Here is a 140,700-nt window from a genome sequence, read left to right as displayed (position 1 = left end):
CTGCCAGTCTCCAGAGGAGGGTGGGGCTAGGGCACTGAAGAGGGGAGGGGGGCAGGGTCTCTGAACCTGCCCAGCCTTCCCCTTCCCAGGAAGCCCTCCTTGGGGCTCCTAGTCTCCCTAGCTACCCCACACATCTAGGCTGATCCTGTGGGCTCACCTATGACCCTCAGGTCCTGAGACCCTTTGCCAGCTGGGCATCTCCCCATCCTGCCTGGGAGCCAATATCATGGTATGCTTGTCTCAGCTCTCACTGCAGGCCTGCCTGGGGCCCCCATCCAGAGGAGACTCTTGTTTAGTTCAACAAACCTTTCCTGAGGGTCTGCTCTCTGCCAGGCAATGTATCAGGCACTGGGGATATAAATCGGGCAGTCCCTGCCCTTCAGGAATTTGTAGCTCATTGGGGGCGAGGGTACATTCATTCATTCACTTATCCTTTGAATATTTATTAAGCAGCATGTATATGCCAAGCTCTGTGTAGACCCCAAGAACACAGGGATGAATCCATCTCTCCCCTTACTTTAAATAAGTCAGTCAAGCAGAGGAGACGGCACGTAAATGCGTGCAGTCAGTATTTGTTGAGTGACTACATGAGCCAGGCACTGTTCTGGCTGTAGGGGACACAGCAGTGAACAGCGCCAAGTCCACGTCCTTTCTACCAGGGGGAGAGACGATAAGCAGATGGACATGTAATGGCAGGGGTGATCAGTGATTTGAAAAAACTGCCCATCATATTGTGTAGTGTGGAATCTGAGCTCCAAAATGAGAAGTCCGGAGTCTCCAGCACGGCCTGCCAGGGCTCTGATCATGGCCCAACTTTCTCTGTAGGATCATTTCTTGCCGCTCCCCACTTCCCAGGCTACATTGCAGCCACATCTGCCTTTTGATGATTCCTCCAACCTGCCACGCTCTGTCCTCAGACCTGCCCCCAGATTGTTCCCTCGGTCTGCCATGCTCTTTCCTTTATTGTTTGCCCGGCTAACTCTTTGGCTGAAATGTCTCTCTCTGTCCCCTCTGGGTCCCTCATGCCATGTTCAGTTTCTTCCACTGCATTCCTGCAGCCCAGGTCCCCTCCTTCCAGCTTGGCTGTTCCCAGAGACTCCTCTGTCTCCCTCGTCCTGTGTGGGAGCCAGCCCAGGGGCCGGACCGTGTCTGTCCTCCTGTGCAATGTATCTGTCCCCAGCACCAGGCACAGTGCCTGGCACGTGCCTGATCACCTAGCCCACCAGTATTGACGGGACTGAATTCAACCAAGTAGAGAAGAGGAGAGAGGACATCCCAGCTAGGGGCCAAGATTTTCAAAGACAAGGCAGCTTGAAAGATTCTTAAGTGTTTCAGAAATAGGGAACACCCCGATGTGGCCAGATTAAGGAGAAGAGCAGCATCCGAAGCTGGAGTTAAGCCTTGACTGTTAAACTGAAATGTCTAGACTTTATCCTTATTAAGCCTATAAGCCAACTTCAATCACTCACATTCCTCTTCCATGATTTTGCCAGAGAGCCATGTGTTTCTGTACTCCACGTGGCATAAAATCTACCCTTTTTTAAAAAAAGAGTTTATTTATTTATTTAGAAAGAGAGTGTGAGCGGGGAGAGGGTTACAGGGAGAGGGAGAGAGAGAATCTCAAGCAAGCTCCCCGCTGAGCACAGAGCCCAACATGGGGCTCGATCTCAGGACCCTGAGATCATGACCTGTGCTGAAATCAAGAATCGGATGCTTAACCTACTGAGCCACCCAGGCACCCCTAAAATCCACCTTTTGAAAGTGTACAATTCAGTGGTTCTCAGCATATCCACAGAGTTATACATCCCTCACATTTAATCCCAGAACATTGTCAACACCCCCAAAAGAAATCCTGTACCCATTATCAGTTACTCCCTGTTCCGCACCTCCACAGCCCCCAGCAACCTCTAATCTATTTTCTGTTTCTATGGATTTGCCTATTCTGGGTATTTCATATGCACAGAGTCATACAATGTGTGGGCTTTAATGACTGGCTTTTTTCAATTAGCAAACTGGTTTCCAGATTCATCCACGTCGTAGCACGCATCAGGACTCCCTCCCTTTCTACTGCTGACGAATATTCCAGTGTTTGGATCTACCACACTTCGTTCATCCAGTCATCAGTTGATGGAGTTGAGTTGTTTCCACTTCTTGGCTATTTCGACTAGCACTGCTATCAACATTCCTATGCAAGTTTGTGTGCAGTTGTGTGTATACCCAGTTCTCTTGGGTATACACCTCCTAGGAGTGGAATTGCTGGGTCATACCATAACCCCATGTTTAACCTTTTGAGGAAGAGAAACTGCCTGACTCCTTCCCAAGTGACTGTGCCATTTTACAATTTCACCGGCAATGGCTGAGCATTCCAATGTTTCTCCAACCTCGCTTATACTTGTTGTTGTCTGTCTTTTTAATTTTAGCCATCCTGTAGCTAAATTCTAATGGATGTGAAGTGGAGGCTCATTGTGGTTTGATTTACATCTCCCTAATGATTAACGATGTTGAGCACCTTTTCATGTGTTTATTGGCCATTTGTATGTCATCTTTGGAGAAATGTCTATTTAAATCCTTTGCCCAATTTTCAGTTGTGTTATTTGTCTCTTATGGTTAAGTTGTAAGAGTTCTTTATATATTTTGCATACAAGTCTTTTATCAGATCTTTTTTGTTTTATCTTAAAAGGAAAGTTTGTCACTATCTAAAATGGGGGAAAAAACCAGTAACAGATGTCATAAATCAAAGGCGATTCTGAAAGTAAATATAACTCATTAATTCAATCAACAAACATTAATCATCTCTGATGACCTAGGCACTGGGGAATACAGCAATGAACCAGACAGGTAAAGATCCTACTTGAACTTCCTGGTTTATAATGATATGGGGAAAAGCAAAAACCAAACAAAGGAAATAAATAAAAATGTCCTGCTCTGCAGAGAAGAGGCATCTGTGGTTGCGTCTAGGGGCGATTTTGCCGTTGGATGACCAGGAAAGGCCTCTCTGAGGAAGTGGCCCTCAAGCAGACAGCTAAAGGAAGAGAAGGCACCAGGCATGCAAGGATCAAGGGGAAGAGAATTCTGGACAGAGAAAATAAGGTGGAATTGAGCTGCGTGTGACTGGAACAGAGTGGACAAGGGCACGAAGAGGGAGAAACGGACAAAAAGGCCCCCGTCACACAGGGCCTTGTAAACCACACTGAAGAGCTTGGAATCGTTGTAAGCACAGAAAATGCCCTTTGAGACATTTAAGCAGTGGAGCGACATAATCTGATTAATGATTTTAAAAGCCGGTCCAGCTACTTCGTGGTGGACTGTTGGGGTGCAAGGGAGAAGTAGCAAGACCAGTGCTGAGGCTACTCCGATGTGCAGGTGAGGGATGATGACCGCTTGGGCCAGGGCCAGAAGCAATAAAGAGAAGTGGCTATTTCAGGATAGGTTTCACAGGTGACGTTGACAGGCATGGCTGATGGATTGGACGGTGCAGGCAAGCAAGAGAGAGCCCTCAAGGATAACTCTTGGATGTTCAGCCATCTACTGCAACAGCCCACAGGAGGGGAGGCAGAGCTGTGGGGTAACTCTAGACTCTATTTTGGACTTCCAGGTAGAGATACCTGTTGACTTCCAAGGGGAGATGTCAAGAAGGCAGCCAGCAATTTCTGGGTCTGGAGAGATGCATCTGGGAATCACAGGTGGTGTTCAAGGCCATGGGACTTCCCAGCTCTAGAGGGCTAGCTGCAGAGGGAAAACCAAAACAGGACACTGGGAAGGAGCAGCCAGTGAGTGAAGAGGAGGCAAACAAGAAACAATGGAGTAAAGGAGCTCCAAGGAGAAGGTATTTTGAGAAGAAGGAAATGGTTGGAAAAATCTAGTTTTGAAACACATTGTGTTATTGAGTCCTAACCGGATACACTGGTTTGCTCAAGGCTCTGGGTCTGAGTCTGATCTCTCTGTGGCAAGAAGTATGAAAGACAAACCACCCCCAACCCGAGATGTCCTCTCTAGCATTGAAAGAGAACTGGGAAGTTCCCAAGGGACTCAGATCATTTACCACCTAATGTTATCCCGTAACTTCCCGGGTTCTCCTGGCGCATTTGGAGAACCACTTCTGTGGGCAAAGGGGAATCCTGGGAGGCTGTAGATGAGGGCAGTGATGGGGTCAGATTAATGAGGGTGGAGAATGGACTGGAGGAGGAGAGACCAGGCGGAAAGAGAAGAGAGGAAGGAGGAACACTGGCCCCAGTGGGAGATGTGAGGTCTGGACTAAAGCAGAGGGGACTAGAGATCTTCAAGGGGTCACCTGCACCCCCACTCAGAGCCGACACCTGCATTTCCACTTTGCTTTCTGCTCACCTCAAGTCCCATCCCTCCCTCCAGCTCTCTCTGGCCCTCCACACCCACCCATCCATTCCCACTCTGCCCCAAACTCTACCATGCTAGAGTTTATTGGGTGCTTACTATATGCCAGGTACTGTGCTAAGCACTTGACATGCATTACCCACTCAATCCTCACACCCCTCCATTTTACACCGGAGAAAACAGAAGCACAGAGAGGACTAGCAAGTTGCCCAAGTTCACACAGTAAGTGAAGAGTGGAGCTGGGATTCAAACCCAGGAGCTCTGACTCGAGTCCACATTACAGTGACAGAGAAAATGGAACCCAGTGTCTTATCCTGCCAGAAGCCCTTTGTCAGTGAGTCACTCCTTGCATACCTCCACTGATGGGCATTTCACCACCTCCCAGTCAGTCTGCTTTGCTGATGAAGTTGATTCCTAAATCTCTCTTTTTCTGTCCCTGCAATTTGTCCCCTGTAAGTTCTCCCTACAGGTGAGACAGCAAAAGGCAAGGGGGTGGCACGGTGACATAAAGGTTAATAGGAGGGCCCTAAAATCAAGTTGACCTGGATTAGCAGCTGTCCCCTCACCTCTCTGGCCATCGTTTCCTCATTTGGGAACCTGGCTAATGACAGAGCCCACGTCCATGTTGTGAGGATTAGGGGACAGATGCTTAGCCTGTGGTCTGGCCCACTGTGAGCTCTAGGGAGGACAGAGCTGCGGGGGTGATGGTGGTATTTGTTCTGCACAGACTGACCCTTCCTCCCCAGGACCCCTAGCTTCTCCCCTCGAGGTCACCAGTCCAGGTCCTCAGCCTCAGGCCCTGCTGCAGTCTGTCCCCTGGCCGGCTGTCCCTGGACTTCCCTCCTTGGCCCCCAGGCTGCCTGCCCTCCTGTGGCTCAGGTGAGCCCAGCTGCACCTGCTCTCTAATCAAGACGCCAGGGCCCCCCCACCCCCTGCAGGGCCCCGCAAGGCTCCTCGCTAATTCCCCTTCCTCAATCAGTCCGCACTCTCCATTCTCTCCGCTGATTGCCCCTTTGTTCCCTGCCAGGCGCAGCCTCCAGGGCCCAGCTCACCCCAGACAGCCCTCTGGGTGCCCAGCCCACCAGGCTCCGTCCCTTAGGCTAGGTCGGGGGGCCTGTAGGCTCCTGAGGGGGCTGGAGTGTGACTGGTGTGTGGACAAACAAAACCACCAGGAGTGTGTGGTTGTGCGCACACATGCACACACACATACACACACTAAAGAGAAATATCAACACACATGGGCAGGAAGCAAAGCACTTATACACGTTCTCTTAAAGGACATCCCCACAAACCAGGAAAATACATATTTTGGAGACAAAAACACACAAATACATACCACCCAGGTGCACGCGAGTGCGCGCACGTGCACGCGCACACACACACACACACACACACACACTCTGCAGCAGGTACCCTATCCATTCCAGCCTATTTCAGCTCCCCCCACTCTTCTGCTTCTAGCTCCTCCCCACTTCTTAACTTTGTGGATGGGTTGGTTAATGCCCAAGGCCCTCGGCCTGAGTGAGCACAGATAACAAGGCAAATCTCATTTTCAGAGCGAGTGTGAATCTGGCTGCCACCCCCCCACTACTGTGTACCTCAGGGCGGCACTCACCACCAGCCCCCCACCAAGGCCGCGACATCAGCAGTGCTGATGGTCTGGCTATCTGGCTCTTCATCCCCCAAAGTCTTCCTGGGAAGAGGAGGCGAAGGGGGTCCCAGGGCAAGACCAGGGCAAGCTGGGGACGGCCTGTCCTGCCTAGTGACCCCAGCAGGGCCTCAGCCCTCATTGTTTCCCCCTGTTTGGGGCTGGCCTTGCTCAGGAGGCGAATGATCACATCCCAGCCGGCTGACTGCATCCACTTCCAGCTCAGTGCTCAGGGTGGACGGGGGTCCCCTGAGAGCTGGGAGGGGGAGGCAGGAAAGCTCTGGCACTCTGGGCTTGGCGAGTCCCCATGTGCCCTTTGGCCCATCCCCCTGATGCACCTGGCCTAAAGCCCAGCAGTCCTGTAGGGTCTTTGGGGAGGGGCCCCAGACACTGCTGGCCAAAAGGGAGGGAGAGGGGGCACCAGGGCTTTTGGGACCTGCTGCCCCAACCCTTGACCTGTTCCAAGCCTGACTTTCAACTGAAACACACCAGTCCTGACATAGAGGATGTTAAAATAACTGAACCACTTCCACCATGTTGTCAAATGGGTGCTGCCCCAAGCTCTCCAAGTAGCCCCAAAACACGGGTCCCTTCCCTGGCTCTCCCCTCCTTCCCGGAAATTAAGGAGTTAACACCTTCATGCAGGTGGGTAACTAAAGATGTGGAGTGTTACCCAGGACCAGGGGCCTGCCCCTGACTCTGTGACTCCCACCCCCTCACCCTGGACTCAATCCCTCTCCCCCACCCCCCACACCTCACATGTCCCCCCCTCCGGCCCAGCTGCCCAGTTTGGTTTGTCCTGCCCCTTCTCCCTGACTCTGGGAGTCTGGAAGTGTGGCTGACTCAGATCCAATCACAAGCCCGAGGGTCCTGCATCCAGCCCTGTAGATAAGAGTCTTATCAGGCAGGGGGCTTCCAGGAAGAGTTGGGGGCATAAATGGAACACACCCCCCCCCAGCCAAAGCTCTGAAAGGGAGGAAAGCCAGCAGAGTCCTCTCTCTGGGTCTCAGGCAAGGAGGAGGGCAGTGGCCCCCCACCTGAGCCCCAACTTCCTCTGCCACTCACACTCGTGGCCGCCCCCGCCCCCACCAGTACCTCCATCATCTATCCAGATTTATTTCACGATAATTTCATTTCGTCCCTGGCTCCGGAAAGATGGATTGCCCTGCGAGGTGATTGGGGAATCTGTGTTGGGCTCATAAATTCACTGCCCCTCTATGAAGCTCCCGTGAAGTGTCTCGCACTTGGTGGGGGTTGGATGGAGAGGGGTGAATGTGACTGCCGTCCATCTCTCCCTGCCACCTGGGTGGGGGCATATGGCAGGAAAGCATAGGAAAGGGGGAATTTCCCTGCCCTAGAACCAGTGGGGTTCTCTCTCTCCACCTTTGTTACAAACAAGGCTATTTGTCACTTGGCTGGCAGGATGACCCGCCTTCCTCCACCCCTCACCAGCCCCCCCACACACAAGGGGAGGCCTTCTTCTGCCGAGTGGGGCGGGCAGAGGAAAGAGGGGGCAAGAAGTAGCAGGGGCGGCTGCCCCCTCCTTCCTGCTCTCACTGGTCAGCAGGAGGCACTGTGCTGGGAGGGAGTGGGAGGCTTGTGGAAAGCTAGCCCCTTTCAGGAGGGAGAGCACATGCACACACACATCCAACAAGCCTGCACACACACAGAGAATAGTAGCACGCCCACACCAACACCTGCTAGAAAGAGATTACAAACGCAATAGCAAAATCGAAGCAGCGTAGGAGAAAGGAGTATGGGACTAAGAATCTAGGAGAGCCAGAAACTGGATACTGGCTATCCTGTGTTCCCTTGGACCACTAACTCAACCTCTCTGAGCTCCACCTTGTTCAGCTATAAGGATAACCCATATTCCCACCAAGGGTTGTTGTCAGGATCAAATGAGATGCTATGTGAGAAGTGCCTGGCACATAAACACATAAATGGGAGGCAGAATCATGATTACTGTGCCCCCCCCACACGCATGCACACACGCACATGTATGCACGCACACTTGCCTCTACCTAACTGACCTTTCACCTCTAATCTCCAGGCAAGGCCCAGAATGGTGCAGCTCAGAGCCCCCTGGGGCCACATTCAGGCCCTGTTCCCTCTCTTCCCTCCCCCACCCAAGTCACCTTTATTAGCCCAAGCCACACAGACCCTCCTGTCCCCATCCTTCATGCTCCTGGGTGACAAGGAAGGCTAGTGGGACAGGCAGAATGAGAGGACAGAAGTGAGTGGAGGAAGGGAAGCCACAAAGGGCAAAAATTCAAAAATTTGGAGCAGAGACTCCAATAGGGAACTTCGGCCAAAGCCGGTGGTTTTCAGTCCCCCGGAGGCCGGGGGGGGGGGGTGGGGGGGGAATGTTAGCATCACCAGGAAGCTCTTAAAAATTACAGATGCCTGAATGAGCAGCATCACACCCCCCCCCAGCCCAAGGACATTTTCTGTAGTCGGTCAGGGAAGAGGCCTGGGTCCCTCTAGGGGTTAGGAACTGGGTGGACGGGTCCCGCAGCTCTGGGTGGACGGAGGATCCCCCCCCCCAGCCCAGCACATCCCCTGCAGGCCCCACCTGCTGTGCTCTCCTGCCTCTCTCCACATTACACATTAGCCCCCTGCCTTCCTCCAGCCCCAGCATTTCATTTCCCCCAGCCCTCCCCACATTAACCCTTCCTTGGGGTCCAGGGTGGGCCCCGGCCTCCTGGTGGATTCCCCCAAGGATCTTCCTCCAACCCCAGCTTCCCAGGTGGGAGGGGGACAGGAGAGGCACTCAGTTCCCAGTTGGATCCCGTGGCTCCTGCTTAATTAGTATTCCACAGAGAACTGGCTCCACAGGCCCCCGGATTTGCCAGCCGGCCAGTTCTCTGTCTCCCCAGTTCAGAGTGAGTAATTCTGTCCCTCCCAGGCCCATTTAAAGGAGTGAATAATTAGTTACATTCAATTAGGCCTCTCGCTGCCACTGTGGCTCCTGCCTGCCTCACTTGGGGGGATGGACGCACTAATGAGCCGGCGCCTGTCTGACAAGGGGGAGCGGGTGTTAAACACCGGCGACCCCTCCACCCCTCCACCGGCGACCCCTCCACCCCTCCACCGGGTGAGGGCTTGGAGGTGAGAAAGGAGGCTGGAACCCTGGGTGTCAAGGCAGGAGAGGAAGAGGGGAAGCAGGAAGGGGCTCACGCGAGGAAAAGGAAAGAGAAACCACGCAGATGTCCATCAGTATAGAGTCCTTACATGAAGCAGCCTCAGCCCTACATGGAATCCTATGCAGCACTTAAAAAGTACGCGGTCGATCTATATTTACCGGCATGGAGAGACGCCCGCCGTATACTGCTAGGCAAATAAGCCTGCTTACAACACAGCGTATGTAATAATAGCCCAAGTTAAAAAAAGTATTTTGGGCACAGAAAGCAAGTCTGGAAGGACCTGTAACTTGTGGTTGACGGGGTTGGTGCGGAGGCTTACGGGTGGTCTTATTTTCCTGTTTATTGCTTAGATGGGGCGGTGCAATGCACAGGTATGATTTTCATAATTAACCAAAATAACACTTGTTCGAAAAAGAACAAGGGGAGGTGGAATTGCCTGGAGAAGGAAGGAAGTGGGTGGGCAGGCAGCAGGCAGACCGCAAGGAGGGGGGTGGAGGGATGGGCAGAGACTGCGGGTGGGGTGGGCCGGGTCCTGGAGGGAGGCAGCCGCAGGGAAGTCTCTGGGCACCCAGGCCCAGCGGGACCGCCGGTTTGCAGGGAGAGAGGCAGAGAGCCCGAGGGATAGGAAGGGGGACAGGAATGAAGAAGCGTTCCCCGCCCACTGGCCCCATCTGTCTGGGCAGAAGCTGCTCACTGACCTTGCTGAGCCCCTCCCAGAACCTCCCTCCCTTAACAGTGCTGCAGGGTCTCAGAGGAGCCTTCCCCTGAGCTTCCCCCAGCCCCCAGCCCCCAGGACCATAGCATGGGGGTTTTTTTTTCCTTTTTTTTTTTTACGAATTAAAACTGTATCTCCCCACCCCTGCTGATGGGTTTTTAATTTTCTGTTCCAGAATCACTATGGGGGAGAGAAATCCTTCGGGGCAGAGTCTTTAATAACTTCTGCTGCCCAAGGAATCTGCCACAGGCCCTGCAGGCTGCAGGGGAGGGTCTGTGCCTGCCTGCCTGGGGGGAAGGTGAGCTGGCAGTGGGGGGCAGGAAGGGGGGCAGCACAGAATGAAAAGGACACCGACACCTAGCTCCTCACCGACACCCAGCTCCTCACCGCAGTCCCAAGGCAATTCCCTGAGTCCTAGAGCTTTTCAATACCTTAGATGTGGGTGGAACCTGGGCCCCCAGGAGCTCCCTCCAGCCTCCCAGCTGGGATGCGGAGGAAGGAGACAGCCTGCCTCTGACCCTCAGCCTCACTTGGTTCTGGACCTTCCCAGGGCCTCAGTTTCCATACATATAAAACAAAAGGATCAGACATGATGATGTTCCCAGTCTCTTTTAATTCCAACCCTCTATGACATGCTTTCTTGGGTTCTCACCGACTTTTTAAATTCTTGGAATTGGTAGCCTTTCAACATTGGGAGATTTCACATGGAAATCTGGATTCGAAGCAATATCCAACTCCCATTCCTTCAGGGCAACATGGAAAGGGACTGATGGACACTGCCCCCCCAGAGATAGGCAGAACCTCCCCACTTTGTCATAGTCTCTGCCTTCCTGACTTCCTGCCCAGGGCCCCGCTTCACTCTGAGCTCCTGTGCAAGTGACTTTGCAACCCCTGTCCTGGAGGTTAGCTGCTCCGGGCTTTTGCTCTGCTGTGGACAGTCACACTCCCTCTTAATGGCCCTGCGTGACATGCACCTGTTACCCTGCTCCATGAACCGGCAAAATCCGCAGGCTGTGGGTCAGCCCAAACCCCGGCTCTAACCTTCAGACTTAGCAAGTCATTCAGCCTCTGAGCCTCACCTGTAAAATGGGTGTTATGAGACTGTGCATTATGGACGGTCGTCCTCTGGACTAAGACAATGTGTATGAAGTTCTTAGCACGGTGCCTAGTACATAGCGAGCACTCGATCCATGCATGCGCACTCTCAGCGACTCCGCACACAGCCCTAGCTCGGGATGAGGCCTCAGTAGGAATGAATGTAGCTGATGCCTGTCCAAGGAAGGAGGCAGTGGAGAAGGTGGCCTCCAAACCGCCAGAAACGGAGGAAGATGCAGGATACAGGTAGCAGGAGGCTCAGACCTAGGGGGCCGGAGAGAGGAAAGGCTTCTTCTCCAAAGTGAGGGTCGGACGTAGCTTCAAAGTCCGCAAAAACCAGCCGCCAGGGTCTTCGCACGTTACGTTGGCGCCACCTTCTGGCTGATACAGGCCTCACACCCACCCCGCCCCACCCCACCCCAACCACAAGCCAGAGCGGCTCCTACAGCGGGTTGATTTTCTTCACTTACTTTTAGAATTGGCGGGACCCTTAGAACTCCTAGGGTCCCAGCCCTTCATCACACATGGGGAGGGAAAATTTCCAGAACCAGAGAGTAACTTTCCCAAGGCCACAAAGAAAGTTTCTGGCTGAGCTCCATTTAGAACCCAGAACTTGCTACATCTGTCAAGAACCCCTTCCCTTTGTCAGGGACGCTGAGATATATAAAATTGTATCTTGTCATGCATGAGCTCTGCTGACTCTTAGGGGGAGCCCTTCCCAGAAACAGACTCTGTGATAAGGAAAGAATGCAGGTAGTTTATTGGAGGGGGTGAAGTCAAGAAGCATCAGTGCTGGAATGTGGGGTGGGGAAGGCGGGGAGGGAAGGAAGCCAGGAGGGGCACCCAGGGCTCGATCCTGCTAAGAAACCTAGGAAAACCTGCACCGCCCTTCAGATTTGTCCCTCCCAAGGGTAAGGATGCTGGGGCATCTATCCTCCACCTCTCATTCCTATTTGGTTGAGAGTATTCTGGGTCCTTAACTCTCCCAGGTACAGCTGACCCTCAGCACACCTGCACCAAGCATGCTTTCGAGACCAGGGAAGGCCCCAAGGCAATTGATCCCAAGTGCTTGTAATAGGAAACCAACTGCTTATCTGGAAATATGAATGCCCAGGGAGGGCGGTAGTTCTCAAAGTGAGGTCCCTGGACCAGCAGCATCAGCATCACCTAGGGAACTTGTTAAAAATGCAAATGGCTGAGCTCCGTCCCAGACCTACTCAATCAAACACTGGCCGTGGGGCCCAGCAATCTTATAATAAGTCTGATACGTGGTTCTGACCCATGCTCAAGATTGAGAACCTCTGACCCAGGAGAACACAAAGAGGACTCAATACTACCTACTATAGGTATCAGGTATGGTCTCCATTTGCCGGATGAGGAAACTGAGCTGCTTGGAGATGAAAATGACACACCCAAGGTCACACAGACAATAGGGGACAGAGCAGGGTCTTTTGCCTCTTTCCACTATACTGCCCTGCACAGAAGTGAGTGACACTAGGATTTGAACTCTAGGTAGAGGGTAAGGGTGCGGTCCCAAAGCTCCCCTCCTGCCACTCCACAACCACCACTTTGTTCTGCTTTCTAAACCAAACGTCTCCACCTGGTGCATCCAAATGGTTCTTAAAGCTCTTCTGGGAAGGCTGCCAAGCCAGGTGCCCTTCTCTTGGCTCGCAGCTGCCCTCAGTCTCCATCCAGGACAAGCCCTCTCCACCCCCACCCTCCAGCCAGCAGGACACACGGAGGAAATCCAAAGCTGCTTCTTGCTGGGGGAAAGGTTGAGATCCCTGGGTTGAACCAGCATGGTCTCATCCTCACCATGAATCTTTGTGCAGGGCCTATGTGTGACTCTTCCCTCTCCTTGTCCTACAACCTTCCTCCCCTCCCTTCCACTCCCCTCCCCTCCCCTCTCCTCCCTTCCCCTCTGCTCCCACTCCATCTGCTACTCCTCCTGGCTAGGCTCCCCCTCAGTTGGCACAGCAGGAAAAGAGAACAGGATGGTTTATTTTTATCCTAAGATACTGCTGGGGGGGGGGGAAGGGGGCACCATCTGACCAAGAAGCAGCAGCTCCTGTAGCAGTTGGGAGGTCAGAAGGAAGTGGGAGGCTCCCCAGGAAGGAGCTACAGATGTAGGCTCCAGGGAGCAGGAAGATCTGGAAGGAGCAGCATAGGACCAAGAGTGGCGAGCTCTGAGTGGCACCACTGAGAACTGCTGTGTGACCACAGGCAAGTCCCTTCACCTCCCTGGGCTCCCATTTTCACCTCTGTTAAAGAGGAAGGGATCTGGACCCTGCCTGCCCTCAAGGCTGTTTTTTATGAACATGAATAAAATGAGGAGAGTGCTTTGCAAACACAATGCCAAATGTGAGCACACGTGGAAACCACCCAGGGAAGGGCAGCAGCCTGGGGATGTTCTTATCCTCAGAAAGTGCCCCAATTCTGTGAGCCTGGCAGCAAGTTAAACAGCTCATGTCACCCAGCATTTCCACCCCCGTTTTCCTTTATACATGTTTGATGACTTTTTTAATTACATAAGGATTATATGAACTCACTCTCTTTTGGGGGGGAAAAAGTCAAATCTTCGTTTAACCCTTCCCAATCCTTCTTCCCCAACCCAGACATTGCAACGCTTGAAGCTGTGAGTTTTCCGTGTATCCCTCCAGAACACTTATACCTACATATACATTGGTATGTTATGTTTATACACGTATCCGTGGATGATATATCCTATTGTTTGGGGGTATGTGCTTTTAAAAAAAAGTTTCCATACCCATCATTCTGCAATCTGCTTTTTTTTTTTCCACGACAGTTTTTGAGATCCTGTTGCATAAATATATTACAATTTTATTTAGCCAGTCCCCTGCTGATGGACAGTTAAGTGGCGTCTAGTCTTCCACCGTCACAAACAACGCCGCAATGGATATTCGCGTATATATGTCTTCCTGGGCTCCTAGAAACCACCACGATCATCTCTGGGCACTGAACTGCTGGGTTGGAGGGTTTGGTGGATATTATTACTACATGGCCGCCAAAAAGTTTCGCCTCCATCTTTAAAAGCAAGTTGGGAGATGGCCTGGGCTCCGGGGCGGGGGTGGAAGGTTCTTTGTCTCTGCACACCAGGGGTGCGCGGGGGGGGGGGGGGGGGGTGCCCCGCCCCCTGACGCCCAGCGCCGCAGCCCCCGCGGCAGCTCCAGGCTCCCCAGGCTCGGCGGCCCCGTCTTCCCCTGCTGCCACAGTCCTGGGCACGCACTGCCTCATACTCGCTCCTGCACCGAGATGCGGCTCTCTTTGCCGTCCTCCTGGGTCACCGGCTGGCAGCCGTGTAAGGTCTCCTGCACCGGAGCAATGGACTGGGCGGGCACAGGATCCTCCTGGTCCTCCACGGGGCCCTGACACATAACCTTAGGGTAGCCGAGGCGTGAGGTTACACCCCCACAACCCCCAACACCTCCAGTAGCCCTTCCCTCAGAAGGAGACCCCTCCCCCAAACACAAGCCCCTTCCCCTTTCCCAAAGGGAGGGTCAGTGCTGATTCAATGGGTGCCTCCTGCCCCCTGCTGGCCAAACAGAGAGTGTCAAGAAGCTTCCAGAGTGGGAGCCTGCGGATCCAAGGAGCTGCCCCTCCAGACCCCACCCAATGACTTGGCACCAAGGCCTCAGAGACATGGTTCCCCACGTATTAAAATGCCAGGAAACATCAGATCTTGCCAATGGTGCCGGGGCTGTTCTTGGGGCGGGGCGGGGGGGGTGGTGAGCTCCGGAGATAACAGAGGTTGGTGGTGGCAGGGAGGGAATGGGAAGAGCCCTCCCTGCAGCCCAGCACTGGCGGTGAGAGCAGCTACTTCTGCTGCCTTTCCGGGGACGACAGGGGCAGACCCTGAAGCAGTTCTCCTGCCACAGAGGCAACAAGGAGTCAGGCTTTCTTTCCAGCTTGCCAAAACCCTGAGCCGGTGCCCGGGGCTGACCTACCTTAGCCTCTTGCTTCTTGGCCACTTTTCCTAGAGAGAGAGAGAGAGAGAGAAATGGGATGGGGAGTTGCTGAAGCCAGATCAGGAAACAGGTGGCCACTTCTGTACCTTCTCCTCCCTCCCTCCTTCCCTCATTACCTCCCCACCTGGGGACTCACTGACACAGGCGGACACCAACAGGACAGCAAGCAGGATCCCCATCGTGATGGGGATCACCACCAAGGCTCTTATCCGAGGTGGGGGACCTGGAGAAATCAAGACTTCAATGATGGCCCCCCACCAGCGGCACCCCCATACCCCCATGCCTAAGGCTGCTGCACCTTGCTGGACTCTAAAATCTTTCAGTGGTTGAGTTCATCTAAAATCCGACGATTCAAACAGGTGGCCCTGGGAGAACGTGGCTGGATGTGTTTAGTGTGACCAGCACATTAAAAAAGAATTCTTGAAATATTTGCCAACTTTTTAAAATTGGGAGATGGCATATTTAGAGTCAGGATATTTGGTTTCTCTTAGAAGTTCGGAAGATCCAGCCCCACCTGCCACCCCTTACCAGAACTGAGGAGTGGTAGCTGTCTCCACCGGCTGCCCACATGCCCCATCCCTCCCCACTCTCTGCCCAGCGCTGAGCTCCATCGGCATTTATGACTGCACTGTGGCCTTTGTTAAAGAAGCATGGAGGGAGGGCGCCTGGGTGGCTCAGTTGGTTAAGCGACTGCCTTCGGCTCAGGTCATGATCCTGGAGTCCCGGGATCGAGTCCTGCATCGGGCTCCCCGTTCAGCGGGGGGTCTGCTTCTCTCTCTGACCCTCTTCCCTCTCGTGCTGTCTCTCATTCTCTCTCTCAAATAAATAAATTTAAAAAATTAAAAAATTTAAAAAAGCATGGAGGGAAAAGTAAAGTAATTCTTGGACCTAAGTCTCTATCCTAAATGGGAAAATGAAAGATGTATGGCAGGGACTAGGGTAAGGCAAGTGAAGCATTCACCTTGGGACAAAATCTAAGGGGACACCAAAAAAACCCAGTAATCAAGAAAAGTAATATCTTAATGTCGTGTTTTGAAAAATCATATCAATAAACTACAGCTTACAGGCCAGCTGCCTTTTTTTTTTTTTTGAGATTCATTTATTTATTTGAGAGAGAGAGAGAGAGCGAGCGCACACAAGTGGGGAGAGGGGCAGAGGGAAATGAAGAGAATCTCAAGCAGACTCCCCACTGAATGGGGAGCCTGACAAAGGACTAGATCTCATGACCCTGAGATCATGACCTGAGCGGAAACTGAGATCATGACTTTGAGCCAAAATCAGGAGTTGGACGCTTAACCAACTGAGCCACCCAGGTACCCCTGGCTGTCTGGTTTTTTTTGAAGTTTTATTGGAACCAGGGCTGGGATTAGACTGAGGCAAGTGAGGAAGGGCTAGATCACATTTTTATGTCAATTTTGATATTTTGTTCATTATGGGCTTTTTTATACATTAGCTTTGATTTTTTTTTAAATGTATCAAATGTTATTTATCTTGATGACTGCGTTTTTCTCACACCCCCTTTAATACTGCATCCAAGGCAAGTGTCTCACTCTCCTCACTCCAGTCCCAGCCCTGCCAAGAGGAAAGTGAGTCTTAAAAAACAGAGAGAGGGGCGCCTGGGTAGCTTAGTCCTTAGGCATCTGCCTTCGGCTCAGGTCATGATCCCAGGGTCCTGGGATCGAGCCCTGCATCAGGCTCCCTGCTCGGTGGGAAGCCTGCTTCTCCCTTTCCCACTCCCCCTGCTTATGTTCCCTCTACACTGTCTCTCTCTGTCAAAAAATAAGTAAAATCTTAAAAAAAAAAAAGAAAGAAAGAAAAAACAGAGAGAGTGTCTTAGTCTTAACCGTAGCTTTTCAACTCCTCAACATGACCTGCCTGGTCCCTGCAGTTATTTGAGTCTGTGATCTGTGCTGTAGGCCAACCCATCATTCTAAAATCAAAACCGAGGCCCTGAGAGAAACAGTGTCCCAACATGCTGGTGCTTGAAAGGCAGGGTGGCAGAACAACATTGCTGGAACACCTTGAAAGTGCAAGAACCCGTGCCAGGCACTTCCCCCAAGTTGCTAAGGGAGCTGCTGTTATCATCCCATTTCACAGATGAAGAAACTGAGGATCAGAGTAGGGAAGTGACTTGCCCAGGCTCCACAGATAAGTGGCAAAGCTGGAATGCCTCAACCCCCAAAACTGCCCTCTCCTCTCACTTCACCTGTTCTCCCTCTTCCCCCCTGCCCCCAGCCCGGTTGTCTCTGTGTGCCCCTGTGTTCCCTTTGAGCTCCCTGCCTCCCGAGGCTGCTGCCAGGGCCCATTCTCCAAGACTCACCACAGACAGCATCCGTCTTGTTAGTCCCCGCCTGAATCTCCATCAGGCCTTTGGTCTTGCAGCTGTGCACAGACAGATGTGCGTGCGTGCACACGCGTGCACACACACACACACACACACGACACAGACACAGAGAGAGACAGAAAAAGACATGAAATCTCCCCAACCATAAGATTTCCAACCCCACAGGGAGACCGTCAAAACCAACAAGTTCAGGTTCACCGAGCACATATTGTGGGCAACCTCCTATGCTGGTTATTATGGGAATGACACAGACTCTGTTCTTAACGGAACTCATGAGTTCAGAAAAAAAATTGCCGCACACCTTGAAGGAGGAATAATCAGAGAGTCTCTATAGAGTGCCATGCTTTGTCACATAGGCTGAAGTGAACTGGGAATCATTCAGAGAAGGGGAGACCAAGCCCACAATGGCTGGAAGAGATGGGTGATGAGTCAGTCTAAGGTAGGGCTTCTCAGCCTCAGCACTACTGACATTTGGGGCCACATAACTCTGTTGCAGGGCTGTTCTGTGCACCGTAGGATGCTAAGCATCACCCCTGGCTTCCACCCACTAGATCCCAGTAGCAGCCCCTCCCCAGTTGTGACAACCAAAATGTCTCCAAACATTGCCAGATGTCCCCTGGGGAGAAAAATTGCTCAGTTGAGAACCTCTGGTTAAGGGTCGTCCAGAAAGACTGTCCTAGGGGAGATCTGAGTGGCCTTGAAGGATGTAAATTTAGAGCAGCAATACATTCTAGCTGAAGCAGGATAACATGATTTGAGGGATTCGGGGGGGGGGCATGCCAGATGGTGTGAGGGAACTAAGGAAAATTGGGCTTTAGGACCAGATCGCTGGTAATCAGCCATGAAGGTTTCAACCGGATCCAGCTGGTAAATTACATCAGCATCCAACCAGATGACCACACAGTGACAGGACTCAGGGGGCCAGAAGAGCTCACAGGAGGAGAAATTACAGACAAGTGGACAGCCAGGAGGCCCATGCAGACATCTCAATATGGGATGATGAAGACGTGGTTCCAGGAGGAGTGGGGAGGAGTGGACAGAAGAAAACATCGCCAAGAAAAATACATCTCAAGTGGGGGAAAAGGTGAGAAGCTACAAAGAAAGCATATGTATAAGAGTGCTTAGGCATCTACAAGTCACTCCTATGTTTCTTTTCCTCATGCCTTGTGAGATGAAGGGCATTCCCATTTTCCAAATGAGGGCACTAGGGCTCAGAGGAGGGTCACACACTTATGTGGGATCATATCTTTTCTAAGCTGCACTGACGCCAGAACCCAGTGCTCTGATTCTACTAACCCAGCTCCCCTGGGTATCATTCAACATCTATCAGTAAAGATTTACTGAGCACCTACTGTCCACCTGTCATTGTTCTAGGCATAAGGAATGCATCGTTGGAAGAAAAAAAAAGCCAAGTCTCTACACTAAAGGAATTTGCAGTCTGCTGGAGCAAGGCAGATAGGAACCAAATAACAAAGTACTGTATGGAATGCTAGTATTTGTGTGGAAAATACGTGTGTTTGCATGTGTGTGCATTTATTTGTTTGTATGTAGAATCTCTGGTAGGACACACAAGGAACAGAAGTTACCTCCAGGGAGTGGGTGAAAGGAGACTTATCACCATAGGCCTCTTTGTGCCTTGTGTCCCACGAGCCTGTCTCACCCATTTTTTAAAATTAAATGTAGAAAGTTAATTGGGCACATGTTGAAGGGTATTCCAAGCAGGAGGGTTGGATACAAGAGAACGAACAGTGTGTTGAGGGGATTGCAAGTAGCATGGGGGAAGAAGTCAGGAAACGGAGCTGGAAGGTTGGGGGCCCATGCGAAGGAGTCTGGGTTTCGTCCTAAAGGCACAGAGAGCCATGAAACATTTTAAATAGGGAGCACCATGATCTGAAATACACTGTAGAAAGCTCACTGTGGCAAGAGGGTGGGGGGAGAGAGCAGAGGCAGGGAGGCCGGTGAGGAGGCGAAGGCACCATCCAGACCACAGTGATGACCGTGAAGATACTGAGAAGGAATCCCAAAACATCTAGAAGGCCAGATGGACAGGACTTGGTGACTGATTTGGGAGGGACCATGGGACAAGTGCCCAGACCCATGGGAGTGTCTTCCCAGAGGGTGAGAGGGGCAGGCAAGTGAGCCCATTTGGCGCCTGTGGGTCACCTGCATGGAGGTGGACTGCCGGTGGTGGTATATGACTGTCTGGGACCCAGGAGACAGATCTAGACAGGAGATGTTGTTTGGGAACCATGGATACAGATGAGATGCTCAGGGGAGGTGGGCAAAGTGACTGGGGAGTAGAGCCTAGAACTAAGGCCAAGGAAACCGGGTAGGAGGAGCAGAGGAGGGGTAGAAGGAAAGCAAGAGAGGCGTCACAGTGCCCCCAAGAAGGGAGTTTGGTGAAGACTGAGAGATCAGCAGCGTCTGTTACCACTGAGACAGAGCAGGCAAAAAAATGCTGAGAAGTGGCCTTTTTGGTCAGCCACGAGGACACTCTAGAAGTTCTCTAAGTGCACAGTGTGTGGACATGGGGAGCAGGGGCTGAAGGACAGGGGGCCAGATAGAATGAAGTAGTCCTACGCCCCTCTTAGGGCAGGAAACACAGAGATGGATCCTTGTACCTTGTCCAAGGGTGACACTTTTCCAAAGCAGATGACACATTGGAGAAGAAGCCGACAGGGCAGGGATCGCAAATGGTATCAGAAACCCCTGTAGCTGGAAGGGAGGAGGCAGCATTCGTCATCACAGTGGACCACCTGTCCAGCTCCCAAGGGAATGGTGGACAGGCAGGGCAGGAAGAACTGCCTGTTTCAAGTGCTGTCCCCCAGCACAGAGCTTCCCCGGTGGAAGCCTCCTCCCCCACTGCCCTCCCAAGGCAGATACCCAGGGCTGGAGGCCGGATGAGAAAGGTTCCGTTTCCTGCTCACCAAGCAGAGATCCCAATGCAGGCGGGTCAAGGCTGAGTGCCCACTGCCCAGCCCCTCACCCGGAGCCTCAGCGCCTCTCTCCTGCCTGCAGAGCTGACTCCCAGACAGGCCACGTACCGATCCGCTTGACTCCCAGCCCAGGGGGGCACAGGCTGTGCAGGGTGCAGCTCTCACAGGTGTTGCTGGTACAGTGGAGACCTTCATTGCAGGTGCAAGTGGTGTCTGTTTCTGAGGTGCCCTCCCTCTGGACCCGGAGCCCTAGGTCTGAACAGAGATGGCAGGAAGGATGGGGATGGGGACCCCTTAGCAGTCATGCTCAGGGGATCTGCTCCTCACACGTCCTGCTTTTATTTTCTGAGACCCTCTTCCAAGGAGGGATGGGGATCAAATTATTTAACAACCCGTACAACCGAGACTGCAACCAATCAGAACAGACCCGGGCTATACAAAAAAAAAAAAAAAAAGCAATGGCTGCATTGTCAGGAATGAGCCAGACTATCAGCCTAGCTCCCGCGCACCCCTTCCCCAGCAGCCCACGCACTGGGATCGCAGTATTTGTGCTGGTGACAGCGTCTCTCTGAGTTCCAAGTGCCTAGGAATTCGCCTGTTTTGCAGCGAGTGCATTCTGTGTTGATGGTCTCTGTGCAGTCATTCACCAGTTTCTCTCCTGGAAAACATCGGGAAATGAGATGGCTCCAGCCAGCTCAATGAGTCAGACACTTATCAAAAACTGAGCAGGCTGGGGTTTAGGGTGGGGGGTTCAAAGATGACTGTCTCGGACCCTTCCAGACTTCATAAACTGGTGGGGGCCTTGGGAGAAACAGGAACCCTAGTGCTGGGTAGTGCAGAGAGGGAGCCCAGAACATTCTGAGAGCAGGGCAGCGATGGGAAGAATCCCAGGGGTCATTTAAGACTCAAGCTGACAGCTGACACATAGGGTCTGCATCTGCCAGCAAACCAAGAAGGGTCTCACTATGGGGCCAGGGGGTTGGCAGCTCACCTGGCGGACACAAATTACAGCACTGATTCTTTATTAGGTATTGCTTTTCTCTGCATGCAGTGTGTTCTGGGTGGACCTAAAAACAGAATGGGATGATTTGAGGGGATCTTGAAATCTCTGCTGCAGCTTCTATGGCAGGATGGTGGAAATCAGCCAGGACAGAGGTTAGTACTGAAGTGAAGTCCAGAGCAGAAAAATGAAGCCTGCATATTATTTGGTGTGTTTGTTTTTAACTAAACTGCCAACTGATGTGATTATAAAAGGACCCAGAGGATCGGCCTGGCATTTCACAAAGTGATTGCGCTGGAACATCACAATATTCTCTGAACTAAACAGATCTGCTTTTGGCTTGACTCCTGAGTCCCTCCTCTTCCCAAAGACCCAGAAGCACATGAGGGCTCCAGTATCTCCCCTGGAGTCCTGAGGCTGGCTGGCTTCAGCTGGTCCTAGTTCTGGCTGGGGCTATATTTAGCACTTGGTGGCTTCCTTCTATTCTTCTGTTGCCCACCCCTTTCCCCTCTCCAAACCCTCATCATCCGATCCTCTGATCATCCAACCCCTCCCTCATGAAATGCCAGGACTATGAAGCTGGAAGGATTAAAATCCAATGCGTTTGCTTTACAAATGGTTAGCCTAAGGACCAGGGAGGTGGGGCACTTGCCCAGGGTCACAGCCATAGAATCTGATGAGAACTCAGGTCTCAATACTGCCCCCTCTCCAACAACTTAGGTCTTGCCTGGGCTATTTTTACTCCATCCAGGTACCACCCATGCTATTAATTACTTCTCATTAATTTAAATACATTGATTTTTAAATATAAACCTTATATCATTGCCATGAGAGAAGAGCCAGTATCACTTCTCATGAATAAAAGGTAACCCTAAAAATAAATTCAACAGAAGCGCAGCAATGTTATTAAAAACCCAGCTAGTCGCTCTGCTTGCTGACAGTCCTCTCCAAGCCTGCTCTTGGTTTTGTTTAAAAAGGAGGATTAGCAAGTGCTGGAGAGGTTTTAACTTTATTCTAGCTCCAGAGACTTCCTCCATGAAAAAAAAAAGAGAGAGAAGTATTTTAATAGAAGTGTAAAGTGAATTTCTGTTGTTTAGTTCTATATCCGTGGGTTCCCTAAAATCATGCCACACTTCAGGAACAGCCAGTGAAAAGAGCACAGGCTTGAGAGTCAAACAGCTTAAGGCTCCAATCTTGCCTTTGTATCGCTCACTACTTTGTTTCTCTTAGCCTCAGTTTCCACATCTCTAAAATGGGAGTAGTGCCCACTCCACAGATAAGGTTGTGAAAATCAGAATGAATATACATATACAGCCTGGCCCAGTAGCTAGCACATAGTAGGGCTCATTTAAATGGCAGTTTTAATTATCATATATATGTGACTATCTGCTGGGATGACTAACACCCTGGATTCTGCCTAATTGGTGGCTCTCATTCAGCTTGGGTGAGAAAATTACTTACAGAGAAGCATCTTATTCCAAATGGGGAAGGAAATATAAAAGTCTTTTGCTTCCACTACCACATCCTGTGAATGTTCTTCCTGCAACCCTGTGGACCTTCCCACCAGACTCCCAGAGCAACGAATGTCCCTTGTGCCATTTTCAAACCCACGAGAAATACAGCTCCTTCTCTGAAAGTTTGTCAATCCCCAGCTCCCACTCCATAGCTCCAGTCCTTCTGACACAAAGAAGCTCAGGACCAAGGCTTGGAGAGGCCGGCTCTGGAATCAGGCAGATGTGGATTTATATCCAGGTTCCACCTAGCTATGAGAACTTTGGCAAGCTATTTCCTCTCTCTGAGCCTCAGTTTGCTTATCTGTATAATGGGGGAGTTGAAAAAAATCAGACCAAGAATGCCTGTAAAGAATTTCGCTCAGAGCCTGACCCATGGGAAGCTCTCACAAATAGCCCCTGCTATTTTTGCCCCCACCCAGTCTCTACCTGGAGCCAAAACTGGCAGTGTGCTCTTGAGAAGCCCAGATCACCCTTCACGCTACCTCCCCTGGCTCTTCCTCTAATCCCTCCTATAAGAGTCCTCCTCCTCCTCCTCCCTCCAGCTCCACCTTCTTCTTGCCTCCTTTCTTCCTAAGAACCATTGCTTAGAGTGAAAATGAAAGTTCTGGGACCAAAGCAGCTTCCCCACTGACTCTTCCCCTGCTGCTGACTCCCCTCTCCAACCCCTCCATGGGTCTTTCCTACTCAGACTTCATGCCAGAAACTACAGCCCTTGAAAGTAGGGGGAGGCCGGAGGGGTTGGGATGAGAGGGTCAGGTACTTGGGGGATTCCCAGCCTCCAGAATGAGGAACTACAAAAATACATTTAAACAAAAAGTGAGTCAAGTGTGGGCTTCTGAAAATCCCGGAGACATGCTTGGTTGGGCATAACGGAGACTTTCTGGTGCCTGGAGAAACCCCGGCTGGTCTCCTAACCCTTTCTTGGGTCCCATGAACTATTCATCTCCCCCCCAAGAGGTCTCCTATATCATCTTAAATTAGAGAGGCAGAGACACAGCCTTGGGTATTCCTCCTAGGTTGGATCACTCAGGATTTGGGAGTGAGGGTGGGAGAGTTAAAAGCTCCTTGCCTTCTCAAAGAAGTACCTGGGCCCCTGCACCCACCCTTGTTCCCACAAGATGCCCTGGAAGAAGGCATCCCCAGTGGAAAGGATATGATAACCACTCACAGAGGCTGGCATCTGTCCGCAATGGAAAAGGGACAGGAACTGGCCAGACCCGCCTCTTCCCTGGCCCGGCCTCCCTCCTCGCCTCTGAAACCCATCACCTGTCTCCGTGCGGCCAGCCTCTAAAGCAAACACAGACTGCAGCCTTTTGACCAAATAAAAGCTTGAGGCTCCCCAAATCCCAACGCCATTCACGCCATAGGTGCACGTTTTTTGCAGCGCCCCCACTATGCGCCCTCTGTGGATTACCTGGGACCCCAACCTGGAAGGAGACAGAGGTAGCCTACCTCGTACAATCAGGACCCGGGGTACCTTACCCAGCTTCTCCACACACCTGTCTGTCCTCCCAAAATCAGCTAGGAAGGTCCCTTCCCCGAAATATTGCTTCTCTTCCCATTCCCCACTCTCAAATCCCCAAATCCCCTGTCGGGTCGGAGCAGAAACTCAACTCACGGCGGTCAACAAGGAGCCCCAGAAGAGACAGCGCAGAGGCAGAAGAACCATGGCGAGGTGAATACCAGGCGGCGGAGTAGGGGCGCGGAGACTGGGCCTCTGGTAACTCCCCCAGCCCGTGCCCCCCGCCCCGCCCAGGAAATGGGCGGGGTCTTCTGGGACCAATCGCGGTCAGCTTCCTTGGGCGGGGCGGAGCTCCTGACGACTCTTCGCACCCGGATTTCCCCTGGACATTCCTAGGAGTCTAATTCTCCCGGGAGTTTAGGGACGCGCTTTTGGCGCGGGGGAGGGCGCGTGGTCCCAAGAAGAGTACTTCCTCCTCGCCCCTGGGGCTCAGAGGCCAAGCTGAAGAGGGCGGGGCGCTAGCAGTCTTCCCGGAGAGCTAAAGGAGAGGAGACACCCACGTGCTGTGAAGACGTCCCAGGGACCCCCCCTACGGTTCTCCCCCGCAGCCTCCGGGAATTCCGGCAGAACCGAAAGTGTCCGCACCGCGGATGGAGAGGCCTGAGGAAGTTCCCCCCATCCCTGAAAACGGGAAGGCCACAGCTGGGGGTGTGGGGAAAAGGAGGGCGTTTCAAGGAAAGGAGTTTACCAGCTTAAAGTTTCGCTCTCTTTCAAAGGAAATTCCCTCGAGTGGGCGCAGCGTCCCAGCCTCCCCATCCATCCATCCATCCATGCATCCATGCGTCCCCGCCAGTCTATTCCATCCCGGTTCCCGTCCGGCGGCTGGAAATAGGCAATTAGAGTAGTACATCAGCCTTTCGTGGGATCATGGGACCCCAGGAGTATCTCAGGGGACTTGGGACCCTCTCGTTCTGTAGAAACCCCCACACCCTGTGCCTACATTTCCCGGGTTCTGGCCCTCCAAGCCATTCTTCAACCAATGTTAACACTCTCTACTCCACAGCATGGAACTCCTGAATTCTGTTCTGGGCTCTGACTCTGATGGGTTGCGTTCGGTTGAGCTTCTGTTGTCCCCAATGGAATCTGAGGAGCTTGAACTAGACAGTTGTTGGGGTGATGACCCTCCAAGTTCTGCATTTCTGGGCCAGGCCAAAAGGCCTGCCTGCATAGATCAGGGAGGATGGGAGAGGAAGGGGCTGCTAACCCCATCTCCCTGGCTTCTGCTGCAAAGGGCACCCTCCTTTCCAACACGTGCCACTAATTCAGAAGCTCATCATCTCTCGCCTGGGCTGTCTCAATGGCCTCACTCATTCACTAGGTACCTGTTGAGCCCCTACTATGGGCCAGCAGGCAACTCCCAACTAACCGCCCCGCCCCGACATTGTTCATCCTATTGCAGTTTTCTTTGCAAACCCCAGATCTGATCTGATCAGGACACTTCTCTGCTGAAAAACCTCTTTGGGCTCCCATCCTCATGATGGTCCAAACTCCTTCTCATGACATAGAAAGCCCTTCTGCACTCCACCCCCACCTGTCTGCCCATGTTCACTGCCTGCCATGTCCTCCCACGCACACCGGTTTCCACCATGCTCTCCTTCTCCCCATTTTCAAACAATCTTTTCTTTTTACTGTGTCTTGCTGTTTCCTTCTTTCCCTTCTCCTTCCTGGAACCAGTTTAAATTTCAATTCCTCTTCAGTTAAGCCTCCGCTTAACTCCCTGAGACAGAGGTAGTCGCTCCACCCCACCTTCCCCCCCCCCCCACCCCGCAGCATTAGTGTGCTGGACTAGAACTCCATCTGTCTGGCCCCACTGGACTGGGAGCATCTTGAGGGCAGGACGGAATTCATCCCAGTCCTGGGCATGTAATAGGACACCAATACACACTTGCTGAACAAATAAATGAGTAAGGGGGTTCAGTAGCTTCTCATTCCCAGCACACCCTCCATCAAGAAAGATGTGGGGACAGGAGGTGCAAAGCTGGTTGGTAGTCCAACACACCTCAAGCTGGTGGTCAGACACCAATAAGCCAGGAACACTTGAAATCAGAGTCCAGAGGACTGCACAAAACCCATCCAAACATGCCTGGGATGAAGAGAACATTAAACTCTCTTTTCCCTTTTTAATCCACTTCAAAAAGCAAATACAGTTTTAATTCCTTTGGGGGGGAGGGCGTTGCTATAATAACTTCAGCCATTACTTATTCTTTATTTGCTTGATTCCAAAATTGGGCCCTTCACAAAACTGCCTTGGGAAGCCAGTACACAGAATTAAAACATTAATTATATTATATAAAACGTATCATAGCCACAATTAAAGCAGCTTAAATTAATGTGTGAAAGAATAAATAGTAGCCTTCGGGTTGCCCCATGGGGCGAAGACCAGATAAGATAAAGGGAAGATATTTTAGTATATGCATATCCAAAGGAGATGTGTGCTGGCGGGGACAGGCCAAGAGAAGGCATAGAATCTTCCTGGGCTGAGCAGAATTACGCTGGAAGAGGAAAGAGAAAAGATGATTTATGGGGAAGGTGGGTTCAATGATAGGAGTAGGGCAAAGGACATTCCAAAGAGTGGGGACCCAGGATTTTGAATAACAGAAAATGGCCTTTGCAGGGGAGTGGGGGTTCCAGGGCCACGTGCATGGGTAAGAAGTAGGCCTGGAGGTCAAGTCCACAGCACAATCAGAATCTGGTGAGCAGATGATTCTAATACGCAAACCCCATTGTGTTGCTCTTAGATTTTTGTTTGTTTGTTTGTTTGTTTGTTTTTATTATGTTATGTTAATCACCATACATTACATCATTAGTTTTTGATGTAGTGTTCCATGATTCATTGTTTGTGCATAACACTCAGTGCTCCATGCAGAATGTGCCCTCCTCAATACCCACCACCAGGCTAACCCATCCTCCCACCCCCTCCCCTCTAGAACCCTCAAGTTTGTTTTTCAGAGTCCATCGTCTCTCATGGTTCGTCTCCCCCTCCGATTTCCCCCCCTTCATTCTTCCCTTCCTGCTATCTTCTTCCTTTTTTTTTTTTAACATATGATGTATTATTTGTTTCAGAGGTACAGATCTGTGATTCAACAGTCTTGCACAATTCACAGCACTCACCATAGCACATATCCTCCCCAATGTCTATCACCCAGTCACCCCATCCCTCCCACCCCCCACCACTCCAGCAACCCTCAGTTTGTTTCCTGAGATTAAGAATTCCTCATATCAGTGAGGTCATATGATACATATCTTTCTCTGATTGACTTATTTCGCTCAGCATAATACCCTCCAGTTCCATCCACGTCGTTGCAAATGGCAAGATTTCATTCCTTTTGATGGCTGCATAATATTCCAGTGTATATATATATATATATATATATATATATATATATACACAATGGTGTATATGTGTATATATGAAGTATGTGGGGTATATATATATATATATATATATATATATATATATATATACACACCACATCTTCTTTATCCATTCATCTGTCGATGGACATCTTGCCTCTTTCCATAGTTTGGCTATTGTGGACATTGCTGCTATAAACATCGGGGTGCACGTACCCCTTCAGATCCCTACATTTGTACATTTGTATCTTTGGGGTAAATACCCGGTAGCTGTTGCTCTTAGATTTGAAGCAACTCCCCAGAGCCCTCGCTCCTTAAGCTCATGGGTTCACTGAGCTGCATCTCTGTCCTCCTGCCTTCAACTTTCTGCTCCAGGCTGTGCTGTGACCTCTGCCAGAAAGCCCTTCTCCACTCTCCTTTCTTCAGATCAACCCCTTCTCATCTTTCAACACAGGTGCCCCTTCTGTGGAAACCCTTCTGAAACAGCCACGTGGAATGTGCACACCTACACCTACCTCCCTGTGCCCTCTCAGAATTCTGTGGCTGCTTACCTAAGCAAGACTCCAGCCCCACCACACTGTATTTCAATTATTCTGTTTACTCATGGAACCAGTGTACTGAGGCGACTCAACTTGATAGGGCATAATAATGAAGCTTTCCCCCCTAATCTCTACCTTCAGCCATGCTGTGTTGAATTTCCCTTTTCCATCCCTTAATGACATCTTGGGCAGATTGCATTACTTTTGGATCACTTTCTGTTAAACCTCCATCCTTGAAAGCTTTATTCTCAAACTCAATTTAAATCTCATTTTGTCTTCCCCCTTATTCATCCAAGGGTTGACTTGAGCCAGGATGCGGCCTGCTTGAATAAAAGGTGGGGGAGAGGGGGCATAGCCTGGTTGGGAAACATGCCCCAGCACCCTCCCCCTTACTGAAATTGGGAGGAGGGAATGGCAATAGCTCTGCAATAGCCCCCTCCCTGTTGGTTGACTCTGCTTCCCTGGCTAACCTGGAGTGGAAGGTGCTCATAAATGGTTTCTCATGGGCCACATGAGTATATTTCTTGTGGGCTTCTCCACTACACAGTTTTCTGGCAGTGGCCATCCAGCTCAGGCTTGAGCTTCCCTACCTTGTCCCACCACCTAGGCTTCTGCCTCTGGTGGGACCCTGTTGCTCAGCAATCAGCCTGGTTGGGTGGGGTTGCCAAAGAGCTTAGCTAACTACCGCAGGGTCGACTTGACTCCAAAAAACTCACACATCCTGGCCAGCTACTCCACAGTGACTCCTCTCTCCACCTCTCTTTCCCCCTGCTCAGATAGGCACAGGGGGACATCAGCAAGTCCACTGCCAAGTAGACCCCCATTGGGGAACAGCATCCTGGTACCCCCTTCTTGCAGTCACCCCTCAATCTCCAGAAGGGACTCCCAGTTGAAGAGGGGAGAGAAGAGAACTATCTTTCACTGTAAACACTATACTTCTCAATAAAACCAAAGAACTCCTCCCTCGCCGGTATTATTATTGGACAAGGAAGAGGAAAGTGAGCTTTTAGCTAGGGGATGTAGAGCCAGTCCTGCCCCCTTTAGTAAACCTTGCAGGCAATGCATCTGGCGCCATTTAGAATGCAGGGTACACAGGGCCTATTTGCTTTGGCTGTGGGACATAGTACCAATTTCCAAGTAACGAGGAGTTCCCACTCAATAACCTTTGGATTGGGCCATCCTTCATACCTAATTTGATTCTCGGAGAGGAAGATCTTTGTAGCCTGATGCCTACACAGAGCCCAGGCATATGCTGGATGCCGAGCAAGTGTTTGTTGAGTGAATGTGGAACTATAACGTAATGAGACTATAGGGATCCATCAGGATCTACTTGCTCATTCTCACACTGTCTGGGGAGTTGCTCGTCTCCACCAGATGACCAGGCTCTCTAGCTAGGATTCCCAGGCCCAACTGTAAATAAAAATCTCTCCTTTCAGCTCAGCATAGTTGGGCTGGGATTTACCAAAGGGAACTAAGAAACTCAGAAAAGAACCCAACCATAAATTAAGAAAATCCAAGAGCCAGCAAAACAGATGGGTGAGTTAACAAAGTATAGGCATTCTTTATCACGATCTGGTAAAAGCCACTTACTGACTTGGCTGATCCCTATTCTTAGACCTCAGGTCTGGTCCTCCGCCTTCTCAGGCCCTGTTGTCTAGAAAACAAGATGGCTTTGGTTGGGGGAGGGGATCCAAATTCTTTACCATGGCCTCAAGATCTTGCATGATCTGGCTTCTGCTGACTGCTCCTTCCATTCACCCACTTGCTGGCTACACCCCAGTCATCCAGGCCTCTCAGTTCCCACCTCAGAGCCTTTGTGCTGCTCCCTCTGCCTGAGAGGCCCCTCCTCCCATTCTTCCTCTGCTGACTCTTCCTCACCATTCAGGTCTCCGGGCAAATGGCACTCCTCAGTGAGGCCTTCTCTGATAACCTTATCTAAAGTGAGTTCTTCTGCAGCAACTCACCTTCCCCACTGCTGTCCTCTCTCATGGCACCTGTTCTAGTCAGGGTCATCATTGCAAGCAAGAGAAGACAGAGCTGGTGAACTTAAGAAGAGAACATTGTTGGAGGTTGTCAGGTGGCTCATAGAACTGATGGGAAGGCTGATGGACCCAACTCCAGCAGCAACCACAGGAGGCAGGACATAGTCAAGACTCTGCTACAGAACAGGTCTTACAAACCAGCTCTGTGTTAGCCAACCCCTAGGATGTCCCCCAGTGACCCCACTTCCTGGTCTTTATACCTTCCTGTGGTCCCCCTCTCCCCACTCACTGTACCAGTGTTGGTCTATGTAACCAAAAGAATCCAGGAGAAGTGATGGCATGTCACTTCCAAGATCAGGTCATAAAACTGAGATTTCAGGCCTATGTGCTCTGTAGAATATTCTCTCTCTCCCTCATCTTCCCCCTTTCTTGCTTCCCTCCCCCTCCCCCCCCCCTCCTTCTCTTGTCAAGCCCACTGGGGAAGCCATCTGTCCTGTCAGGAGAACACTTAGGCAATCTATAGAGAAGCCCATCTGGTGAGGATCTGAAGCTTCTGGCCATCGGCCACGTAAGAGGAATGGACCCTCCAGCCCCAGTCAAGACTCAGCTAAGTAAAGCCCAACTAACACCTTGACTGCAGTCTTGTGACTTGTGTTTTGTTATTTCAAGTCACTAAGTTTTAGGGTAATCTCTTACACAGCAAAAGATGACTTATTAGTAAGTGACCCTGAACTTGAGCATCATTCCCTCCAGGTTCAACATCTTGGGAAGGGACCTCAGAGTGGCCATGCTTGGCTCACACCCCATATTCTGGCTGCCAGGGGGTAGGAAGAACTATCTGTGCCTTCCTGGCCCCTGGTGGGTCCTGCCCCCCACCATTCCCATCAAGTAGGAGGGATACTCATATGCCAAATGGCCAAAGCAATCCGTTTGTACTGCAATGTCCCATCACAACATTACCACTAGTTATAGTTCTCTGTGCAGGATGGCCTTTCTCTCCTTTCCCCTCCTCCTCCTGATTTTGGGCACATGGCAAGACCCCAGAACTAAAGAAAGCAGGTACTCTCTTGGCCCAATAGTATAGGGGAATATCCTCAAAAGTCAAAAGTCTGAGTGCCTTAAGAATGCCAAACCCTGAAGAAACCTCAGGGCAATCTCCTCTCAGTGGATTGACGGGGAAAAAGAAAAGAAAATTTGGGTATCAGGACCCAAAGATACAGTTCTGCATCTTTGCGTATAGCCAAAGCCCAATGAATAATCAAAACTTTCCCACTCAAGATATACGTATGAAACAGATACTTCAATTAAAACAGACCAAAAATTTAGCCATGGTCCCATCCCAAAATTAAATCGATGTTTTATGTGTACGTGTCCCCTTGTTGACCTTGTCCATATGTACCTTCAGATTTTTCTTTCCTGAGGATATCCTAGATAGATTTCCTGTTTTATGTTTTGCTGTAACATTAGATCATATGTATTATTTCCACTTCTGTAAATATTCATTTTTTCCTTTCTGTTTACACTCCCCTCCCAATCACAGCTTGGTCAGGATCCTTCTACATATTTAAGAATATGTTTGTTCAGGGGCACCTGGGTGGCTCAGTCATTAAACGTCTGCCTTCGGCTCAGGCCATGATCCCAGGGTCCTGGGATTGAGCCCCGTGTCTTGTCGGGGCTCCCTGCTCAGGGGAGGGAGCGGGGAGTCTGCTTCTCCCCCCTCTACGCCTCCCCCCACCCGTGCTATCTCTCTCTCTCAAATAAATAAACAAAATCTTTTTTAAAAAAGAATATGTTTGTTCATTTCATAAGAAAAGGAATCCTTGGGACGCCTGGGTGGCTCAGTCATTAAGCGTCTGCCTTTGGCTCAGGTCATGATCCCAGGGTGCTGGGATCGAGTCCTGCATCGGGCTCCCTGCTCGGCAGGAAGCCTGCTTCTCCCTCTCCCACTCCTCCTGCTTGTGTTCCCTCTCTCGCTGTCTCTCTCTCTCTGTCAAATAAATAAAATAAAATCTTTAAAAAAAAAAAAAGAAAAGGAATCTTTGCCATTTTTCTGCCCTTTTCTCATTTAACTCTATCGTGGAAATCATTCCAGGTTAGCAAACACAGATCTGACACATTCCTTCTTCAGTAACTGCATAATATTCCATGATGTGGGCTTGTCACAACTGATTCAATGGTTCTTCTGTTGATATACATTCAGGCTACATCCAGGTTTTACCACTGCACAGCCTGCTGTAACGACACGTACTTGTACCCATATGCTCAGGCATTTGTACTTCTATTCCCATAGAACAGATTTCTAGAAGTGGAATTTGTAGGTATGTATATTGTAAATGCGAACAGTATTTACAAAACACTTGGGAAATTCACATGTATGAAGGGACCTTTACTTTGCATTCTATCACTAGATGTTATCATCCATTTTAATAACTGACAGTTAATGGGTGAAAAGAGACAGTTCATTGCTTTAATTTATATTTTCCCAATTATGTCCCAATTAATTGAGCATCCTCTCAAATGTTTATTAACCATTTGGATTTCCTCTTTCATGAACTAACTATATAGAATTTTTTTAAATTTTTTATTGTTATGTTAATCACCATACATTAATTACATCATTAGTTTTTGATGTAGTGTTCCATGATTCATTGTTTGTGTATAACACCCAGTGCTCCATGCAGAACGTGCCCTCCTCAATACCCACCACCAGGCTAACCCATCCTCCCACCCCCTCCCCTCTAGAACCCTCAGTTTGTTTTTCAGAGTCCATCGTCTCTCATGGTTCATCTCCCCCTCCGATATCCCCCCCTTCATTCTTCCTTTCCTGCTATCTTCTTCTTTTTTTTTTTTAACATATATTGCATTATTTGTTTCAGAGGTACAGATCTGTGATTCAACAGTCTTGCACAATTCACAGGGCTCACCATAGCACATACCCTCCCCAATGTCTATCACCCAGCCACCCCATCCCTCCCACCCATGAACTAACTATATATATCCTTTGCCCACTGTTTTACCAAATGTTTTTTTCCTATCAATTTCATTCATCCATGTATTCATTCAGCAAATATTCGTCAAGCATTTCACTATATGTCACATATAGGGCTCTAGTATTGAACCAGACAAGTCCCAACCCTAATGAAGTGCTCTTTGTATGGTTTCAATATTAACCCTTTACTATGTCACCCATCTTGAAAATCAGCACAGATGTCTAATTGTACCTCCAGGCTCTCCGCCTACCCATACTCTAGAAGACTGCTAATTTTTATAGTTTCAGATTTCACGATATAAAATACCTAATACCAAGCACCACTAGCCATTAGTTTCTTAGAACAGAAAGAGCACCTTGCTGGTACCCCACTTTTACACCCTCCATATTCACTTCAAGCAACTGTGACCTTCTCCTGAAGGGCCTTTTATGGCCACAAGAGCATATTTAGCCCTTGAGGGGTGCAGGACAAAAGTGCCTGGGGGAATGTCCCTGGAGCATTCTTCTACCAATGACAAAGAGCTGGTGAGTGAATACCCCAGTTCCCTCCTCTCTTAGGGAGGATAACTCAGAAGTGTGTGTTCTACACTATCTCCCCCATCAAGAGGAAGCCTCAGTTGTCCACGATGTAACCAGCATATGAACCACCCCGCAATGGCTTCCTTCCCTCCCTGTTTCACTTCTCCACTGGTGCTTCATGGGGTCATCTTCCAAATTAACTACCTGCACTCAAATCCTTGTCTCAGTTTCTGCTTCTGTGAGACTTCCACTAAGCCCCCTTGGTTTGCAGATGAGGAACTAGCAGCAGAGGTGGTATAGCTTGATGAATAAGAATGTGGCCTCTGAAGTCAGAGGTCTGGGTCCAAAGCCTGGTTCTACTCCAATTGCAGCCTTGAGTACATTCTTAATCTCTGGTTCCTCCTCTGTAAAATGGGCCTAATAGCTCACATGGTTACTATAAGGATTAAATTAATTATGTCATTTCCTCATATTATCCAGTAGAAAATGATATTAATCATTAATATTAGAAATATAAGAAAACTGCATCCTAGAGAGTACAAGTAGCTCACAGGAACGTGGAACTCCTGTGCCATTTCAGAAGACCCTAATCCTCTGTCTTCCCGTGGGCCAGGGACGTTATAGTCATCAGGTTCCACTTGTCCTGGACTTTGAATATCCCTAGACTTACAGGAGGAAATGGGTATCTATCAATGCTGTCCAACAGAAATTTCTGTGCTAATGGAAACACTCTATATCTGCATCCAATGTGAGGACCACTAGCTAAACTACATGGGTCAATTAAGCACTTGGAATATGGCCAGTGCAACCAAGGAAGTGGGTTTTTTATTTCATTTACTCTTAATACATGTAAACAGTCACACACAGTCACACAGCTCAGGTCTAGAGAATGGGGGTTGGGCAACGATGAGAAGAATCTCTTCTTTTTTTCTCCCCTCTTCTCCTCCCTTGCCTCCTGCCCCGTCTCCCAGCACCAACTAGTCAGCACCCCTTTGTAGCACCCTCCACCTTTCCCTCCTTTGAACATGCTTGGTTCTATGGCAGGAAGCACAGGGACTGTGACACGGTTGTATTTTCACTCACCCAGCAAGATGAAACAAGCCCCTTGTGGTCCCAGTGCTGAAAGACAAGATGAATACCTGCTATAAATAAAGCTGAATAAAGATCCTTTTCTAGACGGCTTCCATTGTTCCCTGTTCCCTTATAGTATTCACACTGAGATAATTTCCAGCTTCTCTGACCCTCAATAGTTATAAAACATACCATTACCTCATTTTAATTTCATTAGATTTACAGGTCACAAGACCACACTGATCCTTACCAACTTCATCTTTAATGGTTTCAACATAATGGTTCTTTCTGCTTTAGTGTGAGCCCGATACAGAACTTCCTACTCATGTATTCTTACATCTCCTGCTTCCCCCTTTTACTCTCTGTCTAGACAATAGTGGCTAGTGGAGTCTTCCAAATGACAATGTGTATTTCATATCCACAAAGATGTGCCCCACACTGCTCTGTAACCCCACAGCAAGATCAGGAAAAGCAGTCATTTCTTTCCAAAACGTCTAATCCTGACGGATGACATGGAAAGGTCCACCTGAGTCATATATCTGATAAACCGTCAACTCACCCAGGCAACATTTCCACGGCATCTTTAGTTAACTCTGCAGGGCACAGTGGGACATGGGGGTTCTGGAGCCTGACAGATGTGGGTTTGAATCCTGACTACGTTGCTTAACTGTGAGGAAAAATAATTTACCCTCTTTGAGACTCAGTTTCCACATCTGCAAAATGGAGGAATGGGATAATTACTTTGCAGGACAGTGGAACGACTAGATTTATATGGAAAGCAAGATGGTGGCATTAAAAGCATGAATTTTAGGGCACCTGGGTGGCTCAGTTGGTTAAGCTACTGCCTTTGGCTCAGGTCATGATCCTGGAATCCCAGGAATGAGTCCCGCATCAGGCTCCCTGCTCAGTGGGGAGTCTGCTTCTCCCTCTGACCCTACCCCCTCTCATGCTCTCTCTCTCTCCCATTCTCTCTCTCTCAAATAAGTAAATAAATAAGATCTTTAAAAAAAAGAATCTTAAAAAAAATAAATAAAAGCACGAACTCTACCACTAGAATACTACTCTGTGACCTTGGGTAATTTACCCAACCTCTCTGAGCTTCAATTTTCTTGCCTACATACTGGGACAGTAATAATGCCTACCTCTTAGGATGTTGGGAGGATTAAATAAGGATTATATATAGGGCGCCTGGGTGGCTCAGTCGGTTAAGCGTCTGCCTTCAGCTCAGGTCATGATCCCAGAGTCCTGGGATCAAGTCCCACATCGGGCTCTCTGCTCAGCAGGGAGTCTGCTTCTCCCTCTCACTCTCCCTCTCTCTCAAAAAAATAAATAAAATCTTAAGAAAAAAAAAAGGATGTATATATTAAAGTCCTCGGAGAGTGACTGACTCAAAGAAAGCATTCACCTTTTAGTTTGCCCTAAGGAGAGCTTCTCATCCCAGGCATTAACTATTTCCTTTAGAGCAGGATTCTTGTGTGTGTGTGTGTGTGTGTGTGTGTGTGTGTGTTTCGGAGTCCTCTGACCATACGTAGAAGCCTTTGGACCCTTCTTAGAAAAATATTTGTGAATGCATAAAATATGATAGAGGTATAAAGAAAACCAATTACATTGAAATACAGTCACCAAAATGGTAAAAAGACAAATATGTGCTGTAGCACTGTATGTGCTTCTTCGTTAATGGATTACATAATAAGATCTAGTGGCAAGTCTAAGATTTCCGTCATTTCAAAGTAATGATGAGTGCAAATGATAATTCAAGACATCTGCAATAACTGTAATATGATATGAAATATCTGTGATTTCTACTGGAGACAATGTAGCAGGCTCTGTTAATACCACTGTTGCTTACGATCATAATGGAAAGAAATGCTTAATTTCAGTTGGAGGTAAATGAGAGTAAGGAAGCAGGTTTTTCCCATCCAAGTTCATGAACCCCAGGTTAAAGCCTCCTGCTTAAGAAAATATTTAGCACCCCTTTATCCTCAGCTATGGGTCCAAAGCCACAGATTAGGAGGTACCCCCAAGATTCCCCTCACATCCCATTAAATGGCCTTTGATTGGACGAGTAATTTCAGGACGAGAGAGCATGGTCCTACAAGAGCATGCGTCGGGCTGACAAACCACTACCAGCTAGCTAATGCTTACTGTGCAGCATAAGCCAGGCACTAAGTGTTTTACTGATGTTAACTCAGCAACATTCACAATAATCCTTTCAGAGAGGTCTTATTACTACCCTGTTTTACAGAAGAGAAAACCGAGACACAGAGAGGTTAGGTGACATGCCCGAAGTCACACTGTGAGTAAATCGTGGAGCCAGAATTTGTACTCAAGTAGTCTGAATCCATGGTCTGTGCTCCTAGCTACCAGGCTACACTATCTTTCTATTCTGAGTGGGGATGGGGAGTCAGATTTAAAAGAACATCTTGTTGACCTTAAATGTAAAATACCCAGGTATTTTACCAGCAAAATGAGTTTATTTGGGAATTGCAGAAGAATTGCAATCTGAGACATGCAGGCTATGGCAAACCACAGGCAAGTGTGGAGCACAAAGCAGAGGAACATTACTCTGTGGAGAAAAAGGAGGAAGTTGGAAGGCGCAGCTCTGGAGGAAAACAGGAGCTCAGGATGATGATGGCTCCTCATTGACTGAGTTGCTGCAGTTTCTCATGGGCTAGGCTGTTGCTGGGCAAGGAAAAAATCTTCCTTCCTCCTGCTGGGTAGTCAAGTGAACTTCTTCCTGCCTAGGAATGTGAAACAAGATGCACTGGAAAGTTTGTGGGTGAGAACTTCCCCTTCAGGGCTTCCCGACTCCACTCTAAGTGAGGTTTCCCTTTACTAACTTTCACAACCTTAAGGATGAATAGGAATTAACTAAAGAGGTGGCAGAGAAAGGTGGAGATGTAGGAAAAGGGTTAGGAGAGTACTTAAGCAGAGGGAACAGGAGGTATAAAGGCCCTGAGGCAGAAAGAACGTGGTGAATGTAGGGCCCGAAATGATACCAATGGGGCTGCAGGTTGGAAAGCAAGGGAGACAGTGGCAAAATGTTAAGTCTGGATGGCAAAGTTCCAGATCTCGCAGGGCCTTGAAGGCAACTTTATCATTATCCCAAGGACCGTGAGGAGTGACAATCAGAGCTGCTATATAAAAATATCATTCTATAGAAGAGAAAGAACAGGAGAGAAGAAAAGGTGAAAGCAAGGAGCCTAGTTTGAAGACAAGCAAAGCAGTGCAAGCTAGAGGTGATGATAGCTTGGACTAGGTGGTGGTCAGGGAGGACCAGTTTGAGAAACATTAGGGGGAAGGATCTGGTGCACTGGATATGGGGATAAGGGACAACTCTGTGGCCAACTGTATTCCCCAAAGGTGGCCACAGCTTTGTCTCCCATCCACAGTCTCTGCTCACAGCGAGCCCTTGCCATTCCTCCCGTTGAGAGAGGGCCTTGAATCTGGTCAGTCTTAGGAGGCATATGACTTCTGCGGTTATGTCAGAGAAGGCAACAGAGCTCCTGCCTGGTTCTTTCAGCCGCTCTCCCAGGGCACCGAGCTCCATGTAAGCAACTCAACTGCTCTGAAGCCACCATGCTGTGAGGAAGCCCAGACTAGCCCATGCAGGGAGGCCATGTGAGGACAGAAAGCTTTCCAGCCGGCCTCCAGCTGTTCCAGCCCCCTGCTGTTCCACTGTCTGCCCAACCCAGAGCCAGACCTGCTCAATCAAGCCCTTCCTGAATTCCTAGTTCCCAGAAACCATGAAGAATAAAATGCTTGCTTCATATCACTAAGTTTTGAATCTGGAACATTCATCCTTCAGATTCTGTCTCTACTGCCTTGGCCAGTTATCCAGTTCCAACCTTCATACAAGAGATTTAACATTCTCAGTTTGAGAAATTTGTGAGAGACCGTGAAACATGGTAAATGGCTTTTAGGTATTTTATCTCTATAATCACCAAGCACAGCGGTTTGTCAACCTGGGAGGAGAGTTTAAAAAAAAAAAAAAAATTCTCAAGTTCTACCCTGGACTTGCTGAATCAGAATCACCAGGGAACAGTGACCCAGGACTTGGCTCACCTGTCCTGCTCTCTGACATCATCCTTAACCATTTTTATGATTATTATACTTGTATTCTATTTCTATACCCCAACATGGGTAGGCAAATTTGGAGATGGATCCTTTGAGAATTTAAAGTGAAGGGAGGCATTAATCAGATTGTCTTGGTGATCTGAGTAGCACAAACAAGATTTACTTACCTGCATCAAAGATAATTCTCTTTAAACATTTTCATAAGTATGTTTCACATGGCTCTGGAAATAAAACAACTAAATATGTGCCATCTAGAGTAATAATAATTAAAACAATGTGAATTGCCCCAAAAAGGAAGAAATATTATAGAATCAATAAAGAGTAGGGCACCTGGCTGGCTCAGTCAGAGGAGTATGTAACTCTTGATCTCAGGGTCATGAGTTCAAGCCCCACATTGGGTTTTTATTTTCCAAAAAAATAGGAAATGGTACAGAATTAATGAAAAGCCCTAAATTTAATCCTCCTATAAAAAATAATATTATATATAAAGAAGAGATACAAAAATGGTTTGGGGGTGTTATTTGGTGTTGAAATGGCTTAGAGGAAGAGAGAATCTAATTGTACCTACCTTCGACATCATACATCAAAATCAATATTAATTGGATTAAATAATCAGTTATTAAAAGGGGAAAAGTAAACCATGGTAACATTAGAAAAGGAAAATATGTATTTATTAAGTTTTCTGGAGGGTGGAAAGTCAAAAGTTAAAAATGAGTCAACAAAGCTGTGTTCCTTCTAGACGCTCTGGAGGGAATCTGTTTTCCTACTTTTTCCAGCATCTAGGGGCCTTCCGTGTTCCTTGGCTCACGGCCCCATCCTCCACTTTCAAAGCCAGCAGTGTAGTAACATCTTCCACTATCTCCCTCTCCCTCTCCTCCCCACCTCCCCACCCTCCCCCCAACCCCCACTTCCATCATCACATCTCCTTCTCTGACTCTGACCCTCCCACCTCCAACTCTTATAAGGATCCATGTGATTACATTACATTGGGCCCACCCAGACAATCCAGGATTATCTTCCCATCTCGAGATCCTTAACCTAATGACATTTGCAAACCCTCCATTGTCAGGTAAGGTGATATATTCACAGGTTCCAGAGATTAGGATATGGATATCTTTAGGAGGTCATTACTCTGACTCCCACAGTTATACAGAGCTATACTGACACTGATGGGCATGTCATAAAGGCTGGTCTCCCTGATGGCGGGGAGGGATCTTAGGGTGGCTATTCTGCAGTTCCCTGAGCCACTCCTTTCAACATACAACAGATCTTGCCAAGTGGGGGCTGTCCCATTCTGATCCACTTTGTTGGCAGAATCTTACTCTGAGGAGCTATTGATTCAGTTGGGGTTCACAAGGAGCTTAATATCACAACAAAGTCCCTTCTACCCCCACCCCAATGTCCTGGGGAATAAGGATTCATTGACCAACTCCCAGCGACATTTATTCTATTTATTCCACTTGTGAACAGAGTAGCCCATGAAAACCCAAGGGCCTCTGTCTTCTAGGAGATGTCTAACAGATTGTGAGCATAAACAAATCTATAGAAAGACACAAACCATGATGTCATAAGACATCTATGAGCCATTGAGCCTGCATGATGAGCCAGGCATGATTCTAGTAGCTTCATGCATGATACGTACTACCTCATTTAACTTACTTCATATTGACCTTATGAGGCACATGCTATTCTCATTCCCATTTTATAGATGAAGAAGAGGAGTCATGGAGGGTTAAAGAACAGGCCCAAGTCTGCCAGCTAGGAAGTGGTAGAGTAGAGTTGTGAACGTAGACCGCTCTGATTCTACAGCCTATGTTCTAATCTACCGAGACTTCATAAATGGTAAATTCTCTCAAAAGGTTTGAGCCAAGAAAGCTGGAGCATCGGAGGTCTGTGTTCATGGCACACCAGAAAGATGCCCAGGGCTGCACAGACAGGTCCCAGGCAGGCTGGCAGTCGCTCCCACTCTCAATGCCTCTCTCCTCCCCTGCCTCCTATTGGCAAGGAATCCCTCCAAGACCAGCATGGAGAAATGAATTTCTTGGCCTCTGTTAGGTAGTGGGAATTGGAAAGAAGAGATATTAATCACTTTGCCTGGAAAATGCATATGCACATAGTATTGCAGAGGGTTCTAGTCAAAAGAAAATTGCTGGCTGAGAAGGACACAGCATCACTTCTGTGTCTTCCTGCCAAAAATGTAGAACCTGGATCTAACAATGGAGAAACATCAGACAAGCGCCAGTGAGGGCCGTTCTATAAAATAAGTGGCCTGTACTCTTCAGAAATGTCAAGGTCATGAAGGACAAAGACAGACTGAAGAACTGTCACAGATCAAAGGAAACCCAAGAGATGAAAACAAAAGCAACATGTAACCCTAAACTGGGTCCAGGACCAGAAAACAAATTGTTTCTTTCACTCTCAAGAACATTAGTGGAACAACTGGTGAAATTCAAATTAGGCCTGTGGATTAGATGACACAGAGATAACACAGAGGAAGAGAAACAGACAGTTACAGAGCAAACAAGGTAAAACGTTCAATATTTGGAGAATCTGGGGAAAGGACATTCAGGAACCCTTTGTACTATTTTTTGCAACTTTTCTGTAAATCTGAAATTATTTGAACATTTAAAAAAATATTTTTAGAGATCTTGACGTCTAGAGCCACAGTGCTTCATTATGTAGTGAATGAGAATTGCCTTAACTGACAGCTCTGCACACCCTCTGCGTCTGCAGAAAAGGCTGAGAAGTGTTCTCGTGAGACAACTAGCAGAGCAAGACGGCAAGAAGTTCCTAAACCATAGAGTGCAGTGCAGCTGGGAGGTCAAGAGCCCAAGTTGTTCACCTCCAGTGCTCTGGGACCTTAGGCAAGCTACATAAGCTCTCTGTGCCTCAACTGCCTCGCCTGTAAAATCGACATAATAACAGTATTTATGAAGAAGACTATCTATATGACATTAGGAAAGGGAAGGAATTCTTTTTTTTAAAGATTGTATTTATTTATTTATTTGGCAGAGAGAGAGTGCGCACAAGAGAGGGGAGCGGCAGGCAGAGGGGAGAAGGAGAAACAGGTTCCCCTCAAAGCAGGGAGCCCACTCGATCCCAGGACCTTGGGATCATGACCTGAGCCGAAGACAGACACTTAACTGACTGAGCCACCCAGGTGCCCCAAGGGAAGGAATTCTTAAACAAGACACAGAACACCACAAATCATAAAGGGGAAGGTTGAAACATATGACTAAACTGTAAAACTTGTGAATGACAAGACACCATTAACAAAACGATAAACTGCAGCGAGAAGACCTAACCCTAACATGAGATCAGTATCCAGAATATGTAAACAACTCCTACGGATCAATAAGAAAAACAAAAAAATACCTCAATGGAAAAGTGGTCTAGAAATATAAACAGGCAGTTCATAAAGGAAGAAACTTGAATAGCTTGTAAGAAAAGATGCTCACTGTCACCAAATTCAGGAGAATTTAAACTAAAACAACAAAGATATCATTGCATACCTATAGTCATAAGCAAAAAATAAATAAATGAATAAAGTCTGAAAATATCCAAAGTTGATAAGGGTATCTAGAAATGGTACTTATATGTTGCAGGCAGGAGTATACATCAATACATCACACATACTTCTTTGGAGAGCAGTCTGGCTAAACCTCCTAAAGTTCAAGATGTGATATATACTACAAAGTCAGCAAATCTACTCCTAAGTGTGTATCCTAGATGTGCACCCAAGGAGATATGTACTAATATGTTCAGTGCAGCACACTTTGTAGTAGAAAGAAAATCTAACTATTCCTTAGTACAGATAGATACACAAACTGTGGCCAATTCATGCAATAAAATACTATACAGCAAATAAAATGAATACATTAGAGCAGTAGTTCTCAGAATTTAGGATGCATCAGAATCACCAAGGAGGGCTTGGGGAAGGACAAATGGCTGGGTCCTACCCTTGGAGTTTCTGATTCAGTGAGTCTTGCGTAGGTAGGGCTGAAATTCTGCATTTCTAACAAGTTCTCAGGTGTTACTGATGCTGCTTGCTGGTCCAGGGACCATAAAAGTAGTTACACGTTTCAGCACAGTTAAATTTTGAAAACCTAGCAGAGTTAAAAAGATAAAAGCAAGTTGGGAAAGGACACATAAAATATATATCTAGATACATTAAACAATAGTATACAGATTGGAGAGATATTGAGATACAGATATACCTTTATAATAAAAGTACAAAATATATGTGGGAATGTATTTCAGGAGAGTGATTATCTCTGGGAAGGGAGAGGAAGGAAATGGGAAGAGAGTCTTAGCAGTGAGTAGAAGGGTATGTATTATATTATTTTATGTACTTTTAATGCATGTTTGAAATGTTAAGGAATTGAAGTTCAAATTATATAGCATCTATCTCATGGATGAGTGTGAATAACAACTGATACAATGTGAAACTTTCTGGGTGGGAAAAGATAGGAAGATGAAGTTGGGCCACAAAATCTCTGTCCCTGTATACCTAACCAGAAAAAAAAAAAAAATAATAATAAGTTAAAAGATAACAGAAAAATAATTAAGAGAATCAATCAATTCAACCAAACAATGAAAAAGCATACAATTTTATGGCATAAACATCAAAAAGGGGTAACGCAGGAAAGAAACAGAAGATTCTGAACTGAGGGGCGCCTGGGTGGCTCAGTCGGTTAAGCGACTGCCTTCGGCTCAGGTCATGATCCTGGAGTCCTGGGATCGAGTCCTACATCGGGCTCCTTGCTCGGCGAGGAGTCTGCTTCTCCCTCTGACCCTCCCCCCCTCATGCTCTCTCTCTCTCTCTCTCATTCTCTCTCTCTCAAAAAAAAAAAAAAAATCTTTAAAAAAAAAAAAAAAAAAAAAAGATTCTGAACTGAGTTAAGTATGGTTCTTAACCTACGCACAAAAGGATACAAGAGAAGCAGGTGAATCCACAAAATTCTGAGACTTCTCACCTAGAGTGAGTGAACAACCTGGGGAAAAGTAAAGAAGAAAAAAAATCCCTGGGCATAGACGTCCCTATCTGGCTCTAGGAGCTCTCAGCCAAGGTGGGAAAAACCACCCAGCTTCCATTTTCCCAGGTGCCATGATGAATTATGAATTATTAAGGACCCGAAGACCACGCTTATCTGTCCATAGGAATCAGGCACACCCTGCACTTACCACAGGTGAGACAAACTAGACAATCCTGTGTGTCTCTGTTTCTTTCCTTCAAGAATTTACCTGTTTGTAATTATACACTCAAATGTGATTATTCACCTAATTCTCTCTCTCCACTAGAAAGTAATCTCCAAGATAGCAGAGATGGGTCTGCATTTGCTCATGACAGTGCTTTGAAAGTAGGTGTCTGATAAATCATAGGGCCACCTAGTAGGTGTATAAAAAAATTCAGTAAATGGAGCACTGGGTGTTATATGCAAACAATGAATCATGGAACACTACCTCAAAAACTAATGATGTAATATTGGTGACTAACATAACATAATAAAATAAAAAAAATTTTTAAAGTATACTAAAAAAAAAAAAATTCAGTGAGCAAATGAGTGAAGGAATGAGCAAAGGAGTGGTTGTCAAAGAAATCTGACTTCCCATAGCATTCCAATTCCACAGCCACCATTTTTTCTTGGTATGCACTATTCACAAGGAGAAAAACTAGACCCCCGCGGGGTCTGAGGCATTTCCTAACTAATAAAAAAGCCTACCTGATTCATATAGCGATAGCTGTGATTAATAAAATGTATTTACAATTGTGTGAGCAAATTCCATTCCTTCGGACAAATTATTCTAGAGATTAAATGAACAATACAGCATATTGCATGCTTCATAGTCAACAGTTACATTCTGAGAAATTTATTTTTTACATTGAATAAATATTCCAGAAAGAAGTAACTCAAAAAGAACCTGTAACTATATCACCAGAAGCGTTTTGCCCCTTGTCAGCGAAACTAATAGGGTACATAGCCTATTTAAATGTAAATTTAAACAAAGCGTTTTTTCTACCTCTCTGCTCTCTTTGTTCCTTGGGATCCGGAGGTTACAGGAATATATATACTATTCTCCAACACACATCCAAAGGTGTTTTGTTTTCTGTTGCGTTTTATGAAAAACTAAATCGAAGTATTTTAGGATTTAAATTATCTATTTCCACAGTTAGAATGGAAGGAAGGCGCTCCGAAAATCAGAAGAAAGGCGAAGCCTTTGGGGTCGGGGGACCAAGCCTGGCCCCATCCTTAGCCGTGGATGCCGTTACTAGGCAACCCCTAGCGTTCTCAACGGCCGCCGGGAAGCCACTTCCCCGCCCTCATTGCTAAGGAGATGGACGCCCAACACAGCCCTGCCGTAAACCCACGCGCTCTTACGACATTGCCGCGCCTGCCGCTGCGTGCGCGCCCTCTGCCCCCACTCTCCGCCCCAGCCGCCATTGCCTCGTGCCCGCGCCGGTCGGTTGGTGGCGCCTTTGTCCTACGGCGGGCAGGTGGGCTGAGGTGGAGGCGGCAGGGGCGGGCCTGAGGCGAAGGAGAGGTCGGGAGCCCGCCGCGCTGGTAGCGGTGAGTGCCGGGAAGCGGTGGCCGTCCGCCGAGGGTGGGGCTCACGGCAGGCGGTTGAGGGGGCTCGGGCCGGATGGGGAGGCTGAGGCGGGAGGGCCCGCTCGACGCGCGGCCGCGGTCGCGGCCTCGGCTCCTCTCCGGGTGCGCGCGGAGCTGCGCATGCCCGGTGCGGGGCGCGGCCTCTGGCTCCCGTCTAGCCCAGGCCCGGCCAGCCGTGGTGGGCTCGGGTCCGGGCGGCGCCGTAGCGCGGCCGCTTGTCTGTGCGCGAACCGCCGACAATAGTCCTCCAAGCTTGTCTGTAGGGTAGGCTTGCACACCCCGCGTCCCTCTCTCGAAATGGTGAAGTCGCTCGCCTGCGGGCCCTCAGCAAGTCGGTGGCGCAGGTGGGATTCGAACTCGGACCGAGGCGGCTCGCCTCTCCGGGCGTTCTACCGGGCGTGCAGCGCCGTGCGGCGAACCGAACGCTGGCCCCCGTCGCCGCCGCCTCTCAGCCCCTTGACAGCATCTTCAAGGCGTCTGTCTCCTTGTCGCGTGATACCCCCACTCATTTTATAACGCGGACCCCGGGCCCCAAGGATGGGGAAGAAACTGTGCCCGAGGTTACCGCGGAAACTAGCGACAGAGCCAGCGCCCCAACCTGCTGGCTCTTCTGTCTCCTGGACCCAGGGCACTCTCCGCTCCCGAGGACCCGCCGGGGCCTTTTTTTAGGACGGCGTTTCCCAAATTTCAGTCTCTCGCGTTGCACCTTTCTGTCCGTGTACCTTCTGTACTGTTACTTATTTACCAAATGTTAATATTTTTCTTTAAATTGACTCCTTTTTTTTTCTCCTTCTTAAATACATTTGTTTAAGGTGGAAACGTAAATCGCAAAATGGAAAGCCAGTTATTTTTCTAATGCTCATAAAAAATAAATACCTATCTATTAAAATAAACAGTGCGTCCTTGTTCCTCCTCAAGTTATTCTGCGTTCCACGCTTTGGGAAACGCTGTCCTAGGAGTATGGGGTTAATTGTCGTCCTGGCTTTCGCTCTGCACAGAATTTTCCCCTGAGGCGTAGCGGATTCCATGAAATGCCCCAGGATCTTCGGGGATGATGATATTATAAGGCTTTTTCGTTGTAAACTGTTCTCATTATTGACTTGCAAGCGCTAGTCCCAGGGAACTGCAGGAACTGTCAGCTCAAGTGCACCCGGTGTGCCTCTTCAGTTTTCTTGTAGCGCTGTGGCATGGTAACCACCTGACAATTTCTGCATACGAAGATGGAGCAGTTTTGGTTTTTGACTACTCTAGATTTAATGTTTTCTGTATGAGCCAGTCTGGGTGTGAAAAGTAACTTTCATGTTGCCTTTTTCCAACCAGTAAACCCCAAGCTTTTGCATTATGGGTATTGGAGATCACTTGGCTATTTAACATCTGTTTCTTCCTGTATTCTTGTTTCTTTGCCTTTCTTTTAGCTCATCTGTCACTCTCCAGGTATTCTTTGAAACCTCTGACATGATCTTTTAACCTATAACATAGAAACTGTAGTTTCCCTTGTAGAATGTGCTGGAGAAATCGTATTTCAAGGCCCAGTGGAAGGAATTTTTCTAGGTGCATGTTGTTCAATGTCACATGCTGGTGAATACTGCACATTTAAAGAAGGCATTAGGAGCTCCTGTCTCCTTGCTAGATCAGACGCTGCCAATTGATGAATTGTTGAATAAAGCTAATTAGGTCTTTTCAAAGAAAGGGAGGCACTGAGATTAACTTACTTATGTAAACAGTCTGTTCTGTTTGTAGTCTGTTCATAATGTAGTCTGTTCATAACTCTTCGTGTGTATGAGAGAGCAGATTTACTTTAATTCATTGAAAAGAAACTCAGAAAAGTCTGCTCAGGCCATTCAGTTGTTGCTTCGTCAAAGGCTCTTTAAAAAAAAAAAAAAATCCACATTCCTTGGGATTACTTTGGTAAGAGCAAAATGTAGAACTTACATAAGGCTAAGGTGGTCTTCTTCGCATTTCTCAGCGTCAGTGCTGTTTAGAGAAGAAATGAGAATTTTCTGCTCAGGTCCATTTCAGAACTTCAGCAAATGGAGCTTCAATCTACCAGTGCTCAAAAGCTAAGTCATTTGGAGAGGTTTTAGAAGTGTGATAAAAAAAGAGTGCCTCATGGTTTGAAACTTCATTCTTGATAACCGTTGCAAGCATTCCATCCCTATGACCTGCAGATGGCAGTGCCTTTGTATGGCTTGTTACTACTGTGAGAAGTATTGGAATTCAGTTGTGCTTTTTAGAATGAGAAACCTGTGGAGGAAATGTATTTAATATTTTATTCCCTTCAACTATCATTGTTTTTTTGTTTTTGACTCCCCACATGAATGAAATGTCTGTTCTTAAACTCACTATCACTCTTAATGGTAATGATAACATACAGCCATCGGTGCGTATGATTTACAAAGCAGGTTTTAAAGTACCAACTCATTTGCTCCCGCCAATCATCTTGTGAGATAAGTAGGCTGATATTATTAAATATTTTTTGCTTATGAGAAAATAATGGCACAGAGAAGTTAGATTTTTTTGCCCAAATCACATACTTATTAGAACATATTCAAGATACTATTGAAGATAAAAGATTTTGTGGTCAAGCAAAATTGGGAAATAATGAGGTAAAGAGGTGTCCATATTCCAGAATTTTAATATGCTAAACATATGCACTGTAGATGTTCAAGAAAGGAAGATATCATTGGTACCTTTCTCTTGCTATCCTATATACATGTTTATTTTCCCAAACTGACTATTCTTTCTGCCACACTCTGTTTCATCTCTGTACCTTGTGGTTTACTAATGATTACCATGTGTCTTGAGACAAGTGCTTTTAAAGCTCAGTCAGCTTTTTTTTGTGCCAAAAGATTTGTCCTGTGAACAGCATACACATTTGTCTAGACTATTTGGCTTAAGCAGAGTTAAACTATCAAGAAGTTAAAAGGGCAGTGACCAACAGAAAATTACCCTTTATGCTACTTTCATTAATGAGAAGTCTTAATGAAAGGATCAGGGTAAGGCCACTGTCTGAAGCAGCAGCACATTAGAGAAATATGAAGTATACTGACAGCTATATATGTAATACCAGCATGCCTGCTGCTTTTTAAATGGTGGTTTTATTACCACCAGATATGAATATTTATAGGGATGATCATTTTCATTCTTTATCCTATCACTAAAAAAAAAAAACAAGAGATAATAGGTCAACTGGACCAGTTACTTTTTTTTTAATTTAAATTCAATTAATTAACATATAGTGTATTATTAGTTTCAGAGGTAGAGTTCAGTGATTCATAAGTTGTACAGAACACCCAGTGCTCATTATCAATTACTTTTATGTTAAGAAAATAATTCCCCTCAAAGAATCAGAACTTTTGCAGACCATAAGACTCTTTTCCCTTTATTTTCTGTTCAAAGCAGTATTTTTGTTGACCTATATAAAGACCAACAACTTTAGGGAAGCATCAGGGCAACTTAAGTTGCATTGGAGGACATTTATAAAGCAGAATGTCTTACAACTTTAGCTCTATAAAATGTCTTGAGTGATCCCCTGGGTTGGATCTAGAATGATTGAATTACTGAAGATTAGGTTGATCCTGCAGTTAGTGAGCAAGCTTTGGAGAACTTTGAATTATGAATAATTTGACTTTAAGTGAGTATACTTAATTATGCAATTGGAGATTGAGATAGTAATAACATATATTTACCATCAGAGATGATACAAGAAATTTATTTTTAAATGTCTCTTCAGAAATTATTCTTGATACCCAAAAGACAAAAAAATAGGAAAAATATGATTTCGTTCAGTGCAAAAACTTAAGATTATGAACTGAGCCTTTCTTTGGAAAACTTATTTTAGGACAGCATCAGTCACTAGAACAGCTTGTTGAAAGTACAAATCTGTATACTGCTCCCCAGCTCCCCAGCTGACCAGTCTCTGGAGGTGGGGGCTGGGGAATCTGCCTTTCAGAAGCAACACCTGCAGTTTTTATGTACATTAAAGTTTTGAGAACCCCCTGATTTAGGCTTTAGAAAATGAGTTTTCACTGGAAATAGAAGATTGAAGCAGATTCTAGTACTAATCTATTCATATCCCAGATTACTAATAGGAATTGGCAACTCTGGTTTATGGTTGGGTATACATTTTAAGCAAAACTGTAATTTAACTATAAAATGTTCTTTGGCTTCGTAGTTTGAACTAGAGGTAATAGCAATAGTTAGAGTATCTGTAGAGTTTTCAATATTGTAATTCCTTCCACTCACATCAGTAGGATGCTTTTACCTTCTTGAGAGCAAAGAAAGCAGGCCTACCAAGATTCCTTGGTCTGCTTATTAAATTTAGATTTCCTCCACCTTGCTTTTAGTGGTGTGGATGTGAAATCATATGTGTGACCATTTTTCTCTTCTTACAAAGAGATGCATTTAGATATGAAAACCAAATGCCTCAGAAGAAGCAGGAATTTTAGCCCCTGCCAGCAAAACAATATCGACAAGTCTGGTTGGCAGAATTTAGAGAGATTTTAGTTGGCAGATTGCCATTTATTAACCAAAGAAGTGGATAATATGCTATCAAAAAGTGGCAAGCTCAGTGGTTATTATTTTTCTTGCTATTTTATAAGTAGGTAATTGGGAAAAGAAGCTTAGATTTTCAGGATACTTTTTAAATGATCAAATAAAATTGAAAAGAAGTTGTTGGTGCACACTCCTCCTTGGGGGTGGGGGCACTGACCTATAATTGGATATTATTATTAACTGTAGTACAATGGAAACTTGGTTGATGATTCCATTTTCTTTGGAGGTAGCTATGTGATTATGTTCTCTATACTGTTTTCAAGGGTTATACTTTGACAGATTTTAGCCATTGTCGTGACATTTTCTTTGTAACATGATGTTTATGGGTTATTGCTCCTTGAATAGAAGAGTTTAAAGAAGTTTCTAAATGGAGGATCTAAGTATATGTTATGCATAAGCTAAAGGGATAAATAGATAATACAGTTCCCAAATACTTGCCAAGAATCACCTGAGAAGCTTGTTAAAATACAGGTTCCTAGGCTTCATCCAAGTTTGAGATGGGGTCTGAGAATAACGTTTAACCATCTTCCTGGGTGGTGCTGATGTATTTTCATTAAAGGAACGCGACGTGAAGAATGAAAAAATGTGTACATATATAAATGAGGAGCGGGGACATGGGAAACCGTTTAATGGGTATAAAGAGTTTTTAATTTTGCAAGATGAAAAAGTTCTGAAGATCTGTTGTACAACAGTGTGAATATACTCAATGTACTAAACTGTACACTTAAAAATAGTTCATATGAGGGACACCTGGCTGGTTCATTCGGTAAAGTATGCTACTCTTGATCTCTGCTTCATAAGTTCAAGCCCCACGTTAGGTATAGAGCTTACTCGAAAAAAAATAATAGTTAATATGATAAATTGTATGTTGTGTGTGTGTGTGTGTGTGTTTTGTCACACTAAGTTTTTTTTAAAAGATACTAGGAAAAACTAAGGAAGGGTGCTTGGTTGTCTGTTTCTTCCAGAATAGTGGGTGAGACTAATATTGTTGGCTATTAATTACTGACTCTGGCCCTAAGTTTATTTTATATTCCTTTACTGAAGGTAAAATCATAACCTTTTAAATACTTTTCTCATTCCTGTTCCCTTCATTGTCAAACCAGTGATCCTTGAAAAACATTACCATAGTTAACATTTTGAATATCTTAGGTTTAAATACTCCTGCCTCCCTTTTTTGGGTAATACACATACAGGAAGCCTTCATTAATTTAGCTTCACTGAGGGGCTCCTGGGTGGCTCAGTCATTAAGCGTCTGCCTTGGGCTCAGGTCGTGATCCCAGAGTCCTGGGATCGAGCCCTGCATCGGGCTCCCTGCTCAGCGGGAAGCCTGCTTCTCCCTCTCCCACTCCCCCTGCTTGTGTTCCCTCTCTCGCTGTGTCTCTCTCTTCAAATAAATAAATAAAATATTAAAAAAAAAAAATTTAGCTTCACTGAGACTCTATTATGGTAGCTCAGTTTATACAGGCCCTTTTGCCACCAATTTTTTCCTTTTCAGTAGCAAAGTTTTTTTGACCTCCTTCTAACTCTGGCTTGCATCTGTAATTCCTTTCTCTTTTCTTCTTCCTGTCCCCTATTCCCTACACTAAACTTCTTATAGTATTTCTAATTAAGTTCTTCACGCCATTCTTTCACCTTTTACATGTGCTGGAATGATTTCTCTCTTTCTGGTAAACTACTTACCCTTCAGGACTGTTTCTTTTAGGCCTCCCTGCCTCCTCCGTCCCTCCTACCCCTTATTCTTTCCAGTCTCCTCTCTGTCCTGTTCCTCCCCCCGCCACACACACATACACAGACCTTCATTATCTCTGCCATAAACCCACTTTAGATTATGATTATCTGTGTGTATGTCCCACTCTCCTTTATTAAACAGTGAACTTCTTTAAAGCAAAGACTTTAGCCTTATTATTTCCATATCTCTATGGTATAGTACAGAGTGTGACACGTAGTAGGCCTAGAGGCATCTGATGAGCTGATTATAAACTGTCCTTTCAAGTGTGTTAATTTAGTTCTGGAAGGATCTCTGCTTGTACAGTTCAGATGAAATTTTACCTGTGTTAAATAAATCTGTATTTTACATTTTTTTGTAGCACAGGCTGTTTTACTAGTTTAGATTAGCTCCATCTTTGTGAATCCAAATTAGTGAGTTTTTTCTCTTAGCTGATGTTCTCCTTGAATCAGCATAACCAACACAGGTAGAATATCCATTTCATCAGGCTCAGAGAAATCAAATGACGACTAACCATCCCCCGCCCCCATTAGGACTAGAACTCAGATATGCTGATCAGGCAAGTGCTCTTTCCTTGAAAGAAGGAAAAAGGGCAGGAAATTAAATGTTGATAGAGAATTTTTGTCTGAAGTGTTGGAAGTGATTAGAATATTGGTAGCAAAGCCAGAAACACTGTACAGTTGACCCTTGAACAACATGGGTTTGAACTGCGCAAGTCCGCTTAATATGCGAATTTTTTTACAGTACTGTAAATGTGTTTTCTCTTCCTTATGATTTCCGTAATAACATTTTCTTTTCTCTAGCTTATTGTAAGAATACAGTATATAATACATATAACATACAAAAATAATTGTTAATCAACTGTTCATGTTATCAGTAAGGCTTCTGGTCCATAGTAGGCTGTTAAGTTTTTAGGTAGTCAAGTTTTTCGGCTGCGTGGGGACAGCACTCCTAACCCCTGCATTGTTCAAGGGTCAAATGTAGTTTGAGGTGATAGAAATTGAAGTGGCAATTGAATAGGCTCTGCTCTGCTGGGTGTCTGGGGCACTTAAACATTGGTGTGACTGGCAAAGACTGGGCCTTTCCCAGGTTCTATCATTTTGATCAGGGAGTCTTAGCAAGCGTTCATAATGGAAACCATGTTTTTCCGTTCCCTGTTGGAGCAGTATAGCATAATAGGTAAGCATTTTGGTGTCAGATCTGGATTTGAATCCTGGCTGTCTGCCTCCTGACTATTGTGACCTAAGATAAGTCATTTAATTTCTCTAAATCTCAAATTTCCTCATTCGCAAAATAGAGATCATAATAGTATTTAACTCCAAGAGTTGTAGAAAGGATTGAATGAGATAATGCACATGATGTTCTTAGTACAGGCCCTGGGACAGAGTAAGCATTCTGTAAATATAAATTATCATTGTTTCTCCCATTCCTGTACCTAGGAATAATAATCTGATACAGTTAAAGATATAATCCTTATTTTAATTAGAGAATGAAAGAGATAATCCAATATGAGGGAATGCATAGTTTTTAAAGTAAGCTTAAAGGATTGATTTAGAAACCATAAGCAGAGGGTGCCTGGGTGGCTCAGTTGGTTAAGCGACGGCCTTCGGCTCAGGTCATGATCCTGGAGTCCCAGGATCGAGTCCCACATCAGGCTCCCTGCTCAGCAGGGGGTCTGCTTCTCCCTCTGCCCTCTTCCCTCTCATGCTCTCTGTCTCTCATTCTCTCTCTCTCAAATAAATAAATAAAATCTTTAAAAAAAAAAAAAAGAAACCATAAGCAGAGCATTCTCTTATCCCTGACTCATTACAGTATAACTCCTTACATATCCCTGATGTTACAGTATACCATCAAGGTCATCTTCATAAATCTAATTTAAGTGAGAAGTCCAATCCTTTCCCCTCCCAATTTGGGGAGTTTAATGTGTGATAACCTCTTTCTTGTCAGTATGGTTTTTCAAGTGGCATTATCTTTATCATCACATGTTTTCAATTTAGTAATTACTGATTATTAGTTGGTTTTCAGCTAAGCCTTTGGAGAATTTTATTTCATTTATAATCACATCGAAATTGTATAGGCTTCTGCATTCTTTGAACAGCCAACAGTCCAACAGTGGTACTGTCAATAAGTGCAGTGATTCATGCTGCACTTTGTTTACAATATCCTTATGGTTTTCCATTGTGATAGCTTGTGATAATTGATTTTAAGGTGAAAAGAGTTGTTTTTATGATGGTACAATTAAAAAATAGAGCAAAGCAGTTCTTGGTACTATGAATGAAACATGAATTTTTATTTATAGCATTATACAAAGACCATTGTGTGAACCCTGTCTAGCATATTAGTCGAAAATGTACATTAGGCATTGTGTCATTCTTTGAAAGTTCTTTACCCCAATCTTTTGTGGCTTAAAACAGTTCTGCCACTTCCTGTGTGACATCATGTTTTCTAGATTATTTTCTGGGTTTTTTTTTTTTTTCCTCTTATGTAGATCCCTTCAGTTGGTGTTATTTTTCTTGTCTAAAATTCCTTACCTGAAAAGTGCTTTTAACTATTTTCAGAAGACCACTTAGAAGATATTCAGGCCAAGGTACCTTGCAGTGATGGTGATTTTGAATGGCATTCACATTGCTAATATAGCTCACAAAGTATGGATGTACCAAACAAGCTGAGGTGAAAGAGACACTGAGAGACTGAGTCTTTTTTTTTTTTAAAGATTTTTATTTATTTATTTGACAGAGAGACAGCAAGAGAGGGAACATAAGCAGGGGGCGTGAGAGAGGGAGAAGCGGGCTTCCCGCAGAGCAGGAGCAGGGCAGGGAGCCCGAGGCGGGGCTCCATCCCAGGACCCTGGGATCATGACCTGAGCCAAAGGCAGATGCTCAACAACTGAGCCACCCAGGCGCCCCCTGACTTCAAGTCTTAAGGGCATTTGGCCAGGATGAGATAGAGCAGGAGGGGAAAGAAACATCAAAATTGCCACTGTCCTCTTGTTGATTAAATTCTCTCCAATTACGGTTCCCTACCTGATGTCCAGAAAGGTGCCCAGGTTGTCTTTCCATCTGTTTTTTCTTTTCCTTTACGTTAACGTTGTTTCTATTTCCTTGGCATAGATTATGTATCTCTGTAAGGATTTAAGAAGGAAAAAATCTGGTTAACTGATTAATACAAAAGCCCTCTTTACCAGTCCCAATATTTGCATTTTCAAACGAACCTCCAACCTCCCAGTTGATGGGTTATTGAATTATGTGACCAAAAAAAAAAAAAATTGGGATGGGGCAAGGGTTTTTTTTCCCTTGACTCTTTAGATCTTTATTATACTTTGTGATCAGTTCCCTGAAGTTATTTTACTTTTGGTAGCTTCTCTATTCTTCCTGTATTTCTGAACTCCTAGGTTTTCCAAAAGTTCTGTGTCACCATATGTTAGGATTTTTTTGTGTATCAGGATTGGTGGTGATGACAGTTTTGTTTTCATAACTCTCACTGAAACCCACCCCCCCCCCCAACCTTCCTCCAACCTGAGCAGCCCTCTTGGGTGGCAATGAAACTATCAAAAATTTCCAGGTCTCATTTTCTCCATATCTCACCCAAGGTGGAGACATAAGGAACTCTTAAATAGAGGTGAATAAACAAACACTTGGCATTTAAGGAAAAAATTACAGGGGCACCTGGATGGCTCAGTTGTTTTGCATCTGCCTTCAGCTTGGGTCATGATCCCAAGGCGTCCTGGGAGTCCTGGGATTGAGCCCCACATCAGGTTCCCTGCTCGGCAGGGAGCCTGCTTCTCCCTCTCCCTCTCCCTCTGCTGCTCCTCCTGCTTATGTTCCCTCTTTCACTGTCTCTCTCTGTCAAACAAATGAATAAAATCTTGAAGGAAAAAAAAAAGAAAAAAGGAAAAAATTCAAATGGTCTGAGAGTTCTCTTTTTTACAGAAGAAACATAAGCCACACCATCCAAATATAATTGCTTTAGACTATTTAATGAAAATAGATGTTAGGAGGCAAATTATAATCAAAATGGTTTAAAGATAAAATAATCTTGAATTTTAAATAATCTTTCAAATAATTGCAAAAAAATTTCACTAACTTCAAATAAAATATTTACCTTCTTCATTCTAACTGGAACCAGCTTTGCCCCAAAAGTGTTTTAATACATTACTACTTTGGTGTCCCCGGGCCTATATGTAAGTGCTCACAGAAATGGATATAATTAGATAGTGTAATAGTCCTTTTCATATCATATGAGCAAATTATATAACATTAATAGAAACTTGCCAACTAAAGTGGTACCATATGTTCTGTACTCTAACCTAAATGTTCAGGTCAAGTCAATGTTTAGAGAAGTTTTCTTTATTCACGAGACCATTCAATTATATATGGAATCCTGCTGGGAGATATGGTGCTTATTTAAAAGAAATATTCACACCCCTACCACCCTCAGTGTATTCCAGAGATACTTTGAAAACTACTTAAACAATCAAAGAGATGACATTTCTTTCTGAATCATATTCACCCTGTATTAGAGAGCAGTAGGTCCTTCTAAACCTGAACTGATACTCTTCACAATAACATATAAAAGAACTAGGTATTCCCTCTAAGGCTTATCATTATATAATGTGCAGTTCAGATGTTGCTGAACTTTTAGGGTTGTAAGTGAAAGTGCTACTTGCTATACCAAAGCCATGGTCAGATATTACTGGCCAAGTCCTGTATGGATGTTATTTTCTGATTTTTTTTTTTAAATAGAGGGATGATAGCATTGTGTCTACTTAATTGAAAATGTGAGAGGCAACTTAGGGTGAAATACGCTTCTCTTACTGTTTAGATTTATGTTACCTTCAGTTTATCAAAAGTCATTCTTCTCCTAGATACAGTAGAAACTCTGACTTAAAATGGAACTGAAGATCATTCTCACTTGAATAAGAACTCAAAAGCTGACAACATATCGGGGTAAAGTCTGTGCCAGACCTCTTAAGTTTTTTGTTATTACTGTGATCTCTCACACCATAGGATTCTGGTTGGAATTTTTTAAATACATAATTACTGTTTTAAAGCACTCTTAATTATGTGAGTGCTTAATACCATTTAATGTCATTAGATACACTACTAATTGCTTACTATGGAACATGGGAAACGAAACTACACTGCAGCAGGACGCAGTTTCATTTTTTCATTCAACCAAAACCAAAAATTTTTAATACATTTATTAATCTTTAAGTCATGTAAAAATTGTCCTGTGTTATCTTTGGACATAGATTGGTACATTTCTTTAGCTATTTCATCAGTTCTTTCTTATACATGGTGTTTTCATTATTCACTTCAATTTTTGCAAAGCAAATTTGTTTTTAGCAAGAAGGCTTTAACTGCACAAGTTGGCTTTTCTGTAAGTTTGTATGATTCCACTGTTCTCCCTTACCCAGTTGTAAATGCCATGCTTCTCTAATGAAAACTTCATATGTGGAGTGTTTTACTACCTAACCAAATGCCAATTCTTATTCTTAGGTACTTATCTGTGAGGGTTGTAGTTGCTAACATGTAATGTACTTCATTTAGGAAAAAAAAATTTCTTCCCTACATCTCATTCTGGAACATTCTGTCCAGTGGAATGCAACACAAGGCACATTAAAAGTAGGCCCTGCTTCATGGCATATTGGAAGTTTTAAGACAACAGAGTCCAGCTGTTTCTTCTTTGTAACATAAAATGGAATTATTTGCCCTTGCTCTTTTTTTTTTTTTTTTTTTTAACTCTGTCTCCTGTCTTTACTCCCACTATCCTGCCCTCAAAAAAGAATCTTACAGCTGGCACTCCAAGAGTTTAGCAGGCAACCTTTTCTACTTTTGGAGGGGGCAGTTGTTAGGTTTGGGACTTGGCAGAGCATTAAAGCATTGTGTTAGCTAGAAAACTGAGGGACATTCCTTATCAAACCATGACAATGTACTGCCGTAACTTAATAAAAATTGCCCAAGTGACAGTGTGTCTGCTGAATGGATTTTCTTACACCATCTGGTTGTCATTGTAGTTTTTTTGTTGTTGCTTTCATTTGAAATGTGCTGATGATTTTGTTTTTATTCCGTAGCATTGAACAGATGGGTTGATTATTCTTTTCAGATATTAATAAGGCAGCGGAAAGAAGAAATATGAATACGGCTCCATCAAGACCCAGCCCCACACGAAGGTAAAGTACCCTGAAGCAGTGAGTTACCTTGGGAGAGTTGGGCTCTGGGGAGTTAAGCCCAACTTCGTACATCAAGGGTCTTTTCTTCCCCCCAACAAATCAGAAACGCTCAAGCAAACAATAAGAACATGAACCTTGTGTGAAGGGCCTTGCTGCTTTTTTTAAACATACATCAGGAGATGCAGAGAAGCTTTGCGTTTTTGGTGACAAACCCAGCAAGTTCAGCTTGCAACATGAGTTGCAGGCGATTGGAAGAGGATAAACCTCTGTCTGTCCCCAGCTCACGTGTCACTGGGAGCCTCCACAGCAGGAGGAGTGCCCCAGGGTCGTTGGTGTGTGCCATGCTGCACTGCAGTGGGCAGCAGAGATTCGACTCTTCATTCCAAATGGCTGCCGGTCCAGATGTTAACCAGGTTTACGGAAAGTGCTGCTTGAGAGATTGCTGCCGTGCCTGTGCTGGAGATCCCCTGTTTGCTCGCATGCTGGGGTTACCATTTGAGAGGAATAAAAAGGGCGAAAACACTCCAGCTCTCAAAAGTCTCCCTTTTTCTTAGCTTTTCTAGAAATAAAAAGTATTTCCCTAATATATTCTTTCTTCCAGTGTCTACAAAAGAGATAGTCCTGATGTATACCCATGAGATATGCATTAAATTGGCCCCTTCTCTCAAAGAAGAGCCTTATTAATGTTACCATTTACACCAAAGGTGCAGTATCCAAACTAGCCCCCTAACAGTACACAAGTGGATGCAGTGTGTGCACTTTTGTGTGGAATGCAGACAGATATGATCTATTCCATATCTTGTGTCTCTTCATGGCCCAAATGGATACTCAGTATGGATTTTGCTTTTACCTCTAAGTAAAAATACCAGTTTTCCACAATAAACTACTACCGTGGTAGACTACATTTCCTACAGTGAACTGAACACTGCTGAGTACGATGAATCCTGGTCTGTACTGGTAGCTCCGCAGGTCACCTGGGATATACCCAGCTAACTTACACATAACATACAGCTGTCCTTTGAGACAAAAACACCTATATTTTGTTCCCCACTTACAGGAAAGAATGGCTGCTGTATGTTTGGTGTATGTTGCCCCCACTTGGATGTGAAGGGTGGGTATTTTCTAAGCTACCAGGAATAGATTATACATGACTGCTCTGCAGAGTTCAAGCAGACTGTAGCAGCAAGGTGGTGGTTTAATTTGGCGCTTTGAGCACTCTGCCGGTGCAAAGGAGTTGAATCTGACACGACAACTACAGCTACGCTACAGCTGCCAGGTGGATGCCCTGGCTGTCCGTTGGTCTCACTGCGGAAGTGAGCATATACATTGCTATTCTGTCTGTCTTCTCTAACACTGTAAGGAATGCCTGTAGCTTACAGGTAAATACTGTGTTGATTGATTTTGTGGGTATGTGTGAGTATCCTAAAGAACTTAAATGAATCCTGCAGAACTTTAGCAGTTCCATATAATGTCTGCTTCCATTATGCTGCATCAAACCATCCTGTAGATGTTGGGAAGTCCCATCTGTATTGCTTCTCATTGCCCCAATAAACCTGGAATACAGAGGGCTAAGAGTTTACATCTAATGGTCAGAAATAGGGGGCGTCCATTAGAAGCTGTGGTTGCCAAGGGGCTTGAAAAGAGATAGATACAGTGTGTATCCAGTTTCCAAGGAGCAATAATGCATGTGTTTCTGAACTAGGTAGCTTACCAGAAGGAGTATGGAATGGGTAACTGTAAAGACACTGCCTCCGCTAGTAAAATCCTCTCCCCTCTCTTGTCCCCATGATGCTTATAATCTCTGGATAATGTCTGTGTGTTTTTGCAGGCAACTCCCGCCCCAAAAAACAAAAAACAAGGCACATTGAAGAATACAGAGTAGTTCCTGTTTGTGCTCTTGATTTATGTCATCTTATTAATGATACTTAGCTAAATGCTTTTAACATTTCCAACTGATTATAGGTATTCAGCAGACATTGGCAATGTTGAGGAAATAACCATCTCCCCTGCTTGGAATCCAATGTAGCTATTGCCAGGACATTAAATTAAAAAGATTAATTTCGGGGCACCTGGGTGGCTCAGTCGTTAAGCGTCTGCCTTCGGCTCAGGTCATGATCCCAGGGTCCTGGGATCGAGCCCCACATCGGGCTCCCTGCTCCGCGGGAAGCCTGCTTCTCCCTCTCCCACTCCCCCTGCTTGTGTTCCTGCTCTCGCTGTCTCTCTCTCTGTCAAATAAATAAATAAAATCTTTAAAAAAAAAAAAAAGATTAATTTCATCCCAACTTAAAATAACTATAATTTCATCTGTAATGGAAGAAATAGCTGTATGCTTTTCTTCTTTTTTCTAATAGTAGATCCCCCTAAAAACAAAGCATACAAACAACATTGGAGGGGGCTTTTAAAATGTCCTCCCTGCCAGAGACATAAATACAAATATGTCACTTTTATATACCTTTTAAAATACCACCTTCCTCAGGGCACCTGGGTGACTCAGTCAGCTAAGCACTTGCCTTTGGCTCAGGTCACATCATCCCAGGTTCCTGGGATCGACCCCTGCGCCGGGCTCCCTGCTCAGCAGGGAGTTCGCTGTTCCCTCTCCCTCTGCCTCTCCACCCCACTGGTGCTTGCTCTATCTCAAATAAATAAAATCTTTTTTAAAAAAATAAAATATCACCTTCCTCAGAAACAATTTCTAAAATGAGGTTGTTTGAGATGTGGATAGGGCAGTAGCTTCCTATTTTTTTTACAATCAATAGGAGGCACAGTTGGGCTAATTTAATTTCCATCCAGAATCAGTCTTCCCCCTTGGTGCTATGTCCCTAACTGGGTTCCTCAGCATGTTATTTAACATGATGAAGTGTCATACAGTTATGCTTAATAAGGTTCAGGGAAGAAGGATATTCACATTGAGTAGAATGTGTTCTGAGCCCTGTCTAAAACCTGAGCAGAGAGTCCCAGTTTTTTACCTTTAAGAATAAAAATTTAAGGGATGCCTGGGTAGCTCAGTCGGTTAAGCGTCTGCCTTCGGCTCAGGTCATGATCTCAGAGTCCTGGGATCGAGTCCTGCATCGGGCTCCCTGATCAGCAGGGAGCCTGCTTCACCCTCTGTCTGCCCCTCACCCTGCTTGTGTGCTTTCTCTCTCTCTCTCTCACAAATAAATAAAATCTTTAAAATAAATAAATAAATAAAAATTTAAAAACTCTTAACGCCAGGCAAATTTGAATATTGTATTCAAAACAGAACACTAACATTTTGATCATCACATTGATCATGTATTGTCTCTTTTTTTTTTTTTTTAAAGATTTTATTTATTTATTTGAGACAGAGAGCACATGAGAGGGGGAAGGGTCAGAGGGAGGAGCAGACTCCCCGCTCAGCAGGGAGCCCGATGCGGGACTCGATCCCGGGACTCCAGGATCATGACCCGAGCCAAAGGCAGTCGCTTAACCAACTGAGCCACCCAGGCGCCCCGATCATGTATTATCTCTTATGGTATACCAATAGGGCAGAAATAAAATGGAATAAGTAGGCCAGATGGATGACTAGTTAGCCTGGAAGAGGCTAATCATTTCTCTAAGGGTGAGCACTGGATATCACTCTTTGGGTACATCCAGTCAGAGCCTTGAAGTAATTCCAGATATACCAGTCTGTTGACAACTGCCAAACTGCCTTCATTTGGCAACCCTAATAAGTTATGTGTCCCCAGCCATAGGATATGCATTGTTCACAGGGGAGAAAAAGTGTATTTGTGGCAGATATTTCCCTTAAGTGGTACTTTTATGTCTTCAGTGCTGCTCCTTTTAATAAAATTGTTTCTAAGCATGCTGGCAAGACCTTTGTAGCACCTTGTTTTGCTGGACGTTAACCTTGAGTGTCAAAACACCTAAGTACCTTTGGGAGTTTTCACAGGATTATCACCTCTTCAGATGTCTCTGTAAGCCACAGTTCTGCTGGCATTGCTCTCTGTTCAGTAATGTGCCTCCCTAATGACTCCAGCTGTCAGCGTGTAATTCTGACAATATTGGTCCAGCCAAGCACAGAACTCTGCATCAGGGATCCCTGCTCTGGATCAGTTTTCGGCCTGAATTCTCATCATTTAACCCTTGGACCACTTCATTGGACTCTTGACCACATTGCTTAGTTACCATGTAAGTTGTCTAGCATTGGTGCTAGGCACTGGCCCTTACCTTCTTCAGAGACCGTGATTCTGGTTGTACCTCAGATGTTCTCAGTTTCTATCTTCGGCTCAACACCCTGGCAATCCAGGTCTTGGAGCATACCCCTACACAGATGTGGCCTCCAAGTGAGACTCTGTATTTTCTAAACATTCCTGTCTGACATTAAAAAGAGCAAATAGAACTAATTTGTCTACATCAAAAGTTCTGCAGAGAATTTTTCCTGTGTATTTGTTAAGGATGTTAGGCTTGGTGCCTCTTCGGTGAAAGTCATCGGGGATCGGCTCATCAGAAATATCCTAGCTGTAGACAAGTTTCTTATGTGGCTCAAGATGACTTCTATCTACGGTGCTAATTCCTTTGATAACCACTTTGCTCCTTGGGTATGAGACAGCGCTAGCTCTGGGTGGGCCTCGCAAGTTAAGATTCCAGGCTGTGATTACCTCTGCACTAACACTTGAAGAACAGCCATCGGTTCTCAGGAAGTGCCACCTCTACCAACAGAAAAGTCATATCTGTGCTTGAGAAAATCATCATCGTGCTTCCTGGGGAGAAGCATGGACACTTAACAAAATTTGGATCTGTGAGGTGTGATACCTCATTGCACTCCATATCCTACCAGCACCTAATGGCAAAATTCTGCACAAGTCTGTTGTCTCTCTTTCTCACAGTAACATGGAGCCATCGTGGTGGGGAATCAACATCACACAGCAGCCAGCCATTTTAGATAATACTTGTGGACAGTATCTGTGACAGAACAGAAGTACCAACAACTACTAAAGATTTTTTTTTCAGGAGCAGGGGAAAAAAAGAAAAGCTGGCCCTTCCAAGGAAAATATTCCAATGAACAGAAAGGAGATGCTGACAAAAAAGGACAGAGGCCTTCCTCCCTGACATTCTGTAAAGCCAAGGCCAAAGAACACCATCCTGGGCTTGAGGTTTCATTCTCTGGAGGAAGAGAAGCTCGAAGTCCATCACAGACTTCCAAGATGATCATCTGTCAGTTCTTACTCTGTAGGCTCTCAAATGCCTAGTGCTCTGCACACCTCTTTAGTCCCCGGAAGAGAAGCTGTTCTACCAGAAGCACATCACTTACCATCTGAGCTATGGCTTTTCCCTTCACCCACCCTTCTCTTACCTCTCAAATTTCTAATGATATGACTATATTTCTCTCAAGGCAAAAAGCATTTGGCTTTTTTCCCCAGCTGAATAGATGAGAAATTTATAACAATTTTAGTAGTGTTTGTCATCTGCCTTCAGTTTGTGGACTCCAGTGCTGAAATTTATTTAACTGGTTCAGTTTAAAAGGCTCAGTTTCTTTTTAGCCTCTGGTGACGTGGTACCTGAGGGTACACTGCATTTGGTCTCCAGTAAAACACCTCTGGTGCCATGGGATGAGATTGTGAACCCTGTTATGCTCCAGAAACTTGGTTTTAACCCACTTGTTACCTAAGGTCAAGCATCTCATTCAGAGGCTTCCTCCTTGCGCACTCTGAATTCCTGTACCCTGTACCTCCCTTTTGTTAGCTGGTTCTTGTTTTGAGAAAGATGTTGGGGCCATCAGCAGGAGCCCTTTTGTTCTGGGGAGATCTTTGTTAGGGTCCTAAATTTACCCTAAAAGGTTTTTTGTTTTTGTCTCTAGAAGAACAGCTTCTGCCATACTGCTCATCTTTTGGAGAAAGGAGAAAAGCTTTGCCCTTTCATATTATTAACTTCTCTGTTCCTACTTCCACTGTTTGTTTGGTTCTTTCCGCCTTGTGAATATCATCTTTTCTACATTTTACCCAGAAGGCAATTGAGGGAATTAGTAGTTTTGTTGCATAAGGACTTTAGATTTATTGAGGGAAAGGGAGTGCTTGCCTTCTCACACTGGAAGCATGAACCTAGACTTTGGGATTCTAGGGTTATGGTCAGCCTCCAGGGATGGACTCTGACAGGTAAGTAAGGTATTTCAGTGGATTCAAAAGAATGAGAACAATATGGCATTTTTAATTATCCTAAGGCTGTGAATAATGTGCTGTGACTTGGTGTTCTTAGCCGTATCTCTGCCCCTCATTTCCACAACCCGAAGGCTTTGTGTGTGGTCTGTGGTTTATCAGGCTCATGGTATCTCTTATCCCTGATTGCCAAGAACACTTGAAATCTGATTCTACCTCTAATGACTACTTCTAACTGCCCCCCAAGGCAGGATTATCTGCTAATCATTAATCCAAAAATACTTAACAATTGTCTCTTCCCAAAGGATCCTGAGTGTTTTCCCACATTATATACTCTATCAGATGTTACACATGTGAGGAAGATTATATGACGTAATAAGAAACAGTAAGAATCTTGGTTAGTCTGCACTTTAATAGGAAAAATGTTTAGCGCCTCCTCATTTAAACTCCCTGGTCTCCCATGTTTGCTCCCACAAATCAAGAGTACTTGTGAGCCTTAAAATGTATGACAAGGACTTTTCATAGATGCAGAATTGACATTTAAGTTATTTTTGCTGTGCTCATGTGAATGAAGTAAAATTGAGGCTTGTTACCAGGCTTGATGGCATCGTGATGGCTGCCTAATATGTTTAATCACGGTAGATGACAAAAGTTTAAGCAAAACATGACGCCTGCTCATAAGAGGCTTACAGTTGAGTTGAATAATTAGATTCATTAAACATTTACTGAACTCCATGCTGTTGTCCTAGGGATCCAGAGATTTCAGGAGAGCTTACTCTTCAGTAGAGAAGCGATGTAAACAGATAAAATTACAGAACCGTGTGATAAGTGCAGTGATAGAAATACATACAACATAAGTCGTGGAGCATCTGCTGCATGCCAGACATTATAAACCTACATAGTGGGTTTATAGTGGAGAGTCAAACTGACAATCCTTGTCCTCATGGACTCACAGTTTAGTAGAGCAGACAGATGTTATACAAGTAAATAGATATGTCAAATTGTGATAAATGACAAAAACAGTGCTATGAGAAAATGTGGCCAGGATTTAAGGGCAGAAAATAAACTTTCAGACTATGAGAATCAGGGGTAAGAGACACATATTATGCTGAGACATAGAGAATGAGTATGGATCTGTTCTTGCTGCTCAAGTAGAGGCATCAGGAAAAACCTTGGCTAGTTAGAGCTGAAAGGCCAGTGTGGCAAGATAGTGGTGAACTCCGGAGGGGAGTGGGTAAGGTTGGAGAAGATAGCCAAGACCACGCAGCACCTGACTAACCTTACTGGAGATTTTGGATTGAATTCCGAATACTGTGGGAAACCAGTGAAAGGTTTTTACATATTTGAAAAATCACTCTAGAATAATATGGAGAAAGATTAGAAAAGAGGCAAGAGCAGAAATGGGGAAGTCTTTCCCCACGGTAGAAGTCTCTTGCTCAGGTTTTAGGGAAAGGTCATTGTGGGTTGGCCTTCAGCGGTACTAACGGAAATAAACGTGGACAGAATTGATACTAGTTTCAGAGAAAGAATAGAATTTGGAAATGTGATTGGAAGAGCGGATGGGGCTTTGGAAAAGATGACATTCAGTTTCCTGGCTTGAGTAACTGAGTAGGTAGGTGTGCCATTTATTGAGATGGAAAGGACTGGAGGAGGAGCATATTTGTTGGGGAAGTTCAAGAGTTCAGGGCAGATTTTATGGAGGTGGTAATCCTTAAAGTAGGTCAAACAAGAAACTGTTGTGGAAAGGTAAATATCAGATAGAGAAGAGTAATAGAAATAGTAAGTGTTCTAAGAGTTGAGCAGCAGGAAAGATCAACAGTTATTAGGGAGATTAGACTTCTCTAATCTTGGAAGCTTTGGGACATGAACTTTCCTGTGAGGACTGGGTGATACTTGCATTAGTGCAGGAAAAATATTCCAGGTTGAAAAACCATGTGAACAGAAATCCTGAAGCAGATAGCATTGTGTGAGTTAAGTCATAAGAACAGAACGGACTAGGTTGAATCAGGAAATGGGGGAGCAATAACAGTTGGGAAGGGTCCAGATTTGTTAGGGAGGGGTACCTAGAAGTGTGATTGTCAAGCTGCGGTTGGTAACAGGTGGAAATTTGAATGGTTAATCTGATGTTTATGTGTTGAATGAATTGAAATCTGGAAGATTGGTTTTTGGTTTGGTTTCGTTTGTTTTTTTTGTTTTGTTTTGGAAACTTGTTGATACCAAGCAAAAGGGTTTGGATTAAACTTTGAATCCAGTAGGAATGAAAAAGAAAAGTGAACAGGATTCAAGTGACTTAATGGGGAAAGGAAAGGAAGAATTGTTAACTTTCAAGAACTTAAACCTTGGTAACTAGGAAGATGATTTTTGGCAGAAGTGAAAAAGTCGGGAATGGGATTAAGAAGTGGGTTGAATAACAAGTTTAAAGAGTGGGGTGGAATGTCTCATGAAAAATATTGTATGAGAGCAGCCCAAACTTATCTGTGACTTCAAACACTGTTCAAAAAAAAAAGGAACCTGGTTCTGCCCTGAACTCAGATTAAGAGAAACCACTACTCAATAACTATGTTGAGAAGACAGAGAAGCTGAGTGTTCTTATACTTTACTGTGTGTGTCATATTGTACTTTTTCTTTTTTTCCCTTAATTTGATTATCCTGCTCGATATTTTAAGTGAGGTTTTCTGTACTTCAGGAACAACTACTTGGACCACTGTTACTTTGTATGAGATTGTGCATTTGCTCCTTTTTTTCTTCATGAGTCTTGCCCCTTACTATGTCCCTCCAACTTTCCCCCCTTTTAAAATCTCTTTCAAACATGTCTGGTGGGAAAAAAAACAGGTTCTAGGGGAAAGATGCTTCCACTTTGAAAACCTGTGGAGATTAAGATGATAGCGTGGCATGTGTAAAGAATACCGAATTACTCCCTGACAAATACTGTGACCCCAGTCAAAATCTTTGGCTTTGGGTCATACATTCTTCTTTTGATGTCCTAATCTTTTGGGATCCTGAAGCCTACTAGTCTTTATTTGCTGACCAGATGGGTGACTCTCTTTAAAATTTTAGTCATGTTCTCACTGTTTGGCTGCCGTGTTTTAGAGAAAAATGCTTGGAGAGGGTGGGGACTTCCTCCAATAAAGAGCTGAAGGGTTGGCTACCTTCAATTTCTTTGTCTTAGCTCCTCCTTGCTACCTCCCACAGAGATCCATATGGCTTTGGAGACGGTCGAGATACAAGACGTGATAGATCCCCAATCCGAGGAAGTCCAAGGAGAGAGCCCAGGGATGGCAGAAATGGCCGTGATGCCCGTGATAGCAGAGCCATGCGAGACCCCCGAGACTTGCGGGACCACAGAGATAGCAGAGACATTCGGGATCACAGAGACAGCAGAAGTATGCGTGATGCTCGGGACATGAGAGACCTTAGAGACTTTCGTGATCTAAGAGACTCTAGGGATTTTCGAGATCACCGGGACCCCATGTACGACAGATACAGAGATATGAGAGACTCCCGAGAGCCCATGTACAGGTACATATACAGCCATTTGCTTGGATTTTGTTGTTGTTGTTTTTAATAACAGTCTTTTATGGGTATTCTGCTGAACTAATTGAAAGCTCTGTAAGGGCAGTGACTTTATCAGCCTTATATTTCCAATGTCTAGCAAGTGGCAGATGTGCTACTCAATAAATATTTGCTGAATGTGTGAATGTTTGATGAATTATGCTTAGCGAATGAATCTGGATCTTTCCATGTGACCTGTGAAAGGCAGCATTGTGCAAATGGGAAAAAAAAAAAGATGGAGCTCAAATTGTTTTGGCAGTGCAGAAACACAGGGAAAATGTACACGTGGCTAGTAGGTCTGGGGAAAAAACACTCGGCATCATTAGTCAAAAGGGAAATGCAAATCAAAGCCACAACGGGCTACCCCTTCATACCTACTAGGTTGGCTATATTATTTATTAAGGAAAACAACAAAAGAAAGTAATTTTGGCAAGGTGTGGAGAGATAGAACCCTCATGCATTGTTGGCGGCATATAAAATAGTGTGGCTGCTGTGGAGAACGGTTGGAAGGAGGTTCCTCAAAACATTAAATACAGCAGAATTACTCGGACCCATCAATTCCATTCCTGGGTACATACCCAAGAGAACTGAAAAGAAGGACTCAAACAGATACTTGTATGTAGCATAGCAGCACTCTCCGCAGTAGCTGAAAGGTGGACAAAACCCAAATGTCCATCAAAAGATGAATGAATAAAAAAAGTGATATATCCATACAGTGAACTATTATTCAGCCATAAAATGGAAAGTAATACACCTGCTACAACAAGGATGGACTTTGAAAACATAATGCTAAATGAAATAATCCAGATGATACAAAAGAACAAATACTGTATGATTCCACTGACATGAATAGAGAAGGCAAATTCTTATGAGACAGAAAATAGATTAGCGGTTACAGGGATGGGAAGTGAAGAGTTCTTGCTTAATGGATACAGAGTTTCTGTTCTGGGTGTTCTCAAGGTGATGAGAAATGTATCTGTGTATTTATATGAAATATATATATGGATGTGTGTATGTATTTTAAACCATAGTTTTTAAAAAACACAGGCAAGGGGGATGGGGAAGCATCAAAATTAATATCAGTAGTTACTATCAATTATTTTGCATTTACTTTAAGCCAGGGACTATTCTGAGAGCTTTCTGTACATCCTCCCAGTCATTTTGCAAAGTAGGTTAACATAGTCTTGGCCACAGAGCAATAAGCGGTGAATCTCAGACACACACCTCATTTGTCTAATCCCAAAGTCCTGCCTTACTGTGCTGCTTCCTCACAGGAGTGGGTGTTGAAAATGCTCTATATCTGAGTTTTGCAGCATAGGTGACTTTTAACTTTGTGCAAATTTCTTCCACTTTTCAGGAGAGAAAGCTCTTATGACCGATACCTGCGAATGGATGACTATTGCAGGAGGAAGGACGATGCTTATTTTGACCGCTATAGAGATAGCTTTGATGGACGAGGCCCTCCAGGCCCAGAAAGTCAGTCTCGTGCAAAAGGTAAAGCAGCAGTTTATTTCTGTTACTGGTGAAGCACTCGACAAATGAAAGAGGAAACGAATAACCAACTAGAAAGGGACTAATGTCTTGGTGAAGTAAGCCACAAAAAGAAGAAATACAAATATCCTGCTAATATGTAGGGAACATTCAGCTTCAAAATAATTTATAAAATGCAAATTAGTACCATCATCCGGTTTAGTCATGTAACAAGAAGAAGTGAATATGAGATTCCAGCAGTAAGAAATGAACAAAAAGTTGGAGCTAAAGAGGGTTAAGTGCTTGCTTTTTGCCAATTAACAAAATAACTACAACTGTTTGCACTGTCTGTGCATCATGTGGGTTTTTTTGTTTTATATATAATTCTTACCTAACAGCATCTCTTATTTAGGTAAAGACAAATATGTTTTTTCAAAGCCTCATTTTTCTCAATACATCTTTAAAGATTTTTTAATTATTTCATAGTTGAATTAACCTTATTTTTAATCTGTAATAAAACTTTACTGCATGATTTTTTTTTTCCAGAACAAATTACAAATACCTGTCAATAAGGGTCTTAAATAGTTGTCGCCAAAATGCAAATTAGAATAACAACAGAATACCATCTTTTTTTTTTTTTTAAGATTTTTATTTATTTATTTGACAGAGAGAGAGGGAGAGAGCACAAGCAGGCAGAGGGAGAGGGAGAAGCAGGCTCCCTGAGGAGCAGGGAGCACAATGCGGGGCTCAATCCCAGGACCCTGGGATCATGACCTGAGCCGAAGGCAGTCTCCCAACCAGCTGAGCCACCCAGGTGCCCCAGAATACCGTCTTTTACCATGTTGGCAGGAATTTTCAAAAATGACAATACCCAATGTTGACTAAGATGTGGAGAAATAGCACTTGGTGATCCACCCCTGTGAAGGGATAAGTTAGTAACAGCCTCTTTAGAGTAGCAGCCTTGGTGTAGTATGTATCAGATGACACATTGAAGTGACCATGCCCTCTAATCCAACTGTTCCATTTCAGTGAATGTATAATAGTAAGAAACAATTGTACTGGCTATTTTTAGGAGGTAGTCCAGAAGAGTAATTCAGAGAGAGAGTATGTGTATGTTATCACCTTGGCCTACAAGTAGTTTGGGATTCACAATAAGACCTCTGACTTATTTTTATAGAAAGTCACAGTCCATATTTCAGTTTTCCTTGTTGGTGTCTTACAGAGCGTTTGAAACGTGAGGAACGGCGTAGAGAAGAACTTTATCGTCAATATTTTGAGGAAATCCAGAGACGTTTTGATGCCGAGAGGCCTGTTGATTGTTCTGTGATTGTGGTCAACAAGCAGACTAAGTAAGAATCCTTTGGGCTATTTCTCCTGAATAAGGAGAAAGGTCAGAAGAGAAATTAAGACTTCCTTTGGCAGCTGTACCCACTGAATTTGGGCTGTGTACTCTAGCATTGCTCTCCTGTGTTTAGCTAGAGTTCTGTCAGTTGTAGCTTACAGAAAAGCCATTGCAAATTGGCTTAGGCCCCAAAGGGAAATTTTTAGTTTGCTTGGCTTGGAACTTTGGGTATGGCCACATCTGGTCAAACCATGTCATCAAGGCTTGGTCTCTGTGTCACCTTCATGCTCAGACATGCTCAGACATGCTTGAAAAGGCAGAAGGGCGCTCACCCTAGACATTTATTTTTATTTATTTATTTATTTGTTTGTTTGTTTGTTTGTTTGTTTGTTTGTTTGACAGAGACACAGTGAGAGAGGGAACACAAGCAGGGGAAGTGGGAGAGGGAGAAGCAGGCTTCCTGCCGAGCAGGGAGCCCGATGCGGGGCTCGATCCCAGGACCCTGGGATCATGACCTGAGCCGAAGGCAGACACTTAACAACTGAGCCACCCAGGCGCCCCCACAGTACCTTTTCGCACGCCTCTTTTTCACATTCTTTCCTGAAGAGACTGAGCGGGGGGGGGGGGGGCAGAAGGGAGCATAGCAGCTTGCAGGCTTTGGCACTAGCTTAGCTATGTTCCCTTTCCCCAGGTGGTTAGTAAATAACTTCATGTGTTTTCCAGCAGTTTGGGGTTAAAGAACTAATTTCAAGGCAGAGACTAGGGAAATAGGTGTTGAGACACAAAGCAGCAGGCAGAGTTCCCAGGCTCTGGGCTGCCTTGTTTAGAGATAGATGCTGCTTTGACTGTAGATAGCTTTTTTTTTCTTGACACATAATAATAGCTGTCATTTTCTGAACACCTACTCTACCACCCCTTGGTAGGCGCTTTATTTAAATTATTTTTAATCTTCACACTCGTCATGTTACGTGGATATTCATTCAGTTCATCTCTTATATGTATGGTGAAGCTATAACGGTAAGCACGCACACAGGGCCCCTTCCTCTTGTGGAGCTCACATCCCGGTCAGGCAGATGACAAAAATGGATGTATTGGTGATGAGCCCTAGGAGAAGAAATACATCAAGGATTTAATTTAGATTGGAGAGAAGGTCAAGGGAATGACATGAACCGAGCCATATTGTTCCTGTTTTATTGGTAAAGAAACAAGTCTGTAAGAGGTTAAGGAATTTGCTTAAATCTTCACAACTTTGTAAGTAAATGATAAGGCTGGGATCCAAACTTACCTCTGTAGCATTAAAGCCCATGGGTTTTTTCCATTATATTATGCAGCCACCCCAAAGACAGACACATCCCACAAGTCTTAGGCAGCAGGACGGTGTTTCAGGAAGGACCACTGGACTACAGGACCAAGAGGAGGACCTGGGTGCTAAGGACTGCGCTGTTGGCCACTTGCGTGTGGCCATTCTGAGCTAGTCATAACCATTCGGAACTAGATTAGTATAAGAGAAGGAATTGGTCTGGATTCTTGGAGCCTGAAGAGGGCACTAGGGAGACACTGGGTACGCTGAGATTTGAACTCCCCTTAGGAGCCCACACTGCTGGCTGAAGTGCAGCAATGTACAGACTGGGAGTTGGTCGGCGAGTACTCACCTTGATCCTGTTTGTTTCTACAGAGATTATGCTGAATCTGTGGGGCGGAAGGTACGAGACCTAGGCATGGTAGTGGACTTGATCTTCCTCAACACAGAGGTGTCCCTGTCACAAGCCTTGGAGGATGTTAGCAGGGGTGGGTCTCCTTTTGCTATCGTCATCACCCAGCAACACCAGATTCACCGCTCCTGCACAGTCAACATCATGTTTGGAACCCCACAAGGTATGGAGGCCCAAGTGGGTCAGATTTCCAGAGGTAGTCACTAGTCCATTAATTCTTTCGTGTCTTACTCAGAAAAAGCAGGTGTGGAGCAAATGACTTGTAGGTCAGCTCACATGTGGCAGGGCCCTTTTATAAACACACTGGAGGAGACTTGCACGGTCACATTCTCCTCTGATACTCTTTCAGTGGATACAGTTCTGGGCCTGCTATCTAGAAAACATATTTATTTAGCCCGTAGGTAGAGACAGTGGGATGCTGGCAAATGTTTAACAACTCGTTCTGGGGAGGGGGCAGGAGGCAGTGTGGTTTACAGCATTTGCTGCTCTCCATGGTGTAAATGCTCCCACCGTGTCCCGTTTCAAGCCACCGACATGAAGTCACTTCGGAAGAGAGGTGCACCGTCGGCGCTCGCCCGTGAGAGCAGGTGCTGGCGCATCTCTGGCGCACGCTGCACTGAGTGCAGTAGAATCCTTGCTTTCACCAGACTTCGTAATAAGGGACAGAGAACACAACAGGCGATGAGGATACTATCTGCGAGTGTGCTGGAGAAGTAGAAGGGGCAGGAGAGCAGGGAGGAGGCCCTGGAAGTCCTTGAAGCCCTTCCCTGAGGTCGCTTTCAGTACTTCACACTCAGAATGCCCTGATGCCCTGGTCATTGCTCCTCCATTGCGGACTTTTCCCTTTTCCCACCACACACGGAATCTCTTTGCCTGACAGGTTATACCCATAACCATAAAATACGTAAGGCTTTCCACTAAGTCATTTGGTCATTTGTCTCTCTGAGGAATAGTTCTCAAGATGTGTGAGGACATTTATGTAAAGTTCTAAGACTTCTCACCACCCTATGAGTCATGTTGCCCGCGGGTGAGGAGAGGAGGTTATGGTTACATTTGATCTTTATCCATGACCTTTGAACTGATGAATTCAAAAACAGTAGGCCAGCTCTATCTTGAGCATCACAGTGGAGAGCCAGGCTTTACAGAAGGCCTTTTTTGGCCCCCTGCGGCCAGCCTCCCATGGTAATTCCCTATGTGGTCTTTTTGAATCTGTGGGAGACTGTCGTGTTTCTTTGATTTTTGCTACAAGTCTGTGATCTAGGAATTCCCCCAAAGAACCAGCTCTGTGAAAGGTATGTGTTCCCCACCAAAGAAATCTATTCACTTATCTTCCCAGCTTTAATTTCCCTTCTCCCTGCTCCCCATCCCAAGGCTTTTTGTCACCAAAATGGTTTTCTTGCTGGTTTGAGGTTAGGAAAGGGCTGGTAGAGCCCAGCAGTTGGGCACTCAGGTGTGTTAGGGGAGAAAATGACTCCTATCATTCTCTCCTACAGAGCATCGCAACATGCCCCAGGCAGACGCCATGGTGCTGGTGGCCAGAAATTATGAGCGCTACAAGAATGAGTGTCGGGAGAAGGAACGTGAGGAGATTGCCAGACAGGCAGCCAAGATGGCCGATGAAGCCATCTTGCAAGAAAGGGAGCGTGGAGGCCCCGAGGAAGGAGTGCGCGGGGGGCACCCCCCGGCCATCCAAAGCCTCCTCAACCTACTGGCAGATAATAGGTACCTCACTGCCGAGGAGACTGACAAGATTATCAACTACCTGCGAGAGCGGAAGGAGCGCCTTATGAGGAGCAGCACCGACTCTCTGCCTGGTGAGCTACGTGGCAGGGCCGAGGTGAAGTTCTGACTCTGCATTTCTCTAACCCCCAGGCTCTGTTGGGAGGGTAGCAGGCCCAGGCTCTTTGGGGTGGGTAAGGGGAATGAGCCCATGCCCTGGGTTCTCCCATGGGCCGTCCTTGCTGATGTAATGATAACTTAAGATTTGGGTACTGAATTCCAGTCCCTGTAGTGAACGTGGCGATGGGTGGACTAGGATTGCTGGCCACCTGCTAACCAAGATGGATGCCCTTTTGTCCTTAAGTCCACTGGGACACCTAAGCTGTTTCCTGGAGACAGCACATACCATGAAGTAGCCCCTTGGGGAAATTGATGTTATAGTCTGTGTATTATGTGATTGATGTGATCAGTGATTGTTGTTCTTCCCTGGCTGCTAAGCCGCCTGCCCACGGAGGGTACTTTCAACTGGATACCTCCTCCTTCTGTCTTTTAGGCCCGATTTCCCGCCAACCACTCGGGGCGACCTCGGGTGCCTCGCTGAAGACACAGCCAAGCTCCCAACCGCTCCAGAGCGGCCAAGTGCTCCCCTCTGCTACACCCAGTCCAGCTGCACCCCCCACCTCCCAGCAAGAGCTTCAGGCCAAAATCCTCAGCCTCTTCAATAGTGGCACGGTTGTGGCCAATAGCAGCTCTGCATCCCCCTCCGTCGTTGCCGGAAACACCCAGAACCAGAATTTTTCCACAGCAGCGAACAGCCAGCCTCAGCAAAGATCACAGGCCTCTGGCAATCAGCCTCCAAACATTTTGGGACAGGCGGGATCTGCTCGGAACATGGGCCCCAGGCCTGGGGCTCCTTCCCAAGGGCTCTTTGGCCAACCTTCCAGTCGCCTAGCACCTGCCAGCAACATGGCTAGCCAGAGGCCCGTGTCTTCCACGGGTATCAACTTTGACAATCCAAGTGTACAGAAGGCTCTGGACACCCTGATCCAGAGTGGCCCTGCTCTCTCCCACCTGGTTAGCCAAACCGCAGCACAGGTGGGGCGGCCCCAGGCCCCGATGGGATCTTACCAGAGGCATTACTGAGGCTCAGTCTCTCAACTACCCCTCCCCCCCGTCCCCTCATCCCCTGACCTCCCACCAACTGCGTTCAAATAGAGTTATTTGGAGGATGTTCTCTGCGCCTCTCCAGGTCTACATCGAATGTTTCTACCACCTGCTCTCTCTTCTGCCCGAGGCTGTGTTGCTTACTCCTTCCAGAGTCAGAGTTTATACTGCATTTGGGGGTGTATCTTTTTTTGTTGTTTTTGTTTTTTGTTTTGTAGAAAATAAATACATCTGGGGTCGCTTGGGCAGTATAGGTGTCTGGGCTCAGTTTATATGTCATGGGTTTCTCTGGTCTCTGTCCGCTGGATTTGGGGTGGGGGGTGGGCAGGAGGAAGCCAAGCCCGATTGGCTGAGTTTGGAACAGCACTTTCATGTCAATCGCCACCGCCTTTGTTCATTTTGAATCTACCAAGGTTTTCCAGCTTCGCCCAGGCCGACCAGAGCTCAAGTTCCTGTCTGCAGCTCCTGCCTAGGGTTGCAGAGGACCAGTCTGGGCTTGGCCAGCACAGTGCCGTCGTCGTGCCCCCTCGCACGTGTACGGGGTCTGCTTGAGGATTCATAGATCAGCTGCTCTGGAGTTGGGAAGTGGCCATGGCAGCCACAGAAGCAGGCACTCTTCTGCATCATCCAGGGTTGTTGGTTTGGGTTTTCTTTTTTCCTTTTTTTTTTTTTTTCATTTCATTGGAGGATCTCCAATGGGCTGAACAGCTCCAGTCACCAGCAGTTCAACAAGAACTGTGAAATTGGACCCTGACCACTCTTCCCCCACCGCCCCCTTAACATTTCTGTCAGCCTCTCCCTCTCTAGTGCTAGTTTCACGGAGGCTCTGAGAAGGCAGCTCTAGACTCCGGCAGGGAACACCCGTTTTTTTTCAGTGATTGTTTTGAGCTTTTGGCTCAGAAATCAGGTTCTTATTTTTCATCTGGATTCTTGTTCTGTTTTCTGAGCAGCAGGAGGTAGGGACCATTTTGATGTCAGACTTTTGGTAGCTGGACATGTCCTTGATACCGGTGGCTGTTCATAACTTTTGAGCCAGAGTGAAATTACGAGAGGGTGGACTTCTGGCTGCCGCTCTAAATGGAGTCCAGGGAAGCTGCCCTCTCCCCAGGGATGCGCTCATTAGAGCCCTGTGGAGCACAGTCGCAAGGGGCCCCTGGTGGGGACGAGGGAGAGTGGGGACATCAGCTGAGTCCCTGCCAGTGGCTGAGCAAGCGATTTCAAAAATTCAAGGTCCCCAGGTGGCAGCGTTTTGTGTTCTGACCTGTTTGTGTTATAGAGTGTTTTTTTCCTCTTTGGAATTCTGTGTTGTTAATAAGATGAGATGATTACTTTTTAATTAAAATGAAAAAGTAAAACCTGTTGTTGTCTTTTTGGGGCATTCTGTCTGCAGGGGCATTCCCTCCCAAGGTCAGAAGGGGAGGGTCCCTGATGGAGCCCTGACTGCTTTCGGTCTGCCGTGAGGTCTGCCCCCTCTTGTTGTCCTCCTTTGGTCAGGCCTGAAGACCTTCTAACCCTAGGCTCTCCTCGTGCATCCCACCTACTTAGAAGCTTTAATAACAGTCCAGAGCTAAAGCCTACTGGCTAATGACGATGCTGTGTTAAACATCCTTGTTTGTGGTAGACTTTCAGTGTGGCAGCAGGCTTGTCCTCTTAACTCTAGGAAAGGAAAACAGGACACTGAAGAGGCCATTGCTGGCCAGTGGAGTGGGGCACTCTCCTGTTTCAATTTCATCTCAGTTGCCACCTTCTGTTCTGCCCATTATGTGAGGAGTTGGCAGAACCATAGAGTCACAGAAGCTGTGGGAGCCTGGAAGAGCATTTAATAGCCAGCCCCACCAGGAAGCCCTGGGGCGGGTGGGGTGAAGTGACTGGCCCGAGGCCTCTGGTGGGCTGGCGATAGCGCTGAGCCTGACCTGCTAAGTGCTGTCCAGGACAGGGCCCCACAGCTGTCAGAACACGAACCAGGCCACCAGACCTGGAGGACCAGCCAGCCCCCTTCTGCCAGTGACAGGGTTTGATGAGGCTAGGCTCCTGAAGAGCCACTCACCCCTCTTCCCACATACTCACCCTTCCCCCTCGGGTGTCCAAAGAGCACATCTCAGGCTGTGAAGGGTATAATAAAATTATTTTTATTGCATTTTGTGCAGACGGGAGTCTAAAAAATACAGTAAAAGCTGTAAAGCATTAAATGGGAGCATTCAACAATAAAGGAAAGAACCAACGCGCTCCTTTCCGTATTGGCACAGAGAACACAAGATCAATACTGAGGCAGAATGCGGAATACTAAAACACACTGAAAATTAAAGGCAGGCCTAATAATAGTAATAAATAATCTTGATTTGGTTTGCAACCTCTCCTATTTACAAGGGTTTTCAACTTCATTGCATTGCCCTGCACATAGATCGTCTAAAACAAAAGCAACGCTAGTTATCACTACAAGGCTATTGAAATATTGCACTCAGAATTAAAGTCACTTGAATGGACATGAAACATCTAGCTACAATGATGATAAAGATAATTTAATGAATGACTTGTGATAACATTCATAACAAATATTGCACATGTAGCACAGAAAACTTGGGTTTTATTGTGGGATGTTTGTTTTCATCAATGGAAACTTTGCTCTTGCCAACCAGACATTCTGGGTCCAGATAGTGCAACTTTGGTTCCCTAATTGGTGTTGATGCAGCCCCCTTCCCCTTCTGCCCAACCCACCACTTCAGCCTAGGTTGTTCCGGCCCCCAGAAGGCTAGGCCCAGCTGTGGTTCTCAGAGGGTGGTCTTTAGGAAGGGGGGGGGCGGCGCCGGTAGAGAGGGTCAGGGGAGGGGGCCTGGTGTCCTAATACCTCCAACTTCCTAAAGAGTCTATCTGGCCCCCTCATCAGATCTCAGAGGGCTTGGCCTAACAGGCAGATATCCAGACCTACCTCCAGCCACACCTGACCCAGTCTATAGATGGCAACAGCTCCAGCTCCCTGCCTTGGGCTCAAAGGGAAGGAGGTGGTGAGGTCAGGAGTACCCAGTACCCCAAGCTCTGGGAGGTGAACAGGATGTCTAGGTGCGAATGTCAGGGCCCTGGGGCTGGAGGTACTGAACCCAGTCCCAGAGGGCGCTGGAACGAGCATGCAGTGCCTGTCCCCCTTAGTAACGCGCCCTGGGTGAAGGGAACCCGCCCGATGCGCCTTCTCTAGGGATAGAGGGCGCCTCTGACCGGGCTGCTTGGAGCAAAAGCGCCAAGGATTGGAGTTGGAGAAGCCAAAGATCTTGGGTCCTAGTTGGAGAAGGGCAAAGAGACGCTAAGAACAAAAGCACGTGGCGACTCCAGCCCTCCCCCAGGCCCAGGTGCCTGGGAGACGCAGCTAGAGGCCGCTGCTAGGCAGCGAGGCCGGGCCCCGGGACACGGAGAAGGCGGCTGGGTCCCGGCGGCCGGAGCCTCCAGCTGCCGGATGGGGACAGGAGAGGGAACATCAGGGGCAGAGCTGGAGCCTCCCCGGTGGGTCTGGCCCCTAAACCCGAATCGCCCCCCTCCTCCCTCGCCTGTCCCAGGGACGCAACTCCGGGGAGGGGAAGCCCTCCAGCTCCCCAGTTTCAGTCTTTGGCGACGAGCCATGGGATAGGGGGAGCAGGCGACAAGCCGACGAGGAGGGACGCCTGCTCCCCCTGCGAAGGCACGGGGGCGGGGCTTCCTCGGTCTCTCCCCACCCCCGAGGAGCCCCTCCCCTGCCCTAGCGCCTGCTCGCCGGGAGCCGAGAAGAGGCCGCGCGCTTCCCCGCAGCCGCTGGGAGGCGGATCCAGGAAAAGCCGGACACTGGTCTCACCCCATCTCGGAAAAGAACTCGCGGGAAGGGTCGGAAGCGCAGGGGCGCGCGGGAAGGGCGAGGAGGCGAGAGCGGGGCGGGGGTGCCGAGGGACCAGGACCACGACTCCCGCCTGGGCCGAAAGCACTTTTGCTCCCAAACTCGCGGACGTCCAGGAAAACCCAGCCTCCCGAGGCCGCCGCCTGCCCCGGGCGCCCCCAGCGGGAGAGCTCGACAGCGGCGAGCAGAGAAGTCCGTTGCGCTTCTAGTCACAGAAATATGGGGACGTTAAAAATACACGCGATGTCTCCTGTACACTATGTATAGGCGCGGCCCCGCGCGGAGGGGCGGCGGATCCGGTCGAGCACGGCCTCCCCACCGTGCGCCCTCCGGCCGCCGGGAGCCGGGCCCGCGCCGGGGCGCCGAGGAGGACCGGGCGGGGCGGGGGAGAGAGGACCGGGCCGCTAGGCCCGCGGGGGCTCCTCACGGCCCCGCGCCTCCGCTCTCCGCGCCTCCCCAGCCTTATTGCAGCGTCTCCTCCCGTGGGGCGAGGCCGGGCCCGCGGAGCGACGCGCCAACGGGGCGCTAGGGCTCCGGCCTCCGCGCGGGGCGGTCCTCTCCGAGTCAGCCCCGAGCGGCGTGGCCTCTGGGCTTCAGGCAGCGGGGAAAGGGGCCAGGGCGCGGGCACAGGGTCTGTATGTAAACGGTGACAGCGGCGGGGGGCGCGGCGAGGGCTCCGGGGCCGCCGGCCGGGCGCGCCCGGGCCCGGGTGGCAGGTCCTGGCTCTCAGGAGTAGATGGTGATGACCTCGCGGCCGCCGCCGCGGACCAGCATCACCCGGTCCAGGTGCTCGGTGAGGACCTCGAGGAACTCCATGTCTGAACGCGCGTCAAGGAGAAAGACCGTCCGCTTCCCCTCCACACACACCGCCCCCCCCCCCATGGAATGGGGGTCGCGATCGGCGCCAGGGAATCCTGCGCCCGCATCCGGGTCCGAGGTAACTGAAGCAGGAACGGGCTCAGCTCTTCCATCCCAGGGCGAGGACCGGGCCCCCTGACGTCCGCCTCGATCCCCCACCCTCCACTTTAGGTCCAGGATACAATTTTCGTCACCGTTGCGGTTGCGCGGAGGTCCAGGCATGTTGAGCAAAACCAGCTTGGCATCCCGGGATTTCTTCACGATGACTTCGTTCAGCCGCACGGCCGTGTGCATGCGCCGCACGTTGGACTGGTTCCTGGCGGGGGCAGAGGGGAGGAGGGCGTGTAAGCAGGAACCGGGAGAGCTGGACCCAGTACCCTCCCAGTCCCAGGCGCACTGGGCCGCTGGTACCCGGTCAACCCCAGGCCTCCCGAGACTGGGCTATTCAGAGACCCCAAAGGTCAGGACCATGAACTGAGGGTTCATGATAAAGTGAGGAGAGCAGGGACCCTGGCCAACCCAGAAGAGAGAATAAAAAAATCCTGAAATACTTACAAATTCTCCCACTCCCTTCAGGAAACAAGAGAAGCAAAGAAGAACAAGAGAGGGGTCAGAAGAAGGAGAGACTGAGGACTTGGGCCCCCTATCCCCACCCCCCCAGCCCCGTGCATACTGGTCCCACTCTCCCACCACACCCCCTTCACTTTTTTCACTGCCTACACCTGGGAGTGCTGACCCTCAGCAATTAGCCCAACCCCCCAGTTCTCAGATGGGGAAACCCAGACAAGGTTTGGGCTGGGTCTTGGACCAGGACCTCCTCTGCTCCTTTGCTCTGCCATGGGGAGCAAAGACCCTGTAGGCTCACCCCAACCCCCAACCCCCAGCCCCCAGGTCCCTACGGCTTCATGCTGAAGAAGTCCTTGATGCCCTCGGAGGAGACCGGACTGGGGCCCTTATTCTTCTCTGCCACCGACTTGTCCTTGGTCCAGGTGAGATGCACCTTCTCAGGATCTGCCTCACCCTCCCCCTCAGGCTCCTCCCCCGGGGATGGAGAGCTGCTGGGGCAGCTGGGAGCGCTCTGGTCATGGATCAGCTGCACCTGAGAGATGAAGGAAGGGGCAGCACGTGACTCCTTTACAGGCCAAAGGTTCTGCCCCCACCGGCTGGGGCCAAACCACCCCAGCTGCACACCTCCTCCTCTGCCTTCTCCTCATTGTCACCAGCTGTCTCTTCCGGGACGTTGAGGCGGAGCCGAGTGTTGACCGGATTCTTTCTCCGGATTGAGCCACGAGACTCATCTGTGATACTCTGGATCTAGGGAGTGACACGGGTTAGGACCAGCTCTGCTGTCACTCACCACCCATGCTGACGCTCTGTCACAGACACACGCTTTTGGAAACCGTACCATTTGTTAGAATATTGCAGTGTTTCCATACCAAATACCCCACTCACCTGGCCATTCCAACTCATCTCCAGAACCCCTGACCTCCCCACCCTCCAGCAACCAAAGGGTTAACACTTGGCCCCTGCAGGGCTCTATCTTAGCATATGGCCCAGGGCCAGTTCTGAGTGGTCAGTGCACTTGCCATTTCTTATGCTTTTTTACTATCACCCCTGGACAACATTCCTGGAGTGTTCATCCTTTTCAGCTCCAAAAGGTACCCATCACTCATTCCCCTGAGGATCCATTAACTCCAATCTGAGAAATACAATATTCATACCTGGGAGACCCCCTCAACCATGGTCTGTCACCCTCACCTACAGGATCTGCCGCCCACTCCACAGGCACCCTGTCCCCTGCCCCCAAGAGCTCTTCAGTCCCCAGTCCCGGAGTACCATCACTCATTTCCCCGAGGACTCCACTCCCTGAGGTGGGGCTTTCATCCCAACTCCCGGGGACTAGTGGTCCCACCTTACCCACACCTGGGCGATCTGACACCCATACCCCATGGGAAGCTCATCATCATTGCCCCCGAGAACTCCCCAACCACAGCCTAGGAGGTGTGTGCCCCCAACACCCACCGTTAGCTACATCCCTAAATATCCGTCTGTTACCCACTCTGGCAGGGTTTCTCACACTATCCCTTGTCCCCCCGCCTCTCGCAGCCCACGCCCCTGAGGAATCATCATCCACACATATTTAGCTTCCACTGTTCTCCATTGGGCCCCAGAAGTCACATACAGAGGGGGCGATCTGTCACCCAGGCCAAAGCCCTCGGCATCATGGCTGGCAGGCTTGGTAGGTGCAGCTGCAGTGTGGAAGCTGGTGCTAGGAAGCCCAGTGCTGGGAGGTGGGCTGGAGGGGCAGAAGGGTGATGAATAATGCTCTAGGGTGAAGGCCGTGCCAGTGGCCAGGAGTGTGAGCCCTGGGCCCTCCCTGCTGTGCAGACCCAGAGCGGGCAGCAGCTTGAGGCTCTCAGAGCCCAACCAGGGCAACCTCACCTCCCGCTCGCGCTCATTCTTGGTTAAATGCATCTGTTTGAGGATCTGGGACCGCTGCTCCATTACCAGCGTCTTCTCGTAGGTGTAAGCCGATATGTCGCTCTCGTGCTGTGGGCGGGCAGGGACGGGGGCAGTGACGGGGGGCAAGGGAGGAAAGCATGAGTTCAGGGGCAAGGCCAAGGGAAGGGAGGCAGACCCCCTTCCTTCTGCCAGCCTAGGGCTTCTCTATCTAATGACCTAGTTTAACAACAGCTGTGGGAGGCAAGGACGAAGCAGAGGGCAATGTTCCTTAAAGGCAATACAGCTCATTCCCTCCTCAGCCCAACGCAGGACCAGGCGTATGAATGGGTGAATTAATGAATGAGATTAATTAATTACCTGGGTGAATGGAGAAGGGGAAGAAATTTTATAAAGGAACAGTGATGAATGAGTACGTATATGGATGAATGGGTGGTTGAGTGAATGAATACATTAATGAATACACAGAGGGATGGGTGGATGGATAAATAAACTGAGGGAAAGGTTGGATGAGAGGCTCTGTAGTGTCATCTCGAGCCACGTGGACTCTGAAGGCAGCTTGCCGGGGTTTGAATCCTGGCTCTGCCACTTAGTTGTACTGTTGGGCAAATTACTTAACCTTTCTGTGCCTCGACTTCCTAATCTGTAAAATGAAAATGCTGATGGTTGTATCTATTTCATTGGTTGCTGTGAGAATTAATATATATAAAGTGCATGAGACAGTGCCTCACATATAATGACATGGTTATTCTTATCAAGGAGAGAGGGAGGGACGGACAGATGGATGGTGGGTAGACTGACTCTTGGGTGACTATGTGAGAGGCTAAGAGGTGGATAAGGTACGGAGGGGGATCCACCATCATAAACTGATATTTTGGAGGTTGCCCAATTGGTGCTGGGACCAAGAGGAAAGAGGGCTAGGTAGGACCCCAAAACCTCAGGGGTGGTGTCTCCTGGGCTCCTGGGCACTCACCATCTCCACCACCTCGACCTCCGCGGTGATACGTAAGTGGTATAGAAAGGTAGTCAGGTCCTTCTTCATCTGGATGCTATTGTCGTCCATCTGGGCCACCGTGAAGATACGCATCTTGCACTTCCGCCAGACCTGGAGGAGTGAAAGGGGACCCTGAAAGGTCCAGCCCAGATGCAGTGCGGAGATCCAGAGCCAGAACCTAGAGAGGACCCTGTCCCTCGCCCTTCCCGCCCACCTTCCCACGCCTACACGCAGACCCGAAATCCTCTATCTCAGCGGCCACTCTCTACAAAACCTCCCCTGCTTAGGTAAGGGTCCCCCATTAAAGCATCCGTTGGCTGGGTTAAGCATTGCTCTCCTTTACAATGCAAGGTGTTGCAAGAGGAGACACAATCAGTTCCCAGCATTTCGGGATAAGGGGGTGATCAGCCCCCTTCCCCTGAGCTCTCGGGGAGGAGCTCCGGGGGAGGCAGGCCCCGGGCAGAGCCCGTGAGCCATGCCCGCCCTCACCTTGTGGTGCCGCAGCAGGAAGGGCAATAGCATCAGCATGCCGCCATCGTGAACGATCCACCAGACGTCGATGCTGCCCTCGGAGAAGCGCTCAGGGTTCCCAGGGAACATGGAAACGTTCTTGGTGACCAGCAGGGCCAGGTGACCAGCTGTGGTTTCCCGGACCAGCTCTGGGCAAGGCCAAGGAGAGAGCCAGATGGGAACACAGTGACCTTGGTCCGTTTCCCGCACCATGCACCTGCCACGGAGGCTTCTGGCACCCAGTGCGCCGCCCCACCCCCACCCCCCACCCCGGCCTTGGATGGAGTCATCAGAAAACCAGCATCCTCGTAGGTCTCATCATTTAACTGTTGTTTGGATTTGGGAAAGCCTCTCAACCGCACTGGGCCTCAGTTTCCCCACCTGTCGAGTGGCAATAACACCACCTGCCCTTCCTGACTAGTAGGAACTCTCCCGTGCATGGCCTCGTTTATCCTCCCAACTGCCAACTACAACCCACTTATAAAGGACACAGAATAGCCTGGAGTCATCAGGGCAGCCTCTAGGTTTACCAGCTGTGTGACCTGGAGCAAACACCTCCATCTCTCTGTGCCTCCGTTTCACACCAATGAAGTGGAGGAGACAGGTAATAGCCCTCACAGGACTGCTGAGAGAATGAGAGGCTGAGTCTGGCACACAGAACACAGTCTGTAAATGTTAGTTATTATATTACTACCAAGGAATCCAGTGCTCAGAGAGGGTGAGTCACTTGTGAACCATCACACAGCGAGGCAGGGCCAGAGGCAAGATTTAGACCTGGGCCTCTCTGACTTCACCGCGGTAGCTCTTTCCACTCCCCTCCAGTGACTCCCTCCTAGGGCCGAGCCAGCTCTGCAGGGCCCAAGATTATCTCCTTCACACCTGAGTCCCCAGCACCCGGCACAGCGTCTGGCACGTGGCCAGCTCCGAACACCAACACCTGCGGTTGCAGAATCTGCACCTATCACGTCTGGGAAAGAGCACCCGGGCCTAAGAAGGAGAACCCGCAGCCCATCACTGCCGCCCCCGCCCCGCCCACACTGTGTTACCAATGAAGTTCCTCCACGTCTGATGATCTTCCTTCTGCCGCCAGTTGCGGGGCCAGCCTACCAGCACAGTATTGTGCTGCAGGCCCCCGAGGCCCCCAGACTGAATCAGGTGCGACACGCCGTCACGCAGGTTGGAGGAAATCACCACCTGGCAGAAGCCCTTCACTTTCTCTGCCTCCATCAGGCGCCGGATGGACTGGGGAAGGGGGTGGAGTGGTAGCATGTCAAACAAGGATGAGCCTCAGGCCTCCCTGGCCCTGCATGGCCCCTCGTGGCCTCCCTTCCTCCTGTCTCTCCCCTCCATCATCCCCATCTTCCTGAAGCTCAGCTCCGATCATGTCAGCCCCGGGCGGCAGAACTGTGCATGGTTCCCCATCACCTGTGGCCCCCATTCCTTGCTGATCCGTCAAAGCTCTCCATGACCTTACCCTGCACTTGCCCCCACCCTGCCATCGCTCACAGTCCCGCTGCAAGCCCTCCAGCACCGCCCGGCCCCTCCCCCACTATCCATTCCACCCTGCCTGAAACCAGCCCCCCACCCAGACCAGAATGGAACTGGGCTCCCCTGCATGCCCAGATGATTTGCTTTGAACGACTTTTAAAAAATTAGCATGAGGGGGCGCCTGGGTGGCTCAGTCGTTAAGCGTCTGCCTTTGGCTCAGGTCATGATCCCAGGGTCCTGGGATCGAGCCCGGCATCGGGCTCCCTGCTCAGCGGGAAGCCTGCTTCTCCCCCTCCCGCTCCCCCTGCTTGTGTTCCCTCTCTCGCTGTGTCTCTCTCTGTCAAATAAATAAATAAAAAATCTTTAAAAAAATTTTTTTTCAAAAAAATTAGCATGAATGATAAGCATTTTAAATGCACATGCCACCCACACTATGAGGGTAGTGTTCTTCTTACTCTCATTTTATAGATGAGGAAATTGAGGCTCAGAGGAATTAAGACTTGCTTAAGGCCACCCAGCTAATGAATATCATTGTAGGGGCTCAACTCCAGGGCTCTGACTCTATGCCCCATACTCTGGACCACTACCCTGATGTCAAACAGAGCAGGGCTTCAACTCCTACCTCTGCTGCCTCCTGGCTGTGGGACTTTGGGCAAATCACCTAACCTCTATGAGCCTCAGTTTTCCCATCTGTCAAATGGGGATCATGACAGCTAGCTCATGTAGGAACAGGCAGAATTACAAGATATAATGTGGGTAAGGTAGAATGCTGCCTGACAGATTGTAAACACTCAACACATTCTATTACTCTGATATGAACTCTTGTGAAGCACCTATCAACTGCAGACAGGTTTGAGAGCCTTCTGGGTATGTTCCATCTTCCCACTAGCCTGGAAGCACCTTGAGGGCTCGGATTCGGTCTCACAAACACCCCCATCTCCCCATGCCTGGCACGCAGCACATTCTCAGGCACTGCATGTTGAAGGAAGCTGACCAGTGGAAGCCTCCAGCTCTGGGCCTCAACAGATTGGTGTGAACGGCCCAGTGAGGCAGAAACAGCAACTGTCACAAGCCATTAGGGGTGCTCCTCCCCATCTCTCCTCGCCTCCCTCCGGCCCCCTTTCCTTTCTCCACAACTAGTCACAGCCCCAAGGGGAGAGAGGTCTGGATCGAAGACAGAACCCACTTCCTCTGCTACCCACCAGGTTCCAGAAACCTGTTAGTGTCCCATCCCGCACAAGCCGCCCGCCCCTGCCCACACTGGCTCTGGACTCTGCTCTGAGAATATGGACCATGGATGCAGACAGCAGCAGGGGACCCAGAGCCAGGGACCCAGGCTCAAATCCTGACTGTGCTTCCAGCCAGCTTTGTGGCTGTCAGCAAGCTGCCTTCCCTCTCTGGGCCTGTTTCCTCCTGTGCTCACACTGCCAACTCCACGTGGTGTGGGGACCAAGAGAATCACAGATGTGAGAACACCCCGAAAGATGTATACTTGGGCAGGGAGAAGTCTGGAATAAGAGTCAGGCAGTCCTAATTTGAGTCTCTGTTTTCTGTCCTTAGACAAATGCTCTGACTTCTCTAGGCCTCAGTTTCCTTATCCATCAAATGGGCCCTTTGGGCTCTGATGGTCTTTGGTTCTGAGAGCCGGATTCTAAGGAACTCACTCTCTGAGCCCTTACATTCCTGTTCTAAGGAAGATGACAGAAAAGCCTGAGCCCGCTTTGATTCCAAGGGTGGGAAGGAGGGCAAGTGTAAAGGGACAAGGGCTGTCTTCCTGAGTGCCCTGCCCTCCCCCCTCCCCACCAGGGCCTCAGCTCACTCACCTCCTCTGCCCGCTGGGCCTGGGGATGGTTGTCCAGAAAGGTGCCCTCCAGGACGGAGCCCACAATGGTCAGGCCCTTTCCCGCCTTGAGCTGGGAGGTCAGTGAGAGAAGCTGTGGGTGTACCACGTTCTGGTCTTGGTCCACGCGCACCAGCACCAGCAGCTGTGGCCTGCAGAGGATGCAAGGTGGGCCATACAATACCCACCCAATCTCCACCCACTGTACACCACACACCCGCGCACCATAAGCCAGTGAGTTTACTAGCCATCCGTCCTCTATACCCCCATCCCCTACCCGTCCACCTAAACATCCATCCACCCATCCATTTCCTTGAACATCAACCCATCCAACCAGCTCCCGCACAGCCACCCACCCACCCACCCACTCATCTCTCAACCACCTCACTCACTCACCCATCCATCCATTCACCCACCCATCCATTTTATCCATCAGTCACCCACTCATATCCATACTAATTTACCTATACATGCATTAGTCACCTAATTACCTGACATCCACCTGCCACTGTCCATTCACACATTCATCTGTCAGCAATCACCCTCCGATACATATATACACTTGGCCATTGACCCAACTATTTATCCACTCATTTCCTTTTTCATTTGGCCACCCCATCCATCCCACTGCCCGTCAGTTTAAGAGCATTCTCTAAGCACTCGGGGCTAGACGTTGTGCCAAGCATTTAAGAATTCACAGACAAATAAGGCAAAGCCCTGGTCTCTGGAAGCCCCAGTTCAGTAGACATCAGCAAGAGCAAGCCAACAATGTCCTAGGCATAGTTCAGAGTTCAGGCCTTCCTCTTGGCCAAGTGACTTGAGGGAGATGAGTGAGGGCCGGGCTCACAGAACCGTCAGCTAAAAAGCACCCTGGGTTGAGAGGCGGGAGGTAAAAATTCTGCTTCCAGTTCTGACTTCCGTGGCCTCTGAGACCCTCTCTGGCCCCTAACTTCCACACAAATAAAGTGGAGAGATTGTTCTGAATCTCAAGATTTCTAGGATCCCCCATAACTCCCCAGGTGAATGCAGCCACCTCCCCCAGAGTAAATGCTACACGATATTACATTCGTCTGTCTCTGTGTGGGGCCTTCTCCATGGAACTATTAGCTCACTAGGTCCCCACAGGCTGGAAGGAGGCCTGGCACATGGCACATACCCTGCATTCGTACATTTTCTAAACACACGATGGAATGAACAGAGGGATGAAGAGATGGTAGCTCAGGCCGGCCCGGGGGCTGTAGGTGGGAAAGGTCAGATGAGGCTGGGCTGAGAAGGGGAGGTGAAGGGCAGCCCATTGTGGGGGGGACAGCACACACTGAGCAAAGCTGGTGAGGAAGGTCAGACCCTGCTCCCTTCCCCTGGGCCCCTCCACGTGTGCCTGGCCACTTACCTCCAGTTCTTGGTATGTGGGGGCCCTTCCTCCAGGCGTAAGAGGGCGTAGCGTGCCGCGCTGAGGGACAGGCCTCGGATCCCATCACCCCACTCCTTCTCAGCCCTGGAGGCCCAAGGGGATCAACCAGGGGTGTCAGAAAGACCCATGCACACTGAAGTGGCCGCCCCAGGGCAGAAAATGTGCAGTCATTCTGCCACCTCCTTTGCTCAAAGCTTCAGCCCCTCCCTCAGCTCCTGTCCTCTATCCCGCAATCCCACACCTATCACCCCTTTCCCTCCCCCACTCTTACCTCATCCCCACCCTCTCCCATCCCTTAGCCTCTCCCAGCCCTCCCCATTCCCCCCGCCTCCTGCGCTTACCCACGGTACTCGATATACTTGTAGATGAGCCCAGCAATGAGCATGGCCACCAGCGCGTAATACCAGGAGCAGATAAACATGAGGGCCAGGCAGAGGCTCATGCCCAGGAAGGAGAGTGTCCTGGACAATGGGAGGAAGGCCCAGCCTCTGAGCCCTGGCAGGACTGTTACTGGTGCTGGGGCTCAGACAGCAAGAGTTAGATGGGGTAGGGCCTGGGCAAGCACTGGGAGGTCTAGGATTGCTCAGGTCTGGGGGAGCTCACACCATCATCTTCATGAGCAGCACCATAGGGATATGGGATCTTCTGGATGAACGAGCAGCCACAGACAGGGCACCACCCCAAGCCCCACCCAGCTCCTTGTCCCAGTGCCTTCTTAGACCCTGCTAGACCACCCTGCCTGAGGGCTTCCAAGGCAGAGGTCTCTGGAGTGAGTTGTAGGCAGGATCTCCCGGTAAGAGTGTGCCCCCAGGAAGAGGTGACTGGCAGAGCAGGAGCACTACAATGGGAGTCGGGCAGCCCAGGTCCTAGTCCAGGTATGCCATAGTCTTTCTGGGTGACTTGGGCCCAGTCCCTTCCCCTCTTTGAACCTGTTTCCTTTCTGTAGAACAAGTATGGTCATTCCTGCCCTGTCTGCCCCATGGGCCAACTGTGAAAATGAAGGGCCATAAAGTGAAATGATCAGAGCCCCAGGCTCCACGAAATAAGCATCTTCTGGTCATTAAGCCCTGTAACACTCACAGGAGCCCCATGAGGTCAGGGCAGTTGTCACCACCATTTTGTAGCTGAGGAAACTGATGTTGCCTCTTCTAGTCTGTAAGATGTTGAGGATGATGCACAGGGGAGGGATCACAGCCAAGACTGTAGATGGCCATGTTATATTACTATTTGTGATTTAGAAGGAGACCCTCTCCAGAACCTTTCTCATGCTAGTCGGGCTACAAAAGCTGGAGAAATGGGCTCTCTATTTAAGTTTGGGATCCTTAGACCTCGGGGATGGGCTAGGGTGAGGTGGGGGTTGGGGTGGAGACGAGGGGGTGGTTCCGTCAGGCAGGGAAGGGGACAGGGCACCCACCAGTGGTAATATCGAAAGCGTGGCCTCCAGTTGGGTGTCCTCAGCAGCGTCTGCACTGCACAGGCCAGGTTCACAAACATGTAGCACATCAGGAAGAACCTAGAACACAGAAAAGCCCCAGGAGAGAGAGATGCAAAGGGAGGCAGAAATAGAAAGAGAAACATAAAGAAAGAAAGGGGGAAAGAGGATAAGAAATTGGAGAAGTGGTCAGATCACGTTCTGGTGCTTAGGAAGGGATTCAAAGGCCAAATCCCCTTACAACAGACCCTGGCGCATGTGGGAATGAATCTCCACATAACAAAAGACGGACCATTAAACAACTGGGTGGCCTACCCAGGGTCACAACTGGAGGATCCAGGTAGAGAGACACCCCCCTTCCCCCAGAGCTGATGGGGAGGGCAAGAGGCCAGCACGCACATAGAGAGGATAGGGGCAACCTCGTCGAGGGATGCGATGAGGATGCCGATCTCGCAGATGCAGGCAGTCAGGAGCAAGGCCCACGTTGGCTCTCCATTTGCTTTGCCATGGCCAAAGACCTGGGGACAGAGCAACCATCATAGAGGTCTGAGATCTTAGAGACTTCTTGCCTCTCTTCTCCAGTCTTGGGAACTAGTGCAATAGAGGCAGGACTCCCCTAACCAGTAAGGAAGTAAGGAGAGGATGCTGTATTCCTCACCCTTTAGGGGTACCCAAGGGGATGCCAGGCTTTGGCTGTGTCTCTCCCACTCTGTCATTGGTACCTCAGGGCAATGAAGTTCGAATGATCCCTTAAGGGGAAAAGAAGCACCTGCGGGACAGATGGAGAAGAGCTACAGGGGCCAGCAAATGGCCATGACTGTGTGCTCCATAAATCTTTTTTTTTTTAAGCACCATGGAGAGAGCCACACTTTTCTTGCCCTTGGGCTGCCTCCCTACCTGATCACTCAGCCAAAGGAGGGCCATTTGTTTCTCCCCTAAGAGCAGACAACTCTGCCCAGAGAGATGGCACTGCCATGGGCCAAATCCCAAATAAGGCACACCCATTCTTAGTGGTAGTGCAGGGCGGAAGGGCCCCAGGGGGCCTTGCCTCACTGGGTGGTCTCTCTGGGCAGTGGCTTGGCTGGCTGGTGTAGTGGATGGGCTGCTCTTCCCACACTCCACCCCCCACTGACCTGTAGGAAGGGCACTATGCCATCCCGGGAGATGGCCTGCAGCAGGCGTGGGGCCCCCGTGAGGCTCTGCAGCCCAGCCCCACAGGTGGAGAAGAAGGATCCGATAACAATGACCCAGGGGGATGGCCAGGCCAGTGTGCCCACCACCAGATTGCCATTCACAGCTTCGCCAAACCTGGAATGAAGGGACAGGAGATGCTGGGTGAGCAATGCTGCCTCAATTTCCAGGGCACGTCTCCCACACTGACCTCAGGACCAGCCGTATGCCCACTGCGGGACTAGGCTCTAAGGAAGCAAGGGGGGAGACAAAGCTCCTAATGCCCTGGGCACTTTCCGTCTGTGTGACCTTGGGCAATTCATTTAACCTCTCCTTGCCTCAACTTTCTCAGCTGTAAAACAGAATCTTATAAACCCATCTCATGTGATTGGTGACAAGATAAAAGGAGATAACACAGGTAAAATGCTCAGCACCATGCCTGAAACCAGATCCTAAGAGTGATTACGGTAAATGGTCAATTGTGTAATATTACATTAACCTGGTAAAATCTCTTAGCTTGTTAGAACCTGTGTCTCCATCTGAAAAATGGGGTCCTGACCTCATGGTGTGGTCATGGTCGTGTGGTATGAGAATCAAAGAAAAGCATTTTCTAACAACGGCATTATCTTAAATTGAAAGATGCTGCCTTGGTCGGTAGAGAGAGCCCTGTGACTGGAGTGTGCAACCAGAGGTTATGCTCAAATGGGCCATTCCTGAAGGACTACAAGAATCAGATGAAGGGTTTTACTGGATGACCTGCTGAATCCCTTGCAATCCTGTGGGAGGTCTATGATTAAATGAAATAAGTGGAGATTAAGTTGCCCTCAAAAGTGAGTAAGTGTAATATATGCAAATTGTCCATTTGGCCAGGTCACTCCCCTACTTAAAACCTGTCAGGGTGCCCCTGATTTTCTATAAAATAAAGCTCTAATGTCCTGGTACCAAAAACCAGGCTTCCAAGACACTCCAGCCTCATGTCCCCATTCCCCACCTTACAGAAGCCAGGACAGCACCATGGAAACTGTCTTCTGTGAAAAGACCTCCTACTTCACCCTGCTGGTGGTGCATGCCCACACCCTTCAAAAGTGTATGCTCCAGCAGCTCTGAATTGCTTATAGCTACAGGCACCCACGTGCACATGCAAGCATGCACACACACACACACACACACACAGCTGTTTCTCTCCTCTACCTTTGTTCATGCTGTTCCCACCGCCTAGAATGTCCTTCCTACTCCTAGTCACCTAAGTAATCTCTAATCAACATTTAAAGTGAGAAGGATAAATAAGAAAATGTGCATGAGGCACTTCCAGCATCACCTCCTCCTCCCCAGCCCCCTGGGGACTGGACTGCAGTCTCTTGTGCACTACCAGAGCCCCCATACTTTACTTTATCCCACTCCTGATGCTCTGCATTCCGAGTCTGTTTGTTGAGTATGGTTACCAGCCCCCAAGAGCTCCTTCAGGACAAAAAGCATGGGTTATTTATCTTTATTCCCCCCAGAACTCTGGACAGCGACCAACACATAGACATCTAGGAAATGTTAAATGGGTTAATAGATTTTAAAGAAAAAAAAAAAAGGAAAGTAGCATTATCCTCAAAAAAAAAAAAATGAGACACCATCCAAGCTTCTTGAGCAATATAAAATATAATATAAAAAGATGAATTTGCAAGCAATCCCCTGTGATCTCCCTCCCACAAGTCCCTTTGCACGGGCTCAGCACTCCCTGCTGGGTCTGTTTCCCAGAACTTGGCCCCCTATACCCACCACCCAGGACAGAATCAGCCCTGATTCCCTTACTTACTTGTCCCGCAGGACGACTCCCTCAATGCAGGCCCCAAACAGAACAACGGAGCTGATATCTGTAGCAGAGGATGAAGGAGAATCCCCAGGGTGACATTCCCCCCTTTCTCCTCCCAAGCTAGCTGGGTAAGGCAGCGGCGGAAGCTGCCCTCCCTCCAGGCCTCCCCGCCCAAGGTGGTCCCAGCCCAGCAGTGCAGGATACAGACAGCAGAAGTGGTGGCAATGGCCAGAATGGTGCCAGTGGGAATTGACTTCTGGGCATCCCGTAGGTCCCCGGAGCGGTTAGAACCAGCCATGATCCCTGTGAATAGAGGAGCAGCTAGGACAGGGTCCATAGGAGACCAGACAGAACAAGAAGGAAGGACACCAGCCCTGGAGTCGGGAAGCCTGGGATCTAGTCCTGGCATACCAACTGGTGTGAGAACCTGACCATATTGCTTGGCTTCTCCTGGCCTTAATTCCCTCATCTGTGCAATGGGAATCCAGATTGTTGGCTCCTGCCTATGTGACGAGATTGTAGGACTAAGAAATTCCCCACATCATCATTGACTCTCTCTACCCATCACTCCCAGGCAGAGTCCTCCCTCTCTGAGCTCCCCTTCACCTGTGACTGAGGGGAAGTAGATGCCAACCAGCAGGGTGAAGTAGGAGGTCATATCGCTGAAGACATAAGGATGGTCCATGTCGACAGGGGCGCCCTCTGCCAGGCCCACCGAGGGCATCCCACGCCTCTCCACAATCACCCCTTTGGTCAAGTAGGAGCTCCAGAGGTTCTCTGTGGGAAGAGACAGGATGCTCAAGAGAAAGACCAGAAGTCAAGGTGCTAGAGCTCTAGGGCCAGGATGTGGTGTAGGCAAAAAAGAAGGGTCAAGGTCAACCACTTCTCACTCCCCTGGGGGCCTTGGTTCTATTTTATTCCCACCAACATTTCCTAAGCTCCTGCTTTGGGCCAGGCCATGTGCAGATCTAGTCCTTGCCCTCAAATAGTCCTGTCTAGTGGGGTAAAAAACATATAAAGACCTATCTCAGACTGATTCAATATTCCCAAATTGATCTCAGCACCCAGCCTCCTCAAATCAGCTCCTTTTCTGTATCCCTTATCTCAACAAATGGCACCACCATCAATTCAGACAGCGTCACTTTGCCTTCAACTGCTCCCCTCTCCCTCTCCATTTCAAAACCATCTCCAACTTCTGCCCACCATCCCTTCTAAATATTTCTCAGATATGTCCCTTCTCTCCTGTCCAGGGTTCCCTCACTTCTGCACTATTGACATTTTGGGCCAGATCATTCTTTGTTATGGAGGGCTGTCCTAAGCACTGTAGAATGTTTAGCAAAATCCTGATTTCCATGCATTAGATGCCAGTAAAAAGCATCTAGTTGTGATAGCCAAAAATGTCTCCAGACATTGCTACATGTCTCCTGGGGGGGGGGGGGCGAAACAACCATGGGGGAGAACCACTGCTCCACTCCCACTGACATCACTCCATCACTCTAGGTTAGAAAACCATCATCTCTCATCTGGACTCAGCATTGGCCTCCCCCTGGACTCCCTGCCTCTGTCTCTCTCCCTTTTACCTCATCCATATTAGCAGCCAGAATGAACCTTTAGAAATGATGAGCTGACCATGTCCATCCCTTATTTGAAACCCTTTGGTGGCTCCTCATTGCCCTCAGGACATGGTTCAAACACTTCAACATGGCTTCCAAGGCCTGCCACAATATGGCTTATACCAGCCTCTCTGACATCATTTCTTGCCCCTCCTTCCTCTGTACTTTATGCCCCAGTCATACCAAATTATTTGTGGTTGGAAGGACACAATATGCTCTTCTCTGTCTGCATGCTTTCAGGCAAGCTGTTCTTCTGCCTTAATTCCTTTACTCCCCTAGTATAACTCAAAATCTCTTATTTTTCCTTCAAAATCCTCTTCAGGTGAGTCTAGGAAGCCTTGTCTTGCCACCTTATACCATGACCACTCCCTCCCCTGTGAGGTCTCTGTTCATTGAATGCACATCTACTCATACCGTAATTTATTTGCTAATACATCTGTGTCTGCCATTAGAGTCTTTGAAGCCAAGGACTGTGACTTATTTATGTCATATTCCTGGTGCTTAGCACAGTGTTGGACACTAAGTAGATGCTTAGTGAATAGCTGTTAAACTGATGACTTTCTTTCCTACTAGGTGGTAAGATATTTGAAGGCTCCCTTTCATCTCTGTTCCTTCATGATGCCAAGGACAGGACATGGCCAGTGTAGGTGCACAATTAAAACCGATGGCCTTTAAGTGAATCCCAAGGAGAGTTCCTTAATCCTGACCGTTTAACCCACAATCCCTGTAGTGTTCCCTGGACACCAGCCCTCTTCCCTCCCCCAGACCTTTGATGAGGCCACTGGCAGCGCCAGGGATGCCCTGGATCTCCGTGACATTGTTTCGGGTGAAGTATTCATCACAGGTGGCGTTGAGGAAACGGGAGGAACAGAAAAGGCCCCAGAGCCGTGTGGTCACCGTCTCATTTCCTTCCCAAGCCAGCTTGGCACAGACATCAAAGCCATGGCGAGACAGTGTGCGGTTCCCCAGGAGGCAGATCCTAGGGAGAGAAACAAGGGAGGAAGATGGGGGAGGGACATAACCTTGCCTTGGCTTCACAATAGAACCACCGGGGGGAGCTCTAAAAAACACAGATCCCAGGGCCCCGGATCCAGAGATTCTGATGTAATTGGGATGGAGCCCAGAATGGGTGTTTTTTCAAAGCTCCCCCAAGTGATTTAGTAGGCAGCCATCCCAAAGAAGCACCGTTTTAGTGCAATGCTATGTTTCAGCACCATGGACAGCAGTCTCTGTGCGTCATCCTGGCAGTGAGATGTAAGGGAATTTGTCCTTAAGAAAGAGGCAGAACCCACAGAGATCTGTGCCCCTAGATCCTCTCTTCTATGACCTCTCCCATGATAGAGAAGGTGTCCAACACTAGTAAGTTGTCCTATTCCAGGAATTTGTCCCCACCCAGGAAATGCTTCCCTAACATAGAGAGTCATCCCTTCAGAAAGCGTCCCACTTGGTTCTTCCTTCCTAAGTCCACCCCACCTGCAAGGAGTTGACCCTCACAGGGGAAACTCTGCCCACCTCCAGAACATATTACCCCACCCTGTAGAGATTCCCCCCAAACCAGGAGAGATTTTCCCTCCCAAGGAAGTTTGCTCTGAATCCACAATCACTCAGATTCTGAGAGATGAGGAGAGGGAGGTTGGCAGAGGCTGACGTTGCAGACCCTGAAACCGAGCCAGGAAGGAGGAGGACAATGCCTTAGGCTCAGAGCAACAGCACTTACGGGAAGTTGGGTGGGTCGAAGGCAGATTTGATGACCCCGGCATAGATGGCCAGGATGGAGAGGATGACACAACCCAGGAAGACAAGGGCAAACTTGTTGACATACTTGACGCCCACAAATACCACAGTGGCCATGCAAGTGAGCACACAGGTGCCATACACACGCATATTGTTCAACATAGCTGCTGCCTCCCCACTGGCATCTTCTGCCTTAAAAATGGCCATAGCTGGGAAGAGGTAAGCCTGTGGAAAGGGGGCAAGGAGGTCAGGTGAGTGACACAGCAAGAACCAGCTAAGAATCACCCCCAAGGATATAACCCAAAGTGCCGAAGCACTTTGGAAAAAAATATGCTCATCACAGCATATTTACAATAGTGTAAGACTGGAAATGACATCCACTGATAGGAGGAAATGTGATCATCTGTATTCTTTTTGCACATGTGTATTTTCTAAAATTTCCATACCAAATATTAATGTGTTTATATTTTTAGAAAAGTTATTTTCACTTGTAAATGATATTTACAAGGGGAGTTTCTAGTTATTTAGGGAAACCTATAGAGTTCTATTTTACAAAGCAGAATACAGTATCACATAGTAAAACAAAACAAAACAAAAAAATAGAAGGAAATACACCAAAATGTTAATGGTGATTTTCTTAAGTCACGGAAGTCTACTATTATCTTCTCAGAATTTGGCTCCTTGGGTCATTTATTTGCCATCCATCCTCCCTGCCCCCATAGTCCTCCCTTTCTGCCCCCAAACCAGAAGCTGCATCTTTTAGTTCTAGTTCTCCAAGACAGTGTGGTAGAGTGGACAAGCACTGGCTTTGGGGTCAGAAAGGCACAGGTTCATATCCCTTCCACATGTTCCTTAAAATCCTTGAACTCTGCTTTCCTCATCTGTAAAACAGGGACATTATCTAACCCATAGAACGGTTGTAAGGATAAACTAAAATGATAAATTGCAGGCCACGGAGCCTGGATAAGGTAGGGCTTAGGAAATGTCAGCCCCACTTTCTATATACCAGGAAACCCTCCTCAGCTCCCACCTCCTCCTGGAGGGGCAGGAAGAGCCAAGACCCACATCAGCAGCCTCTCCTTCAAATACTGCCCAGCAACCTGACTTCTTCTCATCAGTCACTACTCCTAATAGCTCTCTTCATTCAGCCCCCTCACATCCTTCTTCTCTTTTGCAACCCACTGGTCATCAGCCCTGGATAATGAACATCTACAGAGAAATGAGAACAGTCCCAGGCACATGCTAGGCAATCACAAGATGCAGCTATTGTGTGATATTGGTTTTATTATTTCTACCATGATTTTACTCTTATCGACCCACCTCTGCCACTTGGTAGCTGAGTGACCTTGAGCAAGTCATGTCACCTCTCTGAGCTTCTCATTTGTAAAATGGGCATAATAACACTTAATCCTCATGAGGATTCAAGATAATGACTGTAAAGCAATTGGAACTCTGCTGAGAGCACAGTGGGTGCCCAATGAACGACAGCTGTTCACGTTACGTAATTACTGTATCTTGTCTCCCCAGCTAGACTGTGGATTCTTTAAAGACAGAACCACATCTGATTTCCGTTTGGCCTCACTGAGGGCTTGGACCTCTCCCTAGGAGGTGTCCAGGGAGCATTGGTTAACTGACTGACAGCCTGGAACCCCACACCTCCTCCTCGGCCCCTCTCACCAGCAGGATTTCGATGGTGCCCAGGATGTACATGGCCCCAGCAAAGGTAGTGCCCAGGTAGAAGCAAAGGCCCACGGCGCCCCCAAACTCCGGGCCCAGAGACCTGGAAATCATGTAGTAGGAGCCGCCCGCTGCAGAAAGAACCTGGTGTCAGCGAGAAGTTCAAGGGGAGCTGGACTGCCACTGGGGGCGAGGGGGCTCAGGGACAGAGATGAGAAAGGGGTTGTTCTGGGCCTCACGCCTTACAGGCTGCAGCCCTAGGACTGGTGGGAGACTCAGCCAGCCACTCTGAGTGGATTTTGCTGCACTAATTACCATGTTGCTAATTACCCCTCTAAGGAGGTCATGGCTCAGAAAAATAGGATGACAGAGAGGAGGGTCTCAGGCAAAGGGAGATCTCACATCGCCCTGTTCAACCCCATAAACTGCTTCCCTCCTTTCCCCTTAATACCACTGTCCCCACCTACCCCACCAACATCACAGCCCAGCCCCCACGTTCACAGTATTGTCTCTCTCGGCCCTGACGGCCCATAAAGCCTACGGTCCTATCCTTCCTTCCAACTATCCAGACCCCCCTCCCGACCATCCAGGCCCCATTCCCCTCCAAGAAGCCCCATCACATACCAGGTACAACACCATTGGTTGCAATTGCACTCATGGAGATGGCCGTGAGCATTGTCTGTGAGGAGAGAGATCATCAGAGTGGCAGCTAGGGCGGGGGCTGCATTGCCCTGGGTAAAGGCCAAACCTTATACCCCATAAACACCTGCCAAACCCACAAGTCCTTGCTGAGCTTCTCCCTGGTCCTATTCCAACTTCTACTTCTGCCAAAGTCCTTCTTGTCAAGAAAACCTCTTATTCACTACGCACATGGAAGAATCACAAGCTACTTGTGCTCATCAGAGAGCTCTGGAAATCCCAGCTTGGCCTCTGACCAGCTGTCTGACCTGGGACAAGTCACTTCACTTCTCTAAGCCTCAGTGTCTTTATCTAAAATATAGGTTTGCTGTGTTCCTGCCTAAATGCATACACTGAATCTGATCCTGAGCAGATACGTGACAAACCCAGACTGAGGGACATTATACAAACTAACTGATCCATACTCTTCTAAAGTGTCAGTGTCATGCAAGACAAAGAAGGAGGAGCTGTTCCAGATTAATGGAGGCTAAAATGAGCTCATAAATGAATATGAACGTGATCTTGAATTTTCTTCAGTTACCGAGGACATGATTGGGACAATTGGTAAAATCTGAATAAGGCCTACAGCTAAAACATGATTAGGGTGTCACTATTAAGACATCATTAATGTCTCAATGTTAGTTTCCTGGTTTTGATCATTGTACTGCGGTTATGTAAGGGAATGTCCTCATTTTTAGTAAACACACGCTGAAGGATTTAGGATAAAGAGGCATCACGTCTGCAACTTGCTCTCCAATTCGGCGGGGGGAAGGGTATTTACAGAGAGGATGGAATAAATACAATAATATGTTAACGTTTGTTCTACTTCTGCAAATTTTCTGTATGTCTGAAATTATGTCAAAATAAAAGTTAAAAAGAAATAAAATAAGCGTACTAGCATCAGTCCTGGCTACCATACATGCAGAGGTGGCTCTAGGGTCACGTGCGAGCAAATGGAAACGTGACGAGAGGTTGGTGTTTCGTAAATATTTGATTTTTTAGGGAGGATGGAAAGGATTCTGTTACAAAGCTGTTTGTGACACATACTCCCATTTTTTGTGAGCCTGGGCCAACCAAAATGTTAACGACTGCGGTTTTCCAGGTGCATTTGGTTTCCTTCGGTACGCCTATCTTTTTCATCAATTAATCTGCATTACTTGTGTAATTATACACACACTCACTCACTCACACACACACACAAACACAGATCCAGGTGAAACCTGGTTAGTGGCCATCAGGGACCAGCCTGTGAGAGGCAGGAAGGACCGGCCAGACCTAATTTACTCTCAAAGATCATACGCAGCGGTTCCTATAAAAAGCTCAGGTCTCATGCTTCCCCTCCTCCCTGCCCCCACCCCAGGTCTCTGCTCTGCCCCAGCGGTCAGGGGGGTGGGGAGGGGGAAGGTGTCACTCACACAGGAGCAGCAGATGAAGACCATGCAGAAGGCCTCCATGATGCCTGCAATGCCCACCACCCACGTGAGTCGCAGGAAGAGGATGACACCGAAGATGTTCTGCAGGCACGGGAGGTACACGCCCATGAAGGTGCCCATGCGTGGGGCCTGCCGAGGAGGCCAGCGTCAGTTCATGCAGCCCCTAATCACTGCAGATGCCCCAGACCCACTCCTCCCGGTTCTCCATCCCCCACTGTCCTCCTTACTCCACCCCCATCCCTTCATCCCTCTTCCCTCTGGTGCTCACCCCCCTTCCCTCTCCCCTCCTCCTTCCATCTCTATCCCTCATCTCCCAACCCTTCCTCACTCTCAGCCCCTTACTCCTAGCCCTCTGCCTCCATCATCCATCCCTTCAACGGACACTCTTTTGTATCGCCATCCTTTGTCCCCTCCACCCCTCCTTCCTCCCTCATTCTTTTTCCCCCAAAGTCCTCACCTGCACTGGCTTCTTTTTTCCACCCTCATTGTTTTCTGCCTCTTCATGCTCCCTACTTCCCTGGGGCAGGTTGGTATAGTTGGCCAGGCCACTGAGCAGGGAGGACACCATGGGGCTGGTGTCCATCTCCTCCTGTGGAGGGAGGGTGGCAGTGGTAAGACACAAGGGCCTAGGGGAGGGACAGGCGAGCTCCTTCGTAGGAGGCCAGGAGAGATGGGGGCAAGGATGGCAAACCACTGGGGCTGGGATGCCATGGGGAAGGAGGAGGAATAGGCATGGAAAACAGGGAAAGAGGATGGCGGGGTAAGGAGAGGGAGTAGCAGGGGTGACGGGAAGGAGAAGGTGGACCTGAGGAGGATGTGGAAAGAAGGACACCTCCTGAGGGAGGGAGGGATGGCAGATGAATGGGGAAATGAACTGGAGAGGGGGGCGCACCCCAGCAACCCACCTCAAACAGGGCCATGTTCTTGCCATCGTACTCCCTTCCCTTCTCTGTGTCAGTGCTGTTGATGAAGGGGCTGCTCTCCTTGGGGTTGCCATCACCTGAGAAGGCAGAGGAGTTAGGGGTCTAGCACCAGCTGGTTGTCATCCCTTTGCTTGTGCATCCAGCTGTGTGGCCACTGGAACTCTCTGAACCTCCGTTTCCACATCAGAAAAAGCTGGAGCTAACAGTAGCCCACTGCAGTGTTTTCGTTGGCAGCACGTATAAAGAGCCCAGTGCACTCCCTGGCACATACTACGTTTTTAATGAACATGTGAGTGCTTCCTTGCTCTTGGGGGTCCTTCTTCATTCACCAGGGCACCCAAGACTCGCCGGGTTCCCCTCCTTGACCATACCTGGGACCATGCTGGTGTTCTGTGGTGGAAGCATGCTCTTTCCCAGAGGCAGCGATAGAGAATACTACAGCCAGAGGCCCAAAGGATACTCCATCTCTTGGAGAAGTGACCCATTTGGCATCTTCTATGCTCCTCATGCATCTTCCATCAACACATATTCACTGGATCTCTCCCATGTGCCAGTACAAGCATGGGGAGGGAGCGGAAAGTAAACACAGACCAAGACACTGTCCCTGCCCTCAGGGAACCCACAGGCAGGAGAGATAAACTAGTATCCAGGAATTTCCAACCCAGAGTGGTAAATTCTGTGATAGAAGATGAACAAGGGACTGTGGGAATATAGGAGAGGCATTCAGCCCAGCCTGGGAGGTCACGGAAGCCTTCCCAGAGGAAGTGACGAGTAGGCTGAAAACTGAAGGATGAGTAAGAGCTAGACTGGGAGGGGAGGCGGGAGGATGTTCCAGGCAGAGAGAACAGCATGTTCGCTGTCCCAGAGGGGAGAGTGAACAGAGTGGGTCAGAAATGCTGAAAGAAGTTTCATCTGGCTTGAGTCTGAGGAAGGGGCATGGAGAGAGGGGCTGAAAGGTGGAGACTGACTTAGGAAAAGATGAGCCTCGGAAGGTGTGGGCTGGGTTCTTAAATGATTAGCAGACCATATTAAAGGTTTTGGCCTTCATCCAGAGGACAATGGGAAGTCATCGAAGAGTTTGAGGCAAAGAAGTGCCGTGAATGGTGTCCTGTTTTAGAGCAATCACTCTGGCCTTTAGATGAAGAATACAGACGCTAGTTTGAGAATTTAAGCAATCCAGGCAGGGGCTGATGATGACCCAGACCAGAGCAATGCAGGGCAATGGGCAGACTCAAGAATTACTGGCACATATTTCTATGCCAGATGTTTGGGGACGTGGGAAGGGGGAATCTAGGGTAATGCCTGGGGTTTCTAGCATAGGTTAATGGGTGAGTGATGGTGCTATCTAATAAATGGGGGAAGAGAAGAGATTGGGGGTGGGAAGATGCTGAATTTGATCGACGGTAAGGTAGAATAGGACACTCAAGCAAGTATGTCCAGAAACCACTTGGATATACAGAGTGGGGCCCAGGAAAGAGGCTGGGCACAGAAAAGATGAGGGTAACCCATGAGAATAGGTGGAGGAAGTGTGTGAAACCGTGCATCTGGATGAGATCACCCAAGGAGAAAGGCTCTTGGGCATCTAGGAAAGGTCCTTTCAAAGAGATATAGGGGACCCCCACAGGCACTTTACCTTGGCTTCAGCCAGCACCCTTTCTCAGTTCCAAGGCTGAATCCCAGTAGTAGACATCTCTCTGGACCCTGGGGAGACTCCCCAATTAACAAATCCCAAATGAAGTTGAGGCCCTATGTATTCTGAATTTCCTGTCCCCTCATCTCCTGTCATGTCTCTCTCCACCTCCATCTTACCAAATCCTCCTCCATCCTTCTCCTCCTTACCTCCTGGAAACCTTCCTTAGTCACCCAGCCTGGGTCCATCCCTAGAGCACAACCTATTACAAATCCAATCTCATCCCTGACTCAAAGTCGTGGAAGGGGGAAGGGATGCCTCACTGGCTCAAGGGACACCCACCACCTTCTCCTGCCATGACCTCCACCTCATCCATCAAGCCAGCAACTCCTGATCCCCAAACTGGGGGGGGGGGGGCACCATTACCTCTTCTTTCTCACATATGAGTTCCTGGAAATGACAGACCTGTCCCCCCAGTGAGAACCTAGCACATAATGGATGCTCAGGAAAAAAAAAAAAAAAAAAAGTCTTTGGAGGTAAATTCCCCCAGGCTCCCTTCCTGACCCCCAGGGTCTCCGAAGAGCTGTCTGGGGTCAGAGAACAGGAGAAATAAAAAAAGAAGTGGGTCCCTCCTCCTTTTAAAATGCTGACAAGATGCTTCATATTCTCACCACACTATGGTGGGAACAAGAGGGTTGGAGGGGGATGAGAACAAATTTCTTGATGGTTAAGGCAAGCGGCTGGGGTCAAGATTTAGGCTCCAGTTCCAGCTTCATTGGCTGTGTCGACATGTTGGGCAAGTCGCTTAAACTCTCTAAGCCTCAGTTTCCTTCTTTGCAAAGGGATAATAACTGTGCTTAGCTCACAGGGCTGTCCTGAGGATTAAGGGAAATAATGCCTGTTGGGTGCGCCTGGCACATAAGCGGAACTATTGCTGCTATTACAAGTACGATTATTATTCATGTACATGGTGCCCCACCCAGCCCGGGCTCCCCATCCCATAGCCCTCCCCAAGCTCCCAGATTTAGGGGCCCTGGGCCCTGTGGATCTGGGTCTCTCTCCCGGCGGCGTCCGCTGGGGGCCAGAACAACCGGACACGAGAGCCCCTTCCCTCTGCCTTTCACGCCCCCTCCCAAGCCCCTCCTCCTTCCTGGGGTCCCGGGGCGCGTGCGGTCTGGCAAGGGGGGCGTCCCGGCCCGAGATCCCGCTACTAGGCAGCCCTGCGCCGGTCTCCATGGCGACCGCGCGGGGCGAGAGCGCAGCGCCTAGCCGAGGCGGCCACGCGCCCGCAGCCGCTTATGTAACGCGACGCGCAGCGCGGAGCCAGGCTCCGGGCCGGATCCCAGGAGGAGCTGAAGGCCGGGGAGAGGGCGGCTCAATAGGCTCGTCCTGGGTCCCGCCCTTCCACCCGCCATCTGGACGGGACGCTAGGCTCCCGGCCTCGTCTGCCACAGGCTGATTTCGTCCCCTCCTTGGAACGGCGGGCGCACTGGTTGCGGGGAGAAGGGCGAGCTTCAGGAGTTCTCAGAGAAGCAGGGGGAACTCGCCCTGAATCCCCAGAGCCAGGACGCAGGCTGATGGGTAGCGGCGAGTGGCGCGCGCGCTAGAGGCAGGGCCAGACTGAGGGTGAGCCCTCTCTGCCTGGCCCCCGCCCCCGCCCCCGCCCCCTGGGAGCTCTCAGCCCGAATCGGCTTTCAATTAAGCTGCGGCGGCCAGAGCTCCCGCGGAGGAAACAGGCGAGCGGCGCGGGCTAAGGAGCCTCCCCCGGGGGCCTGGGGCCAGGCCTAGGGGAATCCCCAAGCCAGATTGGGGGAGTGGGGGAGGGCGTCAGACCTCAAGGGGATAGGGGTCTTCTTTAGTCCAGAGGCTTCTTCTTTAGTCCAGAGGAGCCCTCTTACTCTTCAGGCTATTACCACCTCCCTGAGGTCAGTACCCAGGTCCTCACCTACATCCCCAAGAACATAAGATCAGAGATGGCAGAGGCTCTTGGTCTGATAGTCCCTCTTCCCTCAAGCCCAGCAGGTCCTTAGGGCCCCTTATGACCATCCTGGGGCATCGCTAGGAGTCAGTCTCCCTCTGGGACCCCAAACATCTAACCCAAGTCCTGGCCACTCTAGTTCCAGGTTCCGGACCCTACACAGAGAGAGAAGGTCTCCAGATGGGCCTTCTACACTCAGAGTCTAGAAACTAACTAATGGGGAGTGGGTAGAACCGAAGGGAGTTCCTAGTTCGATCCTGTTCCACACACAGATGCCTCTTTTCTAGGCCTCCTGAGACCCCATGGAAACCCCAAGGCCCAGAAAGGCACAAACCTCAGGGTAGAGAAAGCAGGGGCTAGGGGATCGGACCATACCCTGTGCCTGGGGGGAGCAGAGATTATCTCTCAGCCTGAGCCCTTGTCCTCAGAGTGGAGGCATCTGAAGGGGATCCCAGATGGCAATGACCCCCCCCACACACACACACACAACTCATTCTCTGGGCACCGCGTCGCGATGCCTGAATCTGCCGCAGACTCGACTTTGCCAAACCCTCTTCCCCCGTAGCCTAAGCCTGCTGGGGAGGGGGCAGCTGCTGGATGAGGCAACCCCAGGGTTACTGGGGAGATGGATGAGCTAGCTGGCCAGCCAGTGGTCCAGACCCCTGTATACCACTCAACCTCAGGGAGAAAAAGGGGGTCTTAGACAAAGAATTAGGGACCCTGGTGTCCACAGCCTTCCCAAGCGGCCACTTGGCTCTGACTTGGATCCAGGATCCGGAAGACTTCAAGTCTAGGCTCCCAGTCCCTGGAAGCCCCGCTCTTTCAGTCCTTGGGGCTCTTTAGCCATCCCCCGCGGAGGTCTGCAAGAGTCTCAGCTCAGAGGGTCAAGCAATGCCCAGGGGAGCGTTTGAAGGCGCGGAGCGCGGACAGCCGGAGCGGGAGGCGCGCTAGTGCGCAAGGGACGCAGCGCCGCTGGAGGGTGGGGGGTGGGGGCGGCTGACAGCCGTGATGGATGGCTGAGACCGCTGGGGGGCGGTGGGGGGCCTGGGAGCCCGAGGGGGTGGCTGGACCCGAAGACCTCGGAGCAGGGAAGCCGTGGAGGAGGGCGGCGGAAAGCAAGAGCAGCGAAAGGACTTGCTTCAAGCCCCTGGGCTCCTAGCGAGTCTCCGCACCCACCGCAGCGCGTCCGCAGTGTCCGCGCCGCGGCGCCGGGGATTCAGCGGCTGGGACCCCATTCCTGAGGCCTCACTGGGGAAGCTAGCAGAGCTGACTAGAAAGGCTCCCCCTTGCCCCGCCCTGGCAACCTCACTGTCATCCCAGGGTACCGAGAGGAAGGGGAAAGAGGGAAGAAAGGAGGCTGATCTTGCTTCCCGTCCTGAATAGGAACCCATGGGTACGCGAGAGGGAGAGGGAGATTCCGCAAAGTAGAGCTGAAAATCTCCGGAGGAGGTACGCTTCAGTCTGAGGTCGGACCTCGGGCAGCTTTGGGGGAGGGGGCCCGGATTGCACCAAGTGTCCCCTTAAGGAGACACCGCAGCCTGGACGGGGGCTGTCATAGGGCTCCAACCCCCCCGGACACCTTCCCCCCACCTTTCAGCTGGAAGTCTCAGAGCGAGGGACTGCAGCAGATTGCACCCCCCCACCCCCTCCCCGCGCCGCCGGTCAACGCTCTGCGCCAGGACGCCGGGGTCCCTCCTTGGGGAAAGGAACCCTCCTCCCGCCCGTCGAGGTCCACGTCAGCCCATTCTAGCTCTTCCATCCCCTTCCCACCGCCTCCCCCGCTTAGCTAACCCATGTCTGTCCCGGGCTGTGGGCAACGGCAAGCCCTCGGCCCCCAGCCCTGCCCGGGGCGCGGCGCATTCCAGCACCTCGGACAGCGCCTGGCGCATTCCAATGGAGCAGGGCTCCAGGCCGCCCTCGGCGCCCACCGCCCCGGTCAGTCCCAGCCGCTTCTCTGAAGGAGGCGGCCCCCGCTCTGCCTCTAACCCTAGAGCTGCCTCCTCTCCTCGCCGCCCCCTCCCTCGCCGCCCCCGGGCCGCTGCTTACCGGGGTTGGCTCCCCCATCGCCGTCCTCGCAGTCCGTCAGGTTGTTTAGCATGGTGGCGGCGCGGCGCCGGGCCCGGGGATGGCTGCTCCGCCTCGCCCGCGCCCCTCTGCCCGCCTTCGCCGCTCTCTCGCTCGCTCTAGCTCTCTCTCGCTCTCCGCTCCACGGAGGAAGAAGCTGCAGTGCCCGCCCGCCCGGCGCACACACACTCGCACACGGACACACGCTCACACCCGCGCGCGCCCCCTCTCAGCGGCGGCGCTGCTCACCTCATCCCGTATGCAGGAGGCGTGAGCCACTGGCGGGGTTTTGGGGGGGAGCGCGAGAGGGAGGAAGAAGAGGAGACGAGGGGCTGGCAGAGCGCGGCTGGAGGCCCCCTCGCACGAAAACCGGGGGCTTGCACGGGTGGGATGGAGGGGGTGCTGCGGGGGACGGGGGCCTCGCCTCCCACGAGCAGACGCAGCTCCGCCCGCCCCCCACTCTCCGGCACAGGCGGGGCCGGCACGTGGGCAGGTGCCATCCCGCGCCCTAAAAATAACGGCAGGGAACTAGGTCGCGGCCGCGGGGAGGCGGCCCCGCAGCGGCTGGCTGGCTGGGGGTCTGGGGTGACCCCTAGGGGGAAGGCGAGGAGTACTGAGGCGGCGGGGGTGGGGCGCCATGGAATATGGGTCCCTGGGGAGCCTGTCTGCAAAGCTGGGGAGGCCAGCCCTGAAGAGGAGCGGAGAACCAGATCCTTTCCCAAATCGCTGTTCAAGAGGTTGGAACCGGGGGTGTGTTGAGGCCAGAGCCCTTAACTGAAGCACTGTGCTGCCCCCAGGGGGTTCAGGGTCACTGTGCTGAACTGTCTGGCTCATCCTGTCTTAAAATGGGAAGAGTGGAACCTGAGGAGTTGCAGTAAACCCTCTCATTGTGCTTAGACTGAGTCCTAGCATCTCACCCCCAAGACAAATCCCAGTAGTCCACAGACAGGGACCCTCTGACTGTAGAATGACCCTGGGAAGGAGATGTGGTGAGGAGGAGAGAAGGCGGCAATGAGATTCCAGGGATGGCTGACTCCTCACTGAGGATGGTGCAGCCTGGAGGGAGGGCAGGCTGGTAGGAGGCTGGCCAGTAACAGTGGGGGAGGGAAGAATGAGGCCGCCAGTTGGTTTGGGACCAGATTTTCTCCTGGGGTGGGAGTGTCTAATCCCCTAATCCAGGATTGCTTTCTGAGGATTCCAGAGCCAGCATGCTCTCTGTGTCCCTCCCCCTCCCCTGACACCAGTCCTCCAGAAGCTTGATTGTCCTAGGACCTCTCTGGGACAACCCCTAGAATCCAGACTTGAGCCTGCAGTGGAGACATCTCAGGAAGCAGCAACAGAGGTTTGGACACTTTGTGTCTCTGGAAGATCTAAACATCCAAGGGTGAGAGAAGGGGAAATCATTTTCAGAACACCCTGGCCCCCAGCACTGGCCCTCTAAGTTTCAGGAGAGTTCTGGGGCTGAAGGGGATCACATCAATCATCTTATCTAATGGACAACTTTCATCTTACAGATGAAAAAGCTAAAGTCCAAAGAGGAGATATGACAGCCTATGGACACACAATGCCAATGAATGGCAGGATTTGGTCTAGAATCCAGTTTGCTTTATTCTAGTTTAGGACTCTTCCTCAACATAAATTCTTTTAAAAATTTGTCCTGCCTTCAACAGAAGGGACAAGGATAGAGTCAAACCAAACTGCTCAGCTATCTCTGTTTCTTGGCTACTAAAAAGGGAACAGGGAAGGGTCTGAGATGAGCTCTTTCCCTTTTCTTGTGGTCAGGCTTCAGAGATGCAGGACTGAAGTGGCCCCTCAGCTTGCAACTGGAGGTAGGCCCAAAAGATCCTCAAGGGTTCTAAAAAGCCGCCAACACTAGAGACCCCATTCTAGGACATGACTTTTCAGAGCCATTGACTGGACCCGCAGCTCAGAGTCCTTGCTCACAATTATCAGTGGCTTCAGATGAGGTCAATCATAGTCTTTGGCAGCTGACAGAAAGGGGCTCTGGAGGGATCCACCAATAAGGTATCACTGCCACTGGGTTTCGTGGACGCTAGAAGGACTTGTTAGGATGGAGAGCTAGCTATTCAGACAAGGTGTAAGAATTGGTCTTCTTAGCTTTCCCAGGGAGAAAAATTAAAGGAAGAAAGAGAAAGAAAGAAAGAAAGAAAGAAAGAAAGAAAGAAAGAAAGAAAGAAAGAAAGAAAGAAAGAAAGAAAGAAAGAAAGAGTGAGAGGAGTTTGAATTGGTGACAGGGGCTAAAAGGATAGCAGATGGAAAGACCCATGCTCAGGAATTTCTAAGCACTCCACTACCTACACACCCCACCGTCACCACCACTCCCAGCAGCATTATGGTTTTCCACTACTCTGTAGAGACAGGTAACACAGCAAAATGTGTGGCACTTTCATATGCGAAATGCTGTGAAATAAATTAAATGCCGAGATTTTTTTCAGCAATCTCAGATCTGGGATGTTCCCCCAGAGGTATTTCCATTCATTTATGGTCCAGAGCCCTGGCCACTCAGGGACTGAGCCCACCCACAGGAGGAACCTAGATCCCAGGGGGGCACAGGTGAAGGTAGGGGTGATTTCTCTTCCCCGGGTGCCCCATCTGCCTACCCTCACTGGAGTTCCTATCTCACAAGGCATGTGGAATTCAAGACACAGTGAAGTTACCCTGTCCTCTGCCCCCAAACTCTGTATTCCTGGGAAAAATTAAGTTCTCCTTCTGGGCTTCAGTATCTCCATCTGCAAAATGAAAGGATTAGGTCACATAAATCCAAGGGATGTCTTCCCACTCTGAAAGCTCTTAGTGCTCTCTCCATTTATCTCAGACTAAGCCCAGACTGAGTAAAGAGATGGCCCCTAAGGGAGACCCTACCCCTTCGATTCACACCCCTTACCTCTCAAGGAGCCTCGTCCCTATTCTGGCTTCAGGCCAACCATCTGCAGTGCGGTTTTGAGAAAACATCATTGCAGACCCTCCTGCACTGTTAGCCTGGCCTTGGCCAGTAAGGTCACCAGTAAGGTGACCCTCAGCTCTGAGCCCCAGGAACATGGCTGCCAGCTTAGCATCCCAACTCCACCCAGAGCCCTAGGAAGATCTAGGGCAAGGGAAACTCATTCAAGCCACACAAGATGCAGAGCTGGGAAGGGGCCTGTTCCTGAATTCTGAATGTCTAAAGTTCACCACCAGCCCTCACCTTTTGCGTCTCAGAGAGAAAAAAATTTCAGGGAAGCTGCCTAAGTGTCAGGATGTGGGAACTGGAAGAGACTTGATAAATTATTTTTTGCCATCCCTCATTTAGGGGGAAATTAAAGTGTAGAAATGAAAAGGTACCAATTTTCATCATGGGGTGAATTTGCGGCAGACTGGGGACTAGAATCCAGCTCCCTGACCTCCAGCCCAGGACTCCATCCACTGAACCAGGTATGAGGCCGTTTGGAGGAAGCTGGAGCCACCTGGCTGGGTCTTCTTTCCACAGGAGGCAGGCACAGTGCTCCTCCTTATGGCTCAGTCCCTATCCATCCTTATCTGCATATCATTACCCCCGTGACCTAACACACCCACCCCAGCTCTGTCTTCCTGGAGCCAAGGCCCTGAACTCCCTCCTTCACTCCTCTGCCCAAACTACATGCCCGTCCTCCAGACCCAAAACCCTTGCAGTGAATTGATGAGTCCAGCGCACAGCACACCCCACACACACAGGGCTCGCCGCAGAGCACGTCAACCACCATTGTCTCCGTGGCAACCAGGGGCTTAATTAACAGGCTGCAGCCCTGTCACCATGGCAATGGCACCCCAACAGCCCCCCATTCCCTATAGATTCAGCCCATCTTTCCTCTTTCTCAATCTGGACCCCCTTTGCACGGCAGCCACCCCCCCACCCCCACCCCACCTGGAGAGCTGGTGCCCGCAGATCGCTCTGGTTCATTGAGAAGAGGGGGGAGATGAGGGGGATGAGAGAGAGAGAGAGAGGGAGGGAGGGAGAGCAGCCCGTCACCATGGCAACTGCAGCCCCGTTCATAACCAGTTTGTTACCATGGAGATTCCCAGGGCTCACCTTGGGCTGAAGTACTGGGCAGTGAGGTTCTGAGTCCCGGCTTGAGGAGGGGGTGACCGGAGAACACCCTGAACAGGCTGGCGATCTCCAAATCAGATATTTATACCAATAACTCAGTGTCATTCTTCCCAATTTACAGATAGAGACACTGAAACATGAGGTTTGGGTATGGAGGAGGCAGAGAACTTCACCCTTCTAGATAATCAAAGAATCCTAGCATTTTTATGGCTAGCATGACCCTCAGATAGCTTCCTGTTCAACTCCTTTATACTACAGATGAGGAAATTGAGGCTCAGACAGGGGAAGCAACGTGCCCAAGGGGACACCACAGAGCCTGAGCTAGAGCGTGGATGGGCTATATTGTGGTCTTGCCCCATCCCCCCAGCGTAAGTCAGCTCCTTCTCACTCCTGGGAACACATCTCAACTCCTGTTAGTCTTAACCAAGGCCCAGGGTTCTTTCCAGTGCCCCGTCTTGCTCCACCAGAAACTGAGGCACAGTGGGAAGTGGTATAAAGGGATGTGAGAATTGCTCAGAGTGGTAACAACTGGCCCCAGGTCCACTTTTGTCCAGCCAAGTCATCATCAACCTCCCCATAGTACAGACGAGGCAACTGAGGTGTGGTGGCTGCAACCCAGGATTCGTGGTGGATTCAAGGATCAGCCTCTGACTTGCTTCTTTCAGCCCCATCAGTTATGTCCCCACTACAGCTGATCCCCTGGCAGCAGGAGGCACTTCCAGAGGCAAACTCCACCCCCTGAGTCCAGAATTAAAGACAATGCTCATACACAAGTGACCTGCCAAACCTCTCCCAACCCTTCCCCACCTTCCACATGCTGCCATTTCTCCCCATGGGCCTGGGTGAGGACAGGAGGTGAGGAACACATCTCCTTGGGGCCCGAAGGCTGACACAAGAAGAGCTGTGGGAAAGATATCACCAGATTTCGGTTCCCCTAGGGAGCCCCTGTCTACCTCCCCATGCAGTGACCTACCAAGGCGGAGGGGCTGGAGGGCACCTCTCAGGACCAAAGAGGTTACAAGTCACCCAAATCATTCTCAAGATGAAACTTCTGATAAACTCATGCACACAGGTACCCACCCCAGACACAGGCCCAGGAATACACACATGCCCATCAACACACTGGAATACAGTGGCACATATAAGCACTGACTCACTGACTGCCCCACAGGTCATCAGAGCTTATGTGGGATGCTCCTCCTTCAAGACACACAAAGACACACACACGCACCCTGCCTCTGCCACAAGCACTCAGCATTCTAGATTCACACCCAGTTTGCACACACACCTGCACACCCCCAAACTGGGAGCCATATTTTACTTCAACATGCAGGATCTTGGAAATGGGAAGACCTATCGATCCCCCAGAAATGAGAGAGAGGACCATCTTATTCTCAGGCCAGGGGATGGGGAATGGGAAGAGAGAAGGCAAGAGTAGAAGAAGCAGGAGCTTCCAGCCACTCCCTCTCTTGTCTGACGAACATTAAGCACCTACCAAGTGCCAGGCTGCGGGCTTGGAACTTGGAACACTAAGACAAAAGGATATGGTCCCCACCTTTGAGTTGTAGGAGCCCTGCAAGTAAATAACTCCCATCCACTGGGACGTGCTCTAATGGTGCAGTGGGTGGGCAGAGGAGGGATGATAGCCTCTGCCTGGAAGCAAGGGAAAGTGAGAAAGGCTTTCAGGAGAGGTGAAATGAACCATAACCTACAGAGTGAGTAGGAGTTTCCCTGGCTAATGGAGGTGGGGAGAGGAACATGGACAGGTATGCCTCGGAGCAGATGAGGAAAGAGTTTGAGCGACAGACTACGGTGCTGCGTTGGCCTTTATCCTAAAATCGATGGGGAGCTTGTGTGGAGGGCGGTTAGGACAGGATCAGAGGCAGGCAGACCAGTGAGGAGGCTGTGGCTATGGCCATGGCCATGTGAGAAATGATGGAGGTTTGTACAGAGTGATGGTGACCAGAAGAGAGAGAAGACAGACTCAGGATTAGTTTTGGGGGTGGGTTGGCCAACATGTGAGGACCAACTAGATCCGGTGGGAAAAGAAAAGGAAGCGCTGAGAATAGCTCTTGGAGTTCTGACTTTTGAAACTCTAAGGATGGAAAGGACATTCATGAAAATGAGAAAAAATGAGAAAGGAGACAAGTTTATGGGGAAATATGAAGAATGGAAGGAGCCCAAGAAATCCAAATGGCCACGTCCAGGAGGCAGCTGGTTTAGGGGCTGGAGGCCTGCGGAAATCTAGGCCTCAGTTTGGTCATCTACACAAGAGGGAGTTCGCCAAAGAAACCCCCGAAAAGGCCCCCTCCAGGGCTGTTGGTGCTTAGCTTTGCTGCAGAGTGAGCTCACCTGCGGCTCAGCAGCGACCCCTGGCGGCTCGGGGAGGCTCTTCCTCCTCCCCGTGCTGGGGCCACTCTGAGCAGATTCGCAGCGTTTCTTCCAGACCTGAGGGGCGCAGGGTCAGGAAGAGGACCCCTGACAAGTGCCCCCTGCGGAGAAGACTGTGAGTGCATCCAGGATACTAATTCTTCACCGAAAGCTAGATGGATCCTTCACCTCCCCTCTTCTGTACCCTGCCTGTAACTTCCATTATTAGACAACAGCAATGGGTCCTCGAGGAGGACGCCCCCAATCTAGCCTGAGCTTGCTCCACCCAACCCTCTTCTGGAGTTGCAGCAGAGGGACTTAAGTGGGTCCCCAAGGGTCGGGACTGGACACCCCACAGAATCCTCCCAAGATCTAGCTGCCCAAAAGTAACTTATCTTTCTCCCATCTCCTCCCCGGGATCCCCAGGCGCTGTCCGCGACGTCTCCAGGGAGGCCGAGAATTAGAAGATCCTCCAGGCCCCAATCACCTGCTGAGCCAGCACTAGCCCCAGCGTCCCGGACTCATTTTACCTCCCGCCGTCGACCCCACCCCTATCCTCCCGGCACAACCCCTTCCTCTCTGGTCCCGCCCTTTTCTGCCCCCAAGCAGAGATAGTCCTGCCTCCTCCCATTGTCTTTGGACCCACCCCTTAATCATACTGCCCTTCCCTTCCCTGGTTTCACCTTCTTCCCTCTGGTCCCGCCCCTTACCCGAAATGACCCCGCCCCTTTAGTGCCCTCCAGTTCAGCCCTCTTTTGACTCTAGCCCCTCCATCACAAGATCCGCCCCTTCGCCTATAGCCCCACCCACCCTTTTCCCTGTGCCCCGCCCACCTCGAATCTGGCCCCTCCCTTCACCATTGCCCATCCAGCCTCCTTCCCTCCCGGCTAGGTCCCAGCTCTTCTCCCTTCTCTAGCCCTTGGCTGAGGCCACCCCACCTCCAGCCCTGGCCCTGCCCCTTCCAAGAGAAGACCCGCCCACCATGGCCCCTCCTCTTCTCTCGCCCCGCCCCACTCCGGCAGGCCCCGCCCCCTGCGGCCTCTACCTTTGGCGTCTTCCCCTGAGAGGTGGCGGAGACAGGCTGCCGAATGCGGGTGGGACTCTAAGTCAGAGGTCCCGGCGGGCGCCGCGGGAGGCAGTGAGGTGACAGTGAACCTGCGGCTCATAGTGCGGAAAGGGGCCCGGCGGCGGCGGTACGGGCCCAGATCGCACAAGTGGCTGCAGCCCGGCTCTAGCAGACAGAAAGAGCGGACTCCCCCCCGTCCGCCGCCCCCCACCGGGCGCGGCGCCGCGCAGGGTCCTAGTGCCCGCTGTGCTGAGCCTCAGAACGTGGCCATTTCGCTCCAAGTCCCTGGGCTCTCAATTCTAGGAAACGCCTGAGGATCCCACCTGCAGCTGAGAGCCGTCCCTACACCGGGGGCCCCAGTGTGTGGCTCCTGGAGCCCAGGCCCACCTCTGCTGGGGTCTCCTAAACACCTGGGTTTTACTCACTCATTCATTCATTCATCGCATCTTGATAGCGCTCCTGGGTTTCAGGCAAAGGTACAAGGCACTGCGGATACAGCACTGCCTGAGATCGACCGGCTGCCTGCCCTGGTGTGGCTTAAATTCTAATGAGGAGCGAGGGGAGAAAGATTGTAAGTGAGCAAACGCATAGGCAAGATAATTTGAGGTTCTGGAATATGTTAAGGAGAAAAACTAGGATCCAGGGATAATGACTAGGGGGAAGGACTACTTTAGAGGGTGACCTAAGAAGATTCCTCAGAAGATGTGATATGTGAGCTGAAACCTCCCTGGTGAGAAGGAGCCAGCCATGCAAAGATCTGGGGGAAGAGCTCTCCAGCAGAGAACATAGCAAGTGGAAAGGCCTTGGGCTGAAAAGGGGCCTGGACTGTTCAGGGAGCAGCAAGAAGGCCAGTGTGTCTGGAACAGAGTGAACAAGAGGTGAGAGTGAAAAGAGATGAGGGAGGGGGAAACGGCAGATCATGTGGCCTCTTGAAGGTTTCAGAGAGGAGCCACTGGAAGTTTTTGAGCAGAGGAATGATGTGATCTGCCTTATATGTTAACGGGATCACTCTGGCTATTGCATGAAGACTCCACTAAAAGAGAGCAGGAGTGGAAACTGGGAGTCTGGGTAGGAGGCTCCTGCAGAGCCTCATGCGAGAGGTGGTAAAAGCCAGACTAGAGTGGTGGCATTCATCCAATTCAAGGTATGTTTTGGAAGTAGAACATACAGAACCTGTTGCTGAATTGAACGTTGTGTGGGATGGAAAGAGGTGTCAAAAAGGACTCCTGGAAACGGTCGCACATTGCTGGTGAGAGCATAGATGGTCAGAACCACTTTGGAAAATTGTTCGATCATATCTGCTCAAGCCGAGCATGCCTATACCTGTCTTCCCAGCATTTCCTCTCTGAGGTATGTACCCTGCCAAAGCACTTGTATGAATAAGTAAGATTTAATACATTTGAATATACAATATCCTACTTTTGCTTCTACAATTTCTCAACACATTTCTAATTGCATCGTTATTTGCTGTACTAGGTATACTAGGTGTATGCCCCAAAGAAATGGCTGCCCATGTTCACCAAAAGACATTTACAAGAATGTTTATTGCAGCATTATTCATAATAGCCTCAAACTGGGAACTACCCAAATGCCCATTAACCATAAAATGGGTAAATAAAAAAATAAATGGATAAATAAATAGTGGGACATTCATACAGCGGAAAACTATAGTGTGAATGAATAATCTATAATTCACAAACAATATCTATGAATATCACAAATAAAGCCTTGAGCAGAAGAAGCCAGATGCAAGAGTACGTACTGTAAAATACTATTTAAAGTAAAAACTAGTCAAAATCTGTCTAAGCTGTTAGAAGTAATGGTGGTAACTCTTGGGGTGGAGGGGTAGCGATTGCAAGGGAGCAGGAGAGGGGCCATAATGTTTTGTTTCTTGATCTGGATGTGGGTTACACAGTTGCATTCAGTATGTGGAAATTTATTGAAATGTACACTTATGGCATGTGGACTTGTCTGTATGTTTATTCTATTAGAGCAATAGTTCTCAACTGGGGTTAGTGTTGCCCACCAGGAAACACCTGGCAATGTTCGGAGACATTGTTGATTGTCACAACTGGAGGGCAGCGTTACTGACATCGAACGGGGAGATGCGGCTTGTGCCGTCCAGGCTAGCACCAGGTCGGCCTGGCGTGAGCCACAGGTTCCCCATCACTTCCCTGCACTCCACCCCCACATTGGGATCCAATGTAGGGAGAGGAGGACTGACCCTGAGTGGGTCTGCCATCTGTCCATGATCCCACTACCCCCTGGAGGAACACACCAAACATTCCTACAACATTCCCCACCACTAAAGAAATTATTTAGCCCGAAATGTCAATAGTGCCCAGGTTGAGAAACTGTACTAGAATAAGGAGTTCAACCGATACCTAGGTTTTAGTACTCATCAGGTTCTAAGACTGATTGAGAGCAGATGATGTCATCAAGGTAGTAATGACTGAAGCACGTTCAGAAGGTGGATCCCAAGAGTTCAGTTGGACCTGTTAGGCTGAGAAGCCTATCAGGCCCCTAAGGATCATGCAAGTCGGCCCTTGAACATACAAGTCTGGAGCTCAGGGGAGAGGTTAAGGCTGAGGATATAGACTTTGGGAGTCTTTAGTAGAGAGATCTAAAGCTGTAAGCCTGGACGAAATCCCATGGAATGAGTGTACACGGAGAAGTCCAAGGATTGAGTGCAAGGGCATGCTATCATCTAGAGGTTAGAAAGAGGAAGATCCAGCCAGTGAGGTGGGGAGAACCAGGAAGGGGTGACCCAGAAACTGAGCGCAGAACGGCATTACCAACTGTGTTGACCAAGCTGAGAGACCTGTAGGATGAGCCCAGAGGGCCCGTCACATCTGGCTACAGGAAGTTCATCGGTGGCTCGGAAAAGAATGATTTCGGCGGTGTGGTGGGGTGGGAGTCAGGCTGAAAGTGGTAGCAGAGAGAATGGAAATTGAAGAAGTGGAGACAGTGAGTGGAGACTATCCTTTGGAGAAGTTTTACTGTGGGTGGAGTGAGAGGTAGAGAGATGGAACAGTATCTAGAGAGAGACAGAGGTTCAGAGGGGCTTTAAATACGCCCTATTAAGGAATGGGGGCATGCCCCTGGGAGTGCGTCATTCCTCAGTAAGAAATGGATGAGGTGGGTTTGAATCCACCTAAAGGAAGCTCGGGAGGAAGTTCTCTGAGTCCCTCAAACTCCCACTTGGGCCTGAGTCCAAAAGGCAATCAAATCTGAACATGCCCATCAGCTCCGCTCACCTGTCCCAACCCTCCAGTCAAGTCCCTCTGCTTTCCTGTGGGGTCACGTCCATGCTCCTCAGCCTGGCATTCAGACCTTGTCTCATCTAGTCCAGACCACCATTCCCCTCAACCATTCCAGAATCCTCTCTGCTCCACTGCCATCTGCCTCCTAAAACCACACACTAGAGTTCGGAGCCATTTCTCATTCCCCCAAAAGCCCCCCCTGCTTTTTCTCTTCTCCCAGGCTTTGCCCCAAGAGCCCGCAGTCAAATCCCACCGCCACCAGTCACCAGCTATGGGACTTCTGCTGAGCTGTTTAATCTCTGTGCCTCAGTTACCTCATCTGTAAAACAGGGGGAGGGGGTGATGGCAGTAATACCCATAAGGTAAGAGCAGTACCTGCCTCGTGGGTTTGTTTTAAGGATTAGCGGTGTTAACACGCATAAAGCGCATGGCACAGCGCCTGGCACAGAGTCCGTGTTGGACTAAGGGTAGCTATTATCATCATGTACACCATATTCTATTTATCCGCTGCCTGACGTCTGTACACTTAGGATGTTGCCATTTCTCACTCCACAAGCCATACTGCAGTGTCCCTCTATCTGTTGTTTTGTGCGCATGTGTGTGAGAGATGGCATAGACAAATTTTTAGGTTTAACGGTTTCTAGTAAATTACCCTCTAAGAAGACCGTTCTGCTTGCACAGGAAGAAACTCTTGCTCATCTTTCCAGATTCAGTTCAAGTTCAGATGTCATCTTGGCTGAGAAATGTTCCCTGACTTCAGCCACAACATACAGAATCACATATACACACCGTTATTCTAGAATAAAGGGGCCACACGCTGCACACTCTCCAAGTGTGATTCCCACCCCCACCAGGCAAAGAATCACCCTGGTAACTGAGCAGGACTCTTTGGGGACTGAGCCTGGAGTCTGCATTTTAAGCAAGTTCTGAGGGCACTCGTGTACCTAAAGTTGGAGCACCCCGAGAGGTCCTTGAGGACAGAAACATAATCTGATTCATCTCTCCTCCAGCACCCAGCACCCAGCACAAGGCCTGGCTCCACGCAGGAGCTCAATAAATGTTTGATGAATGAATAATATGTTGGCCATTTCCCCAGCTGTGAAATAGAAGTAATCACATTATATCTTCCTAATAGGAAGAATGAATGTTAATATTCATGAAGTGCTTAGGACACTACCTGGTCCTACAGGCGTGCATGCATACATATATACACAAATCTGCTCCTCAAGGTTAAAGAATTCAAGTTTATTAAAAACATTCCAGCAAAAAAGGAAGGTGGAAAGAGAGGGGCCCGGCCCACCTCAACTCTTCCTTGTCCTCCAGAACAAACCCACCAGTTTGTATCCGGCAAACTGGCTCCTTCTCCATTGGGATGGTCCCCCTAGGATCCACTCTGCAGTGCAGAAGCGGGATGGGAAGCCCTAATCCTTGGGGCAGTGCAGGAAGTCAAAGGTCACGTAGCCCACTTCATCCACCTGGTTCACCTCATTCCGAGAATTCACACGCCAGTAGAAACAGTCCTGGCAGAAGTAGGCTTTCCCTGCAGGGGGAAGGCAAGTACGAGAGAGGTGATTCCAACCCTCCCACAGACACATACAGAAACAGGAGCAAGATCTTTGCCATGGTCCCTCTTGGCCGTTCTAGATCTTTCCAAGCTTTTCAAAGGACACCTCCATCTCCCATACTCCCCCAGAGATGTCGGAGGGCAGGAAACCTCAATGTCCGAAGCCCTGGCACCGAGCCTGGCACACAGTAGGTGCTCAGAACAAATCATTTGACATTCATTCATTCAGTCATTCATTTCATCAAATATTTATAGTGCTCAGAGGCACCGGGGGGATACAGCAGAGACAAAAATGCAGGCACGGACGGGGCGCCTGGGTGGCTCAGTTGGTTAAGCGACTGCCTTTGGCTCAGGTCATGATCCTGGAGTCCCTGGATCGAGTCCCGCATCGGGCTCCCTGCTCGGCAGGGAGTCTGCTTCTCCCTCTGACCCTCCCCGCTCTCATGTGCTCCCTCTCATTCTCTCTCCCTCAAAAAAAAAAAAAAAAATTAAAAAAAAAAAAAAAAAAAAAAATGCAGGCACGGTCTCAGTTCTGCGGCTGCTCACACTCCCGTGGGATAAGAGAGACGATTAACAAGCAAACACGTAAATAAACGAGACTGTGACAATGAAGGAAATAAAAGCAAGTAGGTGAATAACGCATGAGGGCCAGAGAAGGTCTCTTTGAAAAGGCAGCCTAAGCGCTGAGAGCCGAAGGGTAAAAGGGAGGCAGCCCCCACACAGTCTGGGGAAGCTTCCAGGCGGAGAGAACAACTGGCGTGGAGGCCCAAAGCTAGGAGTGACCTTGATGTGTTCAAAGAGCAGCCAGAGGCCATGCGGGTGATACGGGTGATGCGTGATGTGGAGCAGAGAGATTGACGAGTGCTGGGAGGGTAAGAGAGCAGATCAGACCCCGGAAGTTCTTTTCTTTTAGGATTTTATTTATTTATTTATTTATCTATCTATCTATCAGAGAGAGAGAGCACGCACAAGCAGGGGGAGCGGCGGGCAGAGGGAGAGGCAGGCTCCCCGCTGAGCAAGGAGCCCGATGCGGGACTCAATCCCAGGACCCTGGGATCATGACCTGAGCCGAAGGCAGACGCTTAACACCACCCAGGGCTCCCAGTGGTTTCTTTGACCTTGGAACGGGTCTGGAGTCGCCTGCAAGACCATGGCCCTCCATTCCTAACCGCTCGGTACTTGTAGAGAGTATCTTCATGGTATTGAACAACCAGTATGGCTTGGACCAGGGTATTTGCAAAGGAGATGGTGAAAAGTGAATATTTTGATAGTAGAGTCAACAGAACTTGTCAGGTGATTGCATGTGAGTGGGGAGGAAGAGAAAGTTAAGTATAACTCCAGCTATCATCCCTATTTTACAGATGGGGAAACTGAGGCTCCGTGAGCAGCAATGACTTGCTCAAGACAGTTATGGATTGTCTTTTTTTTTTATCACTGTATCTCCCGTGTCAGCACAGTGCCTGGCATGTTACAGGCACTTGATAAATATTGTCTAATAAAGGAATGAGCCTCCATGCAAAACATGTGTCCCGTACTGTGGGAGCAAAGAGCTTCCAGCCGGGGAAGCAGGAAATCTGGGTTCTAGTTCTGGTTGTTCTCTTGTGTCCCTTTATGATCTGGAATAGGTCCCTGCTTCTACAAGGAACTTAATCTGGGCTGGGGCATTTGCCTCAATCTAGAGGGGATTTGCTTTTTCTCCCTCAGAATTTGACCAATCATCTGAGGCCGATTAGGTGGGAACAGTGGCACCGGGGTCTGCAGCCCTCACCTTGGTACTGGAAGACGTTGTGCGAGTTCAGGGGCACGCCGGGGAACAGCTGCTCCACGGATCTGGGGGTCTTAGGATCAACGGTCTGCGTCTTCACGTCGAACCTGCAGGAAGTGGTGAAGAGACAGGTGCTGGGCCGGAGGGCCGGCGGATGGCGCCCGGGGTCCCCCTGCCGGCCGTCGCCGTGACTCTCACCTCCAGAAACGCTGCCAGCTGAACAGCAGCACCTTACCCCCGCCTTGCGGGAGGGCCCCAGTGACTTGGGCCACCTCCGGTCCCAGGCCCAGCTTGTCCAGACGCCTCGGGCCTAGCACCGACGCGCCTGTGTACACCCACACTTGGCGCCCTGCAGGGAAGAAAAGCCGCATCGGTCTGGGGGCAGGGAGTGGACACATTGTCTTTGAATGTCAAGAGGAAGAACGAAGCGAGGCCTTTCTGCGCCCGACGTGCCCGCAGTCTCGGTGCCCACGGAGTAGAACCGCTCCGTAGGACATGCAAGGGGACGGTGAAGATCAGCTAAATTGCACCCGCCAGAAGGGGGCGCCTTTTCCTAATCCGCGGAAAATGTATCACGTATTACACTCGGTCTCTCGGTCTTCCTAGATTGGCGAGGATGTGGATGGCGGGGGCGGGGGGAGGAAAAAGGAGGAAACTAACCAGAGAAGAAGAAAATCTTCTTGGTGAGCGGGTCCTCAAAGGCGGAGTCCAGCTTGTGGGGCAGCGCCGGCCACGAGTCAGTGATAAAGAAGGGACCCTGCATCCGGCGCCCCTTGTCCTCAGAGAATCGCCAATACTTCCTGGGAATGAGAAAAGGGACCGCGGGGCACTGAACTTTGAACCGAAGGTCAGTGGGCGGAGAGGGGCAGGCAGGTCCCTCCTCCAAATCCCCTCCCCCAGCTACACATCCCTGCCCCTTTACCCATCCTTGAAGAGATGCAGACGGTTCCCGATCTCCGCGATGGCGTCGAAGAATTTCACTTTGCATATATCTTCTGCTGGGTTAAAAGACACTGTAGTGACCTCAGAAGGGCCAGCAGTGGGGGGACCCGTGGGGCCAGCTGCAGGGGGGCCTGTGGGGCCAGCAGTGGGGCGCTCTGAGGGGCGGGTAGTGGGAGGCCCCGTAGGGCAGCCGGGTGGTGGAGCGGTGGGCTGGGCGGTTGGAGGCCGTGGTTCAGGGTCAGGGCGAGGACCTAAAAAGAGATAGCGGATGAGATATTCTCTATTCCTGCACACATCTGCGCTGGTGGACTAATATGCCCCCCAAAACCCCATAAATGAGGCCCCTGGCACTCCCTCTTCTCACTTTAGGTGTTGGACCTGCCTTCCCCCAGTCACTGACAGGCTGATTTTTTCCCATACATTCACCTTTCATTCCAGTTATGTCTGTCCAGTCCCTGGGCTGTCAGGCCCTGATTGGGCCCTATGAACACAAGACATGCAGGGGCTCTCCCTCCGCCCGCCCCCCCAGGCTAGTGGGAAAGAAGTGTGTTTTGGGCACGCAGTTAGTGCTAAGAGCTTTATAAACTCACATTAGCTCATTTGACTTAAAAAAAAAAAGTAGATTCTTTAATATCTCCATTTTAAAAAAAAATAATACTAATGATCATAAGTAATAACAATAAAATATTAAATACTTATATGGTACCTACTATATGTCAGGCATTATTCTAATTCATTTAAACCTCCTAACAACTCTGAGGCAGGTACCACTATTAGCCCCATTTCACAGGTGAGAAAATTGAGGCGTGAAGTAACTTAGATGGTCACCTAGCCAGGGAGTGGCTGGACTGGCTTTTGAACCCACGTCTGTCTCAGTCTAGAGTCTGGGCTCTTTATCCCCATCTCCAAGCACTGACCAGGCAGCAATTGGACCCACTGGCCCCAGGCTTTCCCACAGATAAATGCTGAGGTCCCCACTCCCCCCCTCCATTTCCCCATTCTCGGTACAGCGACAAAGCCCAGCCCTTCCCTCCATCTCTTCCCTCCATCCCTGCCCCAAACCTCACCGTACAGATACTGGATGCCCTTCACATCATCCTTATGCAGGGGGGGCCCCTCGGTGAAGCTGTACATGGGGTACATGAGTGCTTCCGGCACCGATGAGTGATCTAAACCCAGCGCGTGGCCGAACTCATGGGCGGCCACAAGGAACAGGCTGTAACCTGGAGGAAAGAAGACGCTGAGATGTGAGTCCTGGGCCGACCTCCCAGCCCTGGCCATCCCTCCCCCAACACCGCTGCCCCCAACCTTGGATCCCTGCTCACCTTGGTCCGGGCAGAAGCCCCACTTCTTGTCTCTGTCAAAGTTCGAGGTGGTGGCGCACCAGAGGTTCCCATCTCCGCGGCCCTCCCTGGTGCATGACGAGTACTCCTTGCCCAGGAAGATGAAGGGGAAGACACATGGCTCCCCTGCGGAGTTGCCCCCGGTCGCCGTGGAGTCGACTGAAGAGATAGAGCCTTGGGTGAGCCAGGTGGGTGGGTCCAATAAGGGACCAGGCTCGGGCCAAACAGGGAGCTAGATAATCCTGGTGTCCTATTTTAAAAGCCTAGGGGAGGGCGCCTGGGTGGCTCAGTTGGTTAAGCGACTGCCTTCGGCTCAGGTCATGATCCTGGAGTCCCGTGATCGAGTCCCGCATCGGGCTCCCTGCTCAGCAGGGGGTCTGCTTCTCCCTCTGCCCTCTTCCCTCTCGTGTTCTCTGTCTCTCATTCTCTCTCTCTCAAATAAATAAATAAAAAAAATCTTAAAAGCCTAGGGGAGGGTGGGGCCACAGCTGCGACCCGGCTAGGGTGGTGGGCGGGGCCTGGGGACCGGAGACTAAGGGAGAGGCAGCAGGCTGGGCTAAAAGGCCAAGACCCAGGGAGGCGGGGGGCGGCACGTGGACCTCAGGGGGAGGGGCTGTGATCATGGATAGGGAGAGGGCGATCCTGAGGCCCAACGAAGCGTGGAGAGACAAACCGATGGGTGGAGGAGCCACGTTTCGGGGACCAATGCGGAACTAGGGGGCGGGGCTGAATCTGGTAGGCGGGGCAGAGGTACCTCGTGTCGGGCAGAAGCCAAAGAGTTTGTCCTGGTCGTAGTTGGCCGTGGTGGCGCACCAGCGGTAGCCGTCCGAGCGACCGTCGGTGGTGCAGGTGGAGTAAGATTTGCCCTCGAAGGTGAATGGAAACACGCAGGGCTTGCCGTCCCCATTGCCGTCCTGGGTGTAGAGTCCTGGGGAGGCCCACACGACGGCCCGAAGGCGCCGTGAGTTTATTGACCCCCACACCATCTGTGCACTCCCTCCCTCCTCTCCCCATTTCGCAGATGAGAAACTGGGCCCAGAGAGCACGAGAGAGACTTGCAGGCCGCACAGCACTAGTGGCAGAGCCGTGATTAAAATCTAGGGTTGTGGCCCGCGGCGCGACCCCGCACTCACTCTCGCTGGGGCAGAAGCCGAACCGGCGGTCGATGTCATAGTCGGCCGTGGTGCTGCACCAGGCCACGTCGTCGGAGCGGCCGTCCGTGGTGCAGGCGGAGTAGGAGCGGCCCTCGAAGGTGAAGGGGAAATGGCAGGGGGCGCCGTCTGAGTTTCCGAAGTAGGTCGGAACCACTGCAGGAGGAGGGGGACAGGGTCAGGGCGTCTGGCGATGAGTGTGACAAGAGAAGGGAATGGGGGCCGGGGAGGCTCAGGATCTCACCGACGCCCTTGCCCAGAGACCACAACTCTTCGTCGTCGAAGTGGGCGTCTCCCTGAATGCCCTGGCCCGGAGGAAAGGCGTGTGCCAGGAGCCCGTCCTTCCCATCGAAGGGATACCCATCGCCGTGCTCTGAAGAAGCAGGTGGAGAAGAAGGGAGTTAGCCGAATGCAATTATGCAGATGGCGCGCTGCTCAAGGGCGCTGCATTGAGTGTGGGCTGAGATGCCGCCTACGAGCAGCTGTCCAAGCCTTGCGTCCCCGCGCTGTGCCGCGTCGGGCAGGAGGGGGCGCATAAGGGCCACCGGCGGCCAGAGCTACGGGGACAAGCGAGACAAAGCCGGGTCCAGTGCCCGCTCTCTTCTCTCCATGGTCCTCCCACCGCTGTCCCCGTCCAAGACCCTCCTGGCTTTCCCCTTATGGCGTTCTCACCCCTAACACCAAACTGAATGACGATGTCGGCTTCGGGGCCGTACACGCGAGTGAAGGTGAGCGGCGTCACCGCGCTCCAGAGCGCGAAGGCGCGGGCAAAGGCGTCGTCGATCACGTCGCGCGGCAAGTCTTCCGAGTAGTTTTGGATCCTGGAGGGGAAAAGCGGGAGGAGAGAGGTCAGAAGTGAGGCCAGAGCAGGGGCAGTAGCGACACCCGGTGTCTCAGCGACCTCAGCAAGCACAAGCCTCCCTGCGTTCCACGCTTTCATCTACAAAGCACTTGCAGACGCATTTTTCTCTTGGGACTCTCACGATGGCCCGAGAGGGAAGACTCAAGATTGCGTGCAAGACCCATTTTCCTGAAGAAGAAACAGGAGCTCAGAGGTGGAGCCACTTGCCCCAAGCTGCATATTTGAATCCAGGGATCGGTCTAAGGATGAGATCGCCGCCGGCGCGGGGTCTGGCCCTCCCACCCCACCCCTCCGCCTCCGCGGGGCCCGGCCGCGCACCAGTAAGTGATGTCGTGGTGGTGCCACTTGAGGTCGCCCTCAAAGGTCTGGAATCTGCCCAGGTCTGGGACGCCGCAGCGCGGGGCCCGCATGGCCTCCAGGGTGGTTTTGTCCAGCTCTCCAGTCTCAGGCAGAGACAGGCGCTTCTGGAGAAGCCGCAGCGCCCGACCTAGGGACTGCTTGTCGTCGTTTATCTCGGCCACATGAGTGTAGCCATAGCGAAACAGATACTCCTGTGGATGGAGGGGCAGAGATATTCCAGAGCCCTGACTCTTTCCCTGCCCTACCCTGCCCGGGTTCCCTCTGCCCAGGCACTCAGGGACTAGCAACTACCCAGGACTTGGTACCCAGGATACCAGGGCTAATGCCCACCCATTAACTCCCTTCCCTGTAGACATCCTCGGCTCCTTCCCACCCCGGGGTGCCCCTGGCCCGTGCCTCCCTCAGGGCCCCCTAGCATTTACCCCTGTCCACCCCAAGCCCCTGCCCACTCCAGAACCCTCTGATGCATCACCACCCCCATCATGTCCCATTGCCCACCTCGGAAACCCTTATTAGCCATTCTTGGCCATCACTGTCCCGAGCCTCTGAGGGTCCTCCAGGGCCTGATCCTGGACACCTCTATTCTCCAGACATGCCCATCACCCCCAACTTGCCGCAAGGTATCTCCTCTGAGGCCTCATGCCCTCCCTGCAACTCCTGGCCAGCCTTCCCCAATTCCAGCCTGGGGTATTAGCCTACCTCAGCCAGCTGCTTATCAGTGAGATCAGCTCTCAAGTCTCCGGGGAAGACCACGAGGGTGGGCTTGTGTGGTCTGGGAGCTGCAGAGCAGTAGCCCAGCACCAGGAGCACCAGGACCAGGGGCTGCCTGGGGCTCATGGTGAGGGTGGTGGTTTCTAGCTACAGCCGTCCTTGTGGGGGCCTTAAGAAGGCTCTAGTAACTGAATCAGTAGCCCCGCCCATCCCTGGCAGGCGGGGGCTGACTCAGGGGGTGGGGTGCGTTGGGATGGAGGGGGCAGCCCAGCATGAGAAGGCAAAGAAAGGGCTTACACCACCTCCACCTCTCACCGCTGCCCACAGTTCCCAATGCCGAGTCAGGCAAGACCCCAGACCCACAGGAAACCACAGGCCCATAGGGGAAGGGTTGGGTTTTGCAAATTGCAGAGCTTGTGGGAACTGAATGAAAGCAAGGGAGGGAGCGGAGGCTGGACTCCCTGAGCTCATCACCACCACCACCACCACCACCACCACTGAAGGCCCCCCGAGTGGTCAGCCCAAGGGAGGGGGATGGAAGATTCCCCAAGGTGTCTTCCTGAACCCAGTGATCCCCCTTCCTGGTCAGACCCCATCCATGGGCCCCTTCCTACACTGCTAGACTCTGTCCTCTTTTCTCCTCCCTGGAAGCCTTTCCTGGCAGCTTCCTCTCCCTGCCCCACCTCGGGGCGGAAGGAGTGGGCTCTGCTAGGCAGGAATTGGGGAATTCCACCATCGTAACCCCTGTCTTCCACAGTCTGAATCTTTCAGGATACTAAAGGAGGAAGTTTATGGCATCTGGAAGCCAGCCGATGGGCTTCGCTCTCTTCCTTCAGGGCCTCAGGCAAATGTCCTACTGCTCTGAATCTGCTTCCTCAGCTGTGAAAAAGGACCTTTTGTCCCTAAACTGATGCGAGGATAAAATGAGATCAAACACAGAAAATGCTTACTACAGCGTATGTTGCAAGTCCTCAATAATGGCCTTGGTCTCTTTTAATTACCTGGCCCAAGACTGTGATTCCAACTTGAATCAGGAGATTGGGGTCTTGGGCTCTAATCTGCCGCGTGACCTACAATAAATGCCTTCCGATCTCTCTCAGTTTGGTTTGGGACTCTTCAACTGCAAAATGGGGGAGGGAGGTGACCTCGGGGCCCTTTCAGTCTTCCAGCCCCTTCCCCACCGAGCACAAGCTCTAGCCCCAGTTTTCACCAGTATGCCTCCCTCCCTCTCCTCTTCCCCACCAGCCCCATGGGGAAGGGTCTGTGTTTGCCTTCCCTGAGGCATCACGTGGGGAGGGCAACATAACAACCCAACAAGTTGGATTTAAAGGGCTCACTATGTGCCAGGCACTTTCTTTTTCTTTCTTTTTGTTTTAAGATTTTCTTTATTTATCTGAGAAAGAGCATGAGCAGGGGAAGGGGGAGAGGGACAGCTTATCTAATAGATGAATCTCTGAGATGAAGACCTTTCACTTCCCTTATAGGAAAGTTGAAGCTCTAGAGTTCGCTAATCAATGAGCATCAGCTTTGGAGTCATGCAGCTCTGGTGTTCAGTCCCAGCTTTGCCACTGCCCAGCTGTGTCGCCTTGGGCAAGTCACTTCACCTCGGAGCCATAATAATCCTGCATTTCTTGAGGTTCACTACACGTGGAGTACTGTGAGAACTTCCCTATAAGCATCTCATTTCAGCCCCACCACCACCTGTGAGGTAGATTTAATGAGTACCCCTCCTATTTTTAGAGGAGGACCCTGAGGCTCAGAGCAGTTAAGGAACTTGCCTATGACCATACAGCAGGTTAATTCACAGAACCAGGATTCAAGCCCAGGGCTGCCTGGCTCTGAAGTCTTTCATCTTTATCACCATTTACAGGGAAGTCAGATGACCAGAGGGGTGGGGGAAGGAACTCAGGGAGAAGAGACTTAAAACCCAGCACCTTCTCCCCTGATCCCCTATGCCCACCCAAGAACAGAGAGCAGGCTCGGGCCTTTGGGGGAATCAGAGGCTAGAACGGGACCAGGGGGACTATATTCCAGATTTGAGAATGTGAGGTCATTGAGCAATTATCATTTTATTTTATTTTTTTAAAAATATTTTTATTTAGGGCGCCTGGGTGGCTCAGTCGGTTAAGCGTCTGCCTTCGGCTCAGGTCATGATCCCAGGGTCCTGGGATCGAGTCCCGCATCGGGCTCCCTGCTCGGCGGGAAGCCTGCTTCTCCCTCTCCCTCTCCCACTCCCCCTGCTTGTGTTCCCTCTCTCGCTGTGTCTCTCTCTGTCAAATAAATAAAATCTTTAAAAAAAAAAAAAAAATTTTTATTTATTCGAGACACAGAGATACAGAGAGAGAGAGAGAGCATGAGCGGGGGGAGAGGCAGAGGGAGAGGGAGAAGCAGGCTCCCTGCCGAGCCAGGAGCCCGACGCGGGGCCCAATCCCAGGACCCCGACGCGGGGCCCAATCCCAGGACCCCGGGACCACGACCTGAGCCGAAGGCAGACGCCCAACCATCTGAGCCACCCAGGTGCCCCTTTATTTTTTTTTTAAGATTTTATTTATTTATTTGAGAGAGAGAGCATGAGCAGGGATGGGGGGTGAAGGGGCAGAGGGAGAGAAAGAGAAGCAGGCTCCCCGCTGAGCAGGGAGCCCAAGGGTGGGGGGGGGATGATCAAGACCTGAGCTGAAGGCAGACACTTAACCAACTGAGCCACCAGGCGCCCCAAGCAATATCATTTTAGAGATGGAAATAAAGAGACCCTCCCATCCAGGGGGTCTCCCTCTGGTGGCCGACTCAAGCTTTAGGAGACTCCACGAACCACCCCCAACTTGCCATCAAAGGTACAAAATATGTCGTGTCTATGTATGTATGTCAGTCATGTTTCTTGAATTTAACACTATTGACATTTGGCGCCAGATTAATTCTTTGTTTTGAGGATCTGTCCTGTGCATCGTAGGATGTTTAGTAGCCTCCCCAGCCTCTCCCCACTAGGTGCCAGGAGCACCTCCCCCATGCCAGTTGTGACAACCAGAAATGGCAAACGTTGCCAAACGTCCTCTGGGTGGGTGGGAGGGGCAGAATCACCGCCAGTTGAGAACCCCTGATGTTTGTTGATTTTTTTGTATATAAAGGGTCCAAAACATTTATCATATACTCAAACCGTTGATGATGATCCTCAAATACTCAAGTATGTGTGGCGTTTTTATGGGCCAGACATTGTGCTAAGAATTTGGGAATGCAGTAGTCACCAAGATTGTCATTTGTCATTGTACTAATGGAACTGAGCCCAGTAGGGGAGAAATTGAATGAATAAGTAATTACTAGAGAGACAGACATCACAAGGGAGCAGTGTACTAATCTACTCCAATTACCCCCCACCATGCAGATGAGGAAACTGAGGCACAGAGTAGAGAATTTACCTCTCTCCGGTCACAGAGCAAGCCAGTGACAGCATGGGTTGGACAGTAAGGAGCCGTAGCTCTAAACCCACACTGTGGGGCCAACTGAAGTTCCGACCTCAGTGCCGGCACCACCTTGCTGTGTGATCTGGGCAACTGACAAACCGTGCCTCAGTTTCCCCATCTGTAAAAAACGGGGGTAATAATAGTGCTTACTTACCTCATGGGGTTGTGAGGGTCAAATTAACAGATATAAAGTGCCTGGCATACGGTAGTAAGTGCTTGCTGATATTTTAATTATGATGGCCATCAGGGTCAGGCCAGCTGGCTGCTTTTACCAACTCGGGGGCAGAAAGAGGACACCCAGCCAGGAACCCCTGGCTTCATTCCTGGAGTCAATCCAAACAAGAACCCTCTTTTCCTCATCCCCTCCCAACTTCCTCCTTTACCCACCACCCCCCCACCCCGGGCTCCGCAACCCCCGCATCAAGAGGAACTTGGGAGAGCACCCTTTCAACACAGCAATGGCAGGAAGTGGTTCTGGTTACCACATCCCCTTCCCCACTTCCCTCAATCCCTCCTTCCAACACCGCAAGTTTAGCCAAGGCATTTGGAGAGGAGGTGGAGAGCAGGATATTCCTCCAGGTGGGTACCCCTTGACCCTGACCGAGTCACAGCTGGGACTCTAAATCCCTCCCCCAGGTGGAGGTCCCATAAGATGGGGAGGGGGCTGGTCCTGGAGCCCTGAGTCATCAGCCGATGACACAGCCCTGCAGGCTGCTGTTAGTAACACCAGGCCCCCGGACCAACCAGGGTCAGCCTCACGAGGTGAGGAACCTCTCCCCCCTATGTAGAATGGGGAATTCCAAGCCTGTTCCTCCTGAACCTGCCAGAGACGGGAGGGGCAGCCAGGCCTGAGATGCCCTGGCAGGAAATGGGAAAGACACTTGTGTCTGTGATGAAGCAGAAAGGTGTGTATACAGCAAGACACTGCCCCGGGGAAGAGCATCACCCAGGTCCCCGCCCCCACCCACAAACACACCTACCATCCCTGGCCCCAGGGTCGTGGCAATCACCAGTGGACTCTTATAGGCCTTAGTAATAATGTCTTGCCTCCCACTTATCTCTGTTGAGCTCCTTCAGAAGGAAGCCAGATAGTAGAGACTTTGGAATCAGACCTCCTGGGTTCAAATTCCAGTTCCGACTACATCTGTCCGTGTGAACTTAGGCAAGTCACTTTGCCTCTCTGTGCCTCCATGGCCTCGTCTGTAAAATGGGGGAGAACAGTCCTCACTCAAAGGGTTGTGGTGAAGATTAAATGATATTATACACTGCAAGTTTTTAGCACACAGTAGGTACACATACCAAAAAAAAAATGTTGGCTGTCCTGATCCCATTACTCTACTGCTCTCTCCTTTACGAATTAGGATTCACGATCCTCGGGGCGCCTGGGTGGCTTAGTGGTTAAGCATCTGCCTTCGGCTCAGGTCATGATCCCGGGGTCCTGGGATCGAGCCCCGCATCGGACTCCCTGCTCTGCGGGAAGCCTGCTTCTCCCTCTCCCACTGCCCCCTGCTTGTGTTCCCTCTCTCACTGTGTCTGTGAGGCTCAAGGAGTTGCCAGAGTCCACACAGCTAGCCAGGGGCAGACCTAGCTAGCCCAGATTCCACCTAGCTAGACACCAGCGCCCTGTTCTTTCTACCACATTCGGCATGTATGGCTAGACATGCTGGTGGCCAGTCACCCCCATAGTGAACACACAACCCACTTAACACTTTATCCAGTGCAGTCGCGTACCTTATCACGTCTGATCCGCACCGAATGGCAGAACTTCTTAACATTTTATTTGAAGCTGAGCTTTCAAGGGAGGCAGAGACTGTAGCCCATTCTCAAGGCGACAGACCCAAGGCCCAGAGAAGTGCTTCAAGCTGTTCACTGTCACACAGCGGGTGAGTGACAGCGCTCCTGCGCAAGCCTCTGACTCCAAATCCCGTGCTAAGATCAGGTTACTGAATCCGGCAAGAGGGAAGTCAGTGGGGGAAGCAGCCAGAGGGTGGGGTGGGGTGCCCAGAAATCAAGCTGGAGAGACCAACAGATGGAGCAGGTATGGAGTATTTGACTGGGTTCTGTAGGGGGAAAAAAATTGGGATCAAAAGGGGATAAAAAGATGAAGGTAGCTGGACAGGGCAGAGAATAGTCTAAGGGAGTTTAGAGAGGTTTGCGTCTACAAAAGGGGATGGAGCTGTGGAGGGAGAGTCATGCCAACTGAGAGGGAAGGAGGATGAGCCTGGGACCAGCAGCCTTGACAGCGCATTGCCCACAAGCTAGGTATGGATTCCAGCAAAGCAGGTGCAGCCACCAAATTTAAAAGTTTGTGTGTTTGTTTGTTTAGATCAAGACTCTATTTTTTTTAGAGCTGCTTTAGTGTGTTCACAGCAAAATTGAGAAGAAAGCACAGAGAATTCCCATATACCCTCTGCCCCCACACATGACCAGCCTCCCCATTATCAACACCCCCCACCAGAGTGGTCCATTCGTTACAATCTGTGAACCTGCCTGGACACATTGCTATCGCCCAGAGTCCTGAGTTCACATTAGGGGCTCCCTGGTGGTGATATACATTGCATGGATTTGGACAGACACATAATGACATTCATCCATCATTATGCTATCATACTGAGTAATTTCACTGCCCTAAAAATCCTCTGTACTCTGCTTATTCATCCCTCCCCACCACAAAGACTGATTTCGATACTTGAAAAAAATCCTTAAAGTAGCCACCATGGGAAAAGTTGGATCTTTGGTGGACTTCCTTATATAGTCATTTCAGGGTTTAGTGCTGTTTTACTCTGAATGACATATGGGGCAGGGCACCATATTCTTAGGGATAGCAGCCCCTAAATGTCTATATCTGGTCCTGTTCACAATGGGGAGGGGGCTGGGGAAAGCCCTAATCCTTGGAAATCGCAGGTTAAACAGTTAGTGGTCAAACATTAATCCTAGGTTAAACATTCAGTTGGTGCTGGCCTGAATCGAGAACCTTGGGGACCGGAGTGGGAGGGAGAAGTCCACACTGCACACAGGATAACTGGCGACTTCTTTGCCCCTTTTCCAAACCCGGGCTAAGCCCCTACTCTTGGCCAGGCACACTATCTCATGCATCTTCGACTTAGGCAGTTCTCCAAGGGTAGTCCCAGGACCAGCAACATCAGCACCACCTGGAATTTGTTAGAAATGCGGATCCTCGACTGCTCCAACCCCAGAATTACTGAATCAGCACCTCTGGGTGGGACCCAGCACTCTTTGTTTTAAAATGCACACTCAAAGGGGCACCTGGGTGGCTCAGTGGGTTAAACATCCGATTCTTGATTTTGGCTCAGGTCATGAATGATCTCAGAGTTGTGAGGTCAGCCCCTCCTGGGGCTCCGTGCTTAGCAGGGAGTCCGCTTGGGGAGTCTCTCCCTCTGCCCCTCCCCCTACTCACACTCTGTCTCTCTCTTTCTAAAATAAATAAATAAAATCATAAATAAATAAAATTAGGTAAGAATCGAGGTCTTTCTGACTGTAAAGTTGATGCTCCTCACCACAGAATTGTAATGAGGGATGACTTCAAATATTTAACAACCAGGATTCCCACCAATTGGACTGATTCCATCCAAGGAGCTTCATTCAGGAGGCCCCTCTTTGGGCGGGGGGGGGGGGGGGTGTTAATGATTATTAACCCTTTCTTGCCTGGTTCCCTGGTCCTAGGAGTCTGGGGACAGGGGCTAGGGCTCTGGGGCATTTAGAAGGTTCAAAGTAGCACCTGTTACCGAGTAAGGTGAGGAAAGGTGAGGAAAGATTTGAGTATTTTAACAACTGGTGCTTACCAGCTGAACACCAGCCCTGAGTATAGTGTGCTTCCCAGGGAAGGCTCCTGAAACTTCCACACCGGGTGGAGGGCCTGGAGCTAAACACAGCCCAAAAGAGAGCACAAGTATAACAAAGGTCTTATGACAATACCTGTTCGACAGTGCTTCTCAAATCGGGCTGTGCATTGGAGTCTCCTGGGATTTTCCTTGGAATAGCAATGCCGGGGTTTCATCCTGAGATTCTGACTTAATTGGTCTGGGTTGCAGCCTGAGCATTGGGTTAGTTTTTTTGGTTTTGTTTTTTATTTTTATTTATTTATTTTTTTAAAGATTTTATTTATTTATTTGACAGGGAGAGACACAGCAAGAGAGGGAACACAAGCAGGGGGAGTGGGAGAGGGAAAAGCAAGCTTCCCGCTGAGCAGAGAAGCCCCCCCCCCCCACATGTGCGGCTCTGGGACTCCAGGACCCTGGGATCATGACCTGAGCCGAAGGCAGACGCTTAACAACTGAGCCACCAAGGCGCCCCTGGTTTTGTTTTTTTAAAGAGAACAATCCTATACAGTTTCCCTGAAGTCTGGGAGACATTCTAGATTAAGAACCCTTGGTATGGGGCGCCTGGGTGGCTCAGTTGGTTAAGCGACTGCCTTCGGCTCAGGTCATGATCCTGGAGTCCCTGGATCAAGTCCCGCATTGGGCTCCCTGCTCGGCAGGGAGTCTGCTTCTCCCTCTGACCCTCCCCCCTCTCATGTGCTTGCTCTCTCTCATTCTCTCTCTCTCAAATAAATAAATAAAATCTTCAAAAAAAAAAAGAACCCCTGGTATGCATCAGTATTTCCCAAGGCCTCGGACTTAAAAAAAATACAGATTCTCAAGAGATTCGGATTCAGAAATCAGCGGGGCCCGGAACTGGGTGTTAGCAAGCTCCCCTGATTTAGAAATCAATGACAGAGATAGTCCCTGCAGGCCGTGGCGACTGAGAGAGCCTCAGAGATTCTACCCCCTCACTCCCAGCCCACCCCCAACATAGCTGAAGCAACCAAGAACATTTTGCCAGGAAGTATCCAGAACCAATTTCCACAGCTCTTCCTTCCCCTGTGCGGCAGAGACATTGCTTTAAAGAACACGCTCTGAAACAGAGCCTAAGACACCCTCCCGGGGGAGGGGGAGAGCCGTTTCCTGGCTGTACTGCTCAGCGGCGGAGCCCCAGGCCTGCTCTGATTGCCTTTCTTTCCCATTAATCCTGGGACACCCTTATTTAGATGTGATCTGCATACATTTGCATATTGAGTTCCAGGGCCCCCTCCTCCTCCACCTCCCAACCCTGTGGCATGTTGCGGGGGTGGGGGGGGGGCATAAAACTAATGTGTTCAGGAAGCCTGCTGAGATGTGTTTGAACCTCACGCAGCGCTGGGACTTTGCTACACCTGAAGCTGGGTTGCCAGGCTGAAGGGAAGACAGCTCACAGGCTCAGTGTGGATGCCGCAACAGGCCTCCCGAGGTCTAGAACCAGCAGTTCCAGCCCAGCTCCCAATGAGAGGCAATGCGGGATTTCTCCAGTGGGGCAAGATAGGAGCAGCAGTAGATGGGGGAGGGGGGTAGGTGAGATTCCTTCCCAGCTTCAGAAGGGGCCTGGCTTGGAGACCACTGATAAGGTTGTCCCAGCTCCGACCATGGGCTCCTCGAAGAAGCAGCCAGGCACCAGCTGGTGCAGGGGAAGGAACTGGTGCTGGAGTCCCACAGGCCTGGATTTGAACTCTATGCCTTTGGATAAATGACTTCCCCTCCCTGAACCACACAGTTTCCTCATCTTTATAATGGGACTAATAAGCTGATTACAGTGATGGGAGCCACGGCTTTATTCGGTTACTCAGTAATGGAATAGCTTTCCCGGGCCCCTTGAGAGGCGGGGAAGGAATCTAATGGGTACAACCGTAAGGTGGTGCTGGGAGCCCAGCAGCCCCACCAGCCCTTGAGGGCTGTCCCCGCAGCACGGTTCCGGCTATGCTCACAGCTGACCAGCCTCCTTTGCCTCTCGCTTACTTTCCTAGTCTGGTCTTGAGCCTTCACCTCACTGCTGGGAGCCTCCGGAATCCTTTTGGATACCTTTCTTTATGCTTAAGTTAGCCCGGACCAGTTTTGACTGCTTGCAGCCAAGGGCCCCGATTGACACAAGGACCATTCTGTTCCTTCCCCTCAACCTCCTGAGGGTCTGGCTTTGATTGCAAGCACCACCAGCCGGGTTTCCTAAAGTCCCCTGGATGCCCCTCCTGCAGCTCTGGGTGGTACCTCCTCTGCCTCCAGGTCCCGATGCACTTCTCTCCAGCCCTGCTTCTCCCTCCTCGCTCGCCTGCCTGCTTCTGTTCTATTCATAGCACATTCTCCTCCCTGGTCTTCCCAATTTCCCCACCATCTGTATAGAATCCTATAGTGCAGCGCCCCCGCCCCTGCCGCTGCCATGTCATCCGGACAGTTGATAACCTGTATAATCCTCTTAAACTCATCCCCTCTGTACCTGTCTACTCGGGCTGCCATAACAAGGTACCACAGACTGGGGGGCTTACACAACAGACATTTATTTTCTCACAACTTTGGAAGCTAGAAGTTTAAGATCAAGGTGTCGACAGGGTTGGTGACTCCTAAGGCCTCTCTCTTTGGCCTTTAGATGGCTGTCTTCTCCCTGGGTCCCCACATGAGCTCCTCTCTGTGCAGCTGTGTGTCCTAATTTCTTCTTCTTACACGACATCAGTCATACTGGATTAGGATCCACTCTAATGACCTTGTTTTAATTTAATTACCACTTTAAAGACCCTTTCTCCAAGTATAGCCACATTCTGAAGTCTTAGGAGTTAGGACTTCAACATATGAATGGGGGTCGGGGACACAATTCAGCCTCTGCATTCTCCTCTGTCCTCTGCGTTCTCACTGCTACTGCTTGAGCTTCAGCCCTACCCTTTCTCACCTGCTAGTGCACTGGCTCGCTCTGCTAGCCCCCCAGCATCCACACTCCAGATTCCTCTCCTTGGCCAGCTCTCCCTGACCATGCCTCAGAAAGCTTCCATGCCCCTTAGTGTCCCCAGAAAAAAGACTGAACTCCTTAGCCTGGCACCCAAGGCCCTTCAGAACCTGGCTGTAACCTCCTTTAACAATCATCACACTGATCAGGGCCGGGAAAAAGGGCCACACTGTCTACCGCCTTGCTGGTGTCATTCATGATTTTAAAAAATAAAACAGGGGCGCCTGGGTGGCTCAGTCGTTAAATGTCTGCCTTCAGCTCAGGTCATGATCCCAGGTTCCTGGGATCAAGCCCCACATCGGGCTCCCTGCTCCGCGGAAAGCCTGCTTCTCCCTTTCCCACTCCCCCTGCTTGTGTTCTCTCTCTCTCTCGCTGTGTCTCTCTCTGTCAAATAAATAAATAAAATCTTTAAAAAATTAAAAAAATAATAAAAAATAAAAAACGAAACAACAAAGTGTAATTCCTGGAGATACAGCTTCAGCATTACCTGGGAGCTTGTTAGAAATGCAGAATCTGGGCGCCTGGGTGGCTCAGTTGGTTGAGCGACTGCCTTCGGCTCAGGTCATGATCCTGGAGTCCCTGGATCGAGTCCCGCATCGGGCTCCCTGCTCGGCGGGGAGTCTGCTTCTCCCTCTGACCCTCCCCCATCTCATGTGCTCTCTGTCTCATTCTCTCTGTCAAATAAATAAATAAAATCTTTAAAAAAAAAAAAAAAGAAAAGAAATGCAGAATCTTGGGCCGGGCCCCAGACCTGCTGAATCAGAATCTGGATCACCTGCACAGACCCCAGGCGATCCGTAAGCACGCCGAGGCTGGAAAGTTTACGGGCACCACAGGAGTGAGGCCTGGGGTCACCTTGTTGGGTCAGAAATGTGACTTTGTCCTGACAGAACCATCCAATTCACAGGAGTCTGGAACGCATAGCAGATGATGAATCTGAACAAACAAATGAACTTGACTTCCCAGGGCTATAAGAATGCCTAACTCACAAGTATGGACACATGAAAAGGCTGCTGGGGTGGCCCCCTGATGGAAAAGGCAAGGTTCTCATCTCTCATTCCTATTTAGCATTTATCGAGGCTCTGCTGTGTGCCAGGCTGAGTGCTGGGCATCAGGCAGGTGTATGGAATGAAAGGAGACATGAGGTTTGTCCTGTAGGAGCTCACAAACCAGGAAGGGAGAAAGATCACAAAGACATGCATTCATGGGGGGTACCCACCCACCCTTCTCCTCCACTCCTCCTACTTCAGTTTTCAGAAGACATCGCACTCTACCCCTGGAGTGCACTCTCCACCCCCCTCCACCCTGCGTCAAACCCTGCCCACACCTCCCCTTTCTGCCCTCCCCCTGTGCCTGGCTAAATCTTCCTCATCTTTTAGATTTCAGCTGAGATATCACTTCTTCCAGGAAAACACTGCTGACCACCCCAACTTGGGAAGTGGGGCTCTTCTGTGCTCTCGTGATTCCCCTCAACCCACCACTTCCCTTACTGTGGCATTTTGCATAATTTGGAGTGAATTTCCTGTTTATTCATCTCTCTCTCCTCACAGACTGAGATGGTTATGAAGAGAGGACCCTCATCTGCCGTGTTCACTATACTTGCAAGTATTTCTTAAGCATAGAAAAATAATAGTAATGTTATCTGCTTTTTTCTTAAATTCATAATATGTGCCAGGCACTGTCCTAATTATTTATATGTATTAACTCATTTAATCCTCACAACTACTCCCGTGAGTGGGTGCTGTTATGTTTCCCATTTCACAGATGAATAGAGACACAGAGAAATTAAGTAACTCACCCAAGGAAACACAGAGATTAAGTGGCAGAGTAGAGATTCAAACTCAGGCAGGCTGGCGCCAGAGTCTGCATATTATTGGAAGAGGGGGTGATTAATTCTATGGAGGAGAAATCAGAAGTCAGGGAAGCCTTCAGGAACAACACCTGAGCCTGGTTTTGAAGAATGAATAGGAGTTTGCCATGTTAGAAAAGGAGCGGGGGTGGGGGGTGGGGTGGCTTTTGCAGACTTGACAACCTCTTATTTGTCAATGCAACAGCCATTTTCCTGAAGGGCAAATGGAAGGCAATGGACAGCACTCCAGATATTGGCCTATGAGGCTCAGAGTGACTGTCTTAGCGTCCAGTTTCAGCCTGAGTCATGCATGAGTGGGGCGAGGCAGGTTACACATGCCCTAGGGCTCTGGTCCTTCACTTTCTGTGTGGGTGAGAAGTACCCTCCCCTCCCCTCTTGCCGCAAGATTCAAGGCTCACTCCTGAACTGTGCCCCCAGTCCTTGCAGGGATTGGGCTCACCACCTCAGAAGGAAGGTCCTGGCAGGCACACCTTCAGGCGGGTGCAGGCCCAGCACAGACCTGGAGCCTGTGAGAAGAATCGAGGAGTTTCCCCAAAACCTCACGCAGGCTGTCCTCATCCTGACCTTACAAACTCTGGGAGTCTCCTCTGGCTCAGGAGTCTCCTGACTTTTTAAGCCCCAGAATACTTTTAGGAAACTGGATCTCAAGAAAACCCTAACACATAAGACAGATTAAGAGGTGTTCTTTGGCTCCCCACTTCCATTGACCCTGTCCATGGGAGGGGCCCTGAGGTCTAATCTAGCCCAGCTACTTCTTTTTACTATTGGGAAAACTGAAGCTGGAGAAAGGAAGAGATTTTCCAAGAACACAGGACAAGTCAGGGCTAGCACCTAGACAGGAACTTGAGCTTCCTTGTTGCAGGTTCTTGTCTCACAGAGTAGTAGAATGAATCTCATGGACACAAAAAGGTGAAGTGAAAATTTATTAAGTGAAGATGAGAATTGAAAGGAAAGAAAATAAACCTGTAGAGGGTGAGGGGCCCCAATGGGTTGCCACTGAGTGCAAGTATGGTCAGTCTTTTATAGAAAACTGACTAGGGAACTTGGTAAATATCCTGTTTATAACATTTAGGATTAAACAAGGTGGATTTGTAAATATCATTAAAACATCCCATCTATATTTAGAACAAACAAGATGGATTTGTTTTGTTCCCTTCTCTCTGGTTAATATCTCATCTATAGGGGTGCCTGGGTGGCTCAGTCGGTTAAGCATCTGCCTTCAGCTCAGGTCATGATCCCAGGGTCCTGGGATCAAGCCCCACATCGGGCTCCCTGCTCCGCGGGAAGCCTGCTTCTCCCTCTCCCACTCCCCCTGCTTGTGTTCTCTCTCTCACTGTCTCTCTCTATATATCAAATAAATAAATAAAATCTTAAAAAAAAAATATCTCATCTATAACATTTCTGGCATCTGGGACTTCTGTGAGCCTGGTTAGTAGCCTGAGCCTAGGCAGGGCAGTCAGGGGCCTCCTACCTCTCCCTGCCTATACCTTAACCCTTTCCTTACTCATCCTGAGTCAGACTAGCACTCTTCTCAAGCAGCACCATCTCCCCTGTCCTCTCTGTCCTGGCGATTAGAGCACTCCCCTCTACCTTCATTCCTACCCTTCAGTCAGTCAGCAGACCTTTACCAGGCTCCTTCTAAGTGTCAGGCACTGAGTTGGACCCCTGACCTCAGTGGGTGACAGAGTGGTGTGTGCAAGACAAACAGGTGTGTGTAATTCACACACATTGACAATCCCCTCTGACAAAGCCACAGCAAAGACCATCCATCCCTTATTCTCAGGGCCTAGTACAAAGTAGGCGCTCAATAAATATGTGTGGAGCACAGAGGAAAAAGTGATGTGGGGATTGTGGGGTGACAGGAGGGGAGGGCCAAGTTAGACTTCAGATACCCTCCCTCTCCCTCTCTGACCTCCCACCACTCAGCACTTGCATGTTGTGATGTGATGGTGATGATGACAGGCTAAGGACAAGAAAACTCAGACCCAGACTCTGCCATTAGCTCCCAGCTTTGTGTGCTGGTTGGTCTAGACCCAGACTGTCTGACACTATGGCCACCGGGCCCATGTGCCTGTTTCAATTTAATTAAAATGAAATATGACGTAAAACTCGTTCCCCAGTCTCACGAGCCACATTTCCAGTGCTCAAAAGCCACATCTGGTCAGTCGTGATCACACCCAACAATACAGGTTAAAGAACATTGGCATCACCACAGAAAGTTCTTCGGGACTGTGCTGCTAGTCTAGAGAAGCGACTCGCAGATTATGAATTTCTGGGACTAGTACATGTTCAAAAGTATTTGGGCAAGGACAAAAGTTTGCCAACTCTTTGGGGTGCCTAGCTGGCTCAGTTGGTAGAGCATGCAAGTCTTGATCTCGGGGTTGTGAGCTCCAGCCCTATGTTGAGTGTAGAGATTACTTAAAAAAAAAAAAAATTCTAACTCTTCATTTTGCCAGAAAAATTTAAATGCAGTAATAATGATTTAAAAAAAAAAAGAACATGGATACTAGAAGTAATATGAAATCTGCACTGGATCCTGGGCTTAAACAGCCCGCATTAAGATATATTTCATGGAATAATTAGAGAAATTTGAATTTAGATTGTATATTGGAGGGGCGCCTGGG

The 140,700-nt window shown here is 49.4% G+C and overlaps 4 protein-coding genes across 11 annotated transcripts; 1 reads left to right on the top strand and 3 right to left on the bottom strand.

Moving 5' to 3' along the window:
* Positions 1 to 14,154: 14,154 nt before the first annotated feature.
* On the bottom strand, positions 14,155 to 24,448 carry CD40 (CD40 molecule). 4 transcript variants are annotated; one of them, XM_021689197.1, is made up of 9 exons: positions 24,353 to 24,448; positions 21,212 to 21,287; positions 20,753 to 20,878; positions 20,329 to 20,475; positions 19,906 to 19,999; positions 17,261 to 17,322; positions 15,065 to 15,163; positions 14,920 to 14,948; positions 14,155 to 14,352 (listed from the first exon to the last, which is right to left on the bottom strand). In XM_021689197.1, the coding sequence occupies exons 1-9, from the start codon at positions 24,401 to 24,403 to the stop codon at positions 14,206 to 14,208; spliced, it is 831 nt and encodes a 276-aa protein (XP_021544872.1). In that variant the 5' UTR covers positions 24,404 to 24,448; the 3' UTR covers positions 14,155 to 14,205. The 4 variants fall into 4 exon arrangements, with proteins under 4 accessions (XP_021544872.1, XP_021544874.1, XP_021544873.1 ...); XM_021689199.1 differs by having other exon boundaries at positions 14,155 to 14,340; XM_021689198.1 differs by having other exon boundaries at positions 15,077 to 15,163.
* Positions 24,449 to 45,235: 20,787 nt separating this feature from the next.
* NCOA5 (nuclear receptor coactivator 5) lies at positions 45,236 to 76,259 on the top strand. 3 transcript variants are annotated; one of them, XM_021688932.1, is made up of 8 exons: positions 45,236 to 45,356; positions 57,781 to 57,847; positions 67,153 to 67,479; positions 68,870 to 69,006; positions 70,205 to 70,331; positions 72,000 to 72,199; positions 73,530 to 73,850; positions 74,309 to 76,259. In XM_021688932.1, the coding sequence occupies exons 2-8, from the start codon at positions 57,810 to 57,812 to the stop codon at positions 74,896 to 74,898; spliced, it is 1,740 nt and encodes a 579-aa protein (XP_021544607.1). In that variant the 5' UTR covers positions 45,236 to 45,356; positions 57,781 to 57,809; the 3' UTR covers positions 74,899 to 76,259. The 3 variants fall into 3 exon arrangements, with proteins under 3 accessions (XP_021544607.1, XP_021544609.1, XP_044774514.1); XM_021688934.2 differs by having other exon boundaries at positions 73,530 to 73,873; XM_044918579.1 differs by lacking the exon at positions 57,781 to 57,847 and having other exon boundaries at positions 45,295 to 45,356; positions 67,153 to 67,303; positions 67,447 to 67,479; positions 73,530 to 73,873.
* Positions 76,260 to 79,428: 3,169 nt separating this feature from the next.
* On the bottom strand, positions 79,429 to 123,096 carry SLC12A5 (solute carrier family 12 member 5). Of its 2 annotated transcripts, XM_021689205.1 has the most exons (27): positions 123,093 to 123,096; positions 106,452 to 106,534; positions 100,780 to 100,874; positions 100,332 to 100,463; positions 99,857 to 100,003; positions 98,388 to 98,442; positions 97,764 to 97,894; positions 96,070 to 96,311; positions 95,120 to 95,331; positions 93,346 to 93,516; positions 92,944 to 93,042; positions 92,743 to 92,800; positions 90,902 to 91,076; positions 90,168 to 90,286; positions 89,751 to 89,849; positions 88,678 to 88,797; positions 88,316 to 88,420; positions 86,909 to 87,077; positions 84,644 to 84,839; positions 83,577 to 83,746; positions 83,067 to 83,198; positions 82,076 to 82,183; positions 80,825 to 80,947; positions 80,533 to 80,732; positions 80,189 to 80,203; positions 79,816 to 79,949; positions 79,429 to 79,593 (listed from the first exon to the last, which is right to left on the bottom strand). In XM_021689205.1, the coding sequence occupies exons 2-27, from the start codon at positions 106,501 to 106,503 to the stop codon at positions 79,502 to 79,504; spliced, it is 3,351 nt and encodes a 1,116-aa protein (XP_021544880.1). In that variant the 5' UTR covers positions 106,504 to 106,534; positions 123,093 to 123,096; the 3' UTR covers positions 79,429 to 79,501. The 2 variants fall into 2 exon arrangements, with proteins under 2 accessions (XP_021544880.1, XP_021544879.1); XM_021689204.1 differs by lacking the exons at positions 106,452 to 106,534; positions 123,093 to 123,096 and adding an exon at positions 113,969 to 114,089.
* MMP9 (matrix metallopeptidase 9) lies at positions 118,477 to 130,399 on the bottom strand. Of its 2 annotated transcripts, none has more exons than XM_021689207.1 (13): positions 130,386 to 130,399; positions 125,198 to 125,430; positions 124,690 to 124,838; positions 124,262 to 124,390; positions 124,000 to 124,173; positions 123,621 to 123,794; positions 122,849 to 123,025; positions 122,591 to 122,746; positions 121,504 to 121,774; positions 121,242 to 121,381; positions 120,780 to 120,930; positions 120,585 to 120,688; positions 118,477 to 118,792 (listed from the first exon to the last, which is right to left on the bottom strand). In XM_021689207.1, exons 1-13 carry the CDS (start codon positions 130,386 to 130,388, stop codon positions 118,674 to 118,676), a joined length of 1,980 nt encoding a protein of 659 aa, XP_021544882.1. In that variant the 5' UTR covers positions 130,389 to 130,399; the 3' UTR covers positions 118,477 to 118,673. The 2 variants fall into 2 exon arrangements, with proteins under 2 accessions (XP_021544882.1, XP_021544881.1); XM_021689206.1 differs by lacking the exon at positions 130,386 to 130,399 and adding an exon at positions 125,939 to 126,095.
* Positions 130,400 to 140,700: the final 10,301 nt, after the last annotated feature.

The sequence above is a fragment of the Neomonachus schauinslandi genome, chromosome 10 (genome assembly GCF_002201575.2).
Source record: "Neomonachus schauinslandi chromosome 10, ASM220157v2, whole genome shotgun sequence".
NCBI lineage: Eukaryota > Metazoa > Chordata > Mammalia > Carnivora > Phocidae > Neomonachus > Neomonachus schauinslandi.
Note: the sequence above shows the minus strand (reverse complement) of the source record. Positions and strands in the feature narration are given on the sequence as shown.

Coding starts and splice junctions, on each gene's coding strand:
- MMP9 (XM_021689206.1), bottom strand. CDS start 126,076: ATGAGCCCCAGGCAGCCCCTGGTCCTGGTGCTCCTGGTGCTGGGCTAC. Junction 123,026..123,620: donor TGGCTTCTGCCCGACACGAG/GTACCTCTGCCC, acceptor CTATCTCTTCAG/TCGACTCCACGGCGACCGGG. Junction 122,747..122,848: donor GGGCTTCTGCCCGGACCAAG/GTGAGCAGGGAT, acceptor TCTTTCCTCCAG/GTTACAGCCTGTTCCTTGTG.
- CD40 (XM_021689197.1), bottom strand. CDS start 24,403: ATGGTTCTTCTGCCTCTGCGCTGTCTCTTCTGGGGCTCCTTGTTGACC. Junction 21,288..24,352: donor GGGGCTCCTTGTTGACCGCC/GTGAGTTGAGTT, acceptor TTCTGTTTTTAG/GTCCACCCAGAACACACTGC. Junction 20,476..20,752: donor GCACAAATACTGCGATCCCA/GTGCGTGGGCTG, acceptor ATCTCTGTTCAG/ACCTAGGGCTCCGGGTCCAG.
- SLC12A5 (XM_021689204.1), bottom strand. CDS start 114,089: ATGAGCCGCAGGTTCACTGTCACCTCACTGCCTCCCGCGGCGCCCGCC. Junction 93,043..93,345: donor CTACTTCCCCTCAGTCACAG/GTGAAGGGGAGC, acceptor CTCTATTCACAG/GGATCATGGCTGGTTCTAAC. Junction 79,594..79,815: donor CCGCAACGGTGACGAAAATT/GTATCCTGGACC, acceptor ACGCGCGTTCAG/ACATGGAGTTCCTCGAGGTC.
- NCOA5 (XM_021688932.1), top strand. CDS start 57,810: ATGAATACGGCTCCATCAAGACCCAGCCCCACACGAAG. Junction 72,200..73,529: donor CATGTTTGGAACCCCACAAG/GTATGGAGGCCC, acceptor TCTCTCCTACAG/AGCATCGCAACATGCCCCAG. Junction 73,851..74,308: donor CAGCACCGACTCTCTGCCTG/GTGAGCTACGTG, acceptor TCTGTCTTTTAG/GCCCGATTTCCCGCCAACCA.